At 45.7% G+C, this 144179-nt stretch overlaps 2 protein-coding genes across 2 annotated transcripts; both read right to left on the bottom strand.

The window, feature by feature from the left end:
• Positions 1–26864: 26864 nt before the first annotated feature.
• POLR2M (RNA polymerase II subunit M) lies at positions 26865–36179 on the bottom strand. Its single transcript, XM_046008620.1, has 4 exons — positions 35892–36179; positions 33376–34023; positions 30753–30957; positions 26865–29009 (listed from the first exon to the last, which is right to left on the bottom strand). Exons 1-4 carry the CDS (start codon positions 36002–36004, stop codon positions 28863–28865), a joined length of 1113 nt encoding a protein of 370 aa, XP_045864576.1. The 5' UTR covers positions 36005–36179; the 3' UTR covers positions 26865–28862.
• Positions 36180–51624: 15445 nt separating this feature from the next.
• On the bottom strand, positions 51625–143961 carry LOC123943997 (myocardial zonula adherens protein). The gene is made up of 13 exons (XM_046008619.1): positions 143835–143961; positions 132490–132576; positions 118931–119086; positions 115419–115511; positions 111998–112111; positions 108699–108851; positions 102442–102567; positions 101303–101431; positions 96278–96357; positions 94701–94806; positions 73469–73552; positions 60516–60616; positions 51625–52545 (listed from the first exon to the last, which is right to left on the bottom strand). The coding sequence occupies exons 1-13, from the start codon at positions 143898–143900 to the stop codon at positions 52449–52451; spliced, it is 1392 nt and encodes a 463-aa protein (XP_045864575.1). The 5' UTR covers positions 143901–143961; the 3' UTR covers positions 51625–52448.
• Positions 143962–144179: the final 218 nt, after the last annotated feature.

Raw genomic sequence — 144179 nt, 5'->3', positions numbered from 1 at the left:
TCAGGCGTGGAGTACTAGCTCACCTTAACGCTCCAGGCCACTGAAACATTTGTTGAGGCTGACTGGAGTCCAAGCCACAGGAAATACTCCATCCCCGGGAGGAAAATTTGGGGAAGCTCACTGAGCACAGGGGTCTGTCCAGTGAACTGGCTCTCAGCGAGTTCAGGGGTCAGCAAAATACAGCCTGTGGGCCAAATCAGGCCCCCAACCTGTATTCATATGCAGAAGTTTTGTGGGAATACAGTCGCATCTGGGTTCTGGCTATTTCTCCCAAAGACAGCAGAGTTGAGCGGCTGAGAATTGAGCTGTAGCCATACGGCCTGCGATGCCCAAAGTGTCTACTATTTGAGCCTATATAGAAAAACTTGCCAGGCCCTGGTCAGAGAGGGTACTGCGGGCAGGTGGGAGCTTGTTCCCATAATTTGGGCAGGAGGTAATCGTGTTTTCATGTTCAATGCTACCAGTTTTAAACTTTCAGACAGAGTCTTTAACTGCTTGAAGGAAGAGCAGTACATATGTAGGAAGTCTCCAAAAAACTTTCTCTAAGGGGCTCTCCTATACCTGTGATCCAAGCCCAGATGACAGCGAAGTTACCAGAACTAGGGAAGCAGGGCAGATTCCACTCAGGTTCCCGAAACGGAGCTAGATCTGACAGACAGGCAGGGACAACTTAACCAGAAAAGCCTGGTGTCTCAGAGAAGGTTGTCCTCACAGGGAAATCCAGAGAAGGCCATCCCCAAAGCCTGTGACAGGGCCTGGGGACAGAGGGCCCCTTACTTCTTGGCAGCTCTAGCAAAGAGCAGTAGTGGTTACCTTACTCAGTGCTTTTGTCTATATTAACTCACTCTGCGCTTACAACTCCACAAAGGAGCCTGACTCACTATCCCCATTTTACGGATGAGGAACTGAAGGACAAGAAGGCCAGGTATGTGGCCAAAGGTCACACAGCAGTTAAGTAGAGGAGCTGAAATTCTAGCCCAGTTAGCCTGACTCCAGAGCCCCTGCTCCAACCACGGTACTGAGATCAGGCCGCAGAGAAAGGAGGCAGCGCTGGGGTAGATTTTTTTTCTTGAGACTTGGGGCAAACTAGTGAGAGTGGTATTTTGGGAGAACTTGCTAGTGACAGAGAGATTCACAGTTAAGGCGACAGAGAGGAGATAGTTAGAAATAATCTAGGTATGAGGGATGTGGAACTGAACCAAGATGGCAGCAGTGGGAATGGGGAGGAAGGTCCAGACCAGCCAACACAGAGTTCATCCTCACCAAGAGACATGCACCGAATGCTGCCGTGCATAGCACCCTGCACTCCCCTCGCCCTAGGAACTGTTTACACATCTCTCCTCTCCCCTTCTCTACACTGAGTGTCTTAAGGTCTGTCAGTGATTTGTAGTCACCTCTCTACCCTGAGCCCAAGCATATTGCCTGACACACAATGGGCTCCCAGCAGACTCTCGATAGCTCTCTCAGTTCCCAACCAGGTGCTCTTGAAAGCCTGGCAGAGCCGTGACGGAAGTGGACCCCTAGGTGAGGCACCTGTGCATCTCGAAGGGAGTGAGCAGCTGGGCACACTGAGGCTGAGGGCCTTCAGGATACATGAGGAGAGACGTCCTGTCAGCGGTTGGAAATGCAGTCTGGGGCACGGGAAAGGGTCATGGCGGAAAAGGTCAACTTGCTCAGCATCTGCAGAGAGGGGCTAATGAAACCATGAGAAGAGACGAGCTCATAGCAGCGGGGAATGGCAAAGGGAAGCGAGAGGGGCTGAAAGAGGCCCATTGTTGGAGAGTGAGGGGAAGGAGAGGCATCCATGGAGGGGCAGCCCAAGAGGTAAGAGGAGAAGAGTCAGGTCAGGTTATGGGGCACCCCCTTTCTTCGGGAGCTGACAGACAGACTTATCAGCTGGCACAGGAACTCCCACAGCCAGCAGGGCCCCAGCCTCCCCACCCTGAGATCTTTCTGCAAAATCTTGTCCCTTAGAGAACAGGGGAAATGTCCACACGAGGATGACTGCAGGAAGCCCACATGTAATTTCAGGGCGCTAAGCAAACTTCCCTTACCTGAGGATGCCTACGGTCCTCCCATCGAACCTTCTTTCCTTTATCTTAAGCCTTTGGTTCCAGTTAAAGCAGGTGGCACCTCCGGGGATGTGCGGCAGCCATTGGTTACTCCCAGGGGGTAAATGAGGGCTCTGCAAGCAGGTTTGGGTACACTGTCCAGGGATAAATGACAAGTTACGGGGCTCATGAAGCACAACTCAAAGACGCAGGACAAGCAACAAAGTGGACAAACGTTACCTGTCTCATCATTTTGACAAAAGGGCATCACACCACCGTTTTCCAGCCATTTCTTGTTTTTTTTTTTTAACTGGTCCACATGGCAACAATAAACTCACGCTAATTCGTAGTAAGAATTCACAGTGGCCGAATCCACAGGCTGCATGGGGTAAGCATTTCGGCCATGTCTACTGACTTGGGGAAAGGACTCTGGGCTGGAGGTAAGATCTTATGCACAGTGCTGTCCCCCAGCTTCCTTGTGCCATCTCTGTGCTAGGAGTCCTGGGAGGTAAAGAACTGGACAAGCGCTTGCAGACCTGCCCCTTCACATGGACGGGTGACCTCTCTGAAGTGTTGCAGGAAAATCAGGGCTCAAGGCCCCAGGGATCGTGGTGGAGGCAGTGACCCGTGAGCTGGGTGTTGGAGGCTGCAGTCAGGGGTGGGGGGTCTCCGGGGGCGGCTGGATGGAGGGACTGCAGCTAGTGGTGCAGAGGTCAGGATCAGCCTGGGACCCCTGAGCGGGAGAAGAAAGGTGACTGCAGAGGGCTGGCTGGTTCCCAGCCGTGGAAGACCTTGAACGCCAGAGACAAGGTTTCAGATGAAATGAAAGCTGAACAGCAGCGATGGCAAGAAGTACGGTGGCCCCGGCAGGAGCTGCGAAGAGCAGGAAACAGAGGATGGGAAACAATTCAGACCTCAGCTCGGCTGCTGACCAATGCTGGGATGTTGCCCAGCCTGGCACGCCTTGATAAAATTGGGAGAAATGCTGTACTGATTTTAAGGGTGGATCAAAAGACTAAGGGAGATACTGTATACTCAGTATACAGTATATATACAGTACATTGTATATACAGTATTACAGTATATTGTATATACAGTATATTGTATATATATGTATACTCAGTGCTTAGTGCGGTGTTTTTCACCTTCTTAAAGTTCTATGAATGTTATTTGAATTACGGAACCTACTACTTACCAGTGGAACATTCGAGAGGTGGACGCGCCCTAGGAACTGACTCCGATGGGCCCTACCCAAAGACCCTATACTGAAATCTCAAAATCTGTCAGACAAAATCCGTTCTCTCTCTGCTCTCTGTATGCCAGCGGCTGAGCTCATCTAGCCACAGGTACGGGAATCAGACTCTGTTAAATAGGCAGGTGCGCTCAAGGATCATAGCTTGGGTGGAGAGGGGACCTACAATAGAGAAGGGTCGCAGAAGACTGGGGAGAAATGGCTCCAACTTTGGGCAGATCATGGTGGGAGGGAAGCAGGTGGGGAGTGAACCCCATGGGGAAAGGCTATGACTGTAGACTGTAGAATAGAAAGAAAACTATGCTGGAGACTTGCAGGGCAATGGTCAGCTGAGTGCTCCCTCTCTTGCCCAACTGGGAGCTCCTCAAGGGCAGGAACCGTCTCCGTCCTGCCTTTGAGGGATCCCCAGCAGTTGGCACCCAGCCAGTGCTCCATGAACCTTCCCCAGAGCACTTGGGTCAACTTCATAGCCGCTTCATGCCCTTTCAAGTTCCAGCTGCTAAAGGACAGCGGGGCCTCCTTCACTTTCACACACCCTAGCCTCAAGCAGCTTCAACCGGTGGCACTGAGTCAAGTTCAAGGGTTTCCATACCGCCTAAGACATTTGCATGTGGAAAGGCAGGGGGAAGCGTTGAGGCATTATCACACAGGGTCACTTCCTCTCGCACGTCCCTAATCACAGTAATGTTGAGAACCAGTATTTACTGCCCTCCTCATAGTCCAAGGTACTGTGCTGAGTGCTTTGCAAACATCGTTATATTTAATCTTCACAAAACCCATTTTATAGGTAAGGGGACTAAGATACAGAAAGGCTGAGAAGTTGCCCAAGGTCACTCAGCCAGCCAATGCCAAACGGGGGCCATCTGATCTAGGATCCTCTGCCATCTGGGGGTGAGACCATGGGCCCTCCGAAAGTGGGTCAGCAAGGGGACCCAGATGGGACAGACAGGCAGGCCCTGGCTGGGTGGCCTTTGGTGCAGCTGCACCTTACCCAAGAAGGCAAGGCACAGGAGGACAGAGCAGTAGTGCCTCCGGGCCCCCTGCATGCACCCCCATCTTACAGTCCTGTTCCAGACCTACTCTGGAGGTTGGCCCCACGAGAGTGTTTTGGGGGCTGTGGGGCTCAAACGGAGGGGCTTGCACTCCCCCCGGCTTTCAATGGAGTAATTTCAGCGTTGGAGAAACCCTGGGCTATCGTTTTAAATGTTACATGCCCAAGAGCAATTTGCAACATTAAAAAAAGCTATATGGGGGGATTCTGTGGCTGAGTTTTTTTTTTTTTTTTTTTTTTTTTTTTAAAGATTTTATTTATTTATTTGACAGAGAGAGATCATAAGTAGGCAGAGAGGCAGGCAGAGAGAGTGAGAGGGAAGCAGGCTTCCTGCCGAGCAGAGAGCCCGATGTGGGACTCGATCCCAGGACCCTGAGATCATGACCTGAGCCGAAGGCAGCGGCTTAAACCACTGAGCCACCCAGGCGCCCTCTGTGGCTGAGTTTTAAAGATGGAAGTTAAAATACCTTCTGTCCACAGCGAGGCTGGGAGCACCCAGGCCAGAGAGGACAAAAAATCATCCATGGGCCAAAACCCACTCCTGTATGATTTTAACCGGCATTTTCCCTGTTTGACTGTCAGCAACTTCCGTAAGAGACCTGGGGTACAAATTCAAGATCAACTGACGAGTTGTCTATTTCATCCCTACTCCCTGTGAAAACGGGGACATCACAATTGAAGGGTTAAGCGCGGAGGAAAAACAGCCACCACTGTGGCATGAAAGTCCACACTTAAGACCATTTCCAAAACTTCCTGAGTTAGGATAAAGAAGAAAATTGCTCAGGTACTACTGATGTCCCTCAACAGGATTCCCGCCTCCCCCTTAAGATGAGAATATATTTCAGGTTTCAACTTTAATAGCAATACTACCATGGAGTCCTCTCCTGGAATACATTTGGCCTTTGCTTCTGCTTGTCAGATCCCCCCACGTGCTCCCCACCTCCCTGTACTTCACATATAATTCCCGGTGTTATAGGAAATGACATCAATATGGAGGGAAACATACATATGCTTTCAATATGTCATCCATCCCCGTTACATTTGGGGAGCATTTCGGAGCAACAATAACAAAATTGGAACCTTGAGTTCTGGAGAAGTTTAAGCTATGGAAATGTTAGTCCGGGGCTCACTAAGCCCCATACACAAACCATTCGTAAAATGACCTTCGGAGTAGAGCTCGAGGTTTCGCAGGTCAAAGAAAAGGGGCCAGGGACACGGATCAGAGCTTGTCCTACCCTTGCACAAAGGAAACATTACGAGAAGTACAGACGAGTGAATCTCTGTTGCAAAGAGCCCCCCATTACCACCTCCCTCCGCACTACTGGAATTCTTGGAGAATTGGGCTCATCCCACAACCCCATCCCCACCCCAACTGGACTTGATAGTAGGAAAATGGGATCTAACAGTGAAAATGTCTCAGTGTGTCTTTACTTAGCCATCCTTTCACAGACAGTAAAAGGGAGATGGTTTTATTTCAGTTTTTCAAAATGTCTAAAGAAATTGCACATACCTGCCTTTTCCTTTACTTTTGGTTGGAATAATCTCAATTCTGTGAGTGAATGTGGGTTATCACAGACTAACCAGGTCAATATATCTTTAGATTACTAATTAAGCTAGTTCATACCAGGTAAAGAAAGTTGTTTTTTGAAGAAAATCTTTCCAATTGTGGGTCTGTAAGAGGAACATGGGTAATGGGGCCATTATTGACAGAGACCAGGGAGCCCTTAGTGAGCCAGCATCAGTATGAGCCAGGGTCTGGCCTCTAATGTGGACCAAATAAGGCCTTTTTGTTCCTTTCACATCAACTTTTGTTGTAATGATTTTTTCTAATACATCTTATGTTCCTGAAACCTTGCTCAAAGGTTGTGTGTAACATGACTTGTTTTGCAATCTGGATGCTAGAGAGAACCAGAGAAGTAGATTTGGAAGTAAAAGATATTTAATTGAATTGCCTTTTGTTTTGACAGATGTTTTATACAGTACTTTGTCTGTTAAGAACAAGATGTTCCAATAAATACTGGATAAGTGGGAGAGAAAATTTACTACAAGGCCATAAATCAATTGGCAAGGGGTCATAAACTGCGAGATCGGTGCTCAAAGCATTTATTAGATTATCAGAATCTAAGATTGATCTGTAGCTTTATCTGTCTTCCCCCATCCGTCATTTTTATGGGACATGAAAAAGAGTTATAAAGGACAAATTGCATTTAAAAAATTAAAATACAGGTTTTAGACAAAGCAGCATGCCAGGATAGGGAACTTTAAAATAAGTGATAAATCCAGAAAGAGGTCCCAAATAGAAATATTTCTGTCACTTGGCAGGAGAGAGGGACCAGTCGTTGGGGAGGGTGGGGGGAGAGAAACCCTAAGATAAAAGAAATCGTGGAAGTTTTAAAATACAGAGGGGTCTAGAGATTGCCTCATCTGAGCCCCCATCATCTTACAAACAAAGAAACCGAGGTCTGAAAGGTTAAGTGACTTCTACAATAACATGGCCAGTTCATGGCATCAAAAGACCCTGTTTCTGCTAAAGCTAATACAGAAGGCTTCGTGATTTTGTTTTGGGAAGAGTGTATTTTTATTGACAGAGAGGTATATAATTTTAACTTGAGACACACAATGTAGACTCCTTGAGAACAGGAATGGATTTTCCTTCTTACTACATATTCCCTGAATATTTATCTGCAGACCTCAGGGAGTTTCAGAGGCTCTTCGTGTCCCTATGGTGTATGTTCCTCTCACCTTCTCTCGCATGATGGCAAGGCACCGGGGGCCCCTCGGAGGCAGGCACAGGCCTCAACATCCACGCACAGCTGATGAGGTGAGAGGGACACAACCAAACATGGGAGATTTGGAAAACACACCCTATCACTTGGGTGATCCAAGGCCAGTTTTCTCTGGAGCTACACGGTGAGGGTTCTCTCCCCAAGAAGCAGGCCAGACTAGGGCGAGGCCAGCAAGGCTCCTTAAAACATAAGGATGTACTCATGGTTAGTGTCATGTCAGCTCAGGGTCATAACTGCAAGACACTGAAAGTGTCTCCTTAAATCACGTGCTCTAGAGCCCGGCAAGGCGGGAAGACGAGATTTGCCAAAGTAAAAGGCTGCCGGGCAGCCTAAGGGAGGAGGGTACAAGGAGAACACAACTTCCTGATACCTGGTTTCTGAGTGCTCCCTTACCCCATTCCCACACCAGAGACACAAGCGCTGAGGGGTCTAGACCATGTACAGGACAAGGTCTCAGTCCTGGGGAGGCTGCAGACAAATCAGGGAAACAGACGAGTGACATCTCACAACACGGGGAACGAACTTAATGGCCCCAGCTTATTCATTAGTCCCAAATGGCTGAGGGCTCACGGAGGAAAAAAAGAGGAAAATGTATCGGAAGTGGGGGAACTTAAGCAGGCATCAAAAAGTATGAACATGCTGTCATGTTCAAAAAGTATGAACAGTTCTGCCCACCCACTGGATTCTCTGACAGGAGGGGTCGAAATGCCAAGGGGAAGCCTGGGGGCTGGGAGGCTTCAAGCCAGGCTGCTTCCAGCTGGAAGGTTCTATAAATCTCCAGTGTTCTGCCATTTTGATGCTCTGGATATAGAATTGCCAGATGAAAGCCAGGACACCATTAAATTTGAGTTTCAAAGAATCAGCGTAATTTTTTAGTATGTCACAGATATTACATGGGACATTAGACTAAAGAAAGTCACTAAAACAATATTTGTTGTTTATGTGGGACGTAAATTGAACTGGGAGTCCCATATTTTCGTTCGCGAACTCTGGCAACCCTATCTGAATAGAGTGAAAAAGCGAACACAGTGGAGGGGATGGAGGGGCCTGAGGGGGTGATCCTCTGTTCCAAAAGGAAAGTGGTAGAAAGAATCCTGGAACTGGAGGAGAATTCAGAGCAGTGGTTCTCAATCTAGGGTGCACACTGGAAACCTCCCCCTACTGCGCCCCTCTCCCCCGCCCTGGGGCGGGCTGTGACAAACTGTCAGTGCCTGAGTCTTTCCACAGAGGCTCTGATTTGATTGGTTTCAATGTTGCCCAGGTATTAGCATTTGTTAAATCTCCCTGGGAGGTTATCTTGTCAAACCAGAGTGAGAACCACCGCTTTGAAAAACTACTAGGCAGAGGGTCAGACAGAGCGGGTTTAAGATCCAACTCTATCACTTCCTGGCTGTGAGACCAAAGCTACGCCTGTTTCACCATCTGTAAAACAGGGATAATAATTGTTCTACATCACAAGGTCGTTGAACAGATTACTTAAGACCTCCAGTTAAATACTGTAGATTGAGTACACGCATTTAAATCCATTCTCTACCGAAGCCCTACAGAAATGACAGAAGGATAAAAATTATGCCAACCCATGCACTCAGCCACCTGCTAGAGTACAGAAAGCTGATATGTAACTGTCTGCAGGCCAGGAGAAACCAATAAAAAGCAAGCCAATTCACACCACGGAAATCCAGAAATGTTCCAGAAATGGAGGCAGTGGGGATATTCTGCAAATCAGTCTGAAAGACCAGCTAAAAACCAGAGGATTCACTGATGGTGTGAGAGGGAAACCTTTCTCCAACCCTTGCATCTGGTAGTGGCCCCTCTAGAGAGAGAGAGACCACAGAAGGGTAGACTCAAGGCCACGCAAGGATGCACAGGGGTGGGGAGGCCATTTATTGAAGATGGGGAAATGGAGTGAAGAGCTACAGGCTGAACGGGGAATACCAGGACGCTTCCCCGAATGTGGGCAGCCGGGCACACCCCGAAGGCAGGAGACTCTCTGAAGAAACTGGCCAGTGTGAGAGGAAGATGGAGAGATGCTGACATTTGGAAATCTCCCAAAGAAAGGCTGGGTGCCCCCATCACTCTAGGCCCACAAATAAATCCCCCTCAACTTTCCAACAATTTAGTAGACAGCAAGGATGGAAGAGACCGGAAGAAAGCCTGTAACATGAGAGAGAGACCACAATCAAACAGGAAAAAAAAAAAAAAAATGACACCTGAAAGAAACAGATAGCTCAAGGAGCAGAATAAAGCAAAAGAGAAAACTGTAATGAATATGAATATAATAATCATCCAAGAGACCCAATAGCTGACTATAAGAAGTTCCAGAATGAGAAAATAGGAAGTGGAGGCGGGTAAATTATCAAATAACCGCTACAAGAAAATTTTCCAGAATCAACAAACACTTTTCTAGATTGGACCAGTCCAATCAGTAGCAACCCACCCTACATACACCTCCACCAGAAAGAGGGGGAGTGACTGACACCAACGCACATCATCATAAAACTTCTATATCCTAGGGATTAAAGAAAAAAAAAAAAGACCCTAAATGTTGAGAGGAGAGAGAGGGAAAGTGAGCAGGAGCAAGAGAGCAAGGTCACATACAAAGGACTTAGGATCGGAATACAATGAGATTTCTCAGCAGCCAGAAGCTAAAAGACAGTCAAGCCACGGATGCCTCCAAATCCTAGGAGAAAATGATTTCCTCCTTAAAATTCCATATCTAGCTGAACTATGAATCAAGAATAAGGGTAGGATATAACCATCCGACGGACAAGGTATCCAAAATGTACGTCCTATGTCGCTTTTGCTGCTTCTATATTTGATGGAAGATGTGTGCCATCGAAACTTGACAGAAACTTGACAGAAAACCGAGAAAGACAAGGACACGAGATCCAGAAAACAGCTGATTTTCCAAGGGAGAGGTAAAAGGCATCCCAGGACAAATGAGAAGGGGAGTCTCAGGAACACAGCATGGGGCAGACTGGGCCGCCCCAGTGGAGCAGGATGGGGGCTCTAGCAGGAAGGCTCTAAGGAGAAAAAAGAACAGAAGTTTATTTGATGTGTTTGACAATACGGAGAGGGGCTTTACGCTTCTGTCGGAGAATGTGAGACTTCCTTGTCTAGGCACGTAGAAAATCAGGCAAACAAATAAACAAAGTGATTATGAATTCCAGAGCAAACTCAAATCATAGAAAGAAGAACATATATTATTGCAATACTGTGAAAATATTGTTTACAGTCTTCATAACACAAACCCTGAATGATTAATCAAAAATTGGGAAGATGAGAGGAGCAGCAATGTGAGAGGGTGGGTGGGCCACCCTCCACTCCACAATTGGTAGATCATGTCTATTTCAAAAGTTAAGTCGGGAGCCTGGGTGGCTCAGTGGGTGAAAGCCTCTGTCTTCGGCTCAGGGGCTCAGGTTGTGATCCCAGGGTCCTGGGATTGAGCTCCATCGCATCAGGCTCTCTGCTCAGCAGGGAGCCTGCTTCCCTTCTGCTCTCTGCCTACCTGTGATCTCTGTCTGTCAAATAAATAAATAAAATCTTAAAAAAAAAAAAGTTAAGCCATAGCACCATAAGCAAGTTATTTAGAAATCTGGAAATAAATAATGGAGAAACAACAGAAGTCGTTGCTTTAGGGATAGGATGGGGTTGGGAAGGAGATTGTTGTTTCTAATTACAAAGCTTCTAGTTCTGTTTGACTCTTTATATTATGTACATGTATTTCTTTAATGTAGTTCCTAAGAACTTGGTGAAGTTCGGCTGCTATTATCACCTCCTAGATTTAAGACTGGACAAATGGAGACATTGTGGCTTGCCTAAAGCTTTTCCCTCCCAAAATTACCACTAGCAGACCATTGGCATCTTTATTCAAAACATTTTAAAAGAAGGGCATCTTCTATGCCAAGCTCAACGATGAGCTAGTCCCAGTCCACGAGGGTCAGTCCGGTCGGGGTCGGTGGTGGTGAGGGAGCAAGTGTGAACATAAATATCGCACCAAGTACACTCTGGTAAGCACCACAAGACCATATTATTAAACCAGCCTCCAGCCAAGATGGCCGTCTCCATGCCACACTCTTAATACCTGAGGGGGTCCTAAATACTGAGGGCTGTCCACTGCAGATGCTAACCTTTAAGGCATGAGAGTTTAGGCTCTCTGGAGGTGATATATATGCAGTTCATCCCATTTCTCTTTTTTATTTTCAATGTTTAGGGGAAAGCCCGTATTTGTCTTATAAAATATGCAACAGCAAATGCAGGACCATCCGAGTAGCTTTGGTCACTGACAAGAGAGCTCTTTGTCTTTGGGTCAAGTTTTTCCGAAAGTTCTGCTCTCTTGAAGCATTACCAGCATGCTGTCCTTCTAATGTTTTCCTGACTGACTGATGGCCAAACGAGCCCAAACCATCATGGAACCTGGTAAGAAGAGCGAGGGTGTCTGTCTGTCCCCCTTCTCCTATCACTGGTGTCCTTCACTGGAGCTGGTCATGCTGAACAAGTTCATGGAACAGCAGGGCTGAGGGCCTATAAAAGAGTCTTTCCTGAAAATAAAATAATAAAAAAAATCAAGCTCAGCTGGATTCTGATTTAATAGCATCTGGCAAGCTAACTATATTATTTTTGAACACACAGACATAAATTTGATATGAATAATAAAACTGAAGTATAACATGGACAAAGGAAATATAAAATTCACCTAATCTTCAAAAGAAATTCTATACTTGAATAATTAACTATGCTCTATTTATAAAACTAGAATAATTGAAAACAGAATTTTCAGTTGATTCATATAGCCTCTGAAATATTTATTATTGCAAGTCAAAAAGATCTGTCTGGGGTTTGTCACTGAAAATGTCTAAACTCAGTGTCCAGATGTTTATTTAAGTTGCTCCCACAGAGTTCTAATGTCAATAACAGGGGTTATCAGAGAGCATCGCTGTGTATCTTCCCTGACTAATATTCTCATTTCTTCTGCATCTTTGATGTTTTCTTTCATTAAAATTCCTGGCCTATATCCACAAAAATCTGCTGGGCTTGCATTAAAAATTAGTCTGCAGACTTGACATCTGATGATGCCCTACGTCTCGACAAAGATAATATTTAGCAGGAGCTATCACTTAGGCATTACGATCGGCAGCAGAGAGCCCCTCTCAGAGAATGAAAAAGAATCCAGAATCCAGGTTTTAGCCTGCAGATCCTACCTTCCTGCCTATTCTCTCTCTCCAGTGTTAGATAAGGCAAAGTTGGAACCAGCAATGGGATTTCTCACCGTGAGCCCAGAGGCGTTCCCTCCCCCCTCCCTCCCACTCACGTGCCCTGTCTTCTTTGGAAAATCTAAAGTAAGATGACTTTAAAATAAAGGAAACCAGGCTCTCTGTCAAGACTCACTTCCTAAAGTTTCCGCAGAATAAGACACCTGGGAGAACATTTTAAAGACATGCAATGTCCTTTTCCCTTTGTGGGAAAATGACAAAAGGTAGAATATTTTTGAGCCAAGCAGATGAGGATTTTTTTTTTTTAAAGATTTTATGTATTTATTTGACAGAGAGAGATCTCAAGTAGGCAGAGAGGCAGGCAGAGTGAGCGGGGGGGGGGGGGGGGGGGGGGGCGGGGGGAGACAGGCTCCCTGCTGAGCCCCGATGTGGGGCTGGATCCTGGGACCCTGGGATCATGACCCGAGCTGAAGGCAGAAGCTTTAACCCACTGAGCCACCCAGGCGCCTAAGGATTTTGTTTTTAATCAGCTGTACCAAAGGAGTGTGTACGAAAAGTTCCTCTTTCCCCAAACTAACTGAATTTCACAAAAACTGTTAAACCACCTAGAACCCAAAGAAAGGTGGTGTGGGTAAATGAAGTTTGGACATCCCAAGAAAGTCTTGTGATCTGAAGGCTGAGCAGTCCTCCGGGCTAGAATCTGACAGGCATTTACACCAGCACAAGGTTAGCGTTACTTACCCTCTACTGTTTCCTGTATCGGTTTAAAAGAATTAAGTCTGATTTCCACTCCAATACAGTTTGAAGAAAAAAACTGGGCACTCATGTGGAAAACCACTAATGGTGCAAAACAGTGCCCTTGGGAAGGAAGGAAGTCACTCCTGGGAACTGGGGACAGATTAATTAGAAGGTGTTGTCCATGGAAAAATCTCCATCTACATTGTTTATTTGATTAAATCATGATATTCATAAACTCATGTAATCCAGCCCGAGAGGCAACTTCCTAGCACAAAGTAGGCGCTCAATAAATGTTTATTGGCTTTTCAGTGAACATCTAGTCTAACATTTCGGTATTAATAGGTATTACATAAAATTGAATCTCCAGGCAAATACATTTGGGAAATGCTGAGTTAAACAAAGTGAAACAGGCTTTTCACTCCAGGACCTATCAAAACCTTTAATATGCTAAGGTGATTTTGAACTCCCATGGGATAGTGAGTGAAGGGACTGCAGAGAAAGGGCTACATTTCCCAAACTCCATTGTTCTCAGGATTTGTTTTAAGAGACACATTTTGAGAGATGTTGACCAGGTCCACTGCCTTCATTCTAGAAAAGGGATGATTTAAAATCCCCACAGGTTGAGTGACTTGGCCAAGCACTCAAGCTGTCTGATAACAGCAGAGCAGGGACCCTCCACTCCCCCTCTGTCTTCTCCCCACCTCCCTCATCCCTGTCACCCAATGTATCTTCATACAAGAGCCCAGGACTCTTCCTCAGAGCACTTTTATGGCTCTCTTGCTAACAGATGTATTTTTGCTTGAAGCAGACCCCGAAGGGAGCACTCTTTGAAACCCAGCAGTTGAGATAATACATTACCTGGTGATGCGCTGTAATAATTTTAGCAAGATGGAGTCTCTTTGGAATGGAAGACTGAAGGAAGCGGTTAAGACTCTTTTAAGGAGGTGAGTAGGATTCATGTTTCCATCGCATCCTCCCATCGCATTTCCCACATTTGTAATTGTTAGTTAATCCCAAGAGGTCGAGGAATCTCAGTGCCTGGTATGCCGTGGGTGTTAATGAACATTAGTTAAATAACAGTGAATGAACGACCCATTGAGCAAACCAACTAGCTGTCTGTTGTCCTTAAGAACTTCTCAGCTCTTTCAAGGAAGAATGACTAAACACCCCTCTTCTCACCAGCACCAGAAGACACAAAGAGAAAACTGTTTCCAAAGAAGAACCAGGCGGGGGCAAAGGTCCCCCTCAGAGGAGGCCAACCAGGGTGATCACCAAGCAGCCTCGGGGGATGGAATTTATTTTGGTGGCTTCACAGGAAGTCACCAAAACTGTGTGTTCAGTAAAGTTAGATCAAAGTTAGCAAACTGGTTCTGTTCCTTGTCTTGTTTAAAATATAGATTTATTTGGGTGAGGGGGGGCACATAACAGGGTTATGTACTAACACATCTAAAGTCAACAGTAACAGTAATCCGCGGCGAGTTACCTTGCTGGAAAGCTCACTTTGCCTGAAAATTGGGAAATGGTAACAACGGTACCTGGGACGTTTTTAAGTGTGTAATTCAGGTCAAGCCCTCTAGTGGTGAAAGCCTACAGTCGTGTTCTTAAAGTCCTCTCTGGGTGGAGAGGGGTGCATATGGAAATTTCTGGATGGCCACTACCCCTTCCTAGTCCCAGATTGTGTCAATGTGAATTTTATCTTAGATCTTTGAAAGGAGGAGAAAACTCCTTTTAACCTTAATCCTGGCACAATGTCTCTGTATGCAAATTCTTCTGGGAAGAAATGCACAGGTCAAATATGATGGGCCCTTCTGTTGGGGCATCAGATGGGTCAGGCCAAATTCTTCAGATATCGTTAAGAGCATTTAAGCAATGCGTGCATCATCTATGCTATTCTCAATTAAATGGCCATTTTTTTAGGGGAAGGATTTTTTTTCTTTCTTTTTTTTTTTTTTTAAGAATCAGCCTAATGCGTAGGGAGACATAACACACAGAGACACACAGCCCTGAATTCAGCCCAGGTATGTGTTCTTGGGAATCCAGAGAAGGGGCAGTTCCAAGGGAGGGAATGTGGCAGGGCCTCCTGATGAAAAAACCCACCTGGGACTAGAGAAATCTGGATTCAATTCTTGGCTCCATCTCTAGCTCACCACATAATTAAGAGGGCAAATCAGCTAATCTCTCTGTCCTTCACGTTGTCCTCTGTAAAGCGATCATGTCTGGCCTCTCCCCACGGCTCAGGAATGCCGTGTCAGCAGATGCTGGGACGCTGGGCCTGCCGAGCCAATGAGCTGCAGGCAGCAGGGACCTGTGCCCAACCCAGCTGCCCCTCCTGCCCCAGCCTGTCTTGCAAATTAATGTCTTTGGTCACACACAGTCTGCCCGAGAGAGTGTGAATGAATTTCAGACAACTTGAAGCTCTTCCCTTCAGATGACCAGGTGAATAACATTTCCTTTGTGAACCACCAAGTTGATTTCACTGCATAAAAAAATGCCATCAGTGTCATGAAAAGAAGGCCCGATCAGGCACATGCAGAGCGGGGACCTATTACAGACAAGGGGGTGTTGGCCCGAGAGTCAGGAAATCAGGGCTCTGAATCTGGCTCCGGCAGCTGTGTGACCTTGGATGCACCCCCTGTGATAAGAACCAACATGCAGGGCTACACACAAGTATGAACTCAAGTCAGGTAGGCTGCATGTATGCAGTAAGTGCCCCATAAATGTTAGCTACTAGTGTTGTCGTTGAATTTTGTTTCCTAGGAACGTTCTAAGATAGGTCTTCCTGTTGTTCCCATTCTGTGGATGGGAAAACTGAGGGAGAGAGGAGTGGCTACTAGAATGTGCTGTCCAGATCCTCTTCAGGGACGCAGAACATTTTCTCCAGGCTTCTGGGAGTGCCGCCAGCCCAGGGCCCTCAGCTGTCTGCCCTCTCTGGGGTTGTCCCCACTGAAGTGGCTCACCCAAGACCCTGCTTCCTTCAGGGGCTCCCCATATCCAGTGACTGACCATCCAGGGTGAAAAGGGCCTGGCCTCCTGCGTTAGTTTCCTGTGGCTGCCATAGCCAATCACCACAAACTAGGTGGCTTAACCCCATGAGAGTTATTATCTCACAGTCTGGAGGCCAGAAGCCTGAGATCGCTGTGGCCGCATGAAGGCTCCCATTGAAGGTGGTAAGGGAGACTGTCCATGTCTCTCTCCGAGGTGCTGGTGACTGGGGGCCCTGCGTGTAGGTCCCTGGCTTGTGGTGCCTCTGTCTTTACGTGAGTCTGGGTGTCAAATGTTCCTCTCCTTTCTCTGGTCAGGGCCTGACTGATGTGGACTTAGGGCTCACCCTAACTGTGGGATGATCTCAGCTCGAGATCCTTAACTTTATTACATTTGCAAATAAGGTCACAGGGACCAAGGGGGAGGACTTGGACACATCTTTTTGGGGTCACTGTTCGGCCCTCTATACCTCACATGGGGATACCACTCTGTGGGGCTGTGCAGACTCCCAAGCTACCTGTAAGGTTGCCTGAGGAGTTTGTGAAACTTGCCCCCCCCCCCATAGCTGTCTCTCTCTGGGACTTCAGACACCCTGCACAGTAACCTCCACCTCAGGGTCTATGGCAATCAAATACATTTTAAAGTCTTTTTAAACTTCACTTTAGGGCTCATATGTATTTTTTAAATACTGTTGAGTTCGAACCCAATTCTTCATTATACCAGCCAGACATTAACTGACTTCTTGCAGTTTCCCAGATGCTCTGCAGTCCCCCCCATCCTGGTCTTTGCTAATGCCATGTGTCTAGCCGTCTCCCCAGCCCACCAGTTTCGGTGGCATGCACAGCTCAAAGGCTTCCCTTTATGGAGCTTTCCTGGCCCCCTCCTGGAAATGAGGTCCTTAGTCTGTTAGTCACTCAGCCCTGTACACTCTGGATGAGAATCGGTGATGCAAGGGGCAGCTCCCTGAGGCCAGTGAGAGCAGGATTTTAGTCCACTTTTGAATTTGACACATGTCAGGCCAGCCCAGTGCGCCCTCTCTTGTGCTTCCCCGAGCTCATTGGTCCTTTCTCTCCCTACTCTGGGCTCTCCCAGAGTGTCTTTTTTTTTTTTTTTAATACTTTATTTATTTGACAGAGAGAAATCACAAGTAGGCAGAGAGGCAGGCAGAGAGAGAGGAGGAAGCAGGCTCCCCGCGGAGCAGAGAGCCTGATGTGGGGCTCGATCCCAGGACTCTGACCTGAGCTGAAGGCAGAGGCTTTAACCCACTGAGCCACCCAGGCGCCCCTTCTTTTTTTTTTTTTAAGATTTTATTTATTTATGAGAGAGAGATTGAGATCACAAGTAGGCAGAGAGGCAGGCAGAGAGAGGGGGAAGCAGGCTCCCCGCTGAGCAGAGAGCCCGATGCGGGGCTCCATCTCAGGACGCTGAGACCATGACCTGAGCCGAAGGCAGCTGCTTAATGACTGAACCACCCAGGAACCCCCAGAGTGTCTGCTTTATGGACTTCAACCACCTTCTCCATATGGAGGGGCCTCGTCTTTGGTCTCCAGTCCCAAGTGTTAGTCAGGTTCACCTTTCCAACAGCCCACTAGGTGTCTGTGAGGACCCCCATGGGTGTGAGTCCAAAACTGCACGTTGTCAACCCCCAAACCTGTTTTATCAACCAAACTCCTCCCACCCTGGCTCCCCAAGTTGGGAACTGTAAGGGGACAGAACCACCGTTACTGAAGGAAAGTCTAGTTCTTACTCTTCCAACGCTGCTGCCTCTGTGACATGTGAGATTAGGATCAGTCCTGAGGACCGCAGGACAAAGGCCATGCCCCCTGGAAGGGATCTGGGGTAGGGGGGTGAGGGCAACCAGACACTTCTGTTCTGTTCTAGGAAGCAGTGGTACAGCCGGGGGTGGGGGGGTGGGTAGATGTTGAATGGAAGACAGGCTGGAAGCAGGAAGGACGGCAGCTAACGGTTGTTGTAGACTGAGACCAAGCTCGTCTCCATGACAAGCCTGTGACCGTGAGGCTGTTCTTATTATTCACACTTTTCAGATGAGGAGGCTTCGAGCAGTTAAGGGGCATTAGTTACCCTGAGAGTAATTGGCGGATGTGAGCTCCTGGCTCGGGCTGGCGTGTAAGTGCAGGGCGGTCCTCTGGGGAAAGGCAGTGGCCACAGAAGGTAGAACCAAAGAGCGGGGAGGGAAAGATCTAGAGAAGGTTTGCACCCAGGGTGTTTTCATGCTCTTTGCCCTCTGTTTCCCTCTGTTACCTTTCATCATTAAGGAAAAGATCTGTGAAAGGCACAGCCCGTCACAGCACTGCTGTCAGGACCAAAGGAGAGGGACCCCCTGGGGCCCAATGGAAGGCCTTAGTGACACGATGTAGGGGGTTCCCCACCTATCCTGGCCAGCCCTGCAGGGAAAGCCAGTCACTCGCTGTCTGGAATGCAAGCAAACAGAATGAGCATGAAAGACACCCTGGAAAACTGAAAAGGTACTTGAGTTGGAGAAAGACAGATGCACGTCTTAACAGTGCGTGACTTTGAGGAAGCCACTGCCTTGCTGACCCTCATAGTTTCCCCTCCTGGAAAACACTGGAATAATCCCTACCTCACAGGGCAGGTATGAGAAGGAGGGACCCCAGCTGTGAGATTATGTCCTAAAGCACACACAGCTGTGTGTTGGGCATGATGACTTCCCACAGAAGACAGCGAGTGGCTCTTGGGCAGGTGCAGAGGGTGGTTCCCCAAGCCCCCCTTCCTTTTCTCCATCTGCTCATTTTCTCTCTCACTCATTCATTCTGTTGCGGAGTGCCCATTATGTCTAGCATTGTTCTAGGCCACTGAGGATATAGCCATAAACAAAACAAATAAAAATCCTTGTCTTTCTACTCTAGGGGGAAGTCAGATAATAAGCAGACAGGAAAAGGGATGATCCTATGGAGAAAAATAAAGCAGCCAAGGGGAATTGTATTCACTGGCATTCCTGACAAGGTGACATTTGGAGAAATAGTCCTAGGAAATGAGGAACTAGCATGCTCATGTGTGGGGAAGGAATATTTAAGGCAGGGAGAACAGGCCCTTAGGTGGGCGCGCTCAGGACCTGTTACAGCAGGAGCCAGGAGGTCCGTGTGGCCCCAGGGCTGGAGGCAGAAAAATGACCTGATCTGATGGTGTCTTTACAGAGCGACGCTGGCTGTGTGTTCAGACAGCACTGGAAGCGTGGGAAAGAGCAGAGGCAGAGACCGGACAGGAGGCTCCCCGCAACAGTCCAGGTAATGGAGCGTGGTCGCTTGTGTGACCACCAAATCTCATTTTCCATAGGGTTTCTGTTTTAAGGCACACATTTTAGGTGATGCTAACCAGGTCCAACCCCCCATTTTAGAAACCAGAAAACTCAAATCCCAGGAAGTTAGGTGACTTGGCCAAGAATATTCAATCTGTGAACAGCAGAGCCGGAAGTCTGCCGCCACCACCCTGCCACTGCCAGAATGTCCTGATTTGGAGCCCACGAGCACTGCTGTTGCAGCCGAACGTGAATCTGGAGTTCAGAGCCGGAGCTATAGCTTGGGAGTCACAAAGTATTAAGAGTGATTTAAAACCGTGAGGCTGGATGAGTTCCCAGTGGAGTGAGCATAGATGAAGAAGAAGTTCGGGGAAAAAACCCTGGGCATCTCAGTATTCGGTGATTGGGAAGAAAAGGAACCGGCAAAGAAGACTGATGGCAGGGCATCTGGGTGGCTCGGTTGGTTAAGCCTTGCCTTCGGTTCAGGTCATGATCCCAGGGTTCTGGGATCGAACCCCATGTCGGGCTCTCTGCTCAGGGGAGAGCCTGCTTCTCCTCTCCCTCTGCCCCTGTGCCTCCCCCTGCTTGTGCTTGTGCGCTCTAATAAATAAATAAAATCTTCAAAAAAAAAAAAGAAGACGACGACGACCGATGGGAAGTTGTCAAGTGCCTCTGACAGAGAGTGGTATTCCAGAAACTAAGAAAAAACAGTGTTTTGAGAAAGGAGTGATCAACTATGCCAACTGCTCTGAGGGTTCAAGAAGAAGGACTGAGAATTAACTAGTGAATTCAGCAACAGCAAGGCTATTGGTGACCTTGAACTTTTTTGCGGGGAACGTTGGGAGCAAAGACTTGAGACTGGAGTGGATTCAGGAGAGCTGGGGGAGAGGAGTTGAGGCGGTGAGTTAGACAAGTCTTCCGAGTTATGCTTCCTTGCTGCTCTTTGGCTGGTGAGGGTCCATCAGGCCCACTTCCTATCCTTGTCCTTCTCCTCCTCCAATTTCCATTTCCTCTCTTCCTTCTCCCATTCCCCCAAAGTTGGCCTGTTCTACCTCCCATCCCCTTAAGCCCTACTTTCCTTCAGGAAAAAAGTAATCTAATGAACTAATATGCACTGAGAGATTAAGATTTCACTGTTTGCTGCCTCCAGGATCATGTGGATTTTAACACAGGACTCCAATAAATAAAATGTTTTCTCCCAGAGGAGATCACGGCAGCCCCAGTCTGGAGGAAGAAAAAACACTGAATCCAGGACACCCTATTGCCCCTTATCCATCACTATCCAATGCCTACTTTTGACCGCACAGTTTGCAAATATATAATTTTCTATATGGAAATAAACTTTCATATCAAAGAAATGATGCAGAACACTGAGGTCATTGCCGGGGACGGTGTTATTCAAGAGACGCGTCGAGAACCACTCTGAGTCTCCTCCAGTTGTGAGGCATGTTAAATAGTTTGTTACGGTCATAAAGTTCCAAAGTACAAATGGTTTTCTTTTGTTTGTTCTCTCAGAGAGGGTTAAAGCCAAGCAGAATTATAGCTTGTGGGCTGAGATCTGTCCATAACCCACAGCCACCCAGATCTCACTTCTGGATATGACTGAGAGATGGAAGCTTTAAAGAGCAATGCTGGTCCTACCCCTGAGCAGTAAATTAAGCCATGATTTTTTTTTTTAATGATTAAAAAACCAACAGAAGAGACAAAGAAATGATCACTGGTAGCAAGACTATTAAAACCAGAGACTTCACCAGAGTAGGGCGAGGAAGACACACTCCTCCATTCCATATCCGACTGCTTCCTTGAAAGATGGCAGAGACTGGCCAGCAGCACACGAGGGAAACAGACCAGCTTGCCAAAGGAGGGCAGAGCCAGAAGATCCCTGAAGCTCTGAGAAGGACGGAGCTTTCATCCAAGTCCTCCTGGTCCCCAGAGAGAAAGATTATGAACAAAATAGGCCAAAGTTAGCTTGCCCCTTACTGTAGTCACAGGCACTCCATTAACATCTTAATTCAAGTCGAAGTTAAGGGGGTAGGGTGAAATGGGTGAAGGGGTCAAAAGGTACCAACTTACAGTCACAAAATAAGTAAGTCCTAGAGATGTAAAGTAGAGCATCGTGACTACAGTTAAAATACTGTATTCCATATTTGAAAGTTGCTAAGGGAGTAGAACTTAAAGAGTTCTCATTAAAAGAAAAAATGTTTGTAACTACGTGTGGTGATGGATGTCAACTAGACTTATTGTGATCTTTCTCCAATGTACAGAAAATGTTGAGTCATTATATTGTACACCTGAAATTAATATAATGTTATAGGTCAGTTGTACCACAACCAAAAAAAAAAATGATCACTCTCAAAGGTCTACTCCTCTCAAATCCATTTGCTTCACGGAAGCCATTAGACTTCCTGGAATTTTTATTCATTACACTAATTAGCCAGCAATAATACTAGAACCCCAAGACCCCTGTTATCTTCGGAGGGTGGTGGGAGACATAGTGAGAGGTTTTGGAAAGTAGGCGGAAGTCACACTGCTGAAGACTGAAGGAAGAGTTTGGGAAAATGGGGACATTCAAAACAAATCAAGTCAGGGCACAGTCTTGGTTAAGTGTCTGACTCTTGGTTTCAGCTAGGGTCATGATCTCTGGGTTGTGGGATCAAGCCCCACATGGGGCTCTGTGCTCAGTGTGGAGTCTGTTTGAGATTCTTTCCCTCTCCCTCTGCCCCTCTCCCCCACATGCTCACATGCACGCACATGCTCGCGCTCTCTCTCTCTCGCAAATAATCTTAAAAAAATAAAAGTCAGGCAGTGAAGAGGAAAAAGAGTCACACTTATAATGGGCACTATATTATCCCTTTGATGTTACTTTTTAAAATATACATTAAAGTATACATTTTTATTTCAAGAATATTATAGTAACTGAATTCAGTCGCAATAGGTAAGGCTACCCAAGACTGCCTAACATTTCTATAGTTTCAGACGTATAAAATAGATTTCTGGCACTATGCTTTTTCTGTCACTTTGCAAAAATGTGTTAAGGACTTAATTACAAATACACTCCCCAGTAAGCAAAGAACATGGGGCTAGGGCAGAAAGACTCGGCTCCATTAGAATCAGGGGCACACCACAGGCGCGTCCCTGTGCCTCTCTGTGCCTTGGTTTCCCCATTTATAGGATGTGGAACAAATTATATTTAAGCTTTCTTCCACCCCTAAGAACTAAAGATCCTAAGTTGAGATAAGATTGGCCTTCTATTGCCAGTGAGTTTCCTCGTGTGCTGCATTTTGACCCTATTAAATGTAGCTGATGGGGGAAAAATTCTTATTAAAAATCTAATCAATAGAAGATATGCCTTCGTTTTTACCACACAATCCCTAAAAGAGCTATTTAATACAAATATATGTGGTACTGGTTAGGAACAGTGATGTATTTACTAGCAATATTTTCACAGAATTTATAAGCACCACTCTGGGTCTCCATCTTCTAAGGAGTGTTTCTGTGTGCTCTGAGTAAGGTCTTGATTTACAACTCTCATTCTTTTGCCTTAATAATGAGAAAATTTTCCATCTGAAGCTAAGGCTTTCCTTAGCTCAGTGTCCTAATTTCCCCTTGTCAAAATAGCCTCTTTTAGGGAGTCTCTATTGATCTCAAGTTAATTTTAACACTAAATTAAAAGTTTCATATGGTGGTGATTTTAAAACATTTTACTTCGTATGCCAAAAGGTACCTCCCCAAACTACTTCGATCATAATTGTTACCATCGTTACAATAAGGTTTTCATATAGAATCTCTTTTAGGCCCCAAAGTGTTCTCTAAAGACCACACTTTGAAATTTCTGTTCTCTCAAAACATACCCTGTACGTTAGATAAGGGGTCGCTGACCTCATCTTACAGACTTAATAGTCAGGAGAGCACATAACTTCCCATTGGATTCAAAGGAAATAGTGGCATTTAAATCCTAAATCTAATAATCTAATGCTATTCCAGTGGCTTACCCTCTTTTTCGCCTTTTCTTTTATTCCAAGTTTTCTAAAATCATCTGGGAAGTAATAGATCATATTTAATTGTTCAGGCTTTTATGCTGCGCCTTCAGAATCGCTTCTGATTTGTGGTCTGGCTCCGATTCAGTATTACCCGGCGTGAGGTTTGTCTCATCCACCCGGTATCAAAGCTCCCTCACTTTAGCCAGAAATTAAAATAATAGCTTTCAGTTTCTCCTCCCTGTCAAGGAGCTAGTCAGTAACGCAATTTGCCATATTTTGTAGATGACTCTATATGCTCTCCATTAAAGTGGGATATATAATCCCTTTATTTATTTAGTGGAGGCAAAAGACAGAACTTTTCTTTCCTGACTTTACTTGCTTTTAGCACTACAAACTGTCGTGAATCCTGCAAAGGGCCAACTACCAGATCTTACCCACACGTCTGAATAATGCCTAGGATACCTGAGGTATTTGCCTTGCATCTCTTCTAGAAAGCTTTACGCAGACCGATGTCGAGTGAGGAGGGAAGAGTGAAGATCCCAGCAGTGACCAAAGCAGCCATACACAGTTCTAAGATGATTAAAAACAAAACATTCCAAATACAAAGATTACCCGAACAAAAGCTCTTTTGTGGTGTAAGTCCTAGAGACACGACAAATGCCCCCAGAGTAATCTGAGCTCTCTCCTGGCATTAGCACTTTCCAAAGCCCACATGCAACTTTGATTTGTGGGTTTGTGCTCGAGGCCCTGCAGGCTGAGCTGGAAGTCTTGAGGGCTGAGTTCTTTGCTTGGCTGCCTCTGAGTGACGTTGTGCAAATAACTGCCAACATCCCAGGTACAGGAGAGGGAATCCCGCAAGCTATCTGCCTTTCACCCTGACTCACACACCTCCTGTGTCCCCAGAGATGTGATGTGGACAGGACACAGGTCCTGTGAAATTACTCTCTTAGAGGTGACTGTTAGAGAACGAGATTAACCCTCCGACACCTCCCATGGTTCGGGTGAAGCCCCAGACTTCAGCAGTTCCTTCTCTTAACATCTTCACTTGAAAACGGAAGGTAAGAGTTCAGGACTGCAGAGTCCATTATCCTACTTTAAACCTCATTTTAATATAAAAGAAGTCTTCCTTACTGAAAAATTTACTTTAAAAAGTTAACTTCTGTTCACCTGCAGCTCAGATGAAAACGTGTCTGCTGTCTGTACCCTCTTGATTTGACTTGGAGAGGCAGCACGGATTAAGAGCTAAGAGCATACACAGCTTGGGTTCAAACCTTATCCCTAACACCTACTAGTCACATACCTTGGGCATATCATTTCAGGTCCTTATGCCTCAATTTCCTCTTTTATAAATGGGAAAAAAGTGGTACTTTTGGAAAATAAAAATTCAATCATGTCACATTACAAAAACAAAACCCCTCACTTGCTAACTCTTCTCAATCAAAACTACATAATACTTTACTGGCAATAAATCAGTGTTCTGAATTTTCTATGTAACTTGTATAGCCCAAAAATAGTCATGCTAGTTGAAATAGTACTACCCTTGATAAATGGCAAGGTTCCAAACCTCCTAAGTTTCCAAGTACATTCTGTTAGGAATAAAAAGTGAATTGAATCAGGATGGGATATCAAACACTTTTTTTAAATGAATGGAGATTTGCACTACCAAGGGTTTCTGGTTTGTTTTGCTTCGCAAGAATTCTAAAATCTATGCGAAAATGCAAAGGGCCAAAAATATCCAAACCAGACTTAAAGAATAAGATGGCAGGCTTTACTCCAAACCTTATCATAAAGCTACCATAAATTCATGGAGTAATATTAATACCAATAGAAGAACAGAACCAAAGAGAGGACCCAGCAAAGTAACACAGACATGCACAGATGTTTGATGTGTCCCAGAAATATACCACATAGTGTGGGACAACAGGCTGGCTACACAGACAGCTCCTTCCTCACACCATCACAAATAATTTCTGGACAGCATCAACGACACAAAGGAAAGGCAAAACTACAGAGCACTTTTTAACTAAAACAATTTTAAAAGACAGTATTATCATGACTTCAGGATAGGGAAAGGTTCTCTTTAAAAAGACACTCAACCAAAAAACCTGTAAGTTTGCCATTAAGAATTTCTGTCCAACAAAAACACCGTGAAGAGAATGAAAAGTAATCCAGAGAGGAAGAGGATATCCACAATAAACATAACTAATGATTAGTATCAAGAACGCACCTTACAGATTGGCAAGGAAAAGGACAGCTGACACAAACACAACAGAAAGATGAACAAAAGTTCTGAAGGGACACTTTTCAAAAGAGGAAATCCAGTGATCAGTAAACAAGATGCTCAATGCCATTCCTAACTAGGGAAATGCAAAATAAAACCAAAATAAAGGTCTGCTATCAAAACATCACACTGGCTAACGTTCACGTCTGGTAAGATCAGGCGTTAGTGTACTGAAACTCCCAGATGGGCTGGACCCTGGATGGTGGGAATATTAAATGTTAAAAATATGCATACCTTGTAATGCACCAATTGCACGCCAAGGTAAATACCCAACAGAAATGTTTATGTGCACAAAGATGCTCACTGCAGCATTGCTTGTAATAGCCCCAAACTGAAAATACCACAGAAGAGCTCGCCACACCGGACTGAAGTGGGATTATGGAGTGGCACATTACACAGCTGTGAGATGAACAAGCCGCACTTACGCCACATGAATTTCATAAGCAATGTTGATTGAGTCAAAGACACCAAACGCACATACAGTAGGATTCCACTCTTGTAAGGCAAAAGTAGGCAAAACAAACTAACTGTATTATTGCCTATGTAACCCGTAAAACCATTTTTTAAAGAGGGGTTAGTATTACTCTAAAGTCAGGAGAGTAGTTAGCTCTGGGGGATAAACAGCATACCCACAGGAGACATGGGGACATTTCAGAGTCCTGGCAGTAGCCTTTCTGCATCTGGCTTGTGATTACATAGCTGTTTGCTTTACCCATTAAACTGCACACCTGTTTTGTGTACTTCTCTGGAGGTTATATTGGACAGAATTTAAAAGAATGAGGGAGAAACTGTATACCAAATATTAACCGTAATTATTAAAATAGTGCAGGAAAAACTACAAGGCCCAGAAATAGGCCTACAGCACAAGACACATGGGAATTTAATACCCTATAATGACAGCATTACAAATCAGTGGGGAAATGGTGGTTTATAATATTGAACCAATTGGTCAACTCTCTGCAAAAATTAAAATTAAATCTTACCTTATAGGGCTTCCCCAAGAAAACCTGAGATGGATTAAAAATTTCCTTTTGAATTAAAGAGAAGTATAAAAGTGAAACTTTTTAAAAAAGTCTTAGAAGAAAGCAGGGATGAATACGTATCCATCCTGAGGCTAAGGCAGGCATGCTCAGACGTAACCATAAAGGCAGACTTCTGAATTAATATTTTCTGAAGAAAACTACTACACCGAAATACCACAAACTATTACAAAGAAAATAACACACTGAAACAAGAATATATGACAAAAGCTGGACATCTTAATTCATCAAGAATTTATAGACCAATAAAAACAGCACACTCTCCAAGAAAATAGTTAAGATATGAGTAAGCAATGCTCAAAAGAATGAACATAAATGGTCAATAAACATGAAAAATCACTCACCCTTCATTAAGCAAAGAAACATAAATTTTAAAAATCATCGTTTCCTGTGATTATTCAGTTAGCAAACATTTCAAATAGCAATTTTCAGTCCTGGGAGTTTGATATTGCTTGGAGAAATATAAAGGGACACAGTCTTTGTGGTGAGTGATATAGGTCAAGAATCTCAAAAACTTAGCTATACTCCCAACTCGCAATCTCACTTGTAGAAAGGTACCTTCTGGAAAGTAATAATTTTTGTACAAATGTGATTATCTTTTAAGATGTTGATTGCATTGCTGATTACAGTTTACGCTGTAACAAACAAATTGTTAAACATTAAATTAATTTTAAAAGTTAGGGCACACCCATAAAATTGAATATTTTGGAGCTATCTAAAATGCAAAGTGTCTACTAATGGGAAAATGTTTACCATATAGAGCAGGCTGTAAAACAACGGTGCTGTATGACTGCATTATTGAGAATAGGAACATATAGAAGAGTATGTAAAGTACATATACCCAAATCTTAACAGAGGCACTCTCTGGGTGATCCCACGCATGGGACACCTTTCACATTTCTTGGCTTTCCAGAAATGTATCATTTTATTCTCTAAGGAATAATTCTATGTTGAGAAATCCATTTATTATTGTTTTTTAAAAGGAGAAATAATGAATTTGTTAGCTCAGTATATTTTCACATTTTTAGGGGGAGGGCAGAAGGGTGTCAGGGGAGGGGGTGGAAGGGGGGGATGGAAAGCAATAGCCGTATCTGGAAGTCCATGCTGGAAAACCTAGCCCTTCCTAACACTCCTATATGTGTTTGCAGGAAAATGTCATATACGAAAGTCTCTTTCAAAGCAAGTTAAACTTAATTAAACACCCATAAAACATCACCATTAACACTGTGAAGTTGCTCTAATATTTTATTCTTCCTTTCAGCACTGTTTAGAATCTCTAACATATTAAACAAAGAAATCTCTGAAAACCATGTAATCCTTGAGAAGTATATAAATGTGTATACATATGAGACTGAGATTTCCGTAGCCTATATATGCCTCTTGGGGGGTGGGGGAGGTGGTGTATTGACACTTCAATTGTAGTTTAAAAACTTTTATTTTCTTACCAAACTGAACTTGTCACCTCTTAGAGCAATGAACTCAAGTCAGGTCAAGCTTAAGAACAGCTCCTCCCTTCACTTATCACCCTAGACTTTTCCTATATCTTGTGTCACTTTGGGCAAATATGATCATCCAGAAAGACCGTCCACCCTCCAGCACCAACTAAAAGTACTCCTATTCCTAATCAGAAAATAACATTCTTCCTAAGGGAAGACAGAAGAAGGAAACAAACATTTTAGAATCCTCTGAGTGTCTTCCTAGGTATTTCACATTCAATTACCTCATTAACCCCATGCAAACATGCATAAAATTCTCTAGACTGCTCTCTTCATTCCTTGAAAAAGGAGGGAACTTTATGTCCCTAATTCATTTTAGGTGATGCCTGGGGCAACCAAGTATTTCACCGACAGACATGTAATAAATGCTATTCCACAGAGGTAAGAACCAGGAAAAGAGCAGTTACCTGCTTCATTTGGCTTAGAGAAAAAAATCCTGTGCTTACTATGTACTAAAATATCAGACCAACACACAACATACTGCAAAACTTTAATACAGTATGGTTGAAACACAATATTCAAATATTAAACTTTTTAAGCACATGAAAGTCATCTTCTGATAAGACAAACTGGGCTGTTTTTATAGCTACCTTTGTGTAACTTTAAAAAATTCCTTCCCTCGACAATGTCTGACACCGATCTTGATACTTGTCTGAAAGTCTGATGGAGGATCATGACAACTCAACAGGCAGAGATTTACATCCCACTGGCATCTTCAGAATTCATCTCCAGAGGACTGATCGTCATCTTCATCCCTCACTTCTCGGTACTTCCTCGAAGCCTCCCCTTCAGGATTATAGCTCTGCATCTTAATGTTCAGTCTTTCAGCTAATTTTTGTGCTGCGAGTTTGGCTTGCATCGCCTTTAAAAAAAAAAATCAAAGCAAAACGTTACATATTCACATCCTTTCCATTCAACCTTTTCAGCAGGAAGTCATTTAAAGTGGAAATAAAAGGGCATACAGCTCCCCTCAGTGCTCTCTCTAGCAGTGTGCACGTCTTAAGTTGCGCCTACCACGGATGGGCGGGGCAGGCAATGCTGGTGAGGGCTACAGCCTGCCACAGTCGTGGTCAGACTTCCATTCACACACAAGAGTGCACTGAAATACCCCACCTCTGCGTGGGAAACTGAGGAACCTGCAGAGCACTGTGAGTTACAAGCATGAACAGAGTTTCAAGTATGTGGACACATGCATGTGTACATACATACTCGCACAGCAGTTTCAAGCATCAAGTGTTAAAATCACTAATGCTATGTGGATTCCCCCAAAAAGAATCTTCTTTCCTAGATGAAATCATGGCTTTTAGGCTCGAGAGTTATATTTCAACGTCACAATGAAATCAAGAAACCAATACCTTTAAAAAGCCAACTATCCCTCTCCAAATTAAGTTGCCATGAAAATTACTGTGACAGAAAGTCCAAGTAAATTTTAGACACTGGCAACGTGCTCACAGACACCCAACGAGAGGACCACAGACTGATGGCAGGTGTCAATGCCCATTTTCAATCTGGCTCTTTGCTTTTCTCATGCTTTTGCCCCTACAACTTGAACCTCTTTGTGTCTTTCCCTTCAGGCCATGAATATCCTGGAGAGGCAGGACTGAAGTGGCAGCTAACATCACTCTGCCAAGGAAACTGGTTTCCAAGGAATTGAATTCAACATAAAGATATCTCAGGACAGGCACTCAAGATCATCTAAACAACTTAAAAACCTATTCCCCAAGGGGGTAATCATAACTAGGCAATAATACTTTAATACTGGAGGAAGCAAAATGGCTTTTAAAAAGGAGTGCCTTGAAAATGCCAATCCATGCCAACTGAGCTTTGGTGAGAGGCCACAGCTGAGTAACAGCCTCGTTTTGTCTTAACTGGCCTCCACTACCTGATTAAAATCTACATAAGCAATTCTACGAAGCTAAGCTGCTATTCTGGGGGAGGGTCAAAATATTACTGTAATACACTGGACGCTTTCTTTTCTCCCTCCAATCTTCACCTATTTTCTCCCATCTCATTATTCTATACACAAGCTGTCCATATACACGCTTAAGGTTCTGTGCAGAACTCCCAGATCTCTGAAGTAAGTGCTATACAAAATGACGTTATTAAAAGTCGGCGATTCTTCTGTCTTCACAAGGGCCTGCACACCATGCTTTTAAGCTCTGTGTCCAAATGCCTGTTGGTAACATCACACCACTCCTCCGATGTTACGCTCTTCCCTGTCTGGCAGGAGACAGAAACCTGGAGGAGGTTCCCTGATTCTTGGTTAGCTTCCACCACGGAGACCCTCTCGCAGGGGGCTTACAAGGTGGAAGACAGAGAAGCACGGCTTCTGCTAGGCTGACAGCATGGGCGTTAGACTGGGGAATTCTGCAGTGGTCTTCCCACATTTCCTGGCAAAAACCACTCTGCTGTTGCACGTAGCTGTGATCATCTCCAGCTGCGTCCTGCGGTTCTAGCAACTTGAAGACTCTCAGAAAACTAGAGGCTCACATCTGAGAGCTAATGGCATGCGTTGACCATTTCTCAAGCACCCTTCTATTAAGTCCTGTCCTCTGTGAACTTCCTGGAGTAGCAGCATCTAAGAAACATTTAAAACTCTACATACCTCATAAGTCTGTTTCTGTTGTTTCTGAAGTGCCAAAGATTCTTCTATGGAGAGCAGCTGTGCGGGCATATGGTGAAGTGGCAGAAGCCGGGCTGCTGTGACATCATCAAGATGCTTCTTATCCCTGAGCTGCCTTTCTTCCATGGAGATGGGAGACCCTCTTCTCTGCCAATGACTAGATGAATCATTCTGTTGTGAAGGTAATCTGGAGGGCAAATTTGTTATATCATCAGACAATTTTCTTTTTATAGACACATTTACAACATTCCCACACAGAAGCAGCCTTTAACCTTAGCAGTTAATTATCCTACAAAGATAAACATAAGTAGTTTCCAGTATTTATATTCGTAAAGACCCTTCCTGTTTTTAAACGTATGTACTTCAGAAACAGGAGTATTTAACTTGGCACCTTTTTGGAGAGTAATAGGACAATCTACTGTTTTAACAAATAGGGAGACTGATAAGTTCTCTGCATTATCCTTTGCTCTTTCAACCTTACACTTGAACTGAAGCCATCTTTCCCTTCAACAACGTGCACAAATGGGCTTGCTGTCCAGTAAACAAACTTGTACAGTTTCCGTGCCATAATACCACCCGTGGAACACTCCGCAGAGGTGGTGTTCACACTGTACATACTGTCACACTGGAACAGAAAGAAGGAAACCATGAGTTCTGATGGGAGACAGGGAGGTTGTCAGAAAAGCTTTTAAAGAGTGAATTTTGAGGAGTCTTGAAATAATAAATGCTCACCATGTAAATGAGGGGAGGAGGAAGGCATCCCAGTGGGGAGTGAGGGGCAACATGGTGCGGTGCAAAGGGAGTTCAGGGGGTGGCGTGTAGAGGAAAGGCTGTGAGACAAGGCTGGCAAGTAGACCGGGCCCAGTCCTCATCGAGGAGTTCTGTGTAATGGGTTCCGATCTGCACTGTACGAATTTCACTCTGAGCAGTGGAGAAGATGGACTAGAGGAGTTAAGACTAGAGTCCAGACCAAGCCAGTTTTAGCCCAGGAGAGGGAGGAGAGCCTTCACTTTGACAGGAGGATGCATATAAGAATAATTAGAGATGAAAATCAACAAAATATACTGTTGGTCTTTACGGCTGGCAGATAGGGAGATGAAGCAAAAGACACCTTGGGAGAAAAAATAAAGTGGCGGCACTATGAATTTAGGGAATATGGGAGAAATTGTGGGAAGAAATGAGTTCTACTCTGTACATGGTAAGTCTGAGGTACCACAGAACATCCACATGGCCAAGTTTCATGGTAACTGGCCATGCAAATCTGAAGCTCTGGAAAGACCCAAGTTAGAGGGAGATAAGAGGCAGCTGCCAGTACCCAGGAAATACATGGTGCCCGAAAGGCACAGTGGAGGCCAAAGGTAGAACAGAAAAGGAGTCAAATGCTGCTCATCCCCGGTATCCCTCGATCCACACTAGTCCAGGCCCAGCCTTTCCCCATCTGCTCTAACTACACGGGAAGCCTCTGGCTCTCCCCACTCCCACTTCTGGCTGAAAGACCACAGGAAAGAACCAGGATCAGTGTATCCTCTGACCAACTAGATGATGCTTCTGGTTTCGTCTTCCTGGAAGTGAGGAAATACACCTCACTGCACACAAGATGAGAGGTTACTCACTTTAACATTACTTTTTATTCCTACCTAAAAATTAATGTAATTAATTAATGTAATTCATCTTCCTGGTTTTTCTAGAGAGAATAAAATGTTTTCAAGTTAGAAAAAAATGGCAGGGTTAAACTTTAAATTTAGACTCTATAATAATTCTCTGAAAGTTTTAGGTATTTCTAACTAGAGTTTCTCAGCTTTTCGAAAAGTAGTGGTGATTCCATTTTGCGTGTGATGTTACATGTTACAGCCTGGTAAATACAGACAGGTAGGCCAAATACACTGGATACTCCCTGACGTGAATGTTACATCTGCCTACAAGTAAATAAAATTCCTTTCTCTTCGAAGAGCTTTTCTTTTTCTGGAGATCTCAGAAACAAAACAATGACAAGAAACTCAGAAGCATGGTTAGTTTACCCTCCTGCCCCAATCTGTTTTTCAGTTTCTTTAATCCCTTCCTAGCTCCCTTCCCCCTCAAGTTGTTATGATACAGTTCAATGTTCTTCCAAGTGGGTAGGCTGTGGGTCTTCACCTAGATCCTGAATTCTTTGAGGAGTGGCATCTTTACTTCTGTGCCACCCCAGCACCAGTTGCTAACCTGTAGTGAGCACACAAATATTTTTCACTATTAAGTCCATCGGCTTCTAAAGCTGCTTTTCCCTTAGCTTACAGTCTAATCAAAGGGGGAGCTGCATACCAAAAAAATTATTGTGGAAAATAGTCATAATAAATTCTCTCTCCGGGTTTAATATCAAATGTTGGCTAAGCCCACCCTGAACTCTAATACTCCACCTGCTATTTAAACCCATTCAATCATTTGGCTGAAAACCTAAGTATTTTTCAACACGAATCCTCCATTCCAGCCAGGCTATTTCCACGAAATGCTCTTTGCTAACTACAAGCAGCTCCCACACAAAGTCCACCGAACTGAAAGCATTCTTCCAATTTTTTTAGTTTAACAAATAGTATGTGCCTTTGACAGACCTGTTTCTGATAGTACTTACACATTAGTTTTAAATTTATGCAGTGGGGGTACCGGGTTTTTGGCTCGAATTTCTAGCACTTCCATGAAATGAGGCTTCTTCTGTGCCCCACTACCAAGCCTTGCCAAGTTCTCAGCACTCCTGTTCTCTTCTGAGTGCTCTTCACCTGAGTCCACAATTGTGATCCTCTGTAACCTACTAATAAACAGGCTGTCAGAGCGGCTCAAATTATCTTCTGCTTGACTTGAAACACGATGCTGAAGGAGACGCTCACCAGCTGCGCATGAGGAAGGCGCACTGGCTCTGCTGCTGGAAGCTGGGCACGCGCTCACTGTGTCCTCAACTTCGGGAGCCTCTTCACCGCCTTCGTGAGAAGGATGTACAAGTCCCCGCTGCTGGGAGGTGGTTTTCGATGACTTGATGTTACTTACAGAGGAAGAGCCACAGACTAGTGATGAAGTATCAAGTATCCGGTCAGAACTCTGGGCCGTTTCAGTGTCCACATCAACAACTGCAACTGCTTTTTGCCGTAGCTTACAGTCTAAACTAACAGGATGAAACGGTCCACTTTTTCCTCTAACTTCTTCACATTCGGCAATGGCAGCTTTCAGTTTGGCAACAGAGTCTAAGATCTTTTTACCTTTGTCGGGCAATTTGCAAATGAATTTTCTGTTGAATGGAAAAAAACGAAACAAAGATGTATCTGTCAGAGCCACGTTTTTAAACTTGAGATATAGAGACAAAGCATTATCCTCAAAGCGAGAAAAATCTATCTGTAAGTCAAAAATCTGACTTCCAACAGCCTCAGAACAGGGATGAAATAAGTCGTCATCTAAATACCCCAAAAAAAGGGGGGGATGCATATGCCTAGTTAGAATTTCATATGCCTAGTTAGAATTTCAGCGAAAGTATTTTAAGCATATAATACTCTATAATATACTCCAAAACTCGCAGTTCTTAAAGTGTGATGTGTGGATGGTTCTGCAAGGCCAGAATTTTCCTAATAGCACTAAGCCATTATTTGCCATTTCCACGCTCATTATCTTATATGGGTACAGCAGAGATTTCCAGAGGCCACATGATATGTGGTATCGTTGCTCTGATGGCTCATGGTTGTGTTTTTGTGTTTTAAAGATCTCTCACCTAGAATTCCTTTTTTTTTTTTAAAGATTTATTTTGAGAGAGAGAGCAAGCGAGCATTAAGTGGGAAAGGGGGAGGGAGAGGGAGAGAGAATCCCAAGCAGACTCCATGCTGAGCATGGAGCCCAACTCGGGGTTCCACCATGACCCTGAGATCACGACCTTAGCAGAAACCAAGAGTGGAACGACTGTGCCACCCAGGTGCCCCTCTCACCTGTAATTCTTAACACACCAATAAACATCAGTAAATGTAACACACATAAAACAAGAGCTCCTTGGCATGCTCAGTAAGTCTTAACAGTATAAAGGGGTCCTGAGATCAAAAAGTTAAGTCCCTGCTATAGATTAAAAACCCATTCTCACAAAGTCAAAGTACCTGCCTACTAGAAAGCTCCCAAATGATCATTTTTGCTGAGTGACTTAGGTTCCTTTTCAGATTCTTTTATCTTTATCCATATAAGAAATGGAGGGAAGAGTACACCTCTGGCTTTTTATTCTTTCTTTCACACTACATTACTTCCCACAGTTTCAACATTAACATCCCTCTGCAGTTGAGATTCCTGTATGTCCTCAGCCTTCTCTCTCCGGGTCCTCAAGACCACTTCTCCAGTTTTTAAGTACATGTAACTAACTCTCCCCTCAACTCAGCACCCCCTCCCTAAGTAAAATCAACCTAGAGCTATTCCCCAATTTTTGTTCTTATTAGTGGTTCTCTATACAAGCTGGAAACTTCAGCCATCTCTTTCATCTATATATCCAAATTACTCCATGCCTGATGTACTTTTCCCAGTCCCACAACCACCCTTCTACACCCCCTTGCCGGGAACTTCTCTGAAAATATCCTCCAGCTGTCTTGTCTTTCATTCCTTCAAACCTTCCTACACCAAGCTGCTAAATTAAGTTTCTTTCACTTTCATTGTATTGTTCTGATGCTAAAGTCGTTAAGGCTGCCAGCTGCATGAGACAAACTTTTCCTGCTTAATACAGCACTCTGTCTCCCATTCTTTCGCTTTCCTACAGGTCCTAGCGATGAAACTGACAAGATGTTTTGGGGGCGGCAAGGGGGGCTGGGGTACACAGGTATTTAGGATACAGACCCTCCCTTCAGGGAACCGTCACAGTGGCCGGGTAATTAAAACAAGGAGCTAAGGGAACAGCCGAAACACCTAAGCAGCGTTTCCGCACGCTAACCATCCCCACGGGCTGTAGGTACGTGCCAAACCAGGACGCAGCCGGCTTTAAGGCTGCAGGCCTCTATTCGCCTGCGGGACCGACACGGATCTGAGACAAGGTCACCTTCCAGGGAAAGGAACCCGATATGGGGGAGGGGAAGGAACGCGTCCCAGGGACACCGAGCCGTAGAAGCCTGGCGGTGACTCGGCGGGACCCAAGCTTACTCGTTGCGCAAAAGTCTCTCCTGGCGCTTCAACATCTCCCGCAGCTCCGCCAAACTCCGCCGCCCCAAGTCCTCGGGAACTTGGGGCTCGAAGCCGCGGGCCAGCGAGGACATTCTGCGGGGGCTGAGGCTGGCGAGGCGGCGGGCACTCGGCTTCCTCAGCAGCCCCCGCGGCTAGCGCCGGATCCGCCGCCGGCGTGGACTCCGAGGCACGAGCGGGAGCCGCCATTTTCCCGGAAGAACGGGTCTTCTTCGAACCGAATCGAGCTTTATTGAAACACCGGAAACAAACACAGGCAAGGAGAAGGGGGCGCCGGGAGGAGAGGGAAGAGGCGGAAGTTACCGCGGTTTGGGGGAGGCGGTGGGGTCCTGCAACGACTGTGCTCGCGTTTGCGCGGGTTGTGTTTTCTCGGGCTCGTCTACCCTTCACGTTTATTCAGAAAGTGTTGGCTAGCGCCACTGTGACCCCGACAAATATCCACGACTCCTGTCGTTATGGAGTTTACCGAGGGGTGGAGGGAGGCTGACATTAATCAGGTAATGATGAAACAGTGTAACAGTAAGATTGGTATGGGCACCAGGGCAGGTGCCTCTGAGAAGGGAACCTGTAAGTCGAACCTGAGCGATGAGTTGGTTAGCCGTTGGTGTAGTTGGGGGAATGTCCTGGACGGGGCTCTAGAGGCTTTGGCCCGGGGTGCTGCCAGGGCTTAATGACGTCCTCAGAGTTGGAGGGAGCCTTGGGGAGTGTCAGCATTTCTTAATGGGACTCTGTGGCATTTGGAGCAGGACTTTTCATTTGCGGCACTGCCTCAGGCATTGCGAGACATTTGGTGTCTGGCTTGCGCCCGCTAGTTCTATGACATCCCCAATTCGGAACAATCCAGAACGCCTTTACCTCCCCCTCCGCCCCCCACCCTCGGCCTGCTGCTACACACACATTTCCAAAGGCCCGCAAGAGATGATGGTGGGACGTGCTGGACAAGCCACTGAGAACCCCTCCATCATTCCCTGTTTTACCTGTAGAAAAACAGCACAAAATCAATTAAGTATTCCCAGGGCCCAAAATTTAGTAAGTGATAGTGCCAGATTTTCACTCAAACTCCCAGCTACTCTTTCTACCACACCTATTTGAAAATCTCCTTCTTGGCTTTATGCCTATATCCAAATGTTTAAAATTGTTGAAAGGGCCTTTTCAGGCTGTTAAGAGTACAGCAGTGTCAAACATCCCAAAGCTCTTCCTCTTCTCTTTACAATTCAGCTACCAGAGCTGTGTTCTAAAATAAAGAATAGGAAGCATGCAAAAGTCACAACAGCTATCATTTGGGAGGTTGGGACACCCCCGTAACCTCCAACACCACTCCCCGTTCTTTGATATGGCAAACTTAAATTTTCTCAGTCCCTTGTGAAGTGCTATAATAAACAGCCGTTCACTCCCAGGCCAACTGAAGCTCTAGATAAAATCCAAAACTACTCCAGGGAGTACAGTTTAAGTCATTTCTATAGTGTCCCAATCTAGTTCATTCTGATCAGGTTAACTGAAGTATTAAAATTCTCAGCATAAGCCTTGCTTTCAAATACATCAAGAACCTGCTTCAGCCCTGCTATGTAAGAGATACTTGAGTAAGGGCTTTGAGTCAGGTAGTTGTCCCCCAGCAAGCTCCCCCAAAGCCTCCCTCAACCTGCCCCTGGGCCATAGCTGGAGGCTTTTATTAACCCAGCAGTGATGAATCCCATCTTCTGGTCCTAGGCCACAGGTGTCCTCAAGGCAAGGATGTCTTCTCTCCAGACTCAGAATTTTGCCCCCTACTATTTTCTTATTGTGGAAAGCTGTCCCTTCTCCCTTCACCCATTATAAGCCTAAATTCAAGCCTCATCTTCTCCCTGAGCATTCCTAGATTATTCCAACCCCAATCGTTCTTTCTTTTGAGCATAACTATGCCTCTTAGAGCTCAAATCTGCTGTTATGCTTCTCCAGTTGTATTATGCATGGTGAGTTCTTTTTCCTTTCTAACAAAGTTGCGAGGTCAGGGAGTTCTGTCAGGAAGTTATGTTTGTACTTTTCTGTCTCTCCTAATGCATACAGCAGGTATTAGTTGGTGGAATCTCCCTCTTAATTTTTCTCACAGCCTTTCTCTCATGTTCTTCTTCTTAATGAAATGTCCCTTTCATATATATAAATCATAAGCGTTTTATGTATAAGTATCAGCCATAGTGTTATGAAGATATTTTCAGTGGTACGGGATAGAATCTTTCATACAACATAGCTTAGGACTTCAAGATGTCCTAATACGAATGTGAATTTTTAACAGCACCCATGCACAAACTGACTCGTTTTGTCACCAACCAAGAGGTTTGGCAAGTGAGGGAACAGCACCCTAAAACCTAAAACCGGGCTATTTGTACTTTAGTATGAAAGGCCATGTATTCTTCTATAACCCATCAAACAAAGGAAAGATAAATTTTAGAACAGATTTTAGCAGCAGTGTCTGGGGGGAAATTATGTAAAATGGAGACATTTAACAAAGAGAGAAACAACAAGTACCATAGGTTTTAACTGTCTCCAGCCAAAAGCAGGCAGATACTTGAAAAGAAACGGAGCCCACAAACCACAGGCAGCTAATCTCTGCTGAAGAATTCCAGTTGCATATCAAGAGCCCATCTGTTAAAATCTAGACAAGCATTTTTAGTTTTTGTCTTTGGGTTTCCATGCCCTTTAAAAAAGTCTAAATCACTTTTCCAATGGTACTTGGACTAATATCCAGGGTATTCATTACCTTCAGAGTAAGCTAATGAATTTGACTATTAGTAAGAAAAATTCAAAATGGAGAATTAAAGGAGAGGACGATTTCATTATGTGAAGTGCTGCCAGGATGACTGAGCCGTCCCATTGCCACCAAGCCGTTAAAGGTGTCCTTTGGATGCAATTTAAAAGGACAAAAACAGGCATCTGGGCGGCTCAGTTGGTTAAGCTTCAGACTCTTGATTTCAACTCATGATATCAGTCAGGGTCCTGAGCTCAAGCCCTGTGTGGGGCTCTGTGCTGGGGAGGTGGGGGGCAGGGGGTGGAGTATGCTTAAGATTCTTTCTCCCTCTCCCTCTGTTCCTTCCCCCACCCCACCCCCATTTGCATGCACATGTGGTTTCTCAAGAAAGGACAAAGACAAACCTGGGAAAGATTTCCATTTGTCCTTAGAGTTGAAAATAAAAGTTAGAAATCAGTTGTGAAATTGGTAGCATTGATACTTAGAATCTCCAGGCTGCTCTTCTCTGTTTTCTCCCACTGGTTGTCAGGCCACAAAACTGGCCGTGGTATGCCTGGGGTCCACCAGAATGGCAGCAGAACTATTTCTCATGCCACATGTTCTTACTATATGAATTTAAGCCCCCCCCCTCAAGAAATGGGGTTGGTCCTCCCGATCCTTGAATCTGGGCGTGCTTATGACTAGAGCAAAAGTGATTTTTCCTGTCTTTGTAGTGAAAAGTAATGCAGCTTCTTCCTAATTTTCTTGGGGTGCCTACTGTTGGAACCCAGCCAGCAAGCCAGCTATGCAGAAACCCGAGTTTGTGTGGGTCTTTGGTGTTTTGTCAGCCTAAACTGGGGTTTCTGCCAAAAGACGGCATTAATCACGAGATACTTGAGTGAACAAACCTTTAAATGATTCCAGCCCCCGACTAGAACAGCCTTCTAGGCTCGCAAACTGAGGCCTTGACCTACAGAATTCGGGCACATAATAAAATGGTTGTTGTTTTATACCTTTAAATTTAGGGTGGTTTGTTGAACAGCAAAGTAGCAGGAGCATTAATCAAGATTAATTCCACCAGCTGTGATTTGGATCCCATCTATTTTGCCTCCTGGGGGATCTCATTCATTTGTTCACTCAACAAATAATTACTGTGTGGGGGACACTATCCTAGACTTTGGAGGTATCGTGGTGAGATAGAAGTCTCCTGCCATGCTGAAACTTACATTCTATTAGTACTCATGTCACCTAGAGAGTTAATACAGGTGGATGTCAAGGAGTGATTGGGAGGCTACCTTGATTGAGGTGATGGAGGGTGACCGAGGTTGGTTTTTCTGAGGAGGCCATTTGTAAGCTGAGATAAGAATTAGCCATGGGAAAGTCTCCCATGTAGAAAGGAAAGCATCCCGAGTAGAGGGAAGAACAAATGCCAAGGCTCTAAAAGGAGAGGGAGCTCAGCACATCCAAATTACAGACAGACAAAAGGTCAGGACTAGATATTGCAGGGCTTAGGCCAGAACACAGAGTTTGAATTTTGCTCCGAGAGAAATGGGAAGCCATCTGTTGTAGAAAGCCTTTAGATGGGTTCCCAATGGTCCTGCCCTATTGTAATCTCTTCCCATTAAATGTGGAGTGGACTTACTGACTTACTTCTAACAAATAGAACATGGTAAAAAATAATACAAGTGGTCAGAGTGGTGATGTATCACTTCTAAGGTTAGATCATAAAAAATTTGAACACACATTTCACTGAAGGTATATAAAGAAATAAGAACATGAAAGGTGAGGGCATCTGGGTGGCTCAGTGGGTTAAGCCGCTGCCTTTGGCTCAGGTCATGATCTCAGGGTCCTGGGATCGAGTCCCGCATCGGGCTCTCTGCTCAGCAGGGAGCCTGCTTCCCTCTCTCTCTCTCTGCCTGCCTCTCTGCCTACTTGTGATCTCTCTCTGTCAAATAAATAAATAAAATCTTTAAAAAAAATTTTTAAGAACGTGAAAGGTGAGTAGTATTACTATCCATTAAGAAAAAGCAAATTAAAAACACAATGAGAGAGATTGGGTGGCTTAGTCAGTTAAGCATCTGCCTTTGGCTCAGATCATGATCCTGGGGCCCAGGGATCAAGCCTCCCCAATCGGGCTCCCTGCTCAGCGGGGAGCCTGCTTCCCCCCCCCCCCACCCGTCTGCTTGTGATCTCTGTCAAATAAATAAATAAAATATTAAAATAAAATGTCTGAAATGAGAAAGACTGAGCATACCAAGTGTTGGAAAGGATGTGGGACAATTGGAACTTACACTGCTAATGTGAACATAAAATAATACAACTGCTTCGAGAAATAGTTGGGTAGGTTCTGAAAACCTACCATATAACCCAGCTGTTCCTCTGCTAGGTCTTTACCCAAGAGAAACAAAAGCCTGTGTCTGTCTGAAGACCTGTACGTAAATGTTGATAGCAGCTTCATTTGTAATAGGAAAGGGAAACAACCCAACATCTGTCACTAGGTGAATGGATAAACAAATCAGAGTGTGTCCATACAATTGACTGCTGTTCTCCATGCAGCAGCCTTAGTGAATCTCAGTTATCCTGAGTGAAGCCAGGAAGAGTCCATATTGTAGAATTCCATTTACATAAAATTCTAAAAGATGCAAGCTAATCTTTAGTGACTGGAAGTAGATCAGTGACTGCCTAATAATGTGGGATGTCAAGGGGAGGCTACAGGGAAGGATTATGAAGGGGCAGTAGAAAACCTTTAGGGGTGATGGATATGTTCATTATCTTGATTGTAGCGATGGTTACGTGAGTGTATTCATAAGTCACACTTTATCCCGTTGTACACTTAAAATATGTCTGGTGCATGACAGCTCCGTTATGCCCCCAGTGAAGCTGTTAAAAGTACCCCTTCTGTCTTCCACCGTTTTCTCTGTTTTCAAGGCTAAGCTGCCTAAAAGACTTGTCTGCCTCTGATTCCATTTTCTCCACCCACCAGTGCCACGAACCCACTCGTGTCGTCCTATCTGAGGAAGCAAGTTTCAGTCTCTCTTCTCCTTGCTGCCTCTGGCCTGTTGACCACTTCCTCCTCCTTACAACTCTCTCCTGACATCAATCCCATGCTACCAGTCTCTCCAGGATTTTCGGCTCTGGCGGTTTTTGCTCTCAGGCTAGAATCAGAGCCAGTGTTAGGACATTCCTACCTGGATGTTCCAACGATTCCTCAGGTTCAACTCCTCCAAAGCTGAACTTATGTTCCCTTCCCCCAACTCACTCTTCCTTTTTAAAATTCCCATTTAATGGCATCCCCGTCCACCTAGCTGCCCAGTCCAGAAACTAAGTATTCATACCCAGCTATTCTCTTTCCTTGACCCCACAGTCTAAAGACCTTCTTTCTGGATTCTTCTCCCTCTTCTCACCGCTTTAACACCTCCCCACATACCCAGCATTGCCTTCCTCGCCTCTGTCCAACTCCGTGAGTGAACTGCTCTAACAGTTCCTTAAAGGTCTCCCTATCCTGGCCTAATCTGTCCTTTTCCTTCTAAGTGCCGTTGGATAGCTTTCTTCCTTTAAAAAAAAAAAAATAATAATTTTTTTTTTTTTTTTTTGCTTCCTTCACTTGGAATACTGATGAGGGAAACAGCAATATCAATGTAGCAAAAACTCGAAGTGTTCAGTTCCCTACTTGTTGGGCCTCTCAGCTCATGGAGATGGTCCCGCCACCGTGTTGGCATCACTGCACAGGGTAGTGGGGAGCACTGCAGGGGCACACACAGAAGCGTGCCCAGTCTCTCTGCTTAGAATTGTCAGTGGGATATGGTCACAGTGACAGTGGTGGGTGATGAAAGCATAATGAAAAATGTAGCCCAACTCCTGTCAAATGGCAGGAACCTGGGCAGCTAAATGATGGTTAGTGGGAGGTGAGTCCCACAAGAAAATGGAAAGGAGAGGATAGGCAGATATTTGAAGCAGACAAAGTCACTGGGAACGATGATCACCAAGAAAGAAACTTTTATTCCTTTTATGTGTCAGTTGCCTAGGTCATAGTGCTCAGATATTTGGACAAACATTATTCTAGATGTTTCGGTGAAGGTGTTTTTTGGCTGAGATTAATGTTCAAATTGGTGGGCTTTGAGTAAAACAAATTGCCCCCCATAATGTGCGTGGGCCTCATCCAATCAGATGAAGCTCTTCGTAGAATAAAGACTGACCTCCCCTGAGCAAGAAGGCATTCTGCCAGCAGACAGCCTTCAGACTTGAATGCACTAGTGGTTTTTCTCTGGCTCTCCAGCCTGCTGCTTACCTCCAGGGATAGGCATGTGAACCAAATCTCTGAGATTCATTTTAAGGAATTGGCTCCCATGATTATCTACACGCATGTGCTTCTGTATCTTTCTCTCTGACGAGCCCTGACTGATACAGAGCCCGATAGCATCACTCTGTTAGGAAAATCAAGGGTCCATCAGGACTTCAGAGGGAGAGGGCTGACTGAGGAGAGGGAAGGCTGGCCTTTGCTGTGCTGCTTGCTGTCCTGGGCATGTGAGGGAGACGTGGGAACCAAGAGTCATAAACACGGTTGAAGCAATTTCTTTCTTTCTTTTTTTCCTTTTCTTTTCTTTCAGCATGCATTTGGGAGTGGAACATGCTGAACTTTCAAACAAACCATAGTGGCTGTAGCTAATGAAAATTAATAAAGAATGGTAAACCTTAGACTTCCTTGTACAATAATGGCTGACATCTGTGTACCGTTTACCAGACCTGCTCCTCCAGGCAGTCCCCACCTGCTTTCTGTGAGGAGCGGAGAGCAGTGGAGACTAGCCCCACTTTACAGAGGGAGACATGAGTGCTAGGACCTCCTGCCACTTGTCCTGCGACTTGTCCATCCCTTGGCACAGAGCTTTCCAAATAACTGGCAGGAGCCTGGCCAGTTAGGGGAGAGAAATGAAGAAGGCAACAGGGAAGTGGAATCAGGCATGAGAACAGCAGAGTGGAAAAAGGAAAGGAAGGGAACCAGTAAAGAGGGAGACAGAACAGTGGGAGGGGCAGTAGGGATAAAGTTTCTCTGCACAGAAATCAGAAACAGAAAGCTTCATCGGGAACCTTATGCTGAGAAATAACCTGATAAATTCTTCATTTCCCTTCTAGCTCTAAAATTCTATACTACAAAATGTCACATTTCCCCTCTTTGTATTTTACTGTGATCCCACTGCAACAAAAGGTTTTCCTCAGCTACCCAGGGGCTTAGGCTGTAAAATGCATGTACTCCACACTAAAAGTAAATTCTTGCATTAGTTATCCAAACTGTTTGAAATGAGGAACCAAATTTTCAACTCCTATCTCCCTCTTTATCAGCAAATAGTAATTTAAAGCCATTTACTGGGGCTGTGGTTACCAGGGAACAGACTGTGGCCTATTAAAATTAATCCTGACAGAAGATCCTTGCTGCTTTCTCCAAGCACATTCAGGCCATTGGTTTATGAACAGGATGAACAGACGGCCCATCCCAGAGGGCTTGAGGGAGGAAGCACGTTAAAATGGACGCCTGCATCTTTGTTTGCTCAGCTGCTTGGAAAAACTAAGGCTGAGGGAAATGGGATTAATCAAGGGGGCAGTTGCCCATGGAAAAAAAATAGGAAGACTCTGGTGAGAAAAATCCCAGCCAAATAAGGTTCAAGTTGAAGGGAAAGAATTCTTTTCTCTTCAGACTTGCACATGGTTGAGTGTTATTTGGTGACAAATCTCCCATTTCTGGCCACCACGATGTTTTATGATCTTTGTAATAGTGTGGGAAGAGATATTTTAGGGGGAAAATAACTAAATGTTTGATTCTCAAACATTTCATGTAATTTTACCTTTAATTAACAAACATAATGAAGATTATTGGTTAGTGATCGTGATTGAAAATCACATCTTTCTGTGATTTTTCTTTTTCATATGAACAAACTCACGAACCAGAAAAAAAAATAGTCTTGTAAGATCACATGTACTGATCTGTGGTGCAGACTATATAGACATTGTAGCTGAGGCTCCTCCTCTTAGATTAGGAGAAAGAATCTTGTCAGAATCAAAACAAATTCTTGATTTAAAATATTTTCCCCTACCCTTGACTTGTTTCACTTCCATTTGACACATTGACTGAAATTCCAGCAATATGATTACTTGCTTAACAAGGATTTTCCTTTGAGATCATAGATTGGCCACAGCCTATTTAGATCACAACCTATCAGCCATTTACACATGAGTATGAATTGGTTCCATACCACTCTCTGACAAAAGGCTAGCTGAGGTGATAACCTACACTAAAAGAGTGGAATTTGATAGGAGGGCAAGAGGAGAAATTGAGAGAATTTTGAACAATCAGAGAGGAAGAGTAGACCACAGAGAGTATTACAACAGGGTTCACATAGCAGGAAGACCCCAGAGGACCGCCTATCCAGGATTTGGGAAAAATGGAGATCAGACAAAAAAGGAGAATGTCAAAACCAAACTTCTCTTAGCATTGGTTCATATTCCATGCTGGAGGGCACACCTGTAGGTACATGGACTTTGTCCCACGTGTGTGGGAGTACATGGTGTACCAAAAGATGACTATAAAATAACTTCATTAAGAAATACACTCAGGGGCCGCCTGGGTGGCTCAGTGGGTTAAGCCTCTGCCTTCGGCTCAGGTCATGATCTCAGGGTCCTGGGATCGAGTCCCGCATCGGGCTCTCTGCTCAGCAGGGAGCCTGCTTCCCCCTCTCTCTCTACTTGCCTCTCTATCTACTTGTGATCTCTCTCTATATATCAAATAAATAAAATCTTAAAAAAAAAAGAAATACACTCAGATATGTTTATACTTGTGCTTAGGGATGTTATCCTATATTTATCAAAAAGTAGAAGAGTAAGGGAGGTAGTTTGCAAAGTCACAAAAGAACGAGATGATATAATTCCCTTTCAAGTGTTTCAGGGGAGGGAGTTCAGAGTTGTGCCTTTCGTGGAGGGGAAGAAGAACCAGACCTCTACTACAATGTCAGCACACCATATATCTCACTCTTTGGAGTCTCATGTCTATCAGAGGCTATGAAATAAAGTGGCCGGCAGAGGATGGAGTTAGAGAAAGCTGAGTGTGCCTTTCCTCTCATGAGACCTCGCCAGAATCAAACGTCTGATCACCTTTAATGTTCTGTCTTGCACGGAAAGGAACACAGCTCTGAAAAGCTTCAACTACAGGAAGAAGGGGTGAGGTACAAGGGACACCCGTGGAACACATAGGAGAATGATTCAGAAGAAGAAAAAGTCTTTGATTTTTCTTCCTAAAAATTTGGAGGAGACGAACTTAAGCCTAGGATATAGGACAGTGAAGGTGATCCAGATCCAAGAAGAAGGGGCGGTTGTCAATCCCCAACTGTGTTTCTGTGGGGAGGGGGTTTACGTACCACTAACTTTGTGGCCAGTCTGTTAATTTCTCTGGGTCTCCGTTTTCTTCTGTTTTAAATGACGGTATTGAACCAGACAAACTCCAAGATGCCTTTCAACACTTAAATTATATGATTCTAGGATGATTAATGTTATGATACATTCTTTGGCAACATCTGCATCTATTTAAGCTCATAAATGTTGAAGAAATATTTGGTATGCAGTATACCAGGAAGCAGGTAGCTCCCTTTAAATAAATACTCATCCAACACTGATGAAGTTTCAGGTTTTATCAACCCTTGCTGTACTCCCATACTTGCCCATATCTTCTGGAACTGGATAGTGTCTTCCATCACCTAGAATTCTTGAGCTTAATTTAATTTTTATATCTAGTGGTTGACAGCTCTGAGTAATTTAAGATTGTTTATGAAGGTTAAAAAAAAAAAAACCCTGAAGTTGTCAAAATAGCAGAAGACAAGCAAACTCTAATGAATGATGTGGGAGGAACATCATTTCAAGCAGACTAGAGGAAAAGGTGCTTTAAAAGTATAAGTATTTTTTTTATAATGCATAGAAAAAAACATTAGATAATGTAAATAAAGGGTTGCAAATTGTGGGTCTGTGGCCACATCCAATCTACAAATGGATTTTTTTTGGCAGAATTGAGGTTCTCAGAATCATGAATTTGAGTGACTTTAAGATGGCGTGTACTTATCATCTGGGTGAACATTCCCCCAACCAGCCTATACCAGGCCTTTGCACCTCCGTGCAGACCCTGGGCACTAGGGCATTTGACTTTGGGTGTGTCATGCAAGTATAAATGAAAAATTTTGCCCAACATTTTTTTCTGAGAGGCTACAATTAATCATATGGAAACATCCTAGGTCACTAGTACAAAATACATACTTGTTATAGGAAAGGGTTCTTTACCTCCAAATGTCAGTTTTCCTAAGGTCTTCTGTGTTTTACAGATCCCCACAAACACGGTGCCTGGGTGGCTCAGTTAAGCATTGACTCTTGATTTCAGCTCAGGTCATGACCTCAGGATCCGAGGACAGAGCCTCATGTGGGGATCTGCACTCAGTGGAGAATCTGCTGGAGATTCTTTCCCTCTGCCCCTTTCCATATACTCTCTCTCAAGTAAATAAAATCTTTAAACAAAACAAGAATCCCCACAAACGATTCTCAAATAATTTATAGAATTAATGTTCCCTTAGATTATAAATTTCATTGAGATTACAGTTTGTTTGTTTTTTTCTCTAGAATTCAGTGTAAAAGGTGAATTTTAACTAAAAAAGATTACCCTTTTCTTGGAGGAAACCAGCTGCTTTGCTTTATAGTCAAACTAAAAAGTGCTATAGTCAAAGCTTATAATTCTGTTATTTTGAACATTTTCTAAAGAATTATTTGTATGCATCTCCAAGTCATTTTTTACAAAGCTTGCTATAACATTTTTCTCTATTAAAAACTTTAAAAAGTCAAAGAAAATGATGAATTTTTATGATCGCCATGGAAACATCATCTTTATGACTATTTTTTTCCTATTTTCAATTCCATTTTAGGGATTTGGAGACAAAAAAAGGTTAACTTGAGACAGCCCAAATTTCCTTCCCCAGCCCCCCAAAAATGTTTAAATAAATTCGTGGGTACCATAAAGATATTTTATTTTAGGGTTGGGCCACAAAGTGACCAGTTAAGTTTTTCAGGCTGAATGTGTTTTGTTTAGGAGGTGGCAAGTTAAGAGGAAAGGAGAGAATTAAAATATTTGCAAGATGTCATTAATCTCCAGCAAAAGCCTAGAGTTGTTTTTTTTTCCCCTCTTCATTTCAGAACTAATCCAACTTTCTGTTATTTGGCTCAGAAAAGTCTTAAATCTGTAACAAGAGAGTAACTTCCTGTTCTCAAGAGTATGGCTGCCAAAGAAAACATTTACAAGAAAAGTCCCAGGGCCAAAAAATTGCCTACTAATTATTTCTTAACCCCCTCCCACCCCTAATTCAGGAAGGTGAATGCTGTAAATGCTATATGTTAAAACTCCGAAGTATGTGTTGAAAAATTAAGAGAAAACCCCTAAGAACAGTTTGCTATTTATTTATATTTTATTGCATTCAAATTACATGAGTTTTATGGCCCTTGGGCACAAATTAATGTTTCTTAGAATATTTTGTTCAGAATTCCACAAAGATTATACTATACCTTTATCAAAATACATTCTGGAAATTTTTACCTGGTACCTTCCCAGCTGGAGAAGGGAGAAGCAGCCCTGACGTTCAGGATCTGATCTAGTACTCAGCTAGGCCCTGATACTACTGCTCCAAGTTGGCCTGACACTCAGCAGTGAGGGGTTTTTTTTGTTTGGTTGGTTGGTTGGGTTTTTTTGTTTTGTTTTGTATCAAGATTTATTTGAGAGAGCATGCAAGTGGGGGTTGGTACGGATGGAGAGTGGGAGAGAGAATCTTAAGCAGGCTCCCTCAGCACAGAGCCCAATCCTAGGACCCATGAGATCAAGACATGAGCCCTAACCAACAGTCAGACACTTAACTGAGCCACCCAGGTGCCCCACTCAGCAGTGAGGTCCTGGTATTCTCCTTGATGATTTGTCTATTCTGTGCAATGCCAGTCAAAATCCTGGAGCCTTTGGTAGGCATGGACGGACTGTAAAACTCATACGGAAATGCAAAGGACCTAGAATAGCCAAAACAACTTTGAAAAAGAAGAACAAAGTCCTAGAGCCTATGCCATGTGACTTCAAGCCTTAGTAGAATAAGATGGGCAAATAGATCAGCATATCAAAGTAGTGAGTACAGAAATAGACCAATGCATCTATGGCCAGTTGATTTTCAACAGTGGTACTAAAGCAATTCAGGGGAAAATGGGTAGTCTTTTCAACAATGGTGCTAAAACAACTTATACTCTACACCATGTATTAGTAATCTAATCCCGTCCAACAAATTACCCCCAAATTTAACGGCTAGTCTCTCTCTGGTATTTTTGCCCCTGGCCTCTCTTTCCAGAAACACATCTCTAGTCTCCCTTTGGAGCTTTCCCTTCTCTGACCAGTTCAAATGAGTTATCCTCAAATTCAAATATGAGGAAAAGGAGACTACAGTTTATTGAATCTGTTTATCCATTTTTCCCCCATATCCCTCCTGCACAATCCCACTCACTAGTATTCATTGAGTTTCTAGTCTGTGTCCAATAGGAAATCCTTAGATTTGCAAATATTCCTGATGCAACACCTCCTTCCCAGTAATTATAGTGATAATGGCAGGTATCAACTGTGGGCATGTCTCTGGTGCAGTGCTGGAGAATTTTTCCAGGGTCTTTCATGTGAGCTGTACAGCCAGCCTATGAGAGGGATGTAATTCCATTTCTAGGCAAAACTGCTTATGGGAGCCCTGAGCCTGAAGCAGGCCTGACCAAACGGGTATTGTGACTTAGTGGCAGACCTGAGACCAACTCCAAGCTTCCCACCTGTGTTCTGGAATCAGACGCATGTGGTTTCAGGCAATTTTCATCTCTCTTTGAGTTCCATTTTCCTTGTCCGCAAAACAGCACTAGTAACATCTTCCACAGAGAATGAGTGGTTGCAAAGATTTAGTGGATATATGCTGGGCCTAGCTTAGCTGCTCTTGGTCTCTTGTATTAACCCAGCCAGGGCTCTTTCTGGAAGACTTTTCATTTGTAGATTTCTTGATGATTATCAAGGTTTGCAATGAATCCCCTCCTTGATGGGAAATTACTGCCAAGGAGCTTGCATCACAGGAGAGACAGGAAATGGACGTGATGATCGGTCATTAGACTGACAAGAGAAGGCTTGGAAAAAAAGCCCCCTGGGATTCAAAGACAGTAGAGATCAGGAGGAAACAGACTGGGAACTATTTTGGAGAGGCAAGGGTCTCGAGGTGCATACACCTGTCTCCCCCACATCTGGCAGGTGGCACCTGGCATGTGCTGATTGAACTGAACTGGGCCTCTGAGTCTGGATATCAAGAAGAGTGCTGTGGTCTGATGTGGTCTCAGCCAAGACAGGAAAGAATCCTGCCCTTCCTGCCACGTGCCCCCACCTCACCCCTTGCCCTTGGGGGACCACCCTGGAGCTCCTGGAGCAGGAAGATAGCATTTGTTGGAGAAGAAGAGGGTTCCCAGGGTAGACTCACCGTCAGCTCAGGGGCCAGCCTTGGTTGGTGCATCCTCTAGAGGGAGGAGGGCACGTCGTATCACGCAACGCCAAGCAATTCTTAAATGGGCCTCTTGCTGGCCAGTCCGGCGGTCTGTGCTCTGGGGTAGGTCCCACCCAGATGCAAACTCAGTCGCATAGCCTGAATTTTTTGTTTCCATGGCTGCCTTTTGCCTCTGACTAAGCAGCAGGCTTTCTCTGATTCCAGGATCCTGAGGGAAAGCCCCACTCCCTTGCAGCCCAGGCCTGTTTCCTATTTGCTGCCCAGGCTCTCTCTGGGCCCTGGGGACACCTACAGGCCTGCAGCTCACACCTGCACAGCCCCTCAGCTCAGGGATCCAAAGGCAATATCCTGAAGGAACTTTTTTCACTGCCTGTTTGGGGGACAGTTCTGCCTAAAGCAAGCAACTTTATACACTCCTTCATTTCTCATTCCCACTGTTGGCAAAGGGGTCAGGAAACCCCATTCTCATCCTGTTGTAAGAATTTACGTGGACACAAATTTCAGCAGGCCCAACTGGACCATACGCACCAAAAGACTTAAGTTTGCATGATTTTTGACCCGACCAAGTGATTTCTCTTCTAGGAATTTATCCTGAGAGAGTAATTAGAAGTGTACAAAGGTGTGTGTACAAGATGATTCATCAGAGGCCTGCTTAAAAAAAGTAAAGATAACTTCCCAAATTCCAACATGGGTGGGTAGGTCGGGTAAATCATAGTACATCAATAATATGGAATCCCGTTAACTGTAAGAAACAGTGGCCTAGATCTATATATCCATACCTGTATAGAATGATCATAATACAGTAAGTGGAAAAAGGCACAAAGTATGTCATGAGAACAGCATTTATTAAGTGCTTACTGGGTACTAAGCACTATTTGAGACCTTCATGGATAGTAACTCATTTAATCTTCCCACCAACTCCAGCTAGGAAAGAACTATCACGGATCCCATCTAATAGGGGCTCGAAGAGGTTCTATAACTTGCCCAAAGCACACACTAGTGACTGAGCTCAGTCTCCAGAGACCATGTTCCTAAATATCATGGTTTTGCCTTTCAATATAGTGCCACATGTGTTTTAAATACAAGATAAATAGTATGTACATGTGTTTGAAGAAAGCCAAGAAGGATTGAAATGAAAAGATTGATAGAGGCATTATTATAGGATTTTTTTTCTTTAATTTAGGACAAAACCTTGCATACAAAGCTGTTTTTCACTTCAGGAAGATAAAATTACTATATAATATTAGAGTTAACTAGATAACTTTCAGGGTTTACGTACACACACACACACCCTATCTTAAGGTTTCTAAATGCCTCTATGGAATGTACTGAAAGATCACTGTGCTCTGACTTCAATACTCCTGAGCCCCATTCTGCTCTCTACCCCTGCTACCTGGTCATGGATGAAATCCAGAGACAACGTAGGTAGAACAAAATATACGGCGTTTATTAAACACACGTGACGTAGGTTATGTCAGAGTCGAACATGCAGGAACAAGTTATTTAACAACAATTGATACCGAAAACATTCAGTGATTACCTTTTCACAACATACAAAAAAATCCTTTCAGTTAAAGTGAGAAAGGGAAGAAAAAAATCACAGGTGAAATAAATACACTGATTTCAGTGAGCCTCATGAAGGCATAAGGCACAAATTAAACCAAGGGCACACAGAGGATTAGCACATGAGAACGAGGCACTTGTGCCCGCAGGAGGCCAGTCTCCACCCGTGGCTCCCACAACCCCACACAGATCCTGGGGACCAAGAGGAGTGAGCACCCTTCCCTGGCAGGGTCAGGTCTCCCCAGGTGCCCCTGCGCCTATGGACAGGCTTCTTGGCACCAGAGAAACATTGCTTCTAATACTTTTATGGGTGAATAAAACCTTCATGCTGTAACAAATGATCCTGGCGTGAATAACATGAAATTTCAAATTAATGCCCTTTTTCCTCCCAACTGAAGGCTAGTGAACCAGAAAATAAATTGTGAGGGAATTCTCCTGACAGCATTTCAGTGTCTACTTGGAAAGCTAATGATGGCCCAGTAAAGCATGGTTGGGTGTTTGAAATATGACCTTGAAAGCTCTCTCTCCTGCCCTCCCCTTCATGTTTTAGAAGTAGATCAGAACCTCAGCAGTCTCCTTTCTGGCTGAAACTTGGATAGGAGGAAGCAGGAGCCTCCCTTCCCAGACCTCGAGCTGCACGGTTCTAGGGCTTTAGTCCATCCATACAAAGTGTGTGTCTCCACGTGCCTAAGTCAGCGTTTTCTTCGTGGTTAACTCCAAGACCCGTGTGTATGGAGTGTAGTTCCTGGACGGTATCGAAATTTCACGAGTCCTACCTGTTGGGCTGAGAAATGAGAAAAGGCTGGTCAGGAAGATGGAACAAAACTGTCCATATTCTTCATTGTAAGACAACTCCAGGAAGGTTTTGCTACTGCTGTACCCTACGATTTCATTAACTGATAGTTGAATTTTCCATTTAAGTATTTTAAGAGGGGCCTTTATTTTTAGCAACTTCTTAAGATTTATTTGAGAGCAAGAGAAAGAGAGCTGAGCTGAAGGAGGGGTGGAGAGAGGGAGACTGAGAATCTTAAGTAGGCTCCCTGCTGAGCAGAGAGATGGTTGTGGGGCTGGATCCCAGGACTCTGAGATCATGGCCTGAGCTGAAATCAAGAATCAGACACTTAACCAACTGAGCCACACAAGCAACCCTTCAGCAACTTTTTTTTTTTTTAAGATTTTATTTTATTTATTTGACAGAGAGAGATCACAAGTAGGCAGAGAGGCAGGCGGAGAGAGGAGGAAGCAGGCTTCCTGCTGAGCAGAGAGCCCAACGCAGGGCTCGATCCCTGGACCCTGAGATCATGACCTGAGCCGAAGGCAGCGGCTTAATCCACTGAGCCACCCAGGCACCCTCCCCCCCCTTTTTTTTTTATTTATTTGACAGAGAGAGAGGTCACAAGTAGGCAGAGAGGCAGGCAGAGAGAGAGGGAGAAACAGGCTCCCCACTGAGCAGAGAGCCCGATACGGGGCTCGATCCCAAGACTCTGAGATCATGACCTGAGCGGAAGGCAGAGGCTTAAACCACTGAGCCACCCAGGCGCCCCCCCTTCAGGAACTTTCAAAGGTTGTGCTAAGCATCGATAATTCAGAAAGAAAAAACAAACATGCATTTAAGGAACTCCTAATATGGTGGGAAACAGATGTACATAAATAACTGATCTGTTAGGTGCTCTAAGAGACACGTGATGAGCTCTGCTGGATAGTCTCCATTTGCCCAGAGTACTCTCCCCTGTCTCTACCTCTGTGCCCTTGGGAAACTGATCTGATCAGTTTCAGTGGTCAGCATCAATGGGCTCCCTTACCCCTTAGCTTCCGGTTGATTCTGACCAGTTGGGAACTGGTAGCAGGGGATGAGAGACTGGAAGGACAGAGCAGTCAGGACCTATGTTCCCTCCCGGCCAGGCTGCAGCTTGGTAATTGGCGGCATTCCCCTAGCAAAGGCCACAGCTTGCAGCTGTCCCCATTGTCTGTCCTCCTGGCATCCTCCCCCTGCCTCTTCAGGCCCAGGCTTGTAACTGCTTCCGCTGTGCTAGCTCCAGAGTGTGCCACTGCCCCTTGTTCTCTTCGGTCTTCCTGGCCTCTCAGGACCGGGAGCAATACAAGAATTAACATATCATGGGCACACTGAGGACAGAACGAGTTAGCAGCACTTAGGAAGGCATCTGGAAATGTGCACAGAGAGGGGAATCTTACAGGGTGCCTAGGCGTGCCTCAAGTGGTCTAGGAGGAGATGGGAATTCAGGCAGAAGGGATAGGGTGTGCAAGGGCAAAAGGTGAGCACAGGGGCCGTGGCTGCGGAAAGGAGACACGTTTGGCAGAGCTGGAGCGAAGAGTTCGTGGTGGAAAGTGACAGAAGACGAGGCCTGGTGGAGAAGGACTCTGTGTGCCCAGCTAAGGAGTTTAGAGGTGGACACAGATCCATTAAATATTTGTAAGGAGGAGCAGAATATGCTTATCTTTTTATTCGAGCGAGATTCCTCAGCTCTGCTGAGGGTTGACGGCAGAGGCCTTAGCCCGGAGGCAGAATCTTAGTTAGATTTTTGCTGTTTAGGACGTGGAAGACAGATGGTGAGAAGCTGAATTCTAACTGTAGCACTGGAGGTCAAGTAGCAAAGAAGGGTAAGGAGATACTGGGGAAGTAGAATTAACCAGGATTTGGTGGCTGAGATGGAAAAAATCTTCCATTTCTTTTTCCTCCTGGACACATAACCACCTTTCCCAGCGTCCTTTGCAATTTGATGGGACCTGTGCCTAAAAGGATGGAAATGATGTATATGAAACTGGAAGAGAGAACTTTCTCTTCCAGGTTTAACTCATGAAATCCTCCTACACCATACTCCCTGCCCAGTCTCTTCCCTTTCAGGCAGAAGATAGAGTGGAGGGTCCAAGAGGACTCCAAAGCCCAGGCAGGGTGAGCAGTTGGAAGAATCCGGGCTCCGGAATGACTGCAGCGAGGCTCATGTCAATCAGCCTTGCTCTGTAACATGAGAAATCAGTCTTGATGTTGCTAAGCTGAGGTCTGTGGGCTTTTGTTACAGCAGGTACATTCCTTCTCCCCATAATGCCGTGGCGTATATGAGATAGGAGTCTGCTCCCTTCCCTGAACAGCCCGTAGCCTGTCATTCCCAAAGCGATGTGGATTTTGCCTCCTTAACTGTTTTGTCGTGTATCTTCTCTATTCCCTCAGCCACTGCCCTGGTTCAGGCTCTCAGAATCTCTCTCTGAATCCTGGAGTAGTGTTCTAAATGGTCTTCCTCCTCCTCAAATCCTCCACCCACTTCACGGTCAGAGATCTTCCTGATCAGCGAAGCAGTAATAACATTCTTAAAACTTTTCCAAGTCTCCCCATTGCTTCCGGGATGAAGTCTAACCTCCTGTGCATGGTCTTAGAGGCCCTCTGCCATCTCCCATCATACCTGCTGTCTGGCCTTGCTAAGAAACACAGTTGTCACCATAGCCACACTGCCATTCTCAGGCCGTCCCCTCTGTCTTGACTGTTTCCCTAATCCAAAGGATCTGATGAATCTCTGCCTGCATTTTGAGACTTAAACCAAACATCACCTCCTGTATGACAATTTTCCAGATTCCCTACCCCAGGGATAGAAATGATCTTTCCTTCTTTTTGTGCTTTTTGTCCATTTCCTTGAGCAGTGGTGCTCAAATTTTCTGCTCCACGAGGTCCACTTTTGCTAAACTTTCCTAGCCGTTACCATTTCCCACTACGCTGCAGTGATTTTCAACTGCAGTTAGTTACAGCTTCTTCATGCGGTGTATTAGAAGCTTGGGGGAAATTCTAAACTCCACATGTCTCTCCCCAAGAGATTCAATATGTCTTTTCCATACCCTCCAAACTACCCTCCCCACATAGACCTTGAAAAGGACTGTCATACAGGCTTTTTTTTTTTTTTTTAAGATTTTATTTGAGGAAGAGAAAGCATGCGCATGTGCGAGAGAGAATGTGAGAGAGAGGATGAGCTGGGGGAGAGGGAGAAGCAGGCACCCCACAGAGCAGAGAGCCTGATGCTATGGGGGACTTGATCCCAGGACCCTGGGATTATAACCTGAGCCAAACGAGGTGCTTAACCGACTGAGCCACCCAAGGCCCCTAGATTTCTGACACACCGCTGGAAGCACCCCATTGTCCCCCCTCTGGTCTGCACATCCTCTACTAGTCATAGTTTCCTGAAGGCTGAAAACCACACTCATCTTCATGACTCCAGCAGCTCCCTCAGGCCAGGCGCAGAGCTACCACTAAATGTATGGATGTTGAAGGAAACCAGAGGACAAGGGATGTCCAGGAGTGAGTGGTCAGAGTGCCACCTGCCACAGAGGAGCCCACAAGATCTGGGAATTCAGGGGTCCCCAGGGACCTGACTGGACAGTTTAGTGGAGTGCTGGGGCAGAAGCCAGATGGTGACTTTGCCAACCACTATGAAAATTCCACGTAGCAGAAATGGTCTCTGGTGATAATATCCTAAAAGCCCGTAAAAGGCAGAAATATTTATAAAGGTGAGCTTTCTGGGTTTCCAAAAGAGGCTTGGATATCCCAGCCTTTCAAAAAGCAGTGAGGTATTTTATTTGGTTAATGACCAGGAAACAACAGGATTTCAAGAACACACATGATTGGAACCACAACTGAAATTCAACCACTTTCTTTAACAAATTAAGGCTATTGGTAACCTTTTGTTAGTCCAGAAAGAGGCAGGTCCCCTGGGGGAAACAACAGCAGAGTCAGCAAATAAGGGACAAAATCTATCTGAACATGTTGTCACTTTAAAGCACTTACTATGTGCCCGGCACTTATGACCATGGGGAATATTTTTCATTACATCACACCCATTAAGACATAATTTCTGAGCTTGCTGGAGACCAAGTGTCACTAAGGGGCAAGTAGAAAAAATTTCTTTTTCTTTCTTGTTTTTCATCTTTCTCTTTGAAGGAAGGCTAGCGGGCTGGAAATTGCTCTCAGTGGCTTTCACTAACAAGTATCGAACCTTTAAATCAAACTCTTGAGTCTTTTCTTAAAAAAATAGCTGTTTAAAAGCCTCTGAAATCACAGTGAGTGCCTTCTCCCCACTTCCCTCCCTCCTTGCTCTGCTGTAAGATCTCTGCATTCTAGAAACATATGGAATGCAAGGGTTAGGTGAAGAGGGGAAGGAGTTGAGGAGAAACTGGAGGCAGAAGGTGGTCTTCAGTTGACTAGACAGAGCGAGCCCAGGTCTCCAGCAGGCTGGTGACAGCGGGATGGAAGGGAGGAGACAGACAGCCCTGTACGGGCACTGAGGCTGTCCGGGGGGCACCGGTGTCTGGAGTGAACCGACCTCAGGGACCTGGAAAGGTGGTGGCAGCATCAACGGAAATAGGAAAATGCACCCATCCTGCTGGGCACTTTATGCCTGTGTCCTATCTCACCAGCCCAGCAGCCTCCCGAGGGAATCACTGTCAGAATCCTCTAGTTCCGGCTGAGAAACTGAGAAAAAGCTGTAGGTATTAGCAAGAGGCAGATCCTCTAACACAGGTTTATGGAGTATCCAGAAAGTGCTAGGCTAGTCCTGTACCGGCACTGGCCTGAGAGCCCAGGGTCCCTGTCCACTGGAGTCCACAGAGTTGGCACACATGGGCAAGCGGTGGCAGTGTGGGGAGGAGGTCACAAAAGAGGCCTACTGGCTCTGTTAGTAAAGGCTGATTTTGAATTTTTCCAGCATAAAAACTGAGCAGCAGTAATTGTAAGGGAGACGCTGTAAGCAGTAGGACAGCATGAAAATGCCTCCAGGTGGAGGGAGAAATGAGTCCGAGGAGGCCCGCTCCTGTCCCGTGAGGCTGCGTGCCCAGTGCCCGGAACATGCCGGGGCCACTCTGACATCTCAGCGGACAGAGGCCTCATCCGTCGCGGGGCCTTCCAGAGTTTTATGCAAGAGGGTTCCAAAGCACGGAGAGTTTAATTGGAGAGCTTAACGCATACTAAAGCACTATCAGGCCGTTGAGCAAAATCACTTATAACCACCAGTAAAAAGTGAATGAAATTGTCTTAGCACCCCCAAATTCACTTATATTTGATCCATTGTCTTACAAGAAAAATCAGAGCTTTGGTGTAGTTAATAGTAATAATCGCTATTCTTTATTCAGTAAGTGCTTAACCAGTTACCATGCTAAATGCTGTATATACATTTAGTCCCCCTAGAAACCCTCTGAGATCTGGTACTGTCCTCTTCGTTCCCACTTTAAGGATGAAATAATGAAGGCGTCAGAGCAATTAAGTGCTTGTCTAAGGCTTTGCTCTGCTGGCAGCTGGCTGGGCTGCACAGCCCCACAGCCTGAGGCTCCCCAACTGGACCACACTGCTAGGTTCTTTGTGAGAGAACAGGTAGAACAAAACTCATCTGCAGAAGAAAGGCTTAATGCACTACTTTGATCTAAACCATTTTGGAGGGGGCCGTTTTCAGAATATTCTGGAAAACACGATGGGACTTTGTATTAAATGCAAGTTCAAAGCCCAAGTAAGAACCAGGAATTTTGGGGTGCCTAGATGACTCAGTGGGTTAAGCCTCTGCCTTTGGCCCAGGTCATGATCTTAGGGTCCTCGGATCGAGCCCTGCATGGAGCCCTGCATCGGGCTCTCTGCTCAGCAGGGAGCCTGCTTCCTTTCCTCTCTCTCTGCCTGCCTCTCCACTTACTTGTGATCTCTCTCTCTGTCAAATAAATAAATCTTAAAAAAAAAAAAAAAAAAAGAACCAGGAATTTTGTTAGAATATACACAATACAATTTAGCAACCCTATTTATTATTTTAAAATGACACAGGTACCACACCAGGACTCCAAAGGCTTGCTTCCGATCCTGGCTCTGTGGCTTCCAGTGAATCACTTACCTCTCTGAGCCTCAACTTTGGGATCTATCAAACATGGGGATTAAACCCAACCAGGGGGTTCCAGTTTCTTTATTCAAACAAAATCTTATTTGGGATCCAACATCTAAAACACACTAAAAGCTGAGTTTCTCAGTTTTGTGTCATTTTGTTTTTCAGGAGGGGAAGGGTCCCCGCAGGCCAGCTCTTTGCTCCCCTCCCGCGCCCTGAGGCATCTGGAGGCCTCTCCCTGAGCCCCAGCGTGGAGCCCGGAGCCTAGTGAGGCAGCTCCAAGAAGCACAGGTGGGAAACTGCTGCTCTGAATTCTCTGTAGACCCCGTGCTCCTTGCCACTCAGGCCCGCGTGGCACCTTTCGCGTAGTAGGCACTTAATAAATACCGGAGAGGAAACGAATGGAACCCTACCCTGCCTTTTCGGAAATGCGGATACGTAGCTTTCATTTCCTCTGCTGATTGACCTGCGCAGTGAAAGTGCGAAGATGGATCCTGGGGGAAACCAAATGTTACATTTATGGAAAAGCTGCTTTTAGATGCTGAAGTGGCTTGCAAGTTCACCATGGCCATAAGTTAAGGGTCTGTCAGCACTTCCATTATGAAAACCGCTTTGTGGTTTCATAACTTAGCCGTAAAAGTTTGCTTCAGGCTATCCTTCGGCATACAAATTGGAAAACCTTGTTTTAAGCCAAAACGTGGGAATTAGAAAACAAACAATTTATTGGTTTCAGACATACTTTTGCACCCATCTTAAGCCAAACAAGATTTATTATGTGGGCAATTAAAGTGGACCAAACCACTTGGTTCCTGAAAAATAAAAGAGGAGAGAAATGGCCAAACTATTTATATATCAGAAGGAGGCTCTGGACATGACCGTTCGTTTCGGCTGTATTTTTATCATGGACTTCGCCCCTGATATTAATGAGATCTTGAGTCTATTCACGTATCTTTTTCCCTGCTTGAGCCTGTTAAACCTGAGAAATCTACTCAAAACCACTGACTTTGCAGATTGGGAAACGGAGGCTCCAGCAAAGACAGTCCGGCCTGATCACATCGTGCTGCTCGTAAGGACTAGATCCAAGGTATCTAACATCCCAGCTCAGTGATGGGCTCACAACCCTCTCCTGCCAGATCGAACCATTCAAGGTTCCAGGATTCTGCACTTCCCTGGCCTGCTGCTGTCTAACACAACACGCCCAAATGCCCCTGATCCCACGAGAATTCACCCTCCTACACACAGTAGTTGGGGTACTTTGGGACTTGGGTTACCCAAATCATAGGCCACATGCCGTCAGCCGAGGGCGTCCTCATTCTCACCTTGTTTTATGTCCTCTTTGGGCCGAGCACAGTTGCAAGCACCTGGAGATGGTAGTTGGGTTACTGGGTCCCAGATTCTAATTTTACTAAGGAGAGACCCAGGCATGGGTGTGTGGAACAGCTTAAGGACAAACAGGTCAGTCCTAGTCCTCGAGCTCAGAAACACAACTGAACCAACAAGGTTGTGGTTCTTGTTCATCTGTCGTGACTGAAACAGCTCAATTTATTCATGCTTTTGCCTTCCTTCCCAGGCTGTGGGTTGGGAAGCCAACCTCATTCCTCTCCCTAAGCCTCTGGCACAGGTAAGGTACTCAGCAGAAGTTTGCTGAGTGAATCAATGAGTGGACAGAGGAACCAGTGCATTCACTTCCTGCCAGGGCCCGTCTCTCTCTCTGGGGCATGGCTTCCCTAGGCTTCTCTTTGCTACCCCCTCTGCCCTGCACAATGCCCCCAGCTGCCATTTATCTTTGCAGAACTATTTTTGATAGAAAAAATGCAGTTCTGGTAATCACAGCCCCGTAAAGTATTTTTCTTAAGTCAGAGAGGAATTTGAGTCAGGAAAATAGGAAATTCCCAAATACCTGGGGAGAAGATCACAGCCCACTCCAATCTCTCTGGTCTCCACCTCAGACTTGCCCTGGGTTTCTATTAAATAGTCCAACCTGCTTTGTAGCTCGTTATTCTAGAGAGGAGGAGAAAAGTACTTTTAGTCAAGCAAATAGGTTCCCCCACAAACATGCATGATACAATTCATACGTGTCACCCGATTCTCCCCTGTACCACGGACACCTATCATAATGTATTTAGTGAGGATCGCACACAGTAGGAATTACAGAAAGATTGCTTGCCTCCTTACAGATAGCTTTCTGTGCACGTACACACATATGTATCCAATTTTACATCAATGGAAACAAACAAAATACCTTTTCTATGTTTAATTTGGGGTTTTCTTCACTCAATTTGTTGTGAATATCTTGCCATGTGTATTAGTTTTCTCTTTAGGTCAAAAAGCTCTTGTAGTGGGTTCATTGCGTTCCATTGGGCGGATGTCCATTATTTATTTAACTGGTCTCTTATTGATGGCATTTAGATATTTATCGCTTTTCTTGCAATTATAAATAAGGTAAAGCTCATGTTTTAATACTCCCTTATTAAACTATAAAATGAGTAAGTCTATTAATTTAATTTAGTGGGAAATACCTCTATAACTTAATAATTAGTATTTCATGGGTTTGGAAAAATTCAGAATCTCAAACATATAAAGTAGAACAAGCTCCTTGGGATTAAAATTAGCATTCTAAACAGTTTTTTTCAGGCCAGAGCCAAACATTACATAGGTTGATGATTAGATGCTCAGGAATTGGAAATTTGCCCCATGGGGGAAATGAAGGACAAAGGAGCAAGAGGGTTGAGGTTATTGGAATGAAAATAGGAAGAGAGATGGTGCCTGATGCCTAAAGGACAAACATACACAAAATCCAGAGATTAAACCACTGTTATCTCGGGGTATTGAGTTTTTAAGTTCTTCTATATTTTTCTGTAATTTTTCTACATTTTCTCTTTTTGCATATTACTAGTTTAACTTTTTTTTTTTTCATCATAAGTGTCCTCTTTAATCCCCATCACCTATTTCACCCATCCCCCAACCCACCTCCCCACAGTGGCTGCACCAGCTTGCATTCCCCCAACAGTGCAAGACGGTTCCTTTTTGTCCACATCCTCACCAACACTTGTTGTTAGATAAAGTCTTGCCTCATGAAAATTTAGTCTATCTTCTTAGCTATATTCTCAGAGCAGGGCATGCCAGAGATACAAGATACTTATTGAATAAATCAATGCATAAATACTTTTTTTAAAAGAGATTTTATTTCTTTATTTGACAGAGAGAGCACAAGTAGGTAGAGAGGGAGGCAGAGAGAGAGGAGGAAGCAGGCTCCCTGCTGAGCAGAGAGCCCGATGCCCCGGGGGACGCCGAACTCAAGATAGGGAAAATGAGTGAACTCCATGAAGGTTTGCTGGAATTATGCAGGGGAAAGAGAGTAAAAGAAACAAAGGGATAAGTATTCCAGGATTGTGGAACATACCGGGTTGAGAACAAGCACCTTGCCGCAGCATACACGTAGCAAGAGAGAGTTATGAAGGGCTACATCTGCCTTCGCCAGGATTTTGCACCCAATTCTGTAAGGCCAGAGTCAACACTCAATTTTATTTCAGTCACTGGGCTTCCAGGTGGAAACTGTCTTGGAAGGAAATACAACTGGGCAAAAGGAAATAAAACTCCTTAATTAGTCAAGGAGGCCACCGCAGTTTCCTAGTTCAAGGAGTGAGCGCCACATTTATAGCACCGAGGAGTGGGCCCCCTTCCCGCAAAGAATAGCTGTAAACTCTGGACAGAAAACAAAACAAAAAAAAAAACCATCTCTTATGGTTTGGGGAGACTGAAAGAGGACAGGCAAGCTGTAGGGGGGAGTGACAAGCTTAGAATGGGTTCTCTGTGACTCATGTGTTTGTTTTTGTTTGCAGCTTTGCCCAAGAGCAGTATAGTCATCCCGGCAGCAGCACAGACACTTAAGAAATTCAACAGAAAGATCATCTTGCTGGCAGACAAAAAACAGTAGAAGGAGCCCAGCATAACCAGGACTGCCAAGAGTAAAGGGGAAGCCAAAAAGGAGAGAGTCAGAGAAGGCAGAAACTTTAAGTTCTGTGTATAGATTCCGCTCAAGTCTCTGGCAGATCCCCTCGAACCATGCATGAGTTGGGCTAAATGAAAGAAGTTTGCAGCCAGGGCTTCAAGAACGGAACACGGAGATCTGAGCCGTTGCCCACTAGAGCACGGCAGGGTGGAGGGGGGTCTGACCAAATTCACTGCCTAAGACAAAAACCTCAGCGCTGTTCAGAACAATAAAACAATCCAAAGTCTCCACAACAGAACCTTCCCAATGTCCAGGTTATAATCCACAGTTACTGAATTTGTGAAGAGTAAGGAAAATGAGACCCATTTCCAAGGTGAAAGTGAACCAACAGATGCTAATCCCGAGAGGACTTGGATGTTGGACTTTTCACACAAGAACTTTCAAACAGCTATTCTAACTATGCTCTGTGAGGTAAGAGAAAATGTTACTAATTGATGTAGTAAACATACACACACACACACACACACACACACATATACATACACACATTAAATGAAAATTTTAGAACAGCAAAATACACTGCCTGAAATTTTAAAAAATCAATAGACTGAAAAAAACAAGGGAGATGACAAAAGATGGAGTCAGGGAACATGAAGACCTAGTAACAGAAATCATTCAATCAGTGGTGTCTGGATAGAACAGTCAGTTAAGCACCCAGCTCTGGTTTCAGCTAAGGTTATAATCTTAGGGGTGTGAGATGGAGCCCCACGTGTGGCTCCATGCTCCGTGCAGAGTCTGCTTATGGCTCTCTCCCTCTGCCCCTCCCCTGCTGCGCTCTCTCTAAAATAAGTCTTTTCAAAAAAATCATTTGATCAGAATAAAATGAAGACAGAAAATACTGAAAATAATAAATGGAGCTTCCTGGAACTATGGGACAATTTTTTAAAAGATCTTATTTAAAAAAAAAAAAAAAAAAAAAAAAAAAAGATCTTATTTATTGGGGCGCCTGGGTGGCTCAGTGGTTTAAGCCGCTGCCTTCGGCTCAGGTCATGATCTCAGGGTCCTGGGATCGAGTCCCGCATTGGGCTCTCGGCTCGGCAGGGAGCCTGCTTCCCTCTCACTCTCTCTGCCTGCCTCTCTGCCTACTTGTGATCTCTCTCTGTCAAATAAATAAATAAAATCTTTAAAAAAAAATATTTAAAGATCTTATTTATTTATTTGATAGAGATCACAGTTAGCCAGAGAGGCAGGCAGAGAGAGAGAGGGAAGCAGGCTCCTTGCTGAGCAGAGAGCCTGATTCGAGGCTCTATCCCAGGACCCTGGGATCATGACACGAGCCAAAGGCAGAGGCTTTAACCCACTGAGCCCCCAGGCACCCCATATGGGACAATTTCTAATGTCTAACATGGGATACTGGAATCACAGAAGGAAAGGATGAAGAAGCTAGAGTAGGAAAAATAGTCAAATAATGGGTAAACATTTCCCAAATTTGGTGAAGAACATAAATTTGCAAATCCAAGAGTCTCAGCAAACACCAAACAGGGTAAATTCAAAGAGAAATTTCCCGTGCACATCCTACTCAAACTACTGAAAATCATAAAGAAAAAAAATCTTGAAAGCAATCTTGTTTTATATATAGGCGAACAATAATTTGAATTACCACAGAATTCTCAAAAAGCAAAGAAGTCAGAAGATAGCACTAAGAGAAAGAAACTTGTCCCTGAACACTCTGTGATTCAGTCATGAAGGTGAAAGGAAGAGCTCACTTTCAGATCAAGAAAAACCAAGTGAATTTGTCCCCGTGCTGCTACGCTACACAGAATGCTACATGAAAGGTCTTCAGGCTGCAGAGCAGTGATATCAGAGAGAAACAGATTTCCGGGAATGAGTGAAGAACATCAGAAATAAATACTGTGTGAGTAAATATAAAAGACTATATTTTCTCTTAATTTCTCTAAAGTACATATGACTATTAAAGCAAAACTTATAACAATGTATTGTGGGTTTATAATGCATGCAAATGTGATACCTATAATAACTATGACAGCGGGGGAGGGTGGTAAATGGATGTATATCATTGCAAGATTTCTACATTTTACACAAAGTAGTACAAAGTTACTTTTAAGTGGACTATGAACAGTTAATAATGTCATGATAGGCAGAGTGATGGCTAATATATTAGAAAAAAGACACAGCAAAATGCCAATAGCTATATTAAAATGGGATTCTTTTTTTTTTTAAGATTTTTTTTTTTTTAATTTATTTATTTGACAGAGAGAGATCACAAGTAGACAGAGAGGCAGGCAGAGAGAGAGAGAGAGAGGGAAGCAGACTCCCTGCTGAGCAGAGAGCCCGATGCGGGACTCGATCCCAGGACCCTGAGATCATGACCTGAGCCGAAGGCAGCGGCTTAACCCACTGAGCCACCCAGGCGCCCCTAAAATGGGATTCTAAGAAAACAAATAATCCAAAAGAAAACAAGAAAAAGGAAACAAACAAATAAGCAAAACAAACCAGAGGGAGTAAATGGAAAACAAATAACGACAGACCTAAATCCAGTCATACCAATTATTAAATGTCAATGGACTGTACACTCCAATGAGAGACTATCAGAATATATTTTAAAAAGCAAGACTTAACTATGTATGGCCTACCAGAGATACACATTAAATACAGAGACATAGATCAGTTGAAAATAAATGGGTGGAAAAAGACCATACAGGAATACGTGGGTGGCCCAGTGGGTTAAAGCCTCTGCCTTCGGCTCGGGTCATGATCCCAGGGTCCTAGGATCGAGCCCCACATTGGGCTCTCTGCTCCGCAGGGAGCCTGCTCCCCCCCCCCGCTTCCTGCCTCTCTGCCTACTTGTGATCTCTCTCTCAAATAAATAAATAAAATCTTAAAAAAAAAAAAAGATATACCGTACAAACAGTAAACTTAGAGGGCAGGAACAGCTATATTAATAATGCCCGGTAAGAGACTTCAAGATGGAATATGAACAAGGCAGGGACCAACATTTCATAATAATGAAAAGGTCAACTTACCAAGATATAACAATCAAAAATGTATATGTATAGCTTCAAAATACATGAAGTTAAAAAGAAAAATTAAAGGGGCACCTGGCTCAGTGAGTTAAAGCCTCTGCCTTCAGCTCAGGTCATGATGCCAGGGTCATGGGATCAAGCCCTGCATCGCATAGGGCTCTCTGCTCTCTCTCTCTCTCTGCCTGCTTCTCTGCCTACTTGTGATCTCTGCCTGTCAAATAAATAACAATCTTTTAAAAAAAGAAGTAGATGGTGTAAAACCATAGTAATGGATTTTAACACCCCTCTGTCAGCAACTGTAATTGCTGTCAATTACACAAAGATCAGGAAGAATATAAATCAGATAAACAATACTGTCAACCACCTAAATCTGATATTATAGAACACAAAAACAGCAAACTGCTTTTTTTTACGCTAAGCAAGAGAAACCATGTGCTGAGCCATAAAACAAGTCTTGATAAATTTAAAAGATTTTAAAACATACAAAGTATGTTCTCTGATCATAACAATTAAATTAGAAATCAAAAACAAACTGAGAAAACCTCAACTATTTGAAGGTTAAACAACCTACTTCTGAATGATCCATAAGTCAAAAGAAGAATCTCAAAGGAGATTAGAAGATACTTCAAACTGGATGATAATGAAAATACAACCTGTCATTGCTTGAAGGGTGCCACTGAAGCAGAGTGATCAGGGACATTTATAGCTGCTGATCGTAACAGAGAAGAGAGCTCTAAAATCAATGGCCTAATGTCCACCTCAAGGAGCTATAAAAAGACGAGCAAAGTCATACAAAATAATTAGAAGGAAGGGAATAATGAGTATCAGAGCAAAACTCAATACAATAGAAAATATCAACAAAGTCAAAAGCTATTCTAATTTTTTAAAACATTAAAAAATGGATAACCCCCCAGCTAGTCTGATCAAAGAAGAGGGGTACAAATAATGACAGGGATCAAACTAAAAGGGAACAACCAGATATCTATGTGGAAAAAATGTATTCCTTTCTTCACACCAAACACAAAAATTAGCTCCAAGTGGATTACAGATCACCATTAAAAAGCCAAAACTATAAAATGTTTAGGGAAAACCCTTGGAGAAAATCTCTGATTTTTTTTGTAGTAGGCAAAGATTTCTTAGCACACAAAAAGCATAAACCTCAAAAGAAAAAAATTTGATAAACCGAACTTTATCAAAAATAAAAACCAAAACCACGTCCTGAAGAAAATGAAAAAGAGGGGCACCTGGCTTGCTCAGTCAGTAAAGCATGAGACTCTTGATCATGGGCTCATGAGTTCGAGCCCCATGTTGGAGGAAGAGTTTACATAATAATAAAAAAAAAAAAGAAAGCAAGTCATGAAATGAGAGAAAATATTCACAATTCATGTATCTGACAAAGACCTGATATCCAGAATATAAAAACAACTCTTACAAGTCGATAATAAGAAAACCAAAAACTTGATAAAATAGTGGGCAAAAGACTTGAACAGACACTTCAAAACACAAAATATATAAATGGCCAAGAAGCATTTATAAAGACACACAACATCACCAGTGACCATGGAAAATGCAAGTCCAACCGCAATGGGACACCACCCACGCCCCCTGCAGGATGGCTGAATTAGACCTACGATACGAAGGGTGAGGATGTAGAAAACCTAGAACATTGAAACGGCCATTGGGAATATAGAAGACTACAGACCCCGTGACAAACTGTTCAACGGCTCCTTTGAAAGTTGAACCTGCATCTACTATTGAGCCCAGCTAGTCCACTACTAGGAATTTACCCCAGGGGAGTAAAAGCCCATGTCCTCATAATGACTTGCCCGGTAATGCTCACCGCAGCTTCATTCACAGGAGCCCCACACCGGAAACAACCCGAATGTGGATGAACAAACACGAAGAGACAGAAATACAGCGGAGTGCCTGCTGCTCTGGGATAGAGGGGGCTGCCTATGACAGAGATGCGGTCAGAACCATCACGCAGTGTGGGAGACGCTTGGTGTGCGAGTCCACACTGTAGGATTTCATTTGCAGAGAATGCAGACAAGGTCACAGTGACAAAAAAGTGACAAAGTGACCCCTCCCACAGGAAAAAAAAAAAAAAAGGATCACTGGCTGCCTGGAGTTGAACCAAGAGAGGGAAACAGGGAGTGGAAATGGTTCCATATCTGGATTGTGCGGTGGTTTCATAGGTACACACAACTGTCAAAAGTTCCCGAACTAGATACTTCATTTTTTTTTTTAAGCTGTAACTGACAGATCACATTGTAGTAGTTTCAGATGTACAACATGATGATTTGCTCCTGGTATATACTGTGAAATGACCACCATTATACATCTAGTTGCCATCTGTCATTACACACTTTACATGGATGAGGTTTATTTATGTAAAAAAAAAAACAACACAAGGTTGACCGAAAAACAAAAACAAAAAACACAAAGAAGGCGAGAGCCCTGAATATGGGCAGTAGGAGACAAATTAGAGAAGGAGGACGGATTAAGAAAGAGTTAAAACAGAAAAGTGCCAGGACCCGGTCCGGGCATCCCACAGACTGTACTTGGGGTGAACCCAGTAAGGGCAGCCTCTCGGAGGCCTGGCTCAGGTTCCCTGCTGCTTCCTTCTGGGACGGAGCCTCCAGTTCCAGGGTCGTCCTGCTCTCAAACACCGCCCCCTCGTGTTTAGATGGGAAATGCAACTCGGGAGGCTGCAGGCCTTCCAGGAAAGTAGGACCTGGTACCTCACCGTTTGGCATTTTTTGGAAATTATGTCACAAATGTACGGCAGCCACCTCCTCCCCCGACTCCCTCGGGCCCAGGAGAGGGAGCGGCCGGAGCCATAACACATGCACTAAACAAGAATGTTGGCCCAATGAAACGCGGCCGGCCGTGGAGCCCCGGGGCCCGGTGCTGTCGCTCCACTAGTACCCTGGAAAATTAGTAACAGTCCCAGCAATGCACAGCGGACGTGCTGAGAGGTCTACGTGCTATACAAGACGCATGAAATGCAGGATGAACAAAACCAAGACGTAGCACTCCTTTCCTCGGACCTTTGAATTTCGCTGTCAGTTCAGGATTTTCAGCAGAGAAGAAAGGAATCAGTTCAGAGTTTCAGAAAGCTGATCAACATTACAGAGGTATATACTTATGGTTTTAGTTCAGTAACAAGCTTCTATATCGGAAATAGGGAATGTGATATTCTTTCTTCAGGAGGTGGGCAAGTGTAAATCGAGAATAAGGATAAAAGAATGGACGTATTTTTGTATAGGAAGATTTTGAGCTGGTTGATGAAATGCGGTCTGATGGGGCCAGGCTAGAGCAAACTTCTGGGGATCCGGTGGGACTGAGGGGTCCCACCTCACCTTGGTGAGTACAAGTCTCAGGAAGTACTAATGATGGATTCAGAGACCAAAAGTATCCACATTTTCTATTTTAAAAAGGAAAGTGGAGGGAGGGGGAGAAGGAGGAGGAAGAAATATGTATCCGTGACAATGAAAGGAGACCCTGGGGCCCAGACAATTGGAAAAACAGTAAACACATATGGCATTTACAATGAGCCATATACTTTTCGAATCACTTAATATTAATTAATTTAATCCTCCTAACAACTCTACAGAGAAGACACCATTTCAGAGAAGACTCCCTTTAACAGATGAACAAACTGTGGCCCAGAGCAGTTCAGTAACTCGCTCAAGATCCCATAACCAGTAAGTGGTAGAGCTGAGATTTGAACTTGGGCAGCCTCACTCCAGAGTCTGCAGTTAGGCCCTTAATAAAAAATAGCTACTTTTACTAAGATGGAATATATCAGGTTACCAGATATGTCTATCAAAACTTCACAAAGATATTTGAAATACCACTTTTGGCATCAGGAGGGTTTAAAGCAGGCGATGGAAAGCTGTGGTATAAAAATGACTGGTGTTAGAAAGGCCAAGAGCATAGAAAGTCTTAGTGGCCAACAGGACCCGTATTGTAAAGTGGTGTAATTAAATTTGGAAAATGTCAGTGTGACTCACAATCTCAAGAAGACCGATAAGGCCTCCAATTCTGTCATGACTAGAACTGGCTTAACAGTAGGCACAGTGCTTTAGCCATGACCAAATCCCATGCCCAAGTAGTTCTCAATATAGTTCACCACTAAAATAAACCACGGCTCCTTGGAGACAAGCAAATACCATATGTTGAAATAAGACAAAAACGAGGATGAAAAGAATGAACCCAAAAGGATCAGGAGCCCTGCTACACAGGCCAAGAAGCTGATGGAGGAAAACTCTCCCTAGCTGAGTTGCAACAATTTGAGCATCAAAAAAAGGAGGAGGAGAAGGAAATTATTATGATGGAAACAAGGTGAATTTGAGAAATGCCTTGTGTTCAACAGTGTCTCTCAAAGGGAAAGTTCCAAGAAAGTGTACACGAAGATACTTTTTTCTAAAAATAATTGTTTCAACTTGTTCCTGACAATGTAGATTTATAGGGCAATTTGTTTTGTTTTTTAAAGATTTTATTTATATATTTGACACAGAGAGAAAGAGATCACAAATAGGCAGAGAGGCAGGCAGAGAGAGGGGGAAGCAGGCTCCCTGCTGAGCAGAGAACCTGATGTGGGGCTCGATCCCAGGACCCTGAGACCATGACCTGAGCCGAAGGCAGAGACCCAACCCTCTGAGCCACCCAGGTACCCTGAAGATACTTTTAATAGGAAAGAAGGGTGACCATAAAGTGCTAGGTCACAATTTACATTGATTTTTAAAACTAGGAAGCCTTAATATATAAGGTGATATTTCTTTTATAGAGTATTAATTGTATGTATATTTATAAAATTTCTATGTCAACTAAGAAAGACTAACAAAAGGAATTATAAGTCAGGTCATCCCAGGACCTTAGGGCCCACTGAAGGACTGCTTGGCGTTGGTAATCCTACAACAACCAGGAGGAAAGAGCAGCAGAGATCTACTGCCATTACTCCCTAACTGCCATTGTTAACCCAGTTAACAATGAACCAAGAGTCAGCAGTGTGTTTGTACCATGATAAACTAGTCAGGCAGCCTAAAGAGGAAGGCCAAGTACTCGAACTCAACCTCTCATCTCCTAGAAGGTGAAATCTCTACCTGGTGAAATCTCTTTACTCTACCTTGTTGGGTAAAATATTAATAAGGACGTAAGTTCTTAATAGTTCTGACAGCTAGGTCAGTGCATCATGATAAGGGGTCCTGACCTTGAATCACCTTGAAGCCACCTCATCCTGAGGGTACCCCCAACTCCCCCAAGAATCAGCACCCTCTGACCTTTCAGAAAAGCTGTTCTGTCTCCTTTGGATCTGAAAGATCCCTGCTCCTGTCTGGAAAGTGTTACAGTGATGTCAATTCTGAGAATACAGGGGGATAAGTAAAACAGTTTTGGCAAGATATAAAAAACAAGAACAGAAACAATGAAGAAATAAACTGTACCCAAGATAGTTCATATTTCAGAGTAAGTTAAAGTATAAATGTATTACTAAATCTTGTCATTATGTACCTTATTTTGTGTGTGTTTCATCTGCTGTTTAAGTGGACGTAGGAAGTGATCAAAACGAATCAGCCATACTACGTACATTCACAGTGGGATTTAAATCGGTTATGGGAATTTAATCAAACAAATTTATAATTGGTGTTTAAGTGCTCAAGGAGGCCCAGTTCTCAAAGTCTTGCTTAACGGACACACACCGCAGACGCAGACGCTGCTGGCCCCGCCCATACCCTCTGGCCACTCACCGTTGCCTGACCTGCCACTTGTGACTCTCTGCCTGGGGGTTTCTTCTAACCACCAGACTGTACCTGGCCCTGAGGGCAGGCCATAGCTGGATGCTATGCCTCAACCGATGGCAGGCGGGTGTTAGTGGATCAATGCTCTTTGACCTTTAGCTAAAGACAACCCTGAGGCCAGTATGTCACGTCTCCCAGAGTCCCCCAACGTGAGTGAGCTGGGGCTGCCCACAGTGGCAGCCTTCTCAGCAAGACACCATCCTCTTCCTGACTCACCCCCCACCCCTCCTCTACTGGGGCTTCCTGGGATCACTCACCAGATCTATTCTGCGGACTAATATCCACATCTCAGGGTCCGGAAAAGAGAGGAGTCTCAGAACTCGAGCATTAAACAAACCCCCATGTGGAATGTTCTCTACACACAGGATCCCCTCGCGCTTTCATAATCTACAGCAGAAGAGCCGTCCTGAGGGGCAGAGCTGGGGGAGGGAGAGGGCTGGTGGGCACTGCCTCTCCTGTCAGCACTTCCTTCATCTGTCCTGGACCCACAGGCTCCCACCAGGACACCCCCTCTCTGATCTCACTGGGGAAGAAGGTTCCTCCCTTCCCTTCCATGATTCCTCCCACGGGTTGTTCTGATTTGGGAGGACATTACCTCCATTCATAAGGCTGGAGCTGCACCCAGGGACCATGGAGGGGAAGGGAGGAGAGGATCAGGGCAAGTGCCCATTTACTCAGCTGTCCCAACAACAAGACCCTTGAGCTTGAATCTACCACCAGGTCCCTGTGGGCCCTGACTTTTATAGGCAGCTCCCCAAACACAGAGCAAATGAAAAGGCCGTTCACTCTACCCACAAACATGGCGATTAAGAGTTCAGGCCTTGAATTCAGGCTTATCCATTTCTACCATCACCTTGGCCGGGCTCCTCCATGCCCCTGAACCTCAGTCTCCCCGCCTATAAAATGGGAGAGATACAATCTAATTCCTAGGGATGCCTCTTAAGAAACATGCCAGGCACTTGCTCTGCACTCTCGCTGCACGGTCACACACCTGCAGGGGCACCTACCATCCTCGCTCGGTGATTCTACGAAACCTCCCCAGCGTCACTGAGCTAATAAGAGGCAGATCCAGGGTTCAAACTTGGGCAAGTCTGATTCCGCTCTTAGCCTCCAAGTGCTACAAGGGATGTGGAAAGCAATTAACAGTGCCCAGCGACACCAGCTGCTTCACCAATGTCGTCTCTGTCCTGTCTCCATCCTTCCTGTCTCCCGGGCTGTCTTCCTCGGGGAAGAACCACGTTGAGGTGCACAGATGAGGAGAGATTCATGAGGCTCAGAAGGAAGGGGCTCGATGCCAAGCTCTTAATGAAGAGCCTTCAGCACGAATGGATTTTGGCTTCTGCTTCCATTAATAGCTAAGCTCTCAAGATTCTTCCAGCTCCACAATTTCCTTTTCTGGAACCTACACCAAATCTTCCAAATGACTTTCAAGAAAGCCAGAAAGTCGGAAAGACTAAATATCTTCGAAGTTTCAGGTGAAATTGAGTCACCTGCAAACCTGTTGACTCAGTGTCACAGAGAAGTGCAGTCAGAACCCTGCCTCTCCGCCTGGTTCCGGCCTTACCCAAGCTGGGGGATCGTGAGCAAAGCCACCTGCCTCCTCTGGACCTCCTATTCTTTATTTTTTTTTTCCCTGTGCCTCCTTTTGAAACATTTGTTAATATAAAGACAACGATCCTTGTCTTGCCTTTCTTAAAGTTGATGAGAGAACCACGCAAGGAATGTCCGTGAAAATACCTCCCAAGTTATAAAGCCCTACATACGTGCAGGAAATTATCAGTGTTACTCAACAGCTTATCAGACTCGCTAAGAAAATTCTGGAACAAGAAAAATGAAAGCCAAAAAGCAGAGGTGGGCAGCAGGCTGGGATGAGGAGAATCCGTGGTAAAGAAAAACTAGCTGTCAGAATCCCATTTTCAGTGCCGGCAGTTAACCTTCAATCAATTTTATAAGGCCAGGAAATAGCCATATTTTTAATTAAGTGTCGGCGGTAGGCTCAGCAACATAAAATTTAATGGTAGAGAAGACACCAACTTAAAGAAACACAGCTTCTTACCTCTCCTTCTAAGAAAGAGATCTTTTCCAAAAGCTGCAATATTAAGAGCTGTTTCTGCTGCACCTTCTTCTTCAACGATTCAATCTAGAAAGAAACAAATGAACTGTTCATGAAAACCACACACAACTGTAGATGCACAAGTTAATCAACCGGAAGAGACGTCTTTGGTTGTCCTCCAATTAGAACCCGCCCTTTGGTTCTCTGTGTCTCAAGGAACAGTGTTAACACGAGATGCTCCCTGGAACAGAGGGTCTGGTGGCCACATGATTTTGGAATCACGCCCCATTAGGTTTGTTTGACCTGACGTTTCCACACTGATTTTGCAGTGTAACCCTTATTAACATCCCATGTATGTGCCAGAGAGTGTACTCTGGGAGTACACACACATAAAATACTCAGCTTAAATTCGAGAGTCAGCCCGCATTTCAGACATTCAACGCTGTTATTCCTGTTAGTAGATTCATTCAATCGGGTGTCAGAAGTTGTGGTCTGGGAACAGGGTCACTGTCACTAAAAGTGCAAATGGGATTGAGAGGATCCAAGACTCACATGGCTTGGGACAAAGACAGAGACTGGAGCTGGGCATTCACCTTTGTTTTTACAACGTGGTCTATCTTAGCTACTCTAACTCTGCTTTTCATTCATGTCATGTTCCACAAACCACAGATGCCCTAAAAGCAGGAACCGGGGTGCCCCATTCCAGGCTATGTCGTAGACAACAGAGCCATCATGGGAACGTGTGTGAGTTCAGTCAATAACTGGTGATTTGGAAGAACACACTAATTTCCCAACAACCTGGTATATTCAATTTGTGCATTTGCAAAATCTTTAAAAAAAAAAAAAAATCCGGCTCAGTGCAAAATGCCACACAATCCCCCTTTAGAAGTGAATCTAGCCAGAGCTAGGAAAAGGCAAAAGTACAATCACATTGCCCTTTGACCCAGCAATCCCATTCCTAGAAATAGATCCCCAAAGACACATTGGCTAAAATACAAAATGACCCGGACAAAGGATTTTGGGCTTTTACAAGACACAAAGAAAACAGAACTCCATCAATCAATAAGTGGTTGGTTAAATAAACCATGGTTCATCATGACAACGATGACTGTGAAGATCTCTAGAGCAGATAAGGAGTTTCATAAGAAATACGTGGTACCCAAGCTTTAGTGTAAAACAGAGGCGGCCATTGGAATGCATATACACTTGCAAAAAGAAATTCTGCAAAGGTAAAAGAAACCTTAATTATTAAGAAATAGTTGCCAATAGGAAAAGAAGGAAATTAGAGGCAGAAGAAAAGACTTTTTGGTAATACCTTGTTACCTACATTTAATTTTGAAAGCACATTTTACAGATTCAAAAAATAAATCTAAACCAAAAAGAAAAAAAAGTGAACTTGAAAACACATCAAAATAAAGGAGCTCAACTGTATATCCAGTTGGTGAAAAGAACTCAAGTGTTGTTTGAACAAGCTAATTTGACTCTGTTTTTAGTGGACTGTACTCTAAAAACAAACAGAATTGCAAAGAAATCTCTTATTCACTAGGAAAACTGTTGGTAATAATGTTGGTATTGTTGTTTCATGTTGTTTTGAAACTGAGATACTGCAGTATAATAATGTTTGGAACCAAGGTTTTTAGTGTAAAAGAAGGAAACACAAGTGTGAAATCAAAGAAATAAAAAAAAGTTTTGTTAAGTTTGAAATGAAAATATTAGTATGAACTCATAAGTAATATTTTATTTTCCTCTGTTATGTATGCATTTCTTAATTCTGTCCACTGAGGAAACTTAGAAATTTTAACAATAAACACGTAACGTATCCAGATTGTGGCATCTAAATACTAACCCTCACCAACCAAACACGGGTCATCTTTGAGGAAAGGCTCATTTCAAGGGGTAAAATTTTCTAGGGGAAACCAAGACACCTTATGCCTGAAAACAAATGCATGAAGGGTCTCCCTTGGGCTAAGGATTACGACAATTTTAGCATCAAGAAGAATAACAAATGTAATTGAATGAGACACGTGGAATAAATATGTTTTTAAAACCCTGAGTATGTTATGATTCTTCAAAAACCAAAACCAACAGCAATGACTAGGGAATGACTAGGGAACCAACTTCTTACTTAGAAACTTGGCAACTTAGAGGCAGACTTAAAGCCATGTAGCCTGCCTTTCTTGTGCAAACTGCATTTTGAGATTACTAAGAAGTCCTAGGTAATGAGGGAAAGAGTTTTATTTTTCAGAAGAATACCAGTGAATAAATAGGGAAAGGAGGAGAGATGTAGAAAATCACCATTGTGCAATCCCTAGGAAGTAACCGGCTCATTGTATTAGAAGAATTAACAGATGAACCAGTCAGAGGCAAAGCTAAGGAAGAACTTTACAGCTGCGTTTTGGGCTGTCCCCATCTGAATCCGTGATCGGCCTCAGCATCACGCGAAGGGGGTCAGTCAGACATGAAGACAGTACATCGCACAGCACCAGAAAGAGTGCTTCCTCCCCCCCAGCCCCCAAGAAAAGGAAAACTGAATCTCACCGTGTGCTAGAGCTAATGAACAAAAAGTCAATTCCTGAACGCAGAAACATTTATAGGACAACTGACTCAGCTCCTACAATGCCGCTGGGTGCGGGAAACTCTGCAGGGGAGGAGGATACACAGGGAGAAAGAAGCCTGTTCTAGATTAAAGGACTCTAGAAACATAACCACCAAACAAATGACCTTCTCTGGATACTGACTGAAGCAAGGCTTCAGTAAAAAGGCCCTTTTAAAGACATTCCAGAAAATTTTAGGACACATTATTATTGCATGATGCCAAGGAATTATCATTAACTTTGTTCGGTGCGACAATGGCATCATGTTTATGTAAGAAAAAGTACGTATGTTTTAGAGATAGATGGTGAGGTGTATAGGAAACAGAAGCAGGATGTCTGGGATTTGGTTCAAAATGACTACATGAAGGGGAAAAGAGGAAAAGAAGGAGCAAATACAGCAAAGAGCGCCAAGTTTTGCTGTTTGTTGAATCTGGTCTTGAGTCTAGGGGGCTTCATCGATCAGTCTCTCTGTCCCGAGTGCATGTGACATTTTCATGACAAAATATTTTAAATTCCACCTGGTGCCAAAAAATACAATCCTCCCACACAAAAAGTAAGCCATACAAAACAGAATATAATAAGAAACACATTTAAGAAAAACTGTCCAATGTTGATAATAATTAAAGAAATTATAATTAAAAACAGTAACAAGTTACCCTTTAATAACGATTGAATGCGCCCAAAACTACTGGCTGAAGAAATCAGCATTGAAAGAGCTGGGAGGGGCAGCCTTTCTCGCGTGTTGCAGGTGGCCTTGTAAATTAGAATGACCCTTTGGGCAATTTAGCAATAAATATTAAGAGCCATAAAGCTGTTCATACCCTTTGACCCACTAATCCCACTCCTGGGAATTCATCCTAAGGATATAATTCAGACATAGGAAAAAAGCTATATATGCAAAGATGTTCTTGCTCCTATTATTTATAACAGAAACTGGAAATAACCTTAACGTCCAGCACTAAGGCACGGGGTGGTACATTATGGAATATCAATCTGACGGGACGTATGATACAGACACTGCAAACACACTGCCAAATGTAAAAGTGTTTACGAAAATCCTCGAGGGATAAAAACAAAATAAAACAAGAAACAAAAACCAAAGCATGCAACGATCAAAAGTAAAAGCTGGAAGTTAGCTAAACAAAATCATACTGAAGTTGCTGTAGAATTATGGGCAAAAGGAAAGTTTCTTTTTCTTTAAATTTCCTTCAGTGTTTTAGGAATAGTTTTCAAAAAATTGTTCTTACAGTGTTCCTCTTTCATTCCTTCCTATAGTATTAAGACCTTTTAAAAAAACTGATTTGAAGTCTTTAAATGAGAGGCAAGATGAGTACTGAAATTAGCTACAATATTCCAAGGAGGTCTGGGTAAATTTCATCAAGTAACATAAAAAGGGACTTCAAGTACACTTACTTCACTCTCTCTGAAGTAATCGGAGTGGTTGCTGAGTCCAGGGAAGCAAGAGATGTGATTGAAGGCACTCTAATGGGCAGTTCATAGGAAGATACTGAGGATTTTCACTTAAAAATGGAGGAGATACAAGGCAGATATGTTGTCTGGAGGATGTGGAGAGAAGACAATTCTGTGAGTTCTGAGAGAAAGGAGAGCTAATGCTGGAGCAAACAGGCCCTTCTGGGGAGACAGAACAGCTATGGGAAGGATTTGGGGGCGTTGCTGAAGCTTCTGCTGACAAGTCTCGCCTTTCAGCAACTGAAGCTTCGAGGAGCAATCGTGCTCTTGGGCTGAGGGAATGCTGGGCCCGCGCATTTGCTTTCATCCTTGAGCGTTCCTTACAGGAGCGTCTTCCGTAGGGGTTGACATGTTCAGATTAGAGGAAAAAGGACACCGAGGATGGCAGGCAGGGCATGCCTTGGCCCTCCTGTCCTACAAGGTTGTCAACTCGGAGTTCCAGCTCAGCCCAACCCACGCGACCTCCTAAGAGACACCCATCATGAGGCGCTATCTCTAAGTCACGCATCTGAGGGGTAAGTGGTGTTATTTCTGACTGCTGACTTCAAAGTGCCTTCAAATATTGTCTCCTATAGAGTCCAGCACATGATAAACATTCAGAATCTAGCTACTGCTGTGTTACTGCTGGCATTCCTCCCCATTTAGACTGGGAGCTTGAGAGTGAAGACCTTGGTCATCTTTCTACTCTCAGATAATGAATGAACGAATCAGTGACTCCATCCGACCATCTCTCAACAGTCTACCCCTTAGGGGCAAAACTGTTTGGAAGAGGCTCTTGGAGGCCTTGATGGACCAAGGTGGATGTACCCCCAAAATCAGGGACCACTCCAAAATCCAGGGTATCATGCAGCTGGCATGAGACCTCTGCTCTTTTCCATACACTGAAGTCTGTAAATTTGACCTTGAAGAGTTTTGTTTCTTCTTCATGAAGCTGCATTTTGGTCCAGTTGTCACCAGGTGGTGGTAAATGACCCAAGCTCCCAGGCTCAAATCCGGGCATTAAGAAATGAGAACTGAGAAGCACTTATTTTCCAGACCTCATCCATTAACTTAACAGGAACATAATCTTGTCCCAACCGTTAAATTTCAATATGAAATAGTGGACCCCCTTATAGAACAAAGGTAGAAACCCATCTTGGTAAAATCTGGAACCTCTTAACTACTGTTAATAGAATTTTTTCTTAGTTTTGTCTCAAAAAGCATGTTTCTTTGTAACTCAACTGAATATATATATGCATTGCAGCCTAATGATGCTAGATCTCTTAAGACTACAGCCCGTTTGATATTCACAGTGGTGGTGGGGGGGTGCGGAGGGGTATCCTCTAGTTAATGGCTTTTCTTCACACTGGCCACTGTGGAGTCAGTTCCTTGGCTGATCTGAGCTAAGCAATTCCTCTGAGGCCATGGCCACACAACGGAAACACCTAGAGGGAGCTTTTACAAAATACTGACTTCTAGTCCTACCCCCAGAGATGCTCAATATATCACTCTCCTCCTTAAAAACTCTTCCAAACTTCTAACATTTGAACCCCTAGCATGGATGTGAGGCCCTCCCATGGTCCCGCTATCTCCCCACTGTCATTTCAGGCCTGTCCTGTCCCCAGTGAATCATACACTTAAGCCAGTCCATTTTCTCAGCACTCCACAGACACACAGTGGTCCTACCTCTGGGCCTTTGCACAGGCTGCTGCTTCTACCACACATGACTTCCCACCTCCCACCCCCTTCTCTACCAGGAAATCTGCTCTCACAACATACTCACAAGTCACCTCCCAGACCAGCAATGCCCGAGGCTTCTAGGCTGGCTTCAAGTCTCCCTCTTCTGTTCTACCTCAGTCCTTTGAACAAACCCCCATGAGGGCCCCTGACTGCTGCTACGATCCTTTGTTGACATCTTTCTCTTGCACTAGAAAGCACACCCACAGGAGACACGTTACTGTATCAATGATCTTATACAAAAGAACTGTTCTCTTAGAAGATGTAATCGCCCTGTCAATCCACACATTTTTATAACTTGTTATCGAGGCGTGGGGATGCTATGGTGAAAGAACTCCTCCCGATTTCTTTTGAAAAAAGCTTGTATGTCAACCGGAACAAAATGAAACTGTACCAGATTTTAGGAAGGTCCTGTTATGGATTTGGAGCAACCCTAGAAGTTACAAGGCTTCTCAGCTTCCTGGAATTTGTTTCCCATTAGTGACAGACATATAGGTCACAGGTCATTTCAGGTCAATGTCAGAAGATGATACAGCTCTATGATTAGAATTATGTGAATAGTACCTGATTGTGTGAGACTTGCCAAACATAACTATCAAGGTTGGGGATATGAAGAGAAAGCAACAAATATAAGAAATGCAACAGCAACTAAGTATTAAATGTTAGACAGCACTTAATGTGGTTTAGAGGGCACCCGGGTGGCTCAGTGGGTTAAGCCTCTGCCTTCAGCTCAGGTCATGATCTCAGGATCCTGGGATCGAGCCCCGCATCGGGCTCTCTGCTCAGCAGGGAGCCTGCTTCCCCCTCTCTCTCTGCCTGCCTCTCTGCCTACTTGTGTTCTCTGTCAAATAAATAAATAAAATCTTTAAAAAAAAAAAAGAAAAGAAAAGAAACTGTGGTTTAGGGTGGCATGTGTTACCAGCTGCCAAATAATAATATGCATGTCTCTGGAAAATGCCTTAAGTAAAACTGTAAGCACACCGAAATGGAGCAGGTACTAGAAGTTATGTTAAAATGGACGATCACGTTGAATCGCATTAAAATCTGGCAAGGGAAATAGATTGTTTTCAGTGCAAATGAGGTCTGTGATATAATTGCTTATTTTCTTTGAAATGTGTTTAATTTTGTTTTCATTCAAACTTTAGGAATAACCAAGTAAGGCCCATAGGCAAATGTATTCAAAATCTGGGTGTGAGGGCTGTGTGTGTGTGCGCGCACGTGTGCGTGTACTGTGAAACCTGACCACACGTTAAAGCTCCCAACCTCCACCACCAACACCCCTGATTTGCTACTCTTTCCCATAGACCCTCACTTCAAAAGGCTTTCTGCTTTAAATTGCATTTATGAAGAAATAATTCGTTTTCCCACTGAAAACTGTATCAAAGATGGGTAACTGCCAGTTAAAACTTCTAATCAAAAATTAGATAACCAGGATTATGAATTCTAGGTAAAAGTAAAGCAATAGGATACTTTATTATGAGTCCTCGTTTAATTCTCAGGGGAAATTATGATGCTGTTAGTGTATTTGAAAAGTTCATAAGAAAGTGTAAAGATTCCCCTTATTGTTTTCAACACCCCCCCACCCCCGCTGAGGCCCAGTGAATCAGTGAAATGACCAGAGCTGGCATGGAACAGGACAGCCAAGAACCTTCTAGAACTCACTCAGGCATGTAATCACCTTCTCCTTTTGCCTCCCCTTGTCCTGACGGGGCCTTGTTTGCCACCCACACTCTTGTTCCCCTCTGTGATCTAGAAAATAAAATTGTCCCCATTTCCCTTAAAATCAGCATCATGCTCAATCTTCACATACCCTGCCACAAGAAATAAGAATAATGGATACTCCCCACTCTTCCTCTGAAAAGGCTTTCCGTGTTTGCAACAGCTACTCTTAATTCTATCTCCGAAGTCTTGTAACACTGTAATTTCACAGTTATTGTATTTTTAAAGTGCATTCTCCTTGATAAAAACCACCGCAGTAAGAATTTTCAAAATAATAAAGTTACCCTCTTTTCCTAAAAAATAATAAAACATAAGGAAATATGACAAGATCAGAATCTGCCCTGCACTAATGCAACATAAAAGACCAGTTTAAAAAGGACAAGGAAAATGGTACATTATCTCATTCCAGGGGGAGTGAAGGGAATGAATTAAGGCCACAACAAAACGAAACTGAAAAATTGCTAAATGAAGCTCTGAGTGGGGAAAATGAAAAATCAATGACGGAACGGAGGGAAAAAGGTACATTTTTCATCTTCATGATGCTTGATTGGGTTTGTAGAAATTCATTTCCAATTAATGTGTCTTGTGGCATTCAGCCAGGCTAGCTATGAACAGGGCACATATTTTAATCAATTTTTTTCTATTAAGTTTGAAGTAATATATAATAATAGAACAATACCATTCAAAAGGATCAGTTGAAACTGGCTTCTGAGGTAAAATAATCCAATTTGGTTTGATTTTTATCTTATATTAAGGATGACCCAGCTTCTCTTTGAGGAGAGGAATAGCACCCTGCTTCTCCCTGGTGCCTAAACATGACGGGGCCGTATAAACATGGAAGGATGAATACAATGGTTTTCCAATCTGAGGGAATAATTACCACTGGGGAGGAAGATCGAGGGGTGTCCTGGGGACCAGGACTGTTGCTGGGTTTGCTCGTTATTCTCAGAAACAACCCCTCAGAAACAACCCTAGGTGGCGCACCATCCCCACAGAGGAGGAAACTGAGCTTGCTAGAGTTTCATCACCCGTTCTTCCCTCAGCAACCCCCTAGGATCACCTCGGCATCAGGCTCAGTGTTAGGCACTGGGCACACAGCAGTCAGCCAGGAAGACCTGATCTCCACCTTCATGGACCACACATCCCACAGAGGAAGGCAGGCAGTAGGCAGAGAAACACCCAAGAAAGTGCAATAAAGGGAGAGGCACAGAGAAGTTTCATATTCCTGAGGCAGGATGCACCAGCCGACTGACTGCCCATAGGGTGAGGGCAGGGGTCAGACCTGGGGGCTGAAGAGGGTGACCGGCTCATCCCAGCTTTCCCAGGGCTGCCCAGGCTTTAGCACTGGAATCTCATGTGCCGGGAGCTTTCTCACTCGCAGGCAAACCAGGACAACTGGTCACCCGAGAGCTGGATGCCAGCAGGGCTGAGATCTCCCTGAGGTCAAGGCCCTGGCTCTTTCTCTCACCACACTGACGTTCAGAGGTTTGCTGCCCCCCTCCCCGTGGTGGTGACCTATCACTGCCATGCTGCAGGGAATCAGGCCAGGCTGGGGAGAGCTGGCTGGAATCATCCTTTACGAAGTGTCTGCGGCAGTCCTAAGTCTTGAGGCTGTTCTTTTTCCCTGACTTGGACAAAAGACTCTGCATTGCACAGGAATGTCCAGGGAGAGAATGGTTCCAGACGAACGTACGATGAGGCATGTGGCAGCCCCAGCTCCGCAGGTGGGACAGAGCTGGTGCCTCAGCAACGGTGGTTTTTACAATGTCCCTAAGTTCAAGTGTCCAGGAGTGTGGCCCTTCACCCACACCAGCCAGGCCAGGCTTCTCCCGGGAGCCTCCTACCTGCCCTTCCTGCTTCTCTCCTCTCTGAGTCTCCCGGCTCCCTCTGCCAGAGACGTCATTCTGGGGTCACATCTGACCAGGCAAAGGGCCCCACTGAGGAATGTGGAGCAGGGTAACACCAGACATTTTCTCAGGTTGGTGCTGAGTGGGTGCAAACCCATGACTGGTCTCTACCTCAATTCCAGCCTCTCCATTATCCCTGCCCACTACCACCCAGTCAAACTAGACTGATAGCTCCTTGCACTCCCCCTCTACTTTCTGGTCTCCATGTTTTTGTTTTTTGTTGTTTTGTTGTTGTTATTCTGTATTTTGTCTGGCATGTCCTTTTCCACCCATTTAATCCCTGCCTAGAAAAATCCAATCCATCCTGCAAGACGTGGTCAGTTCTCACTCCCTCCCCAAGGTCTCTGCCCCACACCAGCGCCAAGCTCCTTGCCTACATTACATCAGTCAATCCTTGCTTACAACAGCCTCTGAAGCAGGCAAGATTACGATCGTCCTCATTTGGTTGATAAGGAAACTGAATGTTGAGAACAACTGACTTGCTCAAGACAGAAAGCCTAGTCAAGAGAGGAGAACGATGCAAAACCAGATTCAGTTTTCTCAAAGCCTATGAACTTAATCACTCCTGTCTCCAGCTTCCCTGTCCCCAGCATGCAGCTCAAACCCCTGCTTAATACTCGTCATAGTTTGCCTTGAGTTCTAGCAAGTTTTAGTATCAACCAGAAAGTCCTTTGAGGCAAGAACTTGATGTCCATTTTTGCATTTTGTTCATAAAAGGTGTTTCTGAAATGTGTTTTGATGGACCCATCACGGCAGGAGAAAAGGAGCACTGAAAGACAGTCAAGGGGAACAACTCCAGCTTGATAAACGGGCCATGAAAAACTCAATGGGGCAAGGATGGAATATCGGTTAAATGCTATTAGACAAACAAGCCTTCCATGAGCAGAAAAAAACCAAAACAAAACCAAAAAACAAAACTCCAAGAAAACAAACAAAAATAACACACGCACAAAATGAAAAACGCAAACTTGTTTACACTATATACACAGAAATAAATTCCACATGGATTATTCTTTATTTGTTCATCAAATATTCATTGAACTATACACCAGTGACTGTTCCAGATGTTACGAGTCTAGCCGAGAGAAAAACAGAGAAAAGCCACTGCCCTCATGGAGCTTACATTCTAGTGGGGGCAAGCAGACAACAAACAAGTAAGCAAAACAGAAATGCAGTATATCTATTCTAGGATGTAAGTGTATGGAGGAAAAGAGTAAGAGAAGATAAAGGCTATGAGTGTGGTAGGTGTTGTAACTAAATCATAAAGACAAAAAACAAAACTCTAAAACGATCACAAAAATATCCTGATAGCACAGATGAATGGATAAAGGAGATGTGGAATATATATACAATGGAATACTATGCAGCCATCAAAAGAAATGAAATCTTGCCATTTGTGACAACATGGATGGAACTAAAGAGTATTATGCTAAGTGAAATAAGTCAATCAGAAAGAGACAATTATCATATGATCTCCCTGATATGAGGAAGTTGAGAGACAATGTGGGGGGGCTTGAGGGGTAGTGAAGGAAAAAATGAAACAAGATGGGATCGGGAGGGAGACAAACCATAAGAGACTCTTAATCTCACAAAACAAACGAGGGTTGCTGGAGGGGGCAGGATAGGGAGAGGGTGGTTGGGTTATGGACATTGGGGAAGGTATGGTGAATGCTGTGAAGTGTGTAAACCTAGCGATTCACAGACCTGTACCCCTGGGGTTTATAATACATTATATGTTAATTTAAAAAATAAAGAACTATATATATGTATATATACACTATAATGTATATATACATCACATATAATATATACATTATATATATATATAATATATACATTATATATAATATATACTATATACATATATCCTGGTGGCAAACAAACAAGACCCAAGACACAGCACCAAAGATTAGCCAGTTTATGTAAAATGTGTGCCTTACACAAGATACCATAAACAAAGAAACACATTGGCTGGGAGAAGAAACAATGTGACAAATGATCAGTATCGCAGTATGCAAAGTTCCAACAATTCAGCAGCAGAAGTGATCACCATATGGGAAAGTGCACAAGAGATAGAAACAGCCAGCTCATGAAAGGGGAGGAAGCCTGAACGGTCAACACGCTGATGAAAGGATGCTCGGCGGCACCCGGAGCCCTGAGCAGTAATCCGGCTGGAGCAAATTACAATCAAAACAAAGAGGTACTATTTCACAGCCAGCTAAAATTATGGTCCAACAGCGCCAAGAGGTGGTGAGGATGTGGGGAAATCCACACTCCCGGTGGGTGGAAGTGGGCGCACCCTCTGGAGACCAACTCTGGAGACCAACTGGGCAGTATCTAATGAAGGGGAAACTGTGCCAACCCAAGGCCCAAGCAGGTCCTCCTCCAGCCACGTTCCCCAACGAAAGAAGTAAAGAGACTGCTTGGCATTGTTTGTAAAAGAATAAAAATCTGGAAACAAGTCAAACATCTATCAATAGGACACATGACGTTACATTAATTCAATGAAATACTAGAGATCCATTAAAATAAATAGTGTAGCTCCATAGGCAGCACCATCAAAAACAAAAACAAAACTGGGGAAAAGAGTAAGTTGAGTGCTATATACAATAAAATCTACTTACTTGGAGATTATAAACAAAGATGGACATACATTTTAAAACATATACATGAGGCTAAATACTGATAATAGGTACATATATATGTCGTAAAAACATCAAAACATGGCCTAGATGGAGACCAAATGGCTTCTGAAGAGGGAGGGAGTGGGGAAGAAGGGAAAAGACCAGAGGAATAAAAAGAACCTCCTTCTACTTTTTTATTTTACTTGGAAAAAATCTGAAATATGCCAAGATGTTAACATTTTGGCACTTCTAGAGGAGAGCACCTGGGTCTTTGTTTTTACTATTCTCTATCATTTTCCATACTGCAATTTTTTTTCAAATTAAAAAAATACACAAAAATAAGAAGCAAAGCGAGAACACTGGCTTTGGAGCCAAAGATCTTGTTGTGGCCCCAACGCCATCATCATTTGCTGAGAGACTGCCAGCTACTTATTTAAGAGTCTAAGTTTCAGTTTTCTGTGCCCACCTACCCCCCCCAAAAAACTATGCCAATCATACGCCCCATAGGAGGATGAATGTGGGAATGTCAGGTCTAGACACGTGGCCGAGAAGCACGAGAAACTTTGAGTAGCTGATAGTGACTTGAACACGAATGCAACCTCACAAACTCTACGGGTAGCACCTAGGCACCCAGGTCTCCAAGAAATATTTCACAGCCAATTGCAAACAATCTCAACAAAGAGAAGGTGAAGTCAGTGACATTTACAAAGAAAAGACCTCCTCCCTTAAAAGGACAGTTTATATCCTGAATATAGTAATCAGCAGGTGTCATAAAAGAAACCTGCAATATTTCCATAACAGTGAAAGACAAGCTTCGCATACACGGCGAGCTTTCTGATACCTTCTTAAAACATCACATTTTAGATAAGGTGTCAAAGATTTTAAGATAAAAAAGTGACTAATACGTTGAACATGAAAATTTTAAACTGTATCGTTTTTATTTACTTTAAATAAATTCTGCTTCAAACATCTGAGTAACTCCTCCTTTGGGCGGGGATGTGAGGGGCCAAGGGACAAAACTGTAGCCTTAAGAATCCCAGGCTTCCGTCGCCATCCACTGCCCACTTGCTATTATGGGGCAGAAGCACCTGAATGAGAGACCAAAGACAAATACTGACAGAAACCATTTACCTGCCCACTCTGCCACGGGGAAGTGGGGGCGGAGACCCACCCAGTGCCTAAGTGACACCCTGCCCCTTAATGAAGCCACTCCCTCAGCCCAGGCTGCCAGCTCATCAGGCTAGCCCATGCACTACTCCCACCACGGCTGCCGCTGCTACCTCTACCAGTCTTCAGTAACACTGTGAAGTTTTAATGACCGCCCAGCCCCCGTGGCTTGTCTCAAGATCTCTATAAAAATGAAGCAGGCGTGGAGTATATTTCACTTCAATATATTTAGACCAAATACATTTCTCTTTCCTTCAGACAGACCTCTCCTTTCCACAAAGTTAGCTGAACTGTCTATATGGGCAGAACGCCCATGGAGATACAAAGCAAACCAAACCCGGCCTCAACCAAGAGAATGCTACGTTGACTAGCGCTTTGGATCTCCATTCCAAGAGGACACCTGATGCATTTTCCCACATGCAAATATAACCAAACCACACGGACGCTTGGCTGCTTCCGTGTTACATGGGGGTGATCCAGTGGGGAACAACTCCTTCCCGGAGCACTCGAGTTCTTCAAGCCCGCGTCCCAGCCTTAGCAGGTGTCCTCGGCAGTTTTCCAGAAGGGAGGCTTCCTTTTCCAAGATCTTAGAACCAGCCTCTACCTGGCAGTTCCTGAATTATTTTTTAGTATTATTTTTCACGGCAGCTCTTTGTTTGAGGTCTAGGAACTCAAGCTTCTAAAAATATCCCTCGAGTTCTCAGGAGTCTGCAGCGTGAGGCTGGACAAGTGGCGGTGAGGGTGTGTGGTGTTTTCACAAATGAGAGCCCTACGAGGTCAGTTTCCTTTCCACAGCATGTCCTTCCGTTTCGTTCATCAGCTCATCACAGAGAGACATGCCACCTCTTCCCAGCAGAGGACAAGTGTTCTTCTAATCTCGAACAGTAAAAGGAATTGCTTCCAACCCAGGCTACCATTTTATCATCTTCCAAAGAACCGGAGACTAAATCTGGAGAAGAGCTCGTGTGACATGATCTGGAAACAGGGGAATTGAGTGGATTAGGGTTGTGGGCTCAGTGCTCTGGCTCCGTTCCCCTACCCCCCGTTGGTTAAACTATCAGGGATGCTCTGAATCACCTAAACACAGGGAACTAGGCAGAAATGTCATTTTGTGCTGTACATTTCAGCACACCATATAGTAGTTTTAAAACGATCTAAGTGCTAACAAACGGCTGCTCCATTTTAAAAGGGAATATTCTCAGGATGGAGAGAATGTAAAAAGGTTTTAGTTGCTTGTGTGTAAATATTCTACTAAAGGGTCTGGTGGCTGAGATGGAACAGAGCACAGAGCATAGAAGACAGAAGGGGCGTCTGGGTGGCTCAGTGGGTTAAAGCTGCTGCCTTCAGCTCAGGTCATGATCCCAGGGTCCTGGGATCGAGCCCCACATCAGGCTCTCTGCTCAGCGGGGAGCCTGGTTCCCCCTCCACTTTCTGCCTGTCTCTCTGCCTACTTGGGATCTCTGTCTGTCAAATAAATAAATAAAATCTTAAAAAAAAAGAGAGAGAGAGAGAGAGAAGCATTCCCAAAGATTCCATTTGGCTCATAAGACTCCCAAAGCAGAGAAGGACAGCTGTGTGTGTGTCTGTCAAGAAAGCAACTTGGCGGGACGCCTGGGTGGCTCAGTTGGTTAAGCGGCTGCCTTCGGCTCAGGTCATGATCCCAGCGTCCTGGAATCGAGTCCACATCGGGCTCCTTGCTTGGCGGGGAGCCTGCTTCTCCCTCTGCCTCTGCCTGCCACTCTGTCTACCTGTGCTCACTCGCGCTCTCTCTCCCTCTTTCTCTCTGGCGAATAAATAGGTAAAATAAAAAAAAAAATAAAAATAATAAAAGAAAGCAAACTTGGCTACTTTTGCTTTTAATTCCTTTACCTTGACACAGCAGGATCCCATCCACCCGTAATGATAATAGTAGCAGCTTGTGTTTATTGGGTAGTTCCTATGCTCTGATGAATATGCTATGAGTATTTTACGTGCATCATCTCATTTAACTCTTACCAAAAATATCCTCTTGGATGGACAGTGTTATTAACCCCAACTTACCAACAAGAAAACCAACTTTTTGAAGCTTCCACAGCTAGTAAACGCAGGTCTGATTCTCAAGTCCTTGCTCATGACCATCGTCTCTGCCGCCTCTCACTGTGTACCCTTCAAGGTCTCTAACTGCACTTCTCCTAGGGGTCTAATGCAGGGGGTGCCTGCAAATTCAGGGCCGAGGGGGTAAGTTCTAGGAACTTGAAAAAAGGAGAAGAGAAGCCCTGCTTTGCTGATTGGCTCAAGAAGAGCCAGAAACCAGAAACCCAAACTGCAACTCTCGGAAAAATTACTCCTCATCTGTTCTCTCCAATCTGGGTTGTTTCTCCCCAAAAACTGCTGCATTATGTAAATGGCTCTCAAAACAAACAAACAAACCAAAAACAAAACAAAAAACAAAAAACCCAAAAGGATGATAATTAAATACCTTTAAGTTCATTTCCTAGGAATTGCCAAACTGTTCTGCTTCATTTTGCACCTGAGAAGCAGCTATCATTTCAACAAGGTCCTGTGTTCTCTTTCTAAAGAGGTACAGTGCGGGGCTCCTGGGTGGCTCAGTCAGTTAAGCCTCTGCCTTCAGCTTAGGTCATGATCTCAGGGTCCTGGGATCGAAACCCACATCAGGCTCTTTGCTGAGAAGGAAGCCTGTTTCTCCCCTGCCTGCCATTCCCCCTGCTTGTGCTTGCCCTCTCCCTCTCTCTCTCTTAAATAAATAAATAAATAAATAAGTACAGTGGGACCAAGTATAAGGTCTTGTGGATAGACAGAAGGAATTTAAACCATGGCAAGACCTGACACCCATACCCATAAGCATGAGGGAAGGGGATCCCTGAGAACCACTGCTGGTCTCTTTGTCAATGGCAGGTTCTCAGCTTCCAAGGCCACTAGGTGGACTAGATTTTGTGCCCTTAAGTCTAGTTATTTCACAAGTGTGTGCCCTCTACCACCTTGGGGACATCTCTCTCTAGATGCATCCGGGGAGCCTCTGGGAGGTGTTGTATCTGGATACCACCGACCAATATGGCAGGGAGCATGGGCTGTGAAAGCACCCTTTCCCGGTGGGGCTGGCAGCAAGTGCTAGATCCCCTGACGAGACCACACGGTCACACACTGGGACCAGCTCTCTGCGTCCCTGCTCATGGTCCTTGCTCAGTGGTCTCCCTGCCTCTCTTTCCTGGAGCCGTAACCACTCCAGTTCCAGTTCACCACCAGCTTTCCAGCTCAGGGATAGCAGCTTGTGAGAGAGGTGGGCTGAACATATGAACACACAGAGAACCCGCGTGGGGACCCAAGCCACTGCTCTAGAGATTCCGAGCACTGCGTCTCCAGCCTGGCTGCATACTGGAATCTTGTGCAGCTTAAAAAAAACAAACAAGCAAACAAACAAAAATAAACCCTAACCCCTGCCCTGCCCAGCACCCTCCTCCCACTGCCATCTGCCAGGCCTGGCATGTTTTAGAGCTCCCTGAGTGAGTTGAACGCACAGTCTGGATGGAGAAACACTAATAAGAAAATCCATTCCGTCTGCCTTTGCACTCATCAAACATCTAAATCACAGAGGGGCACAAGTGGAAATGGAAGGGCTTTCTGCAAAAGAAAAGTCTAAAGCCAGAACGGTTTCCTCTGCCACTGTGAGGACGCCCGGCGAGACACATCCTGCTGGAAGAACCGCTTTGTCCACGGAGAGCGCAATGGGAAGCGAGAAGGAGGAGGTGGTAAACTGGAAGGATTCCTAAGGCTGGAGAGGGAGAAGGTCAAGGAGCTCTCTATGAAATTATCGTGTAGTCAGCTGAATGATATCACTGCCTATTGGCAAAAATGTGAGATTTCCCCCCTTTTAGAGAGCAAATAGGAATTTATTTTCTCCTCCAGGTAATTTTCTCCTTGGCAGGAAAGCTGCTTTGGTTGGCAGGGGACTGCCTGGCGTGAGAGCAGGTGAAGATGTGTGAATGACCTGCCAGCGGGGCGGAGGGGGCGGGGCGGGGAGACTGGAATCTGGCATCAGACTCCGCCCAGACTTCTGCTCCTCCCCATTTCTGGATTTCCTGAAAGGTAAGCCAAGAATGCAGCCTGACTCAAGACAAAGGCAAGACAAAGGACGGCCAACCCCAACAAGACTGTCTAACAGAAGAAAGAAGCCGATGCCTGAGGAGTCTGGAAGGCAGGTCACATGAGATGGTAAGATTCAGAAGGGCAGAACCACACCTGCCCCAGGCACAGAGAAAGTGCTGGTGCTTATCTGGTGAATCCACAGACCAGTGCATTTCCCCACAGGTGCTATTTTCAGTCCCTCTGTATTTTGTGGCAAACCCTTAAAAGTATAAAAGGGGCATATATGGGCTCATTTTGTTGTGCTTTTGTTGTTGTTGTTGTTTTGGTTTTGGGGTTTTTTGTTTGTTTTGTCAGAGCCACAACCAGTTAGAAGAATTGGTGATGGGAGGGAGGTAACCAATCCCTGACATTCACCACTAAAGGAGATGTAATTTGCTAGAAAGATCTAGCCTGCGGGTGTCTGCTCCCACACGTCACATGACACTATGCTTCAAACTCGACCCCATAAAAGGTATACCAACCCTTCTCTGAGAAGGGCCATCCTGCACCGACCTGTGGTTAGCCCATCCTACACACTGAAAGTCAAGGCCTTCTTGGGCCAACCACTGCAAAACGGAGGCCGGCTGGTTTTTATTCATTGTATTATTATTAAGAAACGATGTCCTACTAAAAGTGGAAGGAAATACAGGGGTTAACATTTAAGGATTCCAAGAACCTCAGTAACACCCTTTTTCAGTTTTGAGCTGAAAAAAGCAGCCCATCATTTCAGTAAACAAAGTTTCTTCGTAGATATTGTGGCGAAAATGACGCCAGCGGTGGGTGCAGACTGGATCCCCACCTTTGGGAGATGTGACGCTAGCACGCGTATGAGCTTTCAGACTTCCTGTGTGGGAAGCAAGACCGTCCCTAACATCTGCCGCACAGAAAGTCTGCCTCTATTTCTAGGTCAAGTTTGTCCCAATATCTGGATCGTGGAAGGTCACAGATTAAAATGAACTTCTCAAGTCAGACGTTATCAATCTGCTAATTGTGCTGCTTATGCAAAGGAATGATAATGCCAAGATCGCACAGCCCAGTAGACAGTAACGCAGACTTTCTATAAAGAGCTTCTAGCGCAAGTCCTAAGGAATGTACGTGTGAGGGAAGGCTAACTACCTTCCCAGGAAAGCCAATATTAGAAATGTTTTCTTCATGTGAAATGAAAAGCTGAAATTTGCCTCTTTGCAAGTGCCACTCAGGGCTTGTGGCCTGGCCTTGTCTCGCAACGCTAAACAAGAAAGCAGGGATGCCTGGATGGCTCAGTCGGTTAAGCAGTCGGTTAAGCGGCTGCCTTTGGCTCGGGTCATAATCTCAGCATCCTGGGATCGAGTCCCGCATCAGGCTGCTTGCTTGGCAGGGAGCCTGCTTCTCTCTCTGCCTCTGCTTGTGCTCTCTCTCTCTCACTCTCTCTGACAAATAAATAAATGAAATCTTAAAAAAAATAATAAAATCTCTGGGGCGCCTGGGTGGTTCAGTGGGTTAAAGCCTCTGCCTTTGGCTCAGGTCATGATCCCAGGGTCCTGGGATCGAGCCGCACATCGAGCTCTCTGCTCAGCAGGAAGCCTGCTTCCTCCTCTCTCTCTCTGCCTGCCTCTCTGCCCACTTGTGATCTCTGTCAAATAAATAAACAAAATCTTTAAAAAAAAAAAAAAAGCATATTGAGACGTGAACTCAGCTCTCACGCCTCTCCTTGGCCATCTCTTGGCCAAGTCCCTCAGCGGCTCCCTGAATCACTAGAGCTCTCAACTCCTTTCCAACCTGACTCTGCTCTTCCAAATGTGCTCATTGGTCGATGCCCCTTTTCTATGTTTGTAACTTAAAAAAAAAAAAAAAAATCTCCTCGCACCTCGGGCTGCGGCAACTGAAAGTGTAAACCATCCTTTTGTGGTGTAAGTTAGCATGGTATGCTGGGAAAACACCTTCCTTCTTACTACTGTTTTAGGTAGTTGCTTAAACTTAGAATAGAAAGTCGCTCTTTTCTTTCCGGTCCCCATGCACTGTGGACACCCAGCTGGGGGTGGTGCTCAGTCTGACGACGCAGCCACCCTACATTTCCGCCTACGGTTTCATTCTGGTGGCTGTGTCTTCCAGACCCCATCGGCCAGACTTAGAGAAGCTTGTTTGGGAGACAGTGCGTCATAGGTAGAAAGGGCAGGCATGGACCGTGACCTTCATATGCTTCTCTATTTTCATATATCGACTTCCCTTGGCTCCCCTCAAATGGGTTTCTCTGTTTTATTCCAGAAATTAGAAACCAGAGACTCCGAAACCACTTGAAATTGTCTTTGGAAGAAGGATCTCTGACTTAGGAACCAATCTTCGACCCCGACAGATAATAACTGAAACAGAAGCCAAGCGGTATGAGGCTCTGCTCCCTGGTTCTCTAAGATAAAAATCTAAGAACAGGGCATACCACCTCACTGTGGTGAGCTGGAAGAAATGCAGGGCTCCACGGTCAAAGGCACATGGGGAAACAGGGACAGCCTTGCCCAGAGTTCCTATGCATGAGATTCAGAAGCCGAAAAGCTACAATCTGACAGCCATCGCTGCCTGAGGTGCTAACTAAGCATGACAAAGCAAGGCTTTTCCTGGGCAAACACGCTCCTGCCGCGTAGCCAGTGTTGCTAACTGGGTAGGACTCCCCCCCCCACCCCGTCCCCGCCCGGTCACTGTGGCTCCTGCCTGGGTGTGCAGTTGGAGTGCAGAGGGTCTCCTCATTCTTCTGTTCTGCTCCCTGACACTCGCAGATGCGCCAGCGTAAGACTCACGGGAGTCAGCACGGTATGACTGCATCTCTAATTTAGGCAACGGATTTCACCTAATGGTCATGTTTATCCGACAAGAGAAGAAAGTATCCCTCCCCAACCTCACAGTCCCCTGACCTTAACCTCACTCCACGAATATCGCCAACATTTTAGAGATTAATAGACATATTTTAATCCTCTCTTTGTCTGTTACATGTGTAATTTATCATAGGCATGCTTTTAATTGCAATAATTCATTAACAGATAACTTTTCAGAGCAGTGCTTAATATAAGGAAAGTGGTTTTTTTCAGTTTTTCCACTGCCAACCAAACGTTTAATTAAACTGGAGCCCTCTCGATGCACGATAGAGAGTTAGACCGTAGGGAATTTATAACGTTGTTGGGACTGTTCCTTTTTTTCTATCCGATTTATTAATTGAGCAAGAATGATACAAGAATATGTGACTCACTGTACTACAGCATGGGATTTCTCCTACTGAGCACCATGGGAAAGAGACAGATTATAGTAACACAACTGAAAGAATTTTTTTTTCCTCGGGTAGAAATACAAATGTTCAACTTACCTGCTTTTCCCATTTAGAAAAAGAGAGGAGTAAGCTATATCCGGCGCACAGTAAACATGTAACTTGGTCTGATGTCCCACAGACAGACGGAGAGAGAAAGGATGGAGAAGAGAATGAGGGAAGGGAGAGGAGGGAGGAGAGAGGGAGCAGGGGAAAAGGAGACACCTGTCCACTGAGGAAGAAAAGACGGCGTGGTCCCTGGGAGAGAGGCAGCCAGGTGCAAGCCCGTGCAGAGACCTGGGCTAAAGGAAACGTTCCTTGTCACACTGGGGCTCCCCTGAGCTGTAGGCACGCCCCTGGGGAAACGTAGCCCTCTGAAGGCCAGTGAGCTTACAGAATGGGCTTCCAGGCCTTCTTAATTGTGACACTTTGATCACACTTTGATCTGTGACACTGATGATCACCAGTCCCGGGGGGTGGCCTGAGGTGGCACATGTGAGGAAATTTCCCTCTGGGCCATGAAGACAGTGACCTGAGGACCTCCACTCGTGAGAGGTAAACTGAGCTGAGAGGCAGAGCCAGCTCTAGGGCTGACGGGTCCCCACGACAAGCAGCCATCCTGGCCTGTGACCTCTCACAGGGGCTTACCTCCTCAACCATCTGCTTGACTTTCTTCTGCTGACAATGCACCATGTCGTCCAGGTGTCGGATCCGTTCCCGGAGGCTGGCCGACGCCTCCTCCAGCTGCTGATACCTGACACAGGGAGCAGAGTGAGGCGCGGGGCCCTCAACCAGAGCAGTCCTACCAGCGCCGAGGGTCACGGCGGAAGGGAGCCTTGCCCGGAACAGGAAAGGCTGCTCGGTCACGCACGCCTCCTACTCCATGTCTCCTGGGGGCTCACTACCTGTCAACCACCCACCCCGGAAGGAGCACGGGACTTTAACTCAAGTTCCCCCTTGCAAGGTTCACCTTGTATAAGGACAGCAACACTACTTTCCAGGGACTGAAACGGAATTGCGAGGGTGGGGGCACCACGTACAGAATGGGGGGGCTCTCTGTCCGGGGGTTAATATAATACTCTACACTATACATTATACAAGTCAAACGCCTTGATTCGGAAAACGGAGGAGGCAGGAGTCTCCGACCACAACCCACAATCTGAAACCAAGAGGCCAAGTCTTGGGAAATCTGGGACTCCAGTTGTCTACACATCATTTATTCTGAAAAACTGGGAAACACGGGTGTAAGACCTTCTCTGCATCAAAACAGATGAGGCCGCGTCCTAAGACACTTGACATTTTGTCTTAGCGCAGCACAAACCACCCTCAGCCTTTGCTCAGTTCGGCGAGACCAAAGGAAGCAGCAGACAGACTCTTCGGTGCTTGGGGCCCACGGGAATGGAGCTGGGGACACGGGGTAGGGCGGTTGGCTTACCCCTCCCCTCTCTGCCAGGCTACATTAAAGTCTACAGAAGACTGCGAAGTCCGAAGTTGCAGAGAAGAAGGGAAACAGACATTCTGCAGCATGAACCACATGGCAGGCAGCGGGCGCCCCACCTCCCTCCCAGTTAGTGACCCCATGAGACTGGCACTCACGGTCACCCCCTCTCCTTTAAAAGAAATTCTCACTTTGCAGATAAGTAAGGAATCTCAGCAAAGTTGCAAAGTTAAGCAGCTGGTTCAAACTGCTCGAATCATCCCAACCTTGCTTTCTTTCACCAGAGGGCGGTGCACAGCCTCTCTGCCTTCTGATTTCCGGGGGAGACCATGCACTACCGCCCCCTCATTTTTGATGCAGATTTTTATATGCCCACAGGCAGGGCACAAGGCCAGGTTTGAGTAAACAATGTCTGGACACACCAAAAAAGGCATTTTAAAATTCGTTTCCATTGCCGTGGTGTTGAGTCACAGATGTGTGTTCTCACCAACAAGGTGCATCCTGTGGACTGAAGGTCACGGAGAACATTTAGACACTGAACTTTTGCACCCGAGACAGCCTGCAGGGTGCCTCTCTGCTCTAACAACCCGTCATGGGCTGCAAGATGTGGCTGGGAGCGCCGGGAGAAACTGGCCCCCGGGGAGAAGCTCTGAGCCTGATGTTCGACATGTAGGAGTCTGCAGTGGTGATGACCAAGGGAAGGAAAACGCGAGGACCTGCTGAGCCCACGGAAACGCAGCATGTCTACCACCCAAGTCTGTTACGCGGTAAAGGGCATCCGTCTTACCTTTCCTTGTCAGAGTCCATTATTTCCCCTGACATTTCTGTTTCGTGCTCCAGGAGCTGGAGTTGCAGCTGATGACGCTCCTGAAACAGACACCGATATTTGAATCAGTGCACGTAGATCGAGTGATTCCAGCACTCTTGGGGTCAAGTCTATAGAATGCCCAGTGGGGTCTACGCATCTACCCACCAGAGTCCAACCGAAGCTCGAAACTGCCAAAGCTCCTGGTCTGCATTTACAGACGTGTTTATTAATTAGAGACAAATATCCTGGATAAAGCCACTCAAGGTTTCTTTTTATGGGGCGACTGGGTGGCTTAGTCGGTTAAGTATCCAACCCTTGGTTTGGGCCCAGGTCACGATCTCAAGGTTGTGAGATCGAACCCCATGTCAGGGCTCCATGCTCAGCGGGGAGGCTGTTTGAGGATTTGCTCTCTGCCTCTGCCTCTCCTCCTGCTTGTGTGCACTCTCTCCAATAAAAACAAAGAAATCTTTAATAAGTCAATGAATAAGTAGCCCATCAACCTAGGTTCAGATGTCTTGTGAGAATTTATAGTTCTAGAAAATGAAAATCCATACTCCTCAGTCAGTGGCCTGTGTTACTGCAAAATTCTTGATGAATTTCTGCGTCATCAAGAAAAGAATCTCTGGAATTTGGATAATACCCTATATACTCAGCTGGGTGCTGTTTACACGTGTAGGTTCACTTGTAAAAGTGTTTTGTGACCGTCAGAATAATGGGAGGCCCCCCAGCAATGGCCACATCTTAAGGCCTGAGACCTAGGCACGTGTGGCCTTACCCAGAAAAAGGAACTTTGCAGATGGGATTAAGTTAAGGGTCTTAACATGGCCAAATGACCCTTATTATCCAGGGGGCCCTTATTAGCAGGAGGAAGAAGGGCTGGAGCCAGAGACAGAGACTGGAAAATGCTACACTGTTGGCTTTGAAGCTGCCAGCTAGAGCCCTGAGTCAAGGAACGCAGGCAGCCTCGATGGCTCAGTCATTAGGCATCTGCCTTCAGCTCAGGTCATGATCTCAGGGTCCTGGGATCAAGCCCCGTGTCGGGCTCTCTGCTCAGCAGGGACCCTGCTTACCCCTCTCTCTGCCTGCCTCTCTGCCTACTTGTGATCTCTGTCAAATAAATAAATAAAATCTTCCAAAAAAAAAAATAAAGTCTAGCAAATGGCCTCTCCTCTAGAGCTTCCAGAAGGAACCTGGCCCTGCTGACACCTTGATTTTAGCACTTCGGATCTCCAGGACCATAGGACAATAAACTGGGGTTGTTTTAAGCCACTCACAGTGGTGATTTATTACAGCAGCCATAGGAAACTAGCACATATATCAAGCTGTCTATTAAGATTTGTACCCTTTGCTGTATATATGCAAATTTTAAAGTTTATCCAAAAAGATAAAAAAGAATATGGACTATTATTTCCTCAGACAAAGTGGAAAATGTTAATAAAAGTGTAGCACCCCATTGGGGAGGGTATGTGCTATGGTGAGTGCTGTGAAGTGTGCAAACCTGGCAATTCACAGACCTGTACCCCTGGGGCTAACATTAACATTTATGTTAATTTTTTTTTAAAAAGTGTATCACCCAGGGCGACTCTGTCAGCTAAGCGTTTGCCTTCAGCTCGGGTCATGATCCCAGAGTCCTGAGATCGAGTCCCATGCGGGGCTTCCTGCTCAGAGGGGAGTCTGCTTCTCCCTCTACCTCTGCCTGCCGCTCTACCTACTTGTTCTCTCTCTCTCTGCCAAATAAATACATAATAAAACCTTCGAAAAAAAAAAAAGTAGCATCTATCATAACCAAAATTACTCTAGAAATACATTATAGACCTTGGTGCCATAGATTTCCTTCAAATGAAATTTATCAAACCCTGTTCACTATATCGGGAGATTAATTTACATGAGACCCTTAGTACTCCTGTGCTTCATCATCATTCTCAGGAATTCTCCCGACAAACTCTTCCCGCCAAATTACTGAAAACACGGTCACAGAAACACTAACTCCCATCACTGCTGAAGCTACAAGCCGAGATACCCAAGGAACAGGGGGAAGCGATGGGGGGACCGTCCGCTCTTGCAGGAGGAGTATATATTACCACTGATGGATCTAGCCTCATGAGGGAAGACTAACTTTCAGTGGGGATCTGTTTTTGTTCTTAAATCTTTCCAACAAAGACACAGCCTTATAGCCCACCTGGGCAGGAGGCTCCCCTGTCCTCATGTGGTTCACGGCTGGCTGGAAGTCTACAACAGCCCTGAAATGATAGTGATGGACCTTTCAGAGATGAGCACCCCCAATGGCAGATGCTCCCAAAAACAGCCCTCTAGAGTAGGGAAAGGCCTCACTTCCTTTTTAATTTTTTTTATTAAGGATTTTATTTATTTATTTGACAGGCAGAGATTACAAGTAGGCAGAGAGGCAGGCAGAGAGAGAGGAAGAAGCAGGCTCCCTGCTGAGCAGAGAGCCCGATGCAGGGCTCAATCCCAGGACCCTGAGATCATGACCTGAGCCGAAGGCAGAGGCTTTAACCCACTGAGCCACCCAGGTGCCCCCCAGCACACTTTAAAAGTTCAATTTTTTTTTTCCCCTAAATGGAAGTACAACAAATCTTGAATGCACACTACCCAGTAATTTCTTACATTTGTACATGCCTGCGAACACACCGCCCAAGCACAGACTGTCACCTTTTCTGCAGCAGGGTCCCTGAGCAATCACACTCCTTAGGAGATTTTTACTTCTCGGGGCGGGGGGGGGGGGAAGTGTTTTGAAAAATCCAAAAATGGGTGCAAGCAGGATACCACACTGCCACCTTTCATGGGTGGGGACACGCTGTCCGCAGAGCAGGTGAGAGACAACTGCTCTCTCTCCTACTCTGAAAGAAGGATCTCTGAGGGAGAAGCAGCCATCAGTCGGAACACCTAATCCTAGCGAAATAAAGCAAACCTATCTCTCGTCTAAATGGAAAAGAGGATTTAGAGAAAGGATGATACATTTTGGTATTTTGATTTGCTACAGAAAAAGCTGACAGGGACGCCTGGGTGGCTCAGTTGGTTAAGCGGCTGCCTTCGGCTCGGGTCATGATCCCAGCGTCCTGGAATCGAGTCCCATATTGGGCTCCTTGCTTGGCAGGGAGCCTGCTTCTCCCTCTGCCTCTGCCTGCCTCTCTGCCTACTTGTCATCTTTTGCTCTCTGTCTCTCTCTCTCTCTGACAAATAAATAAATAAAATCTTTAAAAAAAAAAAAAAGAAAGAAAAAGCGGACAGAACTTGGGGAACATCCTGTATCCCACAAGTGCTGGCAGGGAGGGCTAGCCTTCCCACCTCCCTGGCCTCCCGCCCATCACCTCTCACACAGGCGCTGCATGGAGATCAGTGGAGAAAAAATCCTACTTTCAGAATCTCAAGGGTACAAAGAAGATAAGCTATTAAAAAAACAAAAACCTCCAGCTAAAAAAATGCAGACTCTGGGGGCTTGACACCTAGATAGGTCTATAACAAAATAAAAATCAGAGCCTACATTTTTGAGTCACTACTAAATGCCAGGCACCGGGCTGGGCACTGTGTGTGGACTTCTCTTGTTTTACTGCTCACAAAGCTTTAGGGGGAAGAATGTTTACTATCAGCATGTTACAGAAGAGGAAACTCGTTTTGGAAAAGTAACTGCCCAGAACTAGAGAGAGAGGCAAGAGTCAAACTTTAGGTCTATTTGATTCTAAAACCGTATTTGTAGCCACCCCATGGACAGGAAGTTGGCTTCACCCCATGGACAGGAAGTTGGCTTCCTACCCAAACCAGGCCACCCGCTCACTCTGTGCCTGTATGTGGCCGGAAAATCTGTCACCCACAGGGAGGACTGCCATGACCAGTTGGAGAGGAGAGGGAATGTGGGAGAAAGCTCCTCTAAGTTCTAGAAGCTGCCATTACTGCCCAATCTTCACTACCACCGCCAGCCCATACCCTCTTCTCTTCAATAAAAGTTAGGATTGTTTTCCCAAGGACGGGAGGTGACACTGTAACAGACTCTTTGCTCAAGTCTCTCCCAAACAAAGACATTTCCTAAGTGGAAACCCCCCCAAGGCCCGAAGCTCCAGAACAGAGAGTTTCGTGCCATTCCCATCCTGGCTGCACCTTGCCTCATTAGGAGACCGGAGGGGGTCTACGCTGTAGAGACCAGAGGTAAGGAGACAGCCCTCAGAATCACTGGAAGCCCAGGCATTCACCTCGCCTGCATTCTCCCTCCCCCTCGCTCATCACCAGCGGGGGGACACTTAGCCTGAGTTACCGGGGGCTCCAACGTCACAGTTTTAGCAGGCGGTCACTGTCCTGCAGACCCACAGGCTGCTGAACGCCATTCTCCAGAAACCAACCACAGCTTTGCCCCCAGACTACCACCCCACCCCCAGAAGTCAGCTGTCACCTGCTAAAGGTCACCCTGCCTTTTTCCTCCCTCCTGCTCTTTCTCTTTCCTCTCTCCCACCCCTCCTTCCCGTTTTAGACTTTCTGCCTAATGTCCGGTTTCCTCCCTTGCTCTCAAATGTCTTCTTTACCTCCGAGCTCCTGCCTTTTCCAGCCGACCCCCATCCCCACCCCCAACGCCCACAGAAGATGTGGTGTCTTCACTCGGGGTGTCCGAGAAAAGCCAACCTTTCAGACGCAGGCCCACTCAGGGTACAGATGGAGCATTTAAATAAGGCTTGCTTACTCAATGAGTAAATGGAAGTTCGTTCTTGGGACCCCAGCAAAGCAGGGTGCGAAAATACGAATTTGGGTAAATATGTGCATATGGAATGTGTTTTAAAGCGTCGAAAGAGTTACCATGGGAAAAATGAGAACTTTGTCGCACCACCTCAGACCTTATTTTACAGCTCTGTCTTTCCTGTTTAAATCACAAATTGGAGGGACGGGCGGGATGGGGGCTGAGGGCGCCACACGCCTTCAGACAGGCCTACTGGTGCTGGGACTCTAGAGAGGCTGGGAGCCTGGGCAAGCGGGCACGGGGCCTAGGGCAGTGTCTGTTACCTTTTCCATGCGCTCAATCAGCCGGTCCAGCTCTCCGATCCTCCGGTCCTTCTCCTCTAGGCTGATCTCCGCGGCCTCCATCTTTTCATTGGCTTCTTCAATTGCTTTCAGAAAACTCCTGGTTTCTTCCTGCAAAAGAAGCACACACTGTACTCAGCACAGCCGTGGAGACCCGAGGCTGCTGACTAGGTTCCAAACAGCACCAGCCTTGCTAAATCATGGTGTCTCTCTAGAAGCATACCCTGGGGGCCTAGGCGTGTCATGAACTTGTATCATGAACTCCTGTGATTCTGGTTCTCACCTGGAAAGAAAGAAACATCCTGTGGCTTTTTAATGGGCCCAGTTCTTTTTTCTCCTTTCTCCCCCCAACTCCTTATATCTAAAAAAACAAGCCTGCAAATGTTATTTCTCCCTTGACCGGACGCTCGAATTGTCCGTGTATTCGCCAACAGCATAAGGGGCAGCAGGGCTGTATCTGGAATTGAATGCAGACTGCTAGACCCTTCCCGCATATTGCCAAGTACCAATGCGGTCAACCATCCAGCCCATGTATAGAGCTTTGAGAACACAAGATAAGGCAGTCACAGCTCCCTGCCTTCAAGGAACTTGCACTCGCTCCTAGGGAAGCCAGGATGGGAGGTGTATAGTCCAAGTCTGGTAACGGGAACAAAGAGCAGAGAGTGTGGGCTTCCCAAACACGGAGGACACTTCTCATGAACGGCAAAGACTTTGTGCATGGGGGTGGGGGAGGGCATTTAGCATTTTCAAGGCTTTGTAGGAGCTCGGGTAGGAGCGAGGGCAGGGAAGGAGGGCATTCTCAGGGAAAGAGGAGCCAAGGGAGGAAGAAAGGGCACAGCTGCACGGAAGCCGGGACCGCTGGAGAGTCTAGCCAGAGAAAGGGGGTATTCCGAGGCAGAGACTGGGGACTATTCAAGGCAAGGAGGGGGATGCAGAGGGGGATGCAGAGAGGGAGGGAGAAGTGGGGGAGGGAGGGAGCCAGTGAATAAACACCTTGACCCTCTCCCACGTTAGCGTCCGCTGACTCCCCTCCAGGCAGAAACCCTGTTACCGCAGCCCCCCTGCAACGATGACAGACGGAACATTCTCCGTTCCTTAGTCGGAGGCTAGGACGTACACACCAGGAGAGCCTCCTTCTCCGCGCTGTGCTTCCGCTGCTCCTCCTGCAGCTTCTCCTCGTACTGGCTGTACAGCTTCTTGGTCATCTCTCTCATCACCTCCGCATTGGCTTGCTGGGAGGATTCCACCTGCAAAGACACACCTGTCAGAGCTCTGGCTTTTGCCGGCCCCTCTCACGGTGCGTGCAGGCCAGGTGAGGACAGGCAGCAGGGCACCCGGGATGCTGCTGCGGGAGACAGAAGTAGCGGGAACTCAGGGGAGTGCGACAGTGGGAGGAGGGACAGCGGATGGCTAGAAAAAGACAAGGCAGTAAGACCTTCCACGTGAGCAAATTTTTCAAAGGACAAATGTAGCTAAGTGTCAGCCCTGTCCCCTCAATTTAGCCACTTTTAAATTGAATTCTTTTAGGGCGCCCCTGGTTCTTGTGGTCGATTAAGTGTCTGAGTCAGTTTTGTCTCGGGTCATGATCCCAAGGTCATGAGATCAAGCCTCATGTCCAGCTCCAAGCTGGGCGTGGAGCCTGCTTAAGATTTTTTTCTCTCAGGACACCTGGGTGGCTCAGTTGGTTGGGCAGCTGCCGTCTGCTCAGGTCACAAATCCAGCATCCTGGGATCAAGTCCCACATCGGGCTCCTTGCTTGGCAGGGAGTCTGCTTCTCTCTCTGTCTCTGCCTGCCTCTCTGCCTGTGCTTGTTCGCTCTCTCTCTTTCTGACAAATAAATAAAATCTTAAAAAAAAAAACTTTCTTTCTCTCTCTCTCTCTCTTACAAGCACACCCTGTTCCTCCCCCTGTAAAAAAAAAAAAAAAAAGTTAATCCTCTCTAAAACATGTCCACACTTCACTATCTTCTTAATCCCCTTCTTCAATGTCCACACTTCACTATCTTCTTAATCCCCTTCTTCAATGACTTTTCCTGCCTAATGTCTTTAGATCCTGAAGTTTTATTATCTTTTAGTCTATCAATTTTAACAAACATAATTATCTCTGGGTAAGATCTCCACACCCTAATTAACCTCAAAAGATGTGCTTTTCAAGACCCTACCAAAAAGGAGAATTTCAGACCAATATCCCTGATGAATATGGATGCAAAGATTCTCAACAAGATCCTAGCAAACAGGATCCAGCAGCACATTAAAAAGATTATCCACCTGAATACTGTTACGCTGAAAAAAATAAATTAATTTTTTAAAAATGTCCAAAAAAAAAAAAAAAAGATTATCCACCATGACCAGGTGGGATTCATCCCTGGGTTGCAAGGTTGGTTCAACATTCGCAAATCAATCAATGTGCTAGAACAAATCAATAAGAGAAGAGAGAAGAACCACGTGGTCCTCTCAATTGATGCAGAAAAAGCATTTGACAAAATCCAGCATCCATTCCTGATTAAAACGCTTCAAAGTATAGGGATAGAGGGAACATTCCTGAACTTCATAAAATCTATCTATGAAAGACCCACAGCAAATATCATCCTCAATGGGAAAAAGCTTGCAGCCTTCCCGTTGAGATCAGGAACACGACAAGGATGCCCACTCTCACCACTCTTCTTCAACATAGTATTAGAAGTCCTAGCAACGGCAATCAGACAACAAAGAGAAATAAAAGGTATCCAAATTGGCAAGGAAGAAGTCAAACTCTCTCTCTTCGCAGATGACATGATTCTTTATATGGAAAACCCCAAAGACTCCACCCCCAAACTACTAGAACTCATACAGCAATTCAGTAACGTGGCAGGATACAAAATCAATGTACAGAAATCAGTGGCTTTCTTATACACTAACAATGAAAATACAGAAAGGGAAATTAGAGAATCGATTCCATTTACTATAGCACCAAGAACCATAAGATACATGGGAAAAAAACCTAACCAAAGAGGTAAAGGACCTGTACTTGAGGAACTACAGAACACTCATGAAAGAAATTGAAGAAGACACAAAAAGATGGAAGACCGTTCCATGCTCTTGGATTGGAAGAATAAACATTGTTAAAATGTCTATACTGCCTAGGGCAATCTATACGTTTAAGGCATTCCAATCAAAATTCCACCAGTATTTTTCAAAGAGCTGGAGCAAATAATCCTAAAATTTGTATGGAATCAGAAGAGACCCCGAATTGCTAAGGAAATGTTGAAAAACAAAAACAAAATTGGCGGCATCACGTTACCCGATTTCAAGCTTTACTACAAAGTTGTGATCACCAAGACAGCGTGGTACTGGCATAAAAACAGACACACTGACCAGTGGACAGAGTGGAGAGCCCAGATATGGACCCTCAACTCTATGGTCAAATAATCTTTGACAAAACAGGAAAAAATATACAATGGAAAAAAGACAGTCTCTTCAATAAACGGTGCTGGGAAAACTGGACAGCGATATGTAGAAGAATGAAACTTGACAATTCTCTTACACCGTACACAAAGATAAACTCGAAATGGATAAAAGACCTCAACATGAGACAGGAATCCATCAGAATCCTAGAGGAGAACATAGGCAGTAACCTCTTCAATATCAGCCACAGCAATTTCTTTCAAGATATGTCTCCAAAGGCAAAGGAAACGAAAGCGAAAATGAACTTTTGGGACTTCATCAAGATTAAAAGCTTCTGCACAGCAAAGGAAACAGTCAACAAAACAAAGAGACAACCCATGAATGGGAGAAGATATTTGCAAATGACAGTACAGACAAAAGGTTGATATCCAGGATCTATAAAGAACTCCTCAAACTCAACATGCACAAAACAGATAATCATATCAAAAAATGGGCAGAAGATATGAACAGACACTTCTCCAATGAAGACATACAAATGGCTATCAGACACATGAAAAAATGTTCATCATCACTAGCCATCAGGGAGATTCAAATTAAAACCACATTGAGATACCACCTGACACCAGTTAGAATGGCTAAAATTAGCAAGACAGGAAACAACATTGGAGAGGATGTGGAGAAAGGGGAACCCTCTTACACTGTTGGTGGGAATGCAAGTTAGTGCAGCCACTTTGGAGAACAGTGTGGAGATTCCTGAAGAAATTAAGAATAGAGCTTCCCTATGACCCTGCAATTGCACTGCTGGGTATTTACCCCAAAGATACAGATGGAGTGAAAAGAAGGGCCATCTGTACCCCAATGTTTATTGCAGCAATGACTACAGTCGCCAAACTGTGGAAAGAACCAAGATGCCCTTCAACGGATGAATGGATAAGGAAGATGTGGTCTATATACACAATGGAGTATTATGCCTCCATCAGAAAGGATGAATACCCAACTTTTGTAGCAACATGGACGGGACTGGAAGAGATTATGCTGAGCGAAATAAATCAAGCAGAGAGAGTCAAGTATCATATGGTCTCACTTATTTGTGGAGCATAACAAAGAACACTGTGGACATGGGGAGATGGAGAGGAGAGGGAGTTGAGGGAAACTGGAAGGGGAGATGAACCATGAGAGACTATGGACTCTGAAAAACAACCAGAGGGTTTTGAAGGGGCGGGGGGGGGGGGTGGGAGGTTGAGGAACCAGGTGGTGGGTAATAGGTAGGGCACGTACTGCATGGAGCACTGGGTGTGGTGCAAAAACAATGAACACTGCTACGCTGAAAATAAACAAATACAAAAAATTTTTAAAAAAAGATGTGCTTTTCAAATTCTGGAGTATTCTGTTGTGGGCTGAAAAAAAAGATCACTACATTATGAGAGGTGGGTCTGAGTAGAATAAGCAATAAAATTTAAAATGTTAAAAAGGTTACCCATTGAAGGAAAGAGTAAGAGACTAAAGGGGATATTACAGATATAGATATTCTATTTCTGAATACAGTGTTTTGTAGATTTGACGCTGAGTTAAGTAAATCATTTATCTGTTATAAAAAAAAAATTAAATTTCAAGAAATTACCTACCAAGACCATTCAGTGGGGACAAACGACTCAGAAACAAACTGAGGGTTTTGGAGGGGAGGGAGGTGGGGGTTGGGTGAGCTTGGTGGGGGGTATTAAGGAGGGCACGTATTGCATGGGGCACTGGGTGTGGTGCATAAACAATGAATCTTGAAACACTGAAAAAAAATAAAAATAAATAAATAATTTTTAAAAAACTACTGGGACAAATGGATAGCCACATGCAAAGGAGTGATGCTAGACACTTAACGCACCATTTCCAAAAATTAAGCCAAAATGGATCAAAGGTTTAAGTGTAAAAACCAAAAGTGTAAAAGCCAAAACTATAAAAGTCCTCCAAGAAAACATAAGGTATTTGTGACCTTTGGTGAGGCGATGGTTTCTCAGCGCACATGACAAAAGATACATAGAAAGACTTCATCCATACTCCATATTAAAACTTCTGTGCTTTAAAGGATACCATCAAGAAAGTGAAAGAAAAATCCAGCCAGTGGGAGAAAAGATTTGCAAATCGCCTGATAACTTGTATCCAGAATACATAAAGAATTTTTACCACTTAATAACAAAATATCCAATTTTTAAAATGGGCAAAGGCTCTGATAGAGATCTTCTTTGGGAAGATACACAAATGACCCACAAGCACAAGAAATCTGGGCAGTATCATCCATTGTCGGAGAACGCAAAGCCACCAGGAGAAACCTCCTCACTCCTGCGTGGCCGTCAGCAGTGAAGCAACGACAAGTGCTGGTGAGGAGGAAGGGGGAAATCAGAAATCTCCCACAGCTGGGGGGACTGTAAAATGGTGCAGGCATATTTCTAGATTAGCTTCCTACTGTTTGGCTTTATTTTTTCCCCTGCCACATGCATACATTATTTTAAAAATTTGGTATGTCAGAGAAACAGGGAGGCCTTTGAAGGCAGGTTGCCCGCATGGAGCTGAAGCTGTCCCATTAATTACACTGGCCAAGGAGAACCCAGGAAAGAAAGAAATCTGTAAGAAATCTGAAGTCAGCCTTGCCATACATTCGTGCCTTCCTAAGTACTGCATCTAGAAACGCTCCCGCCTGGTCTGGGGAACACTCGGGCAGGGACTCCTAAGGCCGTTCAGGCCCAGCTCAGGAGAGAACAAAAAGTCAGCAGTACTTTTTGGCTTTTTCAGCAATGCACCCCTTTTTTTCAAACTCTTATTCAGACATGCAGTATATGAAATCATAAAGAGAAGAGCTGCCCTGTTTGAAGTAAAGCAAAGACCACATCTGGTCAGGGTGGTTGTGTCTGGACAGTGGGACCATGCAGACACACACCCAGAGGGTGACCAGTGATGACACCGTGTAACGTGGCAACCCTCCCCCAATGTGAGGTAGCCCCACACAGAGGGGGACTGCATGTCCCAGTTTGTCTCCCTAACCCATTCCTTTTTTTTAAAAAAGATTTATTTATTTGAGGGAAGGGGCATGTGAGCAGGGGAAGGGCAGGCAGAGGGAGACACAGCATCCCCACTAAGCACAGACCCCCAGTGCAGGGCTCAAGCCCACAACCCTGAGATCATGACCGAAGCTAAAACCAAGAGTCAAATGCCCAACCGACTCAGCCACCCAGGTGCACCCCCCAAGTCAATTCTCAAGAGCATCACCCTCCAGTCCCAAAAGTGTCCTGGTTAGAGCAATCAATTAAACGGGTCCACCACCTATGAGGAACTCTCTTCTAGGACTGCCTAATGCTGTGTTGAACACGACTGGAAAGCCATAGACTTAAGTACGAACAAATTGATTCAGGAAATAATTTACTGAGTGCCTTCTAGGCACCATCCATGGGTCTGCTCCTACCAGTGGGTACGAGATCAACCCATGCTTCCCATCTAGAAGGGGCCCGAACACCTCCAAGGCAGGAGAAGCCCCACTGAGGAACAGGCACAGGCTGGTGGACAAGAGGGACCCTGCCCAGAGTCCTTGGTCGCCCACGGATGTTCTTCCTGCATGCTCTCAAGACTCTTTCCTCTCACACCACCCAGAAAGACCTTGAGACGTCAGAGAAAATCGAAACAGTGAAGCTTCTGGAGTCCCAGACCGGTGGACACACCTACGGTGTGATCGCAGCACCATGATGATGGTCTCAGCAGCCCCCGAGACCACTGGGGCTGGGGCAGGAGTGCCCACTGGGGGTGTTCACGGGGAACCCCAATCTGGATTGACAGCAGCGAACACACAAACCCCCTCGGTGCCCTCCAGCCCAGCCCTGTGGGGTTGGCCACAAAAACGCAGACAACGCCAACTAGGCAAACAGGGGAAAGGAGATGGAATTCCCGAAGATGGGAGGAGAGAGGAGAAAAGGGAACGAGGCAGCGGCTCAGGGGACGTGGGCGCTCTGCTTTACCTTCATTTTCAGCAGCTCGTTTTCGACCTGCGCCACCTCCAACTGCCTCTGCTTTTCCCGCAGCTGGCCCACAGAGGCTTCATAGGTCTGCCGCAGGTCTCTCATTTGATCCTTAATGTTGCTATTTTCCAAAGTAACATCCACCAGGGTTTTCTAGGGACGCAAAAAGAAATCAAAACCAGAGCCAGTGATGTGAGTAAACGCGGCCAGAGTCAGGCACTGGGACGCTGGGGTCTGAGGGGCTGCGGGTCCCCCCCGCCGTGGTCATGATGTCTGTGGCTCTGTGGCTGGGTGGCCAGCGAGCCTCTGCCCACCCACCCCGCCACTGCTCATGATGGATGGAAATGGACTAAAATGGAGTCTTTCCCAGGGCCAGTGTTCCTAAGGCATCATTTCACATTTAAAAAAAAAAATGGGTTTTGAAAATAGTAAGGATAGAACAAATCCCATTTTGAGAAGGCAGATGTATAAACATGTGTTCAAATGCATTTGTGCAGAGAAAATTGTTTAAAGACTAGTCTGAATTTCACCAAAATCCAAATACTAGGTTACCGGTAGGTGGTAGGCTTAGGGGGATATTTATTTCCTTCTCCGTGTTTTCTATCGCTTTCAGATTCCCACAACAAAATCAAAAAACAAAACACGTTTTGGAGAATGGAGGTGTTGCTTTTTCTCCGTACAGGGGCTGTCACCGCTGTTTGTGGACTGCCCGTCCAAAGGCCGAGGTGCTGGTGACACCCATGAGTTTGCCACCTTCCCCTCTTAGAGAAGGGCAGTGACAAAGGAGTACCAGGGAGCAGGGTTTGGGGACGCAGACCAGGGCCTGACAAGCATCAAAAGCCTGTGGATTTTTGCTCCCGGCCACCCACCGGAGCAAGAGTGATTGGATTAACACTGGTGTTAGTTAACGCTTTGGGTTCCACTTGGTGAACTCCTCGTACAGAGAATGGTCTCCATAACCCGGAATTCTCACCAGTGGGGACTGGGTTATGGGCACCACCTCCCACCTCCCCAAGTCGTGTTCAACTCTCAGGTAGATGGGGAAACTCGGGGGTTGGACCCACTTTCTAATACGTTTGTTCTCTTTGCCGATGATCAGTCCCTGAAGCTTCTTCAAGTCCTTAGCCTCCCCTTTGGAGAAAATGCCTCTCGTTCTCCTTGAATCAGGAGAAAGGATTTTTGATGGAGCGATATGAAAAGAAACACAGAAGCCATTTGGAAGCAGAGGATCAGAAAACAATTTGAGCTGCAACGGCTTTAGAAACCCCAACCACCCCTCGCCAAGGCCCCCGGGCTTTACAGGTCCAACTCTCATGCTCCTGAGCCTATGTCTGGACCCAGAGACCAGGGTTCTAATCTTGGCTCTGCTACCAACTAGACACCTTGTTCAAGACATTTCTCTCTGCTGGCCTTGGCTTGTTCGTCCATAAAACAAGGGGACTGGAAATCATCTCAGCAGCTCCTCCCCATTCTGACATTCTGTGAGATCAAACCAGGGGTCTGGTCTCATGGTCAAGAATAATGAAAATAGGCCAGTCTGACCAATGAAAAAGGTCAGAGTCTTGCAAAAATAAGGAGCCAACTATCTTCAGACTCGCTTGAATTTTCTGGCTGTGAATAGGGTGCCTTTCTTTTCTCCTTTTTCTCCTTTTCTTTCTGCTGCTTCTTTTTATTTATTTATTTTTAAGATTTTATTTATTTATTTGACAGACAGAGATCACAAGTAGGCAGAGAGGCAGGCAGAGAGAGAGGAGGAAGCAGTCTCCTGCTGAGCAGAGAGCCCAATGCGGGGCTCAATCCCAGGATCCTGAGATCATGACCTGAGCCGAAGGCAGAGGCTTAACCCACTGAGCCACCCAGGCGCCCCTGCTGTTTCTTTTTAACAATAATTTTTAATCTTTTCACGATAAAGCTCCTTAGTCTGCCCCCAGCCAAGAGGCTAAACCATAACTAGGAACAGTCAGGCTGGTACCTGGGTCAAAGCTGACCCTGTTCTAACGGCTGACCTCGCGACTGGGGGCACCAGCAGATGGCAGAGCGGAAGTACGATGGTGAAGAAAAACCAGAAAATCAGAACCTACACCAACCAGGTCTGAACTCAGGTGCGGCGCAGCATCCCTGGTTGGCCAGGAGTGGGAAGATACCCAAGAGAGAAGGAAGGGGAGCCTTGCCAACCCCCCTTGATGGCAGAAGGAAGGGAAATCTGAGGCTACTGAATAAACCAGACCCAGAGCAGGGCCACGCCTGAAGCTGGGGGAAGACAGGCACGCACTAAGGACCGGGAAAAGGGTGAGGCTCCGAGCCCCCACGGGTAACGGCCTCACAGACAAATCGGAACACAACGCCCGCCTGGGCCCACTGTTGGGCCCAGCTCTACGGCTGGGGCTACAGCTGTAACAGCTGGTGACCCCAACAGGAAATCCGTTTATCTGAAAAGTTACTTATATAGAACCAGGAAGGACAGTAGGAGCCGTGGGACCTTTAAGGGGAGGGTAGAAATGTAAGAGTCAAATGAACTTGGAGGAGAAGGAGAAACTATCCTTTGCATATCTGGAGACTAAAGCCAAGGGATGCTGTTTCTGGTGAACGTAACACTGTGTCCTGAACCCTTTCAGGTTAATTTGCATATGAGATGCAGGACAGGGATGGAAGCGGAACAGGGTGGCATGGGCCTGGTGAGCTCCCAGCAAATCAGATGACTCCCGAGAGCAATTCTCCGGGATTGACCACACACATCTGGAGGACCCTGAGTCTTCTGCGTCCCTGTCGGGTACGCTAGGACATCCTCTGGCATGCATAGGATTTCTTTTCCTGTGAAATAATTTCTAAATTAGGCAAACGTGCTTAACAGCCTTTGGGAGTTCCTCGCCACACCTGACCACAGGCTGTCTGTGATTAAGTCTGTCTCTCCTGTGTCTCGGTGGAACTTCCTAAACTAGGAACTGCAAGGGGTGGACGGGGATGGGCTGTTTTAGGCACTGACACCTAAGACCCCCTTGGGTGCCTGCTGGAGAAGGGGATGCCTCTAGCACGGAGCTCAGGATCAAAACTCTCATTTTAATGAAGGCGAAAACAAATAAAACTCAAAGGGTTAGAGCCCCTGCTTGGAAGCACTTCCTTTCACTTCCTTCACCAGCATCCTGGCGGGGTCTCTACCGTGGCCATGCCTAAAGGATCCTGCATGATGGCCCGAAGACACCCCACGACTTGCTTTTCTCCAAAGGCATAGGGTCCACACCTGGTTAGCCGTGCTCGCCCCACCCAGAGGGCACCCAGGCTGACAGTGAGGGGACGAGTACCTGCAGGCCAATGGAGTCCGACGTTAAGGCCGAGTTCGTGGCATTAAAACTGTCCAGGGCTGATGACTGTGTCTGGATGTGATTCTTGAGATACTCCTGCTGAGCCTGGGAAGCCTGGACAGATGATGCGGTAGTTACACAAAACCACATACGCCCGCAACAAGCTTCGGTTAGGCTAGAATCTTCTCCTGATAGTCCAAGTAGAGCTTAAGGTTACAAAGCCCACATCTGAATGGCCCAGAGAGGGAAAGACAAGACACGGTTCCTTCACGCCTGCCCCTGTGGGGCCTCGCTAGGTCCTCACGACACGTGCAGCAATCAGAACTCCCCCCTTTATATGAAGGAAACCGAATCTGAGTTCGGGGATTTGTGCCCCAGCTGGACCTGGAACCCAGCTGCCCCATCTGCTCCTGCCATCTTGCCCTTTCTAGTCACCACAGAGAGAGCACATGTGGGGTCACGCGCTTCTCAAGCACGTTATGGGGCTGCCGCTGTGTGGTCTTTGTAGGGCGTGTGTGTTCTGCACGGTTGACACGGTTTCATCCAAGAGTTCCAGCAGCCTCAAGCCAGGGCTGAAGAAGGGGGAGCTCTACCGTTCAGGAGGCAGGAAGAGTAGGGGTGAGGGTTCGGGGCCCATTCAAGGCTGGACACCCATGGGGTCTATGGGCCCACAGGAAGCCGCCAGCAATGACAGAGTGGGCGGTGCCCTGTGTGCGGGGGAGCCCGAGTGGAAAGAGCAGGCCCGGCCTTGGGGGGCTGGCCGGTGGCATGTTCTCCCTCAGGAGTGAGCTCACCGAGCAGGAACTTCGCAACGGTCATCTCGCTGCAGCAGGCGGGCTGGCCGGCAGCTGGAGGCACTGTGGCAGACGGACAGTTCCTGCCCCCATTCCCACATGGGAAAATGGGGGTGTGTGGGAGATGGGGATGGAGAGCAGGGGGCAGAGACTCGTGTGTGCATCTGCTGCAACGCCAACCATTAGCTTTAACTACAGCTGTTGGTGTGTGTCCATGGACGGCACAGTGAATTTCCACAAGTTGGTAAGGACTCCCCAAAATGCTTCTGGCAAGCCAGGGAGAATGGGCTGGGCTGGGCGGCTCTGTTTATATGCCCCCACCCCTATAATCAAGGCCACAGCTCTTACTAAAGCAGACCATCTCCCAGCCAAGTCACTGGCTGAACTTGACTGTTGCAACCGTGCTTCCTCCCTACAGACGTTTACCTTTCTGGAAAGTGTGTCACATATACGTGGACTTTTTTTCTTCACCATTACGAATCATAAGTATAAAAAATCTTTTTTTTTTTCCCTCACAGGATTTAGCTTGTTTAAACCAGAGGAATGTTACTTTTTCTTAAACTCCAAAATAGTACCTTCAAGTAGTTCAAACATTTACAAAATATAAAAGGGAGACACCAAAATCAATCAACCACTCCTGTCCCCTCTGCTCAGGTACCACCATGCCCGCTCTGCCCCTCAGCTAAGAATCCTGCTTAATTAGCTTCTTGATTATTCTTCTAGGAACTGCTTTCAGTTCCTTGATTATTCTTCTAGAACTGCTTTCAGTTTCAGAACTAGCTAAACATACTTATTTTCCCGTCCTGTTTTACATAAGTGGTAGCTCACTGTACATAATTCCTTGTCTCTTGCCTTTTTTTTTTTTTTTTACCATCTACTCTGTATCTTTGAGATATTTCAGTATCTCTTCCTGAGCTCCTCTTTTTTCAATTCTGTGTATTCTCTTGCAGAGTGGTAATTTAGCTTTCTTTCCCCTTCTTGATGGACATTTAGGCTTCCGGTCTTGTTTCTGTCACAAGCAATGGGATACCTAAGCTCACACCTCTGTCATTTCACATGTGAGCATTTATAGGACACATTCCTCAGAATTGCTAAGTCACAGGGTAGAGACCTAAGTAATTTTGTAGATACTGCCAAGTTGCTCGCCCTCGGGGCGATTCAAAAATCACATCCTGTCTGGCAATCGGCCCGTTCCTCCACAACACTGCTGGTACAGTGTCCTGTCCACCCCACAGGGACGCCGGGCTCATAGGTAAAAATCAGTGGGAGTTATCTATAACAAATATTTTGCCTATTTTTGAGTTGTGGTCTATTTTTCTTGATGTCTGTGCACTCTTTAAATACTCGGAAAACTAGCCTGTTACCTAGGATGTGAAGGGCAAGTCCTTTGGGCTGGGTTTGTCATTGGACTTTGGTGTTTTTGCCAGCATACATCTTTCATTTCAGTGTAGTCAAAGTTACGAAACTTTTCTCTTGTAGTTTGGGATGTCATGTCAAGAGTAACAAAGAGCCTTCTCCATCCCAAGAGTATAAAAGAACTCACACACCTTTTCTTCTGGCACTTTTAAATTTCACCTTCAGCGTTTAAGATTTTGATCTCTTTGGAATTCATCCAGATATCAGCCTGTCACGACATCACATGAGTTGTCCCCACAGCGTATAATGACTGGCCCATTTTCCTCCGCTTAGGTTACTCCATTTATCACATACTGACGTACATTTCTGGGCTTTTTTCATGGATGCTTATTTATTTACATGCCAATATGATACGGTCTTAATCTCTGAAGCTCTCTGAATTTCTTGTAATGGTAATAGAGTTAGTCTTCCTCATTGCATTTCTCTCCAGAAATGAGAGAAATTTCTCTCTCAACTCTTCATATTTATCTTCTGTCTACTTTGGGATCGTCCAGTCCAGTTGTAAAAACAACATAAAATGAAAATCTGTTGGCATTTTTATGGAGTTACATCACATTCCTACATTAACCTGAACAGTACTGATGGCTTACGACGTTGGCTCTTCCTGTCTGAGCACATGGCATGTCTTTCCCCTTGGTCAGTTTACTCCTAGATATTTGATAGTTTTCTGTTGCTCTTATTTCTTCTTACCAGTTGTTTTTTGTATACCGAAATCTATTTGCTCGCATCTATTAATTTTTTTACCCTCCTACCTTACAAAATTTTTTATAGTAGTTTTTTTTCATTGGTTCACTTGTGCTTTCTGGGTATATAATCATGCAGTTTGTAAATAGTGGTAGTTTAACATCTACCTGTCTGACTTTTGTACCTCTAAATTAACTTCTCTTGTTCAATTCCATTGGCTAGTCTCTCAGGTACAATGTTAAATAGTAATGATGACAGCTGGTTTCCTTGTCTTGTCCCTGACTGTGCAGGGAATGCTTTTAATGTAAAGATCATTCTTGCCACAAAAATATCCCTTTAAATAATAAACTTAATTCTGTGATAACTAAGCTCATACATATCAGTTTAGTTATTCCCTCAGTTCATTTAAAATAGGATTCCATTTGCAAACGTCATAAACTCAAATATATTCAGGTACCAGCCCCTCACAAGGAGTGCTAAGTTCTACCACCCCTCCATGGTTCCAAGTCACTGAGATAGTCACTTACTGACAATTCCCGGGTGAGCTGTCGAATCTTCTGTCTCATTTCATCATAGTCTCCATACATTCGCTTCCTTACTTTTTCCAAAGTGGCTCTCACCTGCAGATGAGATGCTATTAGAGATCAAGCTATAACATTTTCATGTGAAATTTGCTGGAACCTTAATGACAGGAAGGCCCACCCCAAAAAACAAAACAAACAAATAAAAAAACAATTTTAAGAACATGACAGTTTAGGAGATTAAGGGATAAAATCACGACTAATATCTAGTTAGAAGCCAAGGGAATTATCCAAATAATACCAGTAATAATAAATATGCATTATGATTATATATGATTATAATTATTAATAAAGGCTAATTATCCAAATAAGAACCTCTGAAGAAGGTTTGTTGAAATTCACCTATCACCTATCCAAACACATTCAGGCAAGATTTACCCCTTTTCCTACCATGCATTTTTAGAAGTAGAAAATTTTTAACCACTTGACTCTATAAACAGCTGGCTAGGAGAACCAAAAAACCAAAACCAAAAAGCACCTCTAATTTTCCCTGTGTCACCTCTGACCACCAAAGAGCAATGAAGTGTCTGGAATATACAGCAGGGAAGTATGAGCCCAGAGAGACCATAAATGTGAACATTAGTTCCTCAACAATCACCAATAATATACAAGACACAAAATATAACAAGGGTCAGGCTGATCCCCTAAACATCTGTTTACACAACCACTGACGAAGTTTCTCTATAGTAGCACTTTCGAAGGATTAACAGGTCCTTAAAAATTTTATAAATAGGGCACCTGGGTGGCTCAGTGGGTTAAGCCTCTGCCTTCAGCTCAGGTCATGATGTCAGGGTCCTGGGGTCAAGTCCCGCATCGGGCTCTCTGCTCAGCAGGGAGCCTGCTTCCTTCTCTCTCTCTCTCTCTCTCTCTCTGCCTACTTGTGATCTCTCTGTCAAATAAATAATAAAAATCTTTTAAAAAATTTTTTATAAATAAAAACAAAAAACCTTGACCCCATCTCCTCCCTTCTTCAGCTGCCCCTCTGGTTGGTGGTGAGCTCAGGGGTCCTCAAATAGAAACAAAGTCTCCAGGCAGCCCTCTGCAGAGAGCTCCAGCCCTTGCCTGCAGGAAGGGCTCGAAGGCAGCAGTTGGTAGGAATGAGGGGTGTGTAGGGGACAGCACAGGGGGAACTTCACCTTGAAGCTGTATTTGCATTGCTGGCACATGGTTTTAAATCAGACTGTATGTTTATTAGGGCTGACTGTGTACTGGAGATTTTGGCAGCTGGGTGCAATCAAGGTGCCACGCCGTCCCTAAATGAATTCTGATTACAGAGTCTACTTTCGTGCTGTTACCTACAAACATCTTTGGAAAACAAGGCCCCAAACACAACTCTTCACTCTGGGCAGATGGAATGGCTTTCACTGTGGCCCCGAGCTGGCGCTCATGCTGCCCATCCGTGGGCCGTGGGCCGGCTCTCCGGCTGGGCAGCAAATACTGCAGGAAGCCAGCCGGGCCAGAGTCACTCAAGTCAAGAGAGAACCCACAATCCTGTAAACATGCTTAGGCATAAGCAGGCCAGGGATGGACTTGAAGGCAGCTCTAGAAGGTGGGACCTTAATTAATTTTAAGTTGCAGGTCCCAGTGGAAGCCAATAATGCAGGCCAGAACCACCCTGTGTCCTAGACACATGTCATCCCTGGTTCACGACCAGCCTCCACCTGCTGTTTTTGTCTTGGGCAATTGGCGACTCTCAGCTCTGCCTCAAAGGCCTACCTGTGAAGCGGTGCCACACTGTCTGAGGTATATGAGAAGGGACTAAGTATTTTCATGAGAAAAATAGGGGAGACTAGGATGTTCAAGTTGCTTCTAATATAGGAAAATCTGGAATGACACACTCAAAGATTAAAAGTTCTACTTGGGGAGTATGCTGACTGGGGATTTGAGGCTGGTGGTTGTCACTCTTGTCCCGTGCATGTGTGTGGATAACTTTTTTGGCTTTTCTTCATTTTCTCAGTTAAGTATTTATTATTATGTATAGTCAAGACAAGATTTTTTTATTCCTTTTAATTATATAAGTATCCAAATCTTACAAGACACATGAAAGAAGGTGACCAAAACACTTACTATTTTTAATACTCAATAAGAGATCTTCTTTTAAAAAATCCACACGAGAGCTGACAACATGACTTTGTCTCTTCTCTGCAAACACACCATATAAAAAGCTGGCAGTTTTGACTTCAGGGGTCCCCTCCCAACCTCCACAATCTACACAGGAAAAAACTGAAGCCCAGAGAGAACAAAAGCTTGGCCGGTCCAAACTCAGAGGTAGACACTGAACTGAGGCCCAGGGGGGTACTCTACTGCCCCACACTGCTCTGCTTCTCATGAGAACTTTCTAGTCCACTAGACTAGGTGCTCAGGGCCCATCAGTGTCAGAGAAACTCATTTCCTCTCCATCTAATCACACCGATGTGGTCAACAAAGGCACTAGGAGGCCAAAGAACCAAAAAGGAATGGAGATGGATAGATGGATGGATGGATGGATGGACGGACAGACAGATGGGAGACAGATGAAAAGAAATTAAAAATTTAGAAGGAAACATTCCTTAATAACTATTCTGGTTAAATGGTGGAATTATGGATGGTTTTGTTTTCTTCTTTATTGTATTTTCCAAATTTCCAAATTTAAAAATTAAGAAATGTAGTATCAAACACAAAGAAATGACATTGATTGGCCCAAGATGGACAGTGTCTACTGTGGTTGACTTCTCAGCATCTGTTTCAACACAACATGATTGGTTGTGATTGGTCTGAACCAATCAGTCAAATGATTGGTCTGAACCAGTCATAATCAATCCCATTCCCCTCACCAGGGGATCCATCCAGGGAAGGCCTAGGAATGGGTCTGTGATCCAATTCTGGCCAATGAGACATAAGGAGAAGCCTAATAGAGGGCCTCTAAATAAAAAAAAAACAGAGGTGAGTGGCCTCTTTTCTTCCTCTAGACACCATGATATTGTCAGGTGATGCCATGGGCCTGAGGCTGAAGGACAGAACCAAGGGAAACTCAGACAAGGAAGACTAGAGCCTGGACATGCCCTGGTGAGAGCCCACCTACGCCTACACTTATCCCCACATGAGATAGATTTCCTTTCTGAGATGGCTTCTCTGTTCCTTACAACCCAAAGCAACCAAATGTATACAGTTTTCAAAACTCGTACCAGGAATGGAAAGCAAAAAATCACTTAAAAGCCTCCACCTCATACATGGAAGAAGGGAGTCATCTGGTCTCCTGAGCATTCCTACTAAGTCACCTCCAGCAGTTCACGCTAGACCTCGCTGCACAATTACCTTTAACACTACTGTGAAGATACGCAGAAACATTTCCATCCAAAATGGTAACGCTAGGAATTCTTCCAAAAGGCCTTATCACATTCACGCCAATGTTTCCCACTCCACCATCTCACATGCTACAAAAGGAGTATGGACAAAACAAACATCCTTAAACAACTCACGTCTCTGATGTAGTTCATTTCTTCTTTCAGCTGGTTGGTGGACCAGCCGTATACCACCATTTCCTTCTGCTCGTTTGGATCCGATCTCCGCACCACGCCGTAGACGACACCCTGAGGGAGTTTCCTGGTGGACTCCACATTGCTTAGGTCAGGCTGCTTCAAGAAGGGAGAAGAGAGGAATGAAGAATGACAGTTTAGGCCTCATGGGAGCAGCTGTGATAAGGAGTGCGCTGTGTACAGCCATGCAGGCTGTGTGGGCACCAAGGAGCCAGGCAGCAAGGAGAGGCAGGCAGAGAGCCAGCCTGCTCTCCCTTCTCCAGCTTGCACCTGGCCTGGGACAGGCCAGCCTTCGCCCTAGAGGAAGGGCATCTTTCTCAAATTTCTACCGAAGCCCTATACACCCACCTAAGAGTCCATTTGCGGGCCGCACTGTCCCAGACGGGTGCCCTTCTCATTCTCATGAAGGTGTCGGATGGACCTGTGTTGCCCCTCATGATAAGAGCAAGGGTCTGCACTCTCACACTCCCAGTATCCTGGTCATGCTTCCCCCCCACCACCACCCCATATCAGCTCCTTTGGATGCCTTCCAGCTCAGACCTCATCGTTGAATATGTCCCTTGAAATGCATGAGGTTGAGATACTGGGGGAAGAATGTTGGCTGCCCTCTGGCAGCAAAACTGTGGCTGTGAATACATAGCCTGTTGTGACCATTCATGAAATAGTTCTGAAAGGCCAGGCATAGAAGCAGCATGGCTTCTCTCCAGAAGAATCTTCCTGCATCTTAATTCCTTCACCCAAAGCTTTGATCCGTGTTGAAAGGCAACTGCTCCCAGGAAGGGGTACCACATCCTAACACACCTTTACAGAATGAAGGCTCAAGAAGCCGGAAAAAGGGCAGTTAAGATTTGTTCAGCTTCTACCATAAGCCAGGTACATCCCTTAGCACGTTGAATCTTTACGTTCACTCTGTGACAGAGTGATGGTCCTCTGCACTTGACAGCTGAGGAAACCCAAGTTCAGAGACGTTAAATAGCTTGCTTCCAGCCACACATCTAGATTCAAGGCCAACTCTCTTGACACCAAGTATGCTGCAGGCTTTGATAGGTGCAGGAGGACAGAGTAAGAGCCCCCATGAGGGAGAAGGAAGGGCAGGACAAAACCAGGGACTGAGATGTCATAGACAAACCAACCTACGTCCAGTCTCCCCTGGGGCTGACCCTGGTACCTTGACAATCACAGTACAGAAGCCTGAATTCCATAATGGCAACTGTTCTCCCACTAATTTTTTAAAAGATTTTATTTATTTACTTATTTTTTTATTGAACATGAACAGGGGAAAGGGTGGAGGAAAAAGGAGAGATTCTCAGAGGAAGGAGGAGAGATTCTCAGAATCTGTGTGAGATCACAACCTGAACCAAAATCAAGGGTCGGATGCTTAACTGACTGAGCCCCCCAGGGGCCCCTTCCACCAATCTTTAAACCACCTTTGCGTAAATTCCTTCCATGCACTCGAAAAATATTTTTGGCATACAAAACTGTAATTTACATTTTAAAATTCATTTGTGGCAGAATAAAAACTTCATAATCCCATTCATTGAAAGTTTGTCAAAGAAAAGTCTAAAAAGACGCCTGACAAATTATTAATAGTAATAACCTCTAAGGAGGGGACAGCATCGGGGGGCAGGGGTACTGGGTATCAGAATATCTTTCAATTCTTTCTTTATACCTGTTTGTATTGCTTGTCTGTCTAGATTGGGAGCCTGAAAAACAAAAACAAGAACAAAAAAAAAAAAAAAAAAAACACCTAGAAAACAAAATATCCATTGCTTCTCACCCTTCTGTACATATTTGGCAAGAGATGGGATATGAGGGGTTGTGACACTGTATTTGCTTCCAGAAAATGATTCCACTGGAGTCCATGGTGCGGGGGTCCCACAGGCACTAATGCAACTCTTGAAATCTGTACATAAATTTAGGTGAAGAGGCTGTTCCATGGCTCTTGGTGGAGTAACAAGCTGGGATTCCAGGCCCCCGTTTCCTAGACATAGAATTAGGAAGAGGAAAAGCTCTGCAGAAAATCCCCGCAGACCAGGCAACAAAAGCAGGCTCTTTCAGTCAGACTCCACCCAGTTCCTGAAAAACAAGCTGATGGGGGCCTCAGTGAAAGGCCTTTTTGGTTCTCAGAAAGACGCTCAGGTGGCCACATCCAGAGGACTCTGCCTTCCCGCCTGGTGGAGGGACAGGGACCACCACCCACGGAGGAAAACACATACAAGGTCACAACAAGGTCTGTGAAACATGGCTTTAGAGGGTGATGTCTCCAACAGTTACACACGTGGAAAGACACCGAAGATCTGTGAAGCGGAAAACAGTCATTTCCGGGTTCTTGGATTTTTTTTTTTTTTAATGTATGTTTGTGTGTAGAAAACATCTAGAAGGATGGAATCCAGACTTTTAATCCCAGTGTCCTCCATTAAAACGGGATTTCACTTTTTTCCCCCTTATGCTTCTGTAGGTTAGAATTTTAACCAGAAAAAAAGGGGGGGGGCGTCATTTTTGAATGAATAACTTACATTTCAATTTTCAAAAAACTAAAACTAAAAACTTCTTACAAAGCCAGGGACTAAATACAGAGCCCAGAGAAGGGCCCAGCCCAGGACTCTGCTCAGGAGCAGGGCCATCCTCACAGGTCACTCCACATAGAGAGGGTTCCCCAGGCAGTGTGACAGGGAAATGGAGGGGAGGCTGATGAAGAGCAAGCAGGGGACAAGTATTGGTCTGTTTTATTGTGCAGCATCTTCTCTCATCCTCACAGTAACCCAACCACATAAATATTATTAGTTCTTCCAAGATGGCGACATTCAAGTGCCTGAGGACATCTCCCCAAATCTAAGTTCTTCCCTTTGACCATGAAATCTTCATAATAGCTAAGAGTCAGGAGTGAAACTGAATCTCACATCTCCATGTGGCAGCTCAGACCTCAGGGACAGGGCAGCAGAGAGCCGGGGCCCCAGTCCTGTCAGGGCCACCGGGAAGAGGCAGGCTCAGCACGGGCAGGCTCCTGTCCAGCTTCCTGGGCTCTGTCTTTCCCTCGGCCCCTCACCCCCAACCTCCTTTCTGTTCCTTTATCAGTCAACGTCCTTCTTGTCACAGGGCACTACACAGGCCATTCCCTCTGTGAGCTGTGCCCATGGCTGGGCTGAAATGTCTCCCCCTCAAGGATGTCCTCATTCGCCCTTCAGACTGGTTAACCTCATAACCATGACAGGGTATTAGTATCATCATACACGGAAGGGCTACTTGTCTATTCGCTGGGCCTTATGGCCTTTTCTGTCATAATCCCTGACACCTAACAGTGACAGACACTTAGTGACTTTCTCAATAAATATTTGCTGAATGAAGAGGGAGCTTTAGAAGCTGGAAGAAATTCTGGGGACTTTTCCAGATGATGTCAATATGGCCCAGCCAGAGGGAACATCCTCTGCTCTTCTTAGAGGGAGGGACAGCAAACTGATTTTGCCCCGGTCATAAAATTTCTATCAGAGCAGTTGCAAAGGAGCCCGAGACTGCTATCATTCTGACAAAATGTCTGCATGTTGTGGGACACGGAAAAAAATTGAAAAAAGAGCTGCTGTGTAGCACTGTGTCTGTGGCTGCGTATTTCTCTTCTCGGGTGCTTTAAAATATCTCCCCATAAGATAAATATTAGTTTTTTAGGCATGATAACAGCACTGGGATTGTATTAAGAGATAGCCTTTATCTTTCAGAGAAACATGCTTAAATATTTATGATATCTGGGATACGGGCAGAGGAAACGGATGAGAGTGCAGACAGGGCAGGACTGAGCCTGGTTGAGAGCTCTGGGGCTGGGTGAAGGGTCAGTGATTCAGCACCCCATTCGGTCTCCTCCTGTATACGTTTGAAATTCTCTGTAATTAAAAGTTGGGTGTTTGTTTTTTTTTTAACTTCTTTCTAATGCTGCTTGGTTGGTATTAAAATATCAAATTCTTTAAAATATAGTTGGCTTATGAAAAGCCTCCCAGGCATGAAACAATACTAGGCAAAACTGCTTTGAAAACCAACGCCCTAACAAAGGCACAAAATGAAAAGAGAGTCAGCGCCAAAGCCGGGAAAAACTACCATTGGACCGAAATGCATCCGTAACCCCCACGTGAGATGCAGCGTAATTAACAACAGGTGGAATCAGGGAAACATACAGAGAATCTCTCAGTTAAACTGTTCCCCGGGATGTGCTCATATCCGAAAATTTACCGACAGGCTCTTTTACCAGAGATCAATGTACCGGAAAGTGTCTTAGAAAGGAGGAGAAACTACAGAAAAGTAACACCGCCTGCATTCCTACTGCAAGGGCTTTAGGGCTGCTGGGAGAGCCAGACCATATTTCCCAAACCCTAACTCCAAATAAAGGATTTCCTATGAGATAAGCTCCATAATTCAGGGACTGGAGCTGCCATATTCACCATTTTATTCTCAATACTCGACAAAGAGACGCTCAATAAGTACGCTTTGAAAGGAGGAGGGAAGATAGAATATTGGAAATTGGGTCTATGCCGGAAGATTTGGAGCATCTGGTCATCCAAGACACTCATCTCTGCAAAGGAAGAAAATCCTTTGGTCAAGAAGTGTTCTCAGGGAAGAAATACCTCCAGACACACACAGTTTAACATAAATTCAAACCAATGGTGGTAGCCTGCCCCGGGCAGCCCCTAGTCCCAGAGGCCAGAATGGGCAGCTGGTCTCCTGTCCAGGCTGCCAATGCGACTTAGATGGACCATTACATGAACTAAATGACAAGCAAACTGGAAACCAATTTATCCCCAAAAACCTTTTGCTTTGACCCACTTCTTCCAGCCAGAGGGCAGCAGCTGACCCAGGGATGGCTGAGCTGAGCTGAGCCAGAGGTGTCCTACCCACCTTGCAGGCAGAGGACCGCACTGTCAGGAATGTGCTCTGACCTGTCTGACCTGTGTGTCCATCCTAGCAAATTAGGAGGGGCCTCTGGGTGGCTCAGCTGTTAGGTGTCTGCCTTCGGCTCAGGTCATGATCCCAGGGTCCTGAGATCGAGCCCCTCATCGGGCTCCCTGCTCGGCGGGAAGCCTTCTCCCTCTCCCTCTTCCCCTGCTTCTGTTCCCCCCTCACTGTGTCTCTCTCTGTCAAATAAATAAATAAAATCTTAAAAAAAAAAAAAAATTAGGAGTCCCCAGTCATGACTCACAGTTGACATTGTTTCATCCCCTTGTGACAAAAATGAACACCACAGCCACCCTGAGAGGCCTTCCCACAGCCTGGGAGGCAAATAGGGAGGGGAGAGACAACCCAATCTCCTCAAAGAAATGGCTATCTCTGGCTTATTAAGGTATTTGTTATTTATGAGAATCTCACAGACGGAAGAGACCATTTCATATGAAATAGTAAACTCATGCTTGGACAAAGACCGATCATTTTTTAATGCTTAAAAAGAAGGAGTAGAACAACTTGTAGCCAACCAGAAATCCCAAAGGGAGTGTAGTTCTAATAATAGTCTCCTGACAGGAGGTAACTTCTTAAAGGTATCACCTTCCAGCTTCTACGCAGGCAACAGCTGGTTAGGCCCAACAACCACAGGATAAAAAGAGAAGACTATCCAGAGGGCAAAATCAGGAACTACTTGGCTGGAACTCAGTCCTGTAGTACACACGTCAGGTAACCTTGACTGATAAAATACAAATATCCTCCATAGACCTTCCCTGATAAGAGAAGGTGTGAGCATGGACGTTCCCATGGCAACACGGCCATGGCGCAGACCCAAGTTGGAGCTGCGAATCCAGAGTACCAGCTGCACGGCCTTGTGCAAGTTACTCACCACAATGAGCTTCAGCGTCCTGAACAGGATGAATGGGGAGAAAACCACCCACCTCAGAGGGTCGTTCCGGAAATACACAGCATAATATATGTAAAACCACATGCATGCTGCTGGGGCTACTAGGAGACATTATTGGAGGTGGGGGCTTTCCATTTCTGAGTATCTGGGGTCCTGCTAGAGTCTATGCATTTGTCGGGAGGCTTCTGTCTGTCTGCATCTCTCTTCTTGGGTCCTTTTGCTCTTTGCATCACAGCCATCAAATTGGCCGGGACAGTGAGATGTTCACCCCTCGACTGGCCTTGCTGCTCTTCCTAGGGTGACAATCACAATCTCAGGAGGTCAAAAAACAGAAAAGAGCTGTGTAGTCCAGTGGGTTTGTAAACGGTACCCCGGCCATCCTTGGTGTCTGACAAGGCTGCGCGGGGGCGGCGGGTGGAGGTTGGGAAGGAGAGACTGCTGGAGCAGGTAGCACAGCCCTGGGCTAGCTGGAAACCACAGCCCCGAGGCTTTCCCTCTTTTACTGATGGACTTCCCTACATATTCAGCTGAACACGGAGTTCCACAGCTAAAGAAATTTGGAAAAACACTGCCTGCAAGCTAACACCTACATTTGCTAGAGAGGAAACTGAGGCCCAGAGAAGCCCTATCTGGCCCGACCTCCACGGTAGCAGGTGAGGGAACCAGCACCAGGACTCAGGCCTCTTCCCATCCTCCTGGGGCTGCTATCTCCAAGATAGCACACGGAGTCCCGCACACCATCAGGGCCGCCCCAGCGCCAATCCAAATCCTGGCAGCACGCTCCCTCCCCTGGCAACAACCATTGCTGTTGTATAAACAGTCACGCCAAGGACGAGGACTCAGCACACTTACTCATCTAGGGCTTTAAAGGGAAAGGGGACTGTAAAGCTGAATGGCAAGTGTTTGCTCCTTTGAAACATTATATTGGGCTATGAAAGTTCCCGACTTTGCATACATGCATACACACGTACTTGATCTCCCTCACTGGAGTTCTTAAGGATCTAAAGAGAGACCATTTCTGTAAAAACACAGGTCACTAACGGACACCCACAGTGGTGCAATGTTAACAGCTACTGAAAATATCATCTGCTTTGGGGTGCCTGGGTGGACCTGGGTGGCACAGTGGATTAAGTGTCTGCCTTCAGCTCAGGTCATGATCTCAGGGTCCTGGGATCGAGCCCCACATCAGGCTCTCTGCTCATCAGGGGGCCTGCTTCCCCCTCTGCCTCTGCCTGCTGCTCCCCCCACCCTGCTTGTGTTCTGTGAAATACACAAAATCTTAAAAAAAAAACAAAAAAAAAAACCAGTATCTCTGTCTCAGAGATATGCCTCAAATTACTTTGTTGCTCTGCACAAGACTTCACCATCCCACAGACTCAATCAGCAGAGCTCAAGTCGGGCTCACTAAAATTCAAGTATGCAGTGAGACCCTGATTTAGCTGATAACATCTGTAATAGCTGGTGTGAGTTCTCTTGCTGCTCTGTGTGTGTTGTGTGTGTCCAAGAATACACTACATACAGGTTTGCATAGGAATGGATACACACATTCACGAAATTCTTTGGAAATGATGGGAGTTAATTTCACCATTAGGTACACCAATTTGAATTTTAATGTTCAACAATTTTATAAACATTCTAGTCCATATTTATCAACTCCTCAGTATGAAATGTGTACCCACAAACTAAGAACATTTCCTCTCCCATATTTTTAACAATTTTTAATATATAAACAAAAGCCCACAGCTAATTTATTTGAGTTGTTACTGTAATTTTTGATAACATTCTCAAAGAAACTTGTTTTGGGCTGAACTGTGTCCTACAAAAAAAGATATGTTGGAGTCCTAACCTCTGTTACCTCCAAATTTAACCTTATTTGGCAACAGGGCAAATTAAAATGAGGTCATTTGAGAGAGCCCTAATCTAGTATAATGGTTACCCTCATAAAAAGGAGAAAATTTGGATACACACACACATACCGGGAGAACATCATGTGAAGACTAGGGTTAGGCCGCCCACACCAAGGACTGCCAGAGCCCCAGCGGCTGAAAGAAGGGAGGATTCTTCTAGAGCCTTCAGAGAGATCATGGCCTTGCTGACTGACACCCTGACCCCAACAAATACATTTGTGTAGGTTAAGCCATGCAGTAATCTGCTATGGCAGCCCTAAGAAACTTAAAACAAACATATAGATTTAAATATCTATATCTGTATATATCTCAAAAGTCATTCCTGAAGCACCTGCTATGTGCAAGGCAGGGAGCTGGGCTCTGGGAGACAAAATAAAAAGATATCAGGGGCGCCTGGGTGGCTCAGTGGGTTAAAGCCTCTGCCTTCGGCTCAGGTCATGATCCCAGGGTCCTGGGATCGAGCCCCACATCGGGCTCTCTGCTCCACGGGGAGCCTGCTTCCTCCTCTCTCTCTGCCTGCCTCTCTGCCTAGTTGTGATTTCTCTCTGTCAAATAAATAAAATATTTAAAAAATTTTTAAAAAAAAGATATCACCCTTTGCAAATGGTTCTGAGGGAAATACCTATGAGGAACAAATGCAAGAAAACATACCTTCTCACTGGTCATTGGGCAATGGGCATGAGAGATGCCTCTGGAGGCTCTCACACAGACAGCGTAGGGTCAGAACATTTCCCAAATGCCCTTACCTACATTCCATTCCAAACTGTCATGCAGCCTAAACATTTCTGGGTATGTCTGTTCCTATAAAGATCCAGATACATATTTTTAAATACCAAAATAATGGTAATGCACTGATGAAATACCTGTATTCTTAAAATACCCCACGTAGGGAACATGGCAAACTGGCCCAGCCACCAGCAGGACAGGTCAGGATGGCGGAGCTGACAGGTAGGGTGAGCATCTCCCCAGAGAGGCTGGCTCCCAGCCAGGAAAGAAGGAGCTCTGGGAGGTAAAGTCTGCAGAGCAAGGAAGCAAGGCCTGAGGACATGGGCGGAAGGACACTGCCCAAGAGGAAGATGCAGAAGGGCAGTTTCCAGAAGGGGGGTAACTTCCAGAGGGCTTAAGGGAGAAGAGCAAAGAAGGGTCACTGTGCTTGGCATTAGAAGGGCGGAGACTGGTCCTGAGTCTCTGCCTCTCTAAGCAATATCACAGGCCACTTTGGTGGGTCTTTTCATCCAGGAAGGTCCTTACTCTTCACACCAGGCATTACTATGCTTCCTTTAAAGAGAAGGAAACTGAGTAGCAGAGAAACTAAGTGTTTGGGAGCTCATCTGGGGCCTGCAAAAGGCAGTCACGGGGCAGTGGGTACCTTCTAGAAGAGGACTAAAAAGTAGCAGGCGGGAACAGGAAGCCTCCCCCACACCCGCCTCGAACTGGGACTCCAGAAAAAGACATCTCTGCGGTGACTGCCTCCAGGAGTCTCCAAACACTCTTGGTCATGAAGCTGGGCAAAATCCACCGGGCGCCACAGCCCTCTCGGGTAAGGGCTTCCTCTGCAGTGATTTTGGCCCAAGGGGTGGGGCATGTGTATGTGGACAGCTGCCCCCATGGAATCCCAGGGGCTCGAAACACACTAAACATCACCCATGACGGCATCAGAGAATAAAGCTGCAGCCTGTCCTCCTTCAGCTGCAGCTCGACCAGGATCCCAGATAATGTCCTACAGGTTCTGCCTCACCAGATGCCAGTCAGGCCTTTCCCGTCTCCCCACATCCCCACCCGTGCCAACTTCGAACCCCGGCCTTTGCACACCGCCGGCCCCTCCCAGAAACCCAAGTCGTCTCCACAGGGGGGGGCCGTCTGGAGTTCTTGGCGCCCTGCAGTTTCGTGGGCCACCACGTCCCAGGGAGGGACAAGCATGGTGGAGGCGAATCCCGTGTCACTTTCAGGGCCTCCTTGCCCGTGCCTGACCCCTGACCCCAGTGACTCAAACGCAGGAGGCTGGCCGGGACATGGTGGCAGAGTCACTCAGGACTCAGAGTCACTCAGGACAGCCTCACAGCCACCATCAGTACCTTCTGGTGCAACCTGGGGAAACAGCCGGCCCCACCCTCGTCCTCTACTCTACCCCGATTCTTTCACAGTGAGTCACCGACGCATCGCAGAAGGGTGCGTGGCTGCACCCCAGGTCCACCCAGCAGGGGGAGAGGCCTCCTGGTGTGAGCTCTGCCCTGACAGCTCCTACCCGATGCTCCCCTCAGCCCTGGGGGGGAAACGGGATGGGGGGGGGGAGGCTCTGGGTTTTATCTGGTTTACATAGGAAGGCTTGTGATGATATTTGGATTTAAAAAATAAAAGAGGGCCCTATCACTTTGAAAAGTTTGAAAAGCACTATTTCAGACTAAATGGGCAAATCGAAGTCTAGGACTTGGCTACCAACTCCCGCTTGGTGTGGAACACATGCCTGCTTTCCTTGGGAATACCGGATTCCTCTCAGCGGCGACAGCAGCAGGGACCATTCACAGACACCTGCCCAGGCACGCAGCTTGGGTCTGACTCTGACACACCAGACTCCCCACATCCCCTGTCAGGCCAGTGGGGCTAGCCATTAAGGCCTTGTCCCTCACCCCCTCCAGCTTGGGCTACTTCCTCAAAAAGTGCTCCTTCTCATTCCTCATGTGTTAAGCAGCCCATGAGTCCCTGCGCACAGCTCAGGTCCAGTTCCCTAAAAGGGACAGAAGAGGCGGCAGAGAGGGCAGAAGGCACACCCCTCCCCCCTCAGCGGCCGAGCACTCGCCCCCCATCTAGTCGTCAACACATGTCTCGCTGGGTGATTCTGGGGATGAGCTTTTACCCCCAAACTTTTTCTTTGGCGAATATTCAAAGCTACACACAGGCTGAGAAAATAGTTCAAAGTACCATTATCACAAGTAAGAAAAGTTAATAGTTATTCAATAATATCGAATATGTGGTTCAGATTCAAAATTGTGTAATTATCCCAATAGGGTGTCTACTGATATATTTTTTTTTTTTTGATCCCGGATCTAACCAAGGTTCACTCATTATATTTGACATTAACTCTCTTTAGTCTCCTTTTGGCCAGGTGTTTTTACAGAATGTTCCACATGTGGGGTTTCTTTGTTTCCTTATTTTTCAATGTAGCTGAACAAGTTTGGCATGAGTATCCCATAGGGGATACCGTCCACTCCTTCACTGCGTCATTGCGGAAGCCCACTGATCAGGCTGTCCCCATCCTGGGAAAGCTAGATGGGAGCTTTGGCTGAAATGCTGGCTACCAGACAGCACCATTTTGCCTACGGAAACCAGGACGTAACCTATGAGGGGATGTTCTGGGAGCATGTGAAAAAACTGTCCCACAGCTACCCTCCATCAGCTAGCCTTGGCATCTGCTGGTGAACCGATCGGTGGGTTACTAAAGAGAGATTCTCCAAATTTATCAGCTGAAGTTCTATAAAACAGCTTGCCCTTTTTAAAACTCTGATGATTATTATACACTCACGAATCTTTTTTTTTAGATGCAATGTGTCCAAACATATTCCTGTCATTACTTTTTGATATTCACATTATTCCAATTTTGTCAGTGCAGTGCGACCCCCTTCAAACTGGCTTCTGGGTCCTTTGCTATGACGCCTGTCATGTGAGTGTCCACCTTGTTCTCCAGCACGGGATGGCACAGGCTGGCCCTGGACTTGCCTTGCTCCCACCTGGAGCCATTTTATTGGACTCATTCTTTCTCTTTAAGCAGATAAGCTATGTTACTTTCTCACAGCCTGGTTCTAGTTATAACCTCATTCTCCCTGCCTGCTTCCTCCTTCCCCTGTCACTCATCATTTGAATTAGTTCAGAGAGCTCTGTCCTTAGTAGAAAATGGGAAGAAGGAGGGTATAAGAGGAGAGGAGAGACAAAGACCAACAGTAAAAATTTAAGGATTTTATCAACCATGTACCACTCAAAGAGGAGCTCCTTTTTTTTTTTTATATATATTTTATTTATTTGACAGAGAGAAATCACAACTAGGCAGAGAGGCAGGCAGAGAGAGAAGAGGAAGCAGGCTCCCCGCGGAGCAGAGAGCCCGATGTGGGGCTCGATCCCAGGACCCTGGGATCATGACCTGAGCCGAAGGCAGAGGCTTTAACCCACTGAGCCACCCAGGTGCTCCGGAGCTCCCTTTTTTTACAGGGGGCTGCATTCGTGGTCACCTCCATAGCAAGGCTTGTCACGGTCTCATTCTATTTATAAAACTTCTATGACCATATATCATTTTATTGTTTTATGCTTACACAAAATATATATACAGGAAAAATTACCACCTACCCCCCCAAGACACTTGTCCCCTTCTCTTGCTTTGTCTCCAACAGCACTTATTACCCTTCAAATTCTATAAAATATGATTTTTTACGGGCACTTAGGTGGCTCAGTCAGATAAGCGTCTGCCTTCAGCTCTGGTCACGCTCCCACAGTCCTGGGATCGAGACCCATATCGGGATCCTTGCTTAGCAGGGAGCAAGAAGCTTTCCCTCTGCCTCTGCCCTCCCCTGCTTGTGCTTTCTCTCACTCTGTCAAATAAAGAAACAAAATCTTTCTTAAAAAATAAAGTAAAATATGATTATTTAATTCTCCTTCTCCCCCTGACTAGGACGTAAGTTCTGTGAGTGACAGGCACTTCTTGCTCACTGCTCTGTTCACTACTATACCTACGGTGTAGCAACAGCACACTCCACTCACACACGCAGTGCCTGGAATCCAGGAGGTGTCCCGTAACCATCTGCGCATGAGAAAAATGGCCTGGCTGGGACAAGAGGCCTAGAGGCGAGGGGCACCTGGGTGCTCAGTGGGTTAAAGCCTCTGCCTTCGGCTCAGGTCATGATCTCAGGGTCCTGGGATCGTGTCCCGCATCGGGCTCTCTGCTCAGCGGGGAGCTGCTTCCCCCTCTTTCTCTGCCTGCCTCTCTGCCTACCTGTGATCTCTGTCTGTCAAATAAATAAATAAAATCTTTAAAAAAAAAAAAAAAGAGGCCTAGAGGCGAGCGGCACCTCCCACTAAGCCTTTGGGCCTCTGCTTCGGTGTCACCCCCGGCAGTCAGCTGTTCCATTCCCCGTGTTCTCTGCCCTCCTTGCCCTTCCGGATCCAAACACTTGAACTAGCACGTCAACACCACTCATTGGTCTGTCTCACCTGAAAACCTTCAAGCTCCTCTAAGACAAGGACAAGGTCAGACTTTATCTCCACAGCCCAGTGCTTAGCACAGAAATCTCTGCTGACCTCCTCCACCCTCCAGCCAAGTGCCCTTGCCCCGTGCCCAGGCTAACGGCCGGGCCCAGCCTCTCCGGGCGGCCTTCACTGTGAGCCGGGCTTCCGCCTCCAGCTGCTGAGAAAGGCTCAGCCGTGGGCAGCTCACAAAGGGCCCTTTGACTCCACGGGACTGGGCTTTTTCAGAAGAAACCCGTTCCCTGCCATGGCACCTGTCACCAAGCCCAGCGTCCCGACAGCTTCGAGGCCTCCCAGAGCCAGCGTTCACCAAGAAACAAGAGCAGGGGCAGGAGGCTGGCAGGGCCAGCCAGGCAGGGCGGTCTGACGTCTGGGAAGATGGAAGATGGGGTGGCAGGGTCGAGAGGGCCTTTTCATCAGCAGAGTCGCTGACATTCAGACTCTGTGAATAGCCTGGATGGAGGGCAGGCGGGGGCCGGGGTTAAAATAAAAGGAGTGCAAAGATGAGAACTTGTCAGAGCTTTGCTTCAGAGAAGGCTTACTTGTTCTTTTCTTTCAGTCTTCTTTTCACCTGGCTCTGAGGCCGGACTCTCGGGGGGGACGGTCAGCCGCAGTCTGCAGACATTTGCCTAGGAGAGACGCAGAGGAGAAGCCAGTTATGAACCCACCTTTGAGGCAGAAAGAGCTGAGTGACCTTGCGCTTCCCAGAGCTTTTTCCCTCGCTGAGCAAGGAGGTGATGTCACCAACCCCACAGGGGAACCTGAGGCTAAGACCAGCCTTTGCCTGGTCCAGATGGGGCACTCACCACCCTGATCCTCAAAACGAGGACATTACCAAGTAATTTCATTGCATTCAAACATTTTTTAAAGATTTTATTTATTTATTTGACAGGGGGAGACATAGCGAGAGAGGGGACACAAGCAGGTGGAGTGGAGAGAGAGAAGCAGGCTTCTCGCTGAGCAGGGAGCCCCATGCGGTACTCGATCCCAGCACTTTGGGATCATGACCTGAGCTGAAGGCAGACGCCTAATGACTGAGCCATCGAGGTTCCCCTCAAATATATATTTTTTTGAAAGGCTCAGGTTCCATAACAACATGTACAGAATGGTCACAGCTCACGTGCAAAGGTCAAAACACACACCGGGCTGTAAAGATGTTTTCTTCAGGGCTCCTGTCAGATATTTCTCCAACAGACATGAACACACCTAAGCACAAAGCTTTTAAATGTCCGTACCCTCGTGTTCATAGCAGCATTAGGCTCGACAGCCCAAAGGTGGAAACACCAACGTCCATCAGTGGCCGAACGGATAAATAAACCGTGGTATCTATGTAGAATGGAATGTTATCTGGCCTTAAAAAGGAAGGAAATTCTCACACACTGTAACATGGATGAACCTTAAGGACGTTATGGTTCATGAAAGAAGCCAATCATACAAAGACCAATATCGTAGGACTCCACTTATCTGAGCTACCTCAAATAGTCAAATGCACAGGGACAGAGAACAGGATGGTAATTGCTAAGGGCTGGGACACAAAGGAATGGGGAGTTATTATTCAACGCGTATGGAGTTTCAGTCTGAGAAGATACAAACGTTCTGCAGATGAATGGTGGCGACGTCTGCCCAACAACGAGACGGTACTTAATGCCGCGTATGTCTACTTCCCTAATGTCACAGCCCGGTCCTGCTCTGACTTCCCAGGGAGAAGGGATCGGGCCACTGGAAAAGCCCAGAGAGGGTCCCAGTAGCATGCAGAGTACCCAGCCCACAACCATGTGGGCCTGGCTCACGGGAGTGCTGCTTGTCCCTGTTATAGACCGCATTGTGTCCCCCCCAAATTCCTGTGTTGGAGCCTTACCCCCAGTAATCAGAATGCGACTCTACTTGCAAACAGGCTCTTTACAGAGGCTATCCAGTTGAAATGAGGTCTTCAGGGGTGGCCTAATTCAAAATGACTGATATCCTTATAAAAAAGGGAACCTGAAGAAAGACACACATGTAGGGAGACCACCACCATGTGAACATGCTAGAGAGGGAGGCCTGGAACGGCTCCCTCCCACACAGCCCTCAAAGGAGCCAACCCTGTCAACACCTTGATTTTCGACTTCCAGCTCCAAAACTATGGGATGATAGATGTCTGTTGTTTGAGCCCCGTGGCTGGTGGTACTTCTTACAGCAGCCTTCACAGATTAATAGAGCCCCAACCGTGTTTGCAGGGTCTCGGGTCTGCACGGGTCCAGAGGGCAGCCTCTGAGCAGAACTACCTGCAGCCTAGACACCCGAATGGGATGGGACTGTAAGGATCTTTGAAGTCCAACCTGCCAGCCTAGAAAGGAACCCCACATGCACCCATGTACCTGGCAAGCGGACACTGAAACTAAGGACAGCATTTTCCACCTGCAGGTAAGACAGCCCACGTGCGACACGTGTTAGCACTTCCATATACACTGTCACCTCCCTTCGAGACATCCCATTTTGCTCCCCGGTGTCGCCAACTTCCTGATGATGAGCTCGCATCTTCCCCCAGAACTCCTATCTAAGGGACCTGGGGTTGCCCTCAGAGATGGCAACAGAATTCCCTTTCCTCTACACTGGACTCCTTCCCTCTGAACCTCTTCTCCTCCAGATTTAAAAACCCCAGCTCCTTCAACTAAACGACTTGGTTTCATGGTTATTCTCCATCCTCACTCTCCGCTGAGCAAGCTGCATCCCCCAGGGACCCCTAGAGCGCTCATGGCCCCTGATGTGGCCAACTTTGCACTGAACCCTTCGAAACTCACTGCTAGTCTTGTTGGCCGGGGCAAACCACCCATTCCAGCCAGGAGGCAGTTCTCTTCACTGACGGCCAAGAGCACAGATGGGGAATTAGATTTCCTCCAGGAGAAGGCAAACCCCTGACTTGGGGCCACCTAGACTGGTCGAAACGAGCTGGCCTTTGCACAAACACCAAAGGGTGACTCACAGCAGGTAGGCGACCCAAGTCTGTGACTGTCCATAATCTTCTGTGATAGGCTGATCTAATCCGCAGCACCGTTTTGCAGAGAAAACAAAGAGCTCTCCTCCTGCACCCCACTCCAGATGCACGCGTGTGTACACATACACATGGTAAGTACACGCACACACTTGCACAAGTGCCCACACCTACAGGTAGCAATGCCTCCTGGCTGGGCTGACTACCGGCAGCTCTTCGATCTCTTTGAATCTCAAGTGTAAATGCAGATAAAAGGAAAACTGCCACACAGGACGCCTCTATTGGCATGAGGTATTTGTATTATTATCTAGATGCAACCATCATCCTGTAAGTTCCAAAAATAAACAGTCCCACTTGGCTTTACAGTTCTGCTTTTCATGAAACAACAGTATGGTCATGGATCTACTGTAAGTGATACCTTTTTGGAGGGGGATTGGTCCCTAATGTAATTTTCAGAATAAAGACTGAAGAGGGCACAAAGCCCAGAAGGGACTCCACTGGTCCAGTCACCCAAAAGTGTACTGTTTCCCTCCCCTGTTTGAGACAATTTTTTTTTAAAAGATTTTATTGTTTTATTTATTTGACAGAGATCACAAGTAGACAGAGAGGCAGACAGAGAGAGAGAGGAAGCAGGCTCCCCGCTGAGCAGAGAGCCTGATGTGGGGCTCGATCCCAGGACCCTGGGATCATGACCTGAGCCGAAGGCAGAGGCTTTAACCCACTGAGCCACCCAGGCACCCCAAGACAATTCTTGATATGTCCACCCAGAATCCTGCTATACCTCAGCATACTTCCCGCAGCACTCAACTTCGAGCCAAGTGCACCCTGGGGGATGACAAAGCCCTACAGGAAATAGAATGTACTTCCCCTAAGCCATCAGTTTTCCCTGGTGAGAGATAATGAACGAACCTAAAAGGAACCTGCAAAATCACACATGTGACTTCAAAGCTATCTGGTAATGGTAGTGGGTTCTTGAAGTCACAGCCAGCCCCTGTGTTCAATGTTTACTCTTGTTCTTAGAGGTGCTGTAAGGCATGGGCTACACTCTCTCATCAGTTCTGACCCACTGACGGATGGACTGCACAGACACAATGGAAACTCAGCCTGGAAGAAGATCAAACGCCCTCCTAAGATGGTCAAATGTGTTGTCATGTGAAAAAAAAAAAAAAGGAAATTGCAGGGAAAAATGTGAATAATCATCCCATTTTTGTTTTTTAAATACACTCTGATAATTTGCATAGATTTATGGAAAAAAAAGTCTTGAAGGAAACATATCCAATGGATGGTGGTGATGGTTATCCCTGTAAAGTGGGATTCCCACATTGTGTCCAACTCTTCCAAATATGTGTAAGTTTTTTTTTTTTTAAGATTTTATTTATTCATTTGACAGACAGAGATCACAAGTAGGCAGAGAGAGAGGAAGGGAAGCAGGCTCCCTGCTGAGCAGAGAAGCCCGACACGGGGCTCGATCCCAGGACCCTGAGACCATGACCTGAGCTGAAGGCAGAGGCTTTAACCCACTGAGCCACCCAGGCGCCCCTATATGTAAGGTTTTTAATTAAAAATAGCAGTGATAGCAATAATAAAGATTGAGAAACACTGTATCCAGAAAAGAGAGAGACAGATCAAGCTTTCCTAGATCCATAGGACTGCCTCAGGAGAACCACCCAGAGGTCTAGAAAATATCCTGAATTCCTCAACAGAAGCACTAAGTAACCTTTGAAGGTACCCACTAGGTTGACCTGGTGTAGCTCACCTCCCTTTATTCATTCACTTTCGGGCAATCTCCCCGTGGGAAAATTTCCCCCTGAGTAAGATCAAGGCAGGGCTGCTTATCTCTCTTAGCATTTTATGATGCTGAACTTTATGGTTTCCTTAAACTCTGATACATGATCCCCAGAGCAGCCGAGGCTGGGAAGTACCTGAGAAGGGCAGAGTCCTTTATTCCCAGGACTCCCACAGTATCTGGCTCAGCCCTATGCTCTGAACAATAAGAAGAACTAAATCTTTCTTACCCTGAACACCATGGCTATTGGATTAGTTGTCCCTACAAGCAACGGTCTGTTGCAGTGAATCAAAAGCAGGAAGGTGGACTGAGTGTATTTTAGCATTAGGTTATGGAACACCCACTTCTTATAAAATACTATTAAGGGCAATGAGAGTACCAAGATGAAAAAGAAACGGCCATGTTCCCAAGAGCTCAGCATCCAAAAACACACCCAAACAAGGTAAATAGGAACACTTAACATAACCAGTATAATGTCCTGAGAGGCAGGGGAAGGCTTGGTGGAATTGCACTTCCTTACAAAGGAGTAGGAATATAAAAGGAACAACAGTCTTAATCGGAGGTGGGAGTATATCAAAGGTTCCTAGAGATGACATTTGAGCTGGGTATAGAAAGACAGGAAGGACTCTGTGGTTCATTGAAGTTTAGAGAATCCATCATCACAAAAGCAAACAATTATGAGGCAAGGCCTTTGCTCCAGGCCAAAGGCACAGATGTGAGAATGTTCTGAGAACATTAAGCAGGCCTACAGCCTACACTAGCGTGGGGAAGGAAAACAGACAGGTAGGGGCCAAACTCCAACAAGCTACAAAGAAAGGCCTGATGGAGAAGTAAGATCTCTAGTAGAAGACAATCAGGAGTCATTCACCTCTTTGGAGGAAGGGACTAACACTCAAATCTGAGTTAAGAGATTCAACAGCAGTTACTGAGTGCCTCCTATTACAGTCCATTCATTGCAACATGGACGGAAGGGGGGCTGGGAAATAGGGGAAGAGATCACACAAGCTTTGTGCCTTAATTGCTTTTGTCACCCTAACAGGGCTTAGCATAGTATCAACACATAATAGGCACTTACTCAGTAAATTAAATGTCAGTAGGAGTTTCTTTTTAGGTTGAAGTAAAATGCAGTAAGGCAAATATACCTGAAACTCCCCAGAGCACCTTCCACTTTCTTCAAACCAACCCCCCTGGGAGGGACATCAAGGGAGGCACAGATACTATTCAAGTCTCCTCCACAAGAATCACACAACCAAGCCCTTGTCTGCAACTCAGGGCACCCGGGAGCTAGGCAGGTCCTCTGGGGCCCTGTTTCTGCCCACCCTCACTGTAGAGGTAGAAGGCTGGTCTCCATTGACAGGAGAAACTGGGGAGCTGCATACCATCATGATCTCAGCTTCACCACATGGGCTCACCCAAGAGAAAAGTATCATCAAATAAAAAGGGGTGGAGAAGATGACCCAGGGAGGGGGCGGGGATGCTCATGAGTTGCCAGAGATGTATTTCCCTAAGGAAATTAGCCACATGCATTTCCATTTCTCTAAGGCCTGGTCCACTCAGTGACGGTAGCTTCCTGCCCAGTTCCACCTAACAACAGGAGGTGTGGTTCCTGTGTTGTGGCTTGGAACACAGGCAACACACTCTGCTCGGCCCAAGTATAAGGCCTCTGTGAATATGTGGGTCAGGCTGTGCGGAGCAAGGTACGCTCCTTGGAGTTGAAGGGCAGAGTCTTAGCTCTACTGTGGTCCTGAATGTGCAGGCCTGGTCCACTCCATCAGAGTGGGGCAGATCTTCTCTGTAAAGGGCCAGATAGGAAATATTTAGGTTTTGCGGGCCACTGGAAAAACCATTCTTATCTCAGAGGCCTACAAAACAAGCCAAGAGGGCCAAATATGGCCCAGGGGGCATGAGCTGATCTACATGTTTGGACTCTTTGTAGGTGGTATAAGGGGTTCTCAAGCCCCTCTTTCCTGTGTTGGGATGGACTCTAGACAAAATTCATAAATATAAGGACAGTGATCTCTCCTGCCTGTCCTCACTGGCTCACTTCTGTACAGGCACACAATGTGCCCAGGAATGCCAACATGCAGAGAGAAAATGCAGGTCAGTGAATGCGCAGAAATACCAGTGTGACCTGGAGTGTTAGGAACCCCCCTCCCGACTCTGCCCCCACCTCCACCTTGACCTTCCACAAAGGCAATGCAATCTTCCAGAGCACTGTCCCAGGAATGTCTGTATTTCTAAGAAAGCTCTAAGAAGACAGCAATGACTCAAAAAGTAGTTCCTGTTCTTGGCTGCACATCAGAATCACCTGGGGAGCTTCTTGAAAAACCCGGGTATTACTCTATACTTTCAGAGGTTCCTGTTTAAACTGTCTGGGGTGGGGCCTGGGCACAGATATTTTAAGCTTCTCAGTGATTCTATGTATAACCAGGGTTGAGAACCACTGACTTAACCAAAGGAATGAGACGTCAACTTGTGCAACAGGATGGGGCAACTATTTGGAGGCCTTCCCAGAACTGTCAAACTCTTCAGCTGGACCAGCACTCCCAACCGTCTGTCACCTGCTTCCTGCCCAGGTGGGCCAGAGGTGACAGGCTGGCTTTATCCCAAGTTTCTCTTCCTTGTTTTTTGTTTGCTGATTCAGTGTGAGTTGTGGCCCCTGTAAGACCCCAGTGACCCCCTTCTCTTTTTTAAGCACCAATTACACCAGGCCTGGGGAGGGAGGGTCCCCAACCCCTCTCCTCAGTAGTTAATCACAGATGATGTAAACAATAACCAGGTGTACAGGCCTCAAGAGAAACACGGAAAAGACACATTCAGACAGGCTCCCTGGAGGAGGTCACCCCTCCTCAAAGAAAATGAAAGAGGCGAGGAACAGCACGGGAAGCTTGGGGGATGGCAAGCAAAGTGGAATACCTGGGAAACATGTGGGAGGGGGACAAGGAAGGCAAAGGCCAGATCAGAAAGGCTGGGATGCTCGAGTATGGAATTTGGACTTGTTGATGGTAGGACAAAGGAGGGCTCCTGAAGTGGGGTCATCAGCTGACTGGGTGTTGCATTTTAGAAAGGGCACTCTGGCCTTAAAGTACAAATAAGAGCCAGCAGTATGACTGAAATTTAGGAAATAATCACTCAGTGACAGCAAGACAGAGGGAAATAGCCCTGTGTCCCTCTTCTGTGGGCTGGAGAACATCAGAACTGTTTCGGCTGGAGGAGCTGGCCACCGGAAGCTTGAAGACCAAGACACAGGTAATGGCCAAAAGTATTTCAGATGAAAGATTTTCAACAAGGTCTCTGGTTCGTTAGTCCTGGATCCACAACTTCTCGAGCACAACTAGACCATTTTTGAGGCTGGCTGACCTGAAAGGCTTTTCCAAGTGATCAGAAGCTCGGGCATGGGTGCTTAGGACAGGTGAACTGTGACACAGACCATGGATGCAGCCCTCTCACAGGACACTGAAGATATGGAAGGGTCCAGAATCCCACTCCATACCCTCTGCAGAAGCACTATGGGTTCACCATCTTGAGGAAATCAAGTGTCTTAAGAGCCCCCAAGACTCAAGGTCTGTTTGTCCTTCCTCTGACACAGCAAGTTGGGTGAACCAAAGCACAGAGGTTGGGACGTTTTTTTCTGAACTTACAACTGTCACACTTGACTTGGCTAAGTCCTAAGGATGCCACAGTTCTAAAACTTTGCAACTTGGCCTGTCAAGGGCTGGGTCCAGGGGGCCCTGCTAAGGAGCCAGCCTGTTTTCTGGGGGCAGTGGGCCCCCTGCCCACCCATTCCTAGTGGGTGCCGCAGCTAGCTTCCTTCCACCAGACACTGAGGCCCCAGAGTGCCACGTCCCTTCCTCAGAGCCCCACAGATACAGAAGTTACACACACAGATGTTTCTGTGAAAAGGAAGTAAATACCTGTGTGACCCCATTCACTGGGCAGCTGAAGAAAATTCTTTATTCTGAGCCATTCAGACAGAAATGGGACCTAGGAGAGTGTTAGCTAGGGAGAGAGGACTGGCAGGCCAGTCGGGTTTGGACAGAGGACACCTTTGCCAAACAGAAAGATCAGCAAGACAGTCCTATCCTGTGGCCTTTTTTGGGTTTGCTTCTGCTTTGTTTTTCTTTTTATGAACCACTGAGGGGTCACGACCCATCACACCAGCCAACAATCTCTTATTATCAAGACGGCATGGTGCTGGAGGAAACCCTTGACAGATCTCGGTCTCTCACCGACCCAGCTGAACCGCTTCACCAAAAGCATTTGGCTGCACGAAGCAACACGTGCCTTCCCCCTCAACACATACAACCTGGCCACACAGCGGACGTTTCGTTTCAAAGGCTCTTTCAGTGGGATTAAGTTCGTTTGCAAAACTCCCTTTAAAATCGAGAAGCGATGTCAGTGTTTTTGTAAATGTCTTCTCGGCATTCTCGAAGGGCATCGTGCTGTCTGTGGTTATTCTCCAGCCAATCTATCTTCCTGCCGTTGCCATAGATAAAACTATTTTTAGTGCACAACTGGTTTGAAGGTAGATTTTTTTTTTCACAGCCCTTGTTGGTTGGCTTTCATAAATGCCTCTTTGCTTATCAGCTGACAGAAATTACTTTTCCACCAGTTTTTTTTTTCTTTGAGAGATGATTTCAGATAAGACGGAAATACAAGTTGTCCGTGGCAGCCATGGGACAGGGGATACCCTGTGACAGTCTGGTCCGGCTACACCACCCTGGCTGGCTGACTCAGAAAACTCCCTGCTCAGTGTCAGCTGTCACCACCGTTTCTAGCTGGCTTGACTATCTGGACCAACACAGCCTGGTTCTCCCGCAGTCCCTAATTTGGTAAGCTCTTTGGATGAAAACAGAAATGCTATGATGGTGGCTAGCATGTTCTTGTTCAAGACCCTCACTTGTCCAACATCCAAGAGGAATGGCAGGATGACACAGAGTTTATTGACAGACTAGTTTCGACGTCAGGAACAATTTTCATGATGACTTGGTCTACAATTTTCAAGATATCCCATTCTTGCTTCACCAAAAACATAAGTGTTTGCAAATTCAATATGCCATTATGATACAGTGTATGCCAAGACTTACATGAAAATGAGTAACATTTCCTCCTTTCAGTATCCCAATGCCAGTCACCCCACGAACTCCTATTCACCCTGTGAGACCAAACTCAAATGGCTCCTGAAGAGGGAGGTCTTCCTCAGTTGCTTTGGGAAGAACCCTTCCTTTTAGCTTCACCCAACTCTGTTAACACTGTACCCCACTAGAACAACCATCACTTTGTACAATGGCGGTCTGTGATAAGGACTACCTCCACAGGTAGAATAGACCCCAATGCCTAGCCCTGTATCCTCCAGGATATCCATAAATGTTGGTTAAAAAAAAAAAAATCAATCAACGGATCACATCTTCGCACCATGCCCCCCCCCCACACACACACACTGCCAGGACCTGTGGTATTTGTAGATCATGAGCTGAGGAAATTATAAAGGGAACCCTAGAACCTTTAGATATCTTCTTTCCTGAACAAGTGTGCCAATACCTGTGTGCTCAGGACAGCCCCACGTGGTCTGACTTAGGTCCTTGACCCCTCTGGGCCAAAATATTTTGGTTGTCTTAATCAAAAGGCAAAGCTTTCTCAACAGTCTGTCCACTGTGCCCCTTATAGCTAAAGAAATACTTGACAGTAAACATTTGAGAAAAAGTCTTCACAAAGGTTATCTAGTGTGCTAGTCCCATCTGAGTGCGCCCCCACCCCCGACTCTAGCCACCCATTTCTGGAAGGGCCCTTGACACTTTCATGCAGTCTGGTCCCATGTATGCCTGTCCAGGCTCAGGGCTGGCTTTTCAGTGACTTCATTCTTTCTCAGTCTCAACTGTGTTCCAACTGAGCGGGATTGCCATAGAAAAAGGCCAATGCCTATCTTGGAGTAAGGCTGGGACGGTGGTGGGAAACCCACTTGGACCTGATGGGGATTTTGCTTTACAAAGCTAATAACCAGGCGAACAGAGTTCTGTCAGTCCTACACGTCTGCACACACAGACACACACACACACCCCCCTCAGAATCCATCACTTGGCCCACACCCAGGAGTAACACAACCCCTTTCTCCTAGAGCGAAAGAAGGCACAGAAGGTAACCGCTAGTCCCTCGTCTGAAGTATGGAAACACCTATAGGCACGTGTGCAAGACTAGAAGTCGGGGGTGCCAAAGGGGGTTCTGACTTGGACTTAAGCATCTGTTTAGCTAAAACTTGGGGAACATAAGAGAAGTCTCAACCACAGAAAAGAGGCACCAAATGATAAATATCATGAATACTGTGAGAAAGGGATGAACTAAGCAGCCACAAGGCCAGCCCCTGGCAGGGCGCTCTGAGGCCTGATCTTGGAAGAGATACAGAACCAGACAGGTGCAACCTGCATGAGCCTAGCATCATTTCACAGAGCATCTGGAGAGGTAAGAAAAAATGCAACCAAGGTGAGGGAGAAACAGAGTGCTTCTAAAGTGCAGCCTTCCTGGAGACCGGGCTCCCTGGGCTACCTCCGCTGCCCCTGTGCTGGTATTTAAATCAGAACGAAGAAAGCGGTTTGCAGAAACCTGAGTCCCATACCACTGGGCTCCTGGGGAACCCGCTGCTGATCTCGCTGTTGTAAGGTGAAGCCCACACCTTAGCTAAGCTCACTCCAGAATCAGTGTTATTCTACCACCAGTGGGGACACGCGACCTTTTGTTCAATCGCCGAACGGAGGCAAGGTTGGGTGTTAAAGACATTCATTCCCTTTGAGCCTCAAGTAGGGAAATGCAGGAATGTTTCCCCCTTGCTTTTTAAACTCGTGCCACCAATTAACGTGGCCTGAGAGGAGGCAGGAAGGAAAGGAAATTTCTGGGAATTCCAGAAAGTCCCTTAAGCCCCACGAGCCGGTGGCTGACCGTCCAGAGGATCACAGCCGGAGCTGGGACAGGATGGGAGAGTTGAGTCCAGAGTGGTGGGGGGTGGGGGTCAAGGCTGGGGGTGAGGGGCGGACGGGACGGGGAACTGGCTCCCGCGCGTCCCCAACGCCAGACCCCGCTAGGGTCCTGGCCGAGTCGGGGAAGCGGGACGGTGGCAGCAGTCGCCCCTGGCTACTCACCCTCCTGCTGGGCGCCCTGGCGCCGCTGCCCGAGAGCAGGGTGACGGTGGACGTGGAGCGCAGCATCCCGCAGCGGCGGCCGGCGGCTGGCCCGCAGCAGCGCTGCCCGCCACCGAATAAGCGCGCGGAGCCCGCCCTGCGCGGGGGTGGTGCAGGCTGGGACGGAGGGGGCGGCGCGGGCCGGTAGCCGCCCGGGCTGCGGCGGGGCGGGGCGGGGCCAGGGGCGGGGCCCCAGCGCGCTCACCAGACCTGTCCAGCTGCATTTTCTCCCCCCGCCCCGGCGCAGACCCGGCCCAAGTGGCGCGCGGTCTTCTGCCCGTGGCGCAGTGCCCGCCCGGGGTCCCT

This window comes from Meles meles, chromosome 6 (genome assembly GCF_922984935.1).
Source record: "Meles meles chromosome 6, mMelMel3.1 paternal haplotype, whole genome shotgun sequence".
NCBI lineage: Eukaryota > Metazoa > Chordata > Mammalia > Carnivora > Mustelidae > Meles > Meles meles.
Note: the sequence above shows the minus strand (reverse complement) of the source record. Positions and strands in the feature narration are given on the sequence as shown.

Excerpts from the sequence above, each read along its gene's own strand:
- POLR2M (XM_046008620.1), bottom strand. The coding sequence starts at position 36,004 with ATGTCCTCGCTGGCCCGCGGCTTCGAGCCCCAAGTTCCCGAGGACTTG. Across the intron at positions 34,024-35,891 it reads GAGAGACTTTTGCGCAACGA|AAAATTCATTTGCAAATTGC; the intron begins GTAAGCTTGGGT and ends TCCATTCAACAG. Across the intron at positions 29,010-30,752 it reads AACAGAAACAGACTTATGAG|GCGATGCAAGCCAAACTCGC; the intron begins GTATGTAGAGTT and ends TTTTTTTTAAAG.
- LOC123943997 (XM_046008619.1), bottom strand. The coding sequence starts at position 143,900 with ATGCTGCGCTCCACGTCCACCGTCACCCTGCTCTCGGGCAGCGGCGCC. Across the intron at positions 102,568-108,698 it reads ACGAGCTGCTGAAAATGAAG|GTGGAATCCTCCCAGCAAGC; the intron begins GTAAAGCAGAGC and ends GTGTCTTTGCAG. Across the intron at positions 101,432-102,441 it reads CGGAGAAGGAGGCTCTCCTG|GAAGAAACCAGGAGTTTTCT; the intron begins GTGTGTACGTCC and ends CTTCTTTTGCAG.